At 34.3% G+C, this 130544-nt stretch overlaps 1 protein-coding gene across 1 annotated transcript; it reads right to left on the reverse strand.

Moving 5' to 3' along the window:
- Positions 1-5081: 5081 nt before the first annotated feature.
- Positions 5082-120184, reverse strand: LOC133324266 (rhomboid-related protein 3). The gene is made up of 8 exons (XM_061533113.1): positions 120035-120184; positions 119870-119959; positions 119178-119201; positions 118921-119097; positions 20265-20495; positions 9781-10048; positions 5507-5653; positions 5082-5422 (listed from the first exon to the last, which is right to left on the reverse strand). Exons 1-8 carry the CDS (start codon positions 120182-120184, stop codon positions 5127-5129), a joined length of 1383 nt encoding a protein of 460 aa, XP_061389097.1. The 3' UTR covers positions 5082-5126.
- Positions 120185-130544: the final 10360 nt, after the last annotated feature.

Here is a 130544-nt window from a genome sequence, read left to right on the forward strand (position 1 = left end):
ATAGCTGTACACTCACAGAGAAACGTGTAAAAATTCTGAATCGATTGGGTTATTAGTTTTTGAGTTATCGTGCCCGCCATTCGCAAAAGAGAAAAACGCGTTTAAAGTTTGTCATTTGATGCTGACACAATAAATCCGCTATATCTTCAAGAGTTCTTAAGATTTTCACTTGAAATTTTGTAGAGACATTCTTGAATTAGTGTAGAATCGAATTAAATCAAAAAAAATTTGATCCCGAGAATGGAGGGGTCCCCTTAATGTAAAAAAATGTGTAAAAACAGGTTGAGGCGAACCAGTTTTTTCTGTTCTCTATCGATTTGTGACTAAGCCACTCATTTCACGGTCTTCGTGTCAAAGTAAAACTACAAGCCAACAAAATGGGGAATACGCCCCTTATGTATCATTTTTCAAAAATTTAACTGCATCTGCCTTTAAATGATGCTGACATTTTGAAGCTCGATTTTGAGTGTTTTTTTAATTTTACTTCTAGCTTTAATACGCATACAGGAATTTCTAAAAATCGATTATAAGATTATTGTAGTCGCGAATCTGCGTAATTTGATATGTATTTTGTGTATGTAGTATGCACAGCTTCAGAGTAATACTCATCCGAAGGTGCGAATTTTGTGCGATCAAATTTCCAAAAAACCTATTTTTCCGACCAAATTTTTAGATCTGTCAACTTAATGATATGGGTACCCGCGATCAATAAGGTTTTTTACGTTTCGGATGATATAAAATCTTCTTCGTAAAAATCCGTCTACTAGAACGGCGGGAACTGGCCTTCCAAAAACACGAAATTTGGCAAAAAATGTTTTTGAAAATATCGCGGATTTATTTGCGTTTTCTGTGTATCATTTCCGCTTCAATAAATGATCTCATACGGATTTTGATCTTTTTCGAAAAGAGAACTTTAAAAACTTCAGCCGAAAGAGAGATGTACGCAATTTATCTCAAAAATAGATTGTGCCGGCACATCCATGGTTCTTAATGGACCACATTGAAATGATATAGATCGATGTATTTTTTTAGGGTGCACACCGAAATCGGATGCGCGTTAATGGCATATGGAGTTTTCGGAAATTATTCGCGTTTTATGATTTTTGGGTACTTCAATGTAACGTGTCAATGAAACGCAAAATATATATGTGGATAAACACAGTACTTTCGAAACCGCATGCGTCAAATGATTTTGAAATTTCGCAAAAAAATATACATGGATGAAATGGTATAAGTATTTTTTTAAACTTCAGTACTTCCTGCAAAATATATATGGATTGGAAGATAAAAACTGGAAACCGCATGCGCATCAAATGATTTTGATAATTACACGATTTAGACGCAATTTAAAGTGTTTATTTCATAATATTATTTTATTTTAAGATTTATTCCTATTTATAGAACCCCAAGATTTATCGGAAAGGTCTTGCTGCAATCCACTTATACACCAAATGTGATTATTTTTAAATATTTAAATTTTTCGGCAAAATTCGGGTAAAATAGCAGAATAACCCCAACATTTTTTTTCTGAAATTTCTTGTATAAAATTAAAAAAATAAATATGATGACATTTTTTTCGAACCAAAAACAAATATTTTTCCTTAATATCTTGATTTGTTGTCGCTCTGATTTACAAACCGCTACACGGACTTGTGTGATTTCATTCATCTCTTGATTTGATTCATCATGGTGTTTAGATTATGTAGATATTTTTATATAAATTTTTAGGTGTGTGTATGTCATTAATATAATGAATATATTGACGTAATCTCCTATATTTTTATAATTTTTCTCATATTTCGTGAAGATGTGCAACTTTATCGCGATTATTATAATATATTCATATTCTTACTTTACGGAGGAAGATATATATCAACGTTTTTGGTCAATATAATAAACGGCGTAATATTAAGATTTTTTTCTTATGCCCAAAATTAAAACCTCGATAACTTTTGCGCGCATCAACCAAAAATTTGATCGCGAACGGTTTCGAAGTCAGAACATTTTTCTCTATATGTGTACCAAAAATCATTGATGTGTCACAAAAACAAAAAAGCTGATTTTTTGAAAATGGAATATTAAAAAATTGGCAATATTGCCCATATACATATGTATATATTCTTGACAGAGTTTTAAATTTTTGCTCATACTCTTAGGATGTTTGGAATTCGTAATACGTGTTCTTGGAGGGTTGGAACACATTTTTTATGTCCTTGCCAAATCTTTAAATCTAAGAGTCTGTAATTTCTTATTTCATTTTCTCAGCGGAGATTTCTCCGATCCTTAAATGTTTTTTCTTAAATTAATGTTCTTATTTTCACATAGAGCCCACACAAAGCAAATGTATTTGCTTAACTTAATTTGTGTTAAGTGATTTTCAATCAATTTCTGCGCCGATTTATGCATGTCCGCCTTTCCATCTATATATGTAGCAAATTACTGGTGGATCCAAAAACAGGCCCTATTAAAATGCGCATATAGCACTCATACAACCATACCCCAGATTTTCAGAATTGTAAAGCTTTTGGGCACGTTTTTCAACAGAATTGGCTATAATTTAATATTGTGGTTTCTCGTGAAGTACTAGTCCCGTTTCTCTATCGACCGTGGAATACCGGACATATTAAATTATAAATTCCGTACTCAAAGTAGCAACTTTAGATTCTACTACTACTATCATCCGAAGGAAGCGAGATACAAATTTAGAAGGTCAGATTCGGAAATTTAAGGTTTTGGGATTTAGAAAAAAAAAACACAATAAAAGTTGATGAAATGAAGGATTTATTGCCCTATTTTGTGCAAAATTATCGATTAAAACCACAACGATTTGTCGTAAAAGCAACGTTTTATGTAGAATTTGATACAGCCTAACGCATATGTTATATCAATTTAAATACGCTTATCAGCCAGAGAAATGGGTATTGGCAGCCTTTTTTTCTTCAGAATTATATTAAAAAGCCCAAAAAATAATATAGACTATTGATGGGCCGAATGACCTCTGCAGCCACAAAACTGATTATATAAAAAACTTTAATCAATATAATTGAGATATATCATAAAAATCTGTGCATTATTAAGAACAACTAATAAAAATGCCTGCTTTTTAAACCTTTAACTACTATAACATAAAAACTAACATCTATACATACACATGCGTATATATGGCATAAAAACGATGGCTTTAATTTAGTAACTTTTTTACACCAAAAACCAACAGCGAAGCGTGAAAAAAGTGTTGGCGCTGGTGAAAAAGAAAAACGAACAACCCTTAAATATACATTTCACTGCATTAATCAATGTCATGAACTCTGCGCTTTTTTTTGCTGTCGACCCTTGAAACAATTTTTCTGTTTGGAGATTAAAGGACTTGGTATTATGTTATGTTTTCGCAAAGGTTTGATTGGTGTTTCTAGTCTAATGGCTTTATTTCGGCATGTTTTATGTTTGCCATTCGTACACTCATCGCCATGGCCGACTGTCATTCACCTTGAATGGGATTTTTGGTTGAAATATGTTTGAGAATCACGCAAACACCAACATTTGGCGATTTTTTATTTGTTTCTGTAACAAATCCAATTGACGTTTTTTTTTTCACTCTCTGTTTGCAAAGCAGAAATGTGAAGAAGCCAATTTAACAGTCATTCAAAATTTGTGTAAATATTGACAGTAAAGGTAGCAGCAGATACGCTTGTAATACTGCAAAGCCAAGTTTCGTGTATTCCCTGTTACGGTGATAGTTATGGATGGCTATGATACTTGCCTAAGTTTCCTCCATTGAAATGTCGTGGTAGTACATAGGTGTGAGTGAGTCAGTGAAAATTTATTATCCATTTTCGATTTTTTTTATTTTTCATAATATTGGTGTGTTATAATTATTGACCAGCTTTTTTGTCGTTTTAATAATTTGTGAAAATCGATATTTTAATATTGTATATCCCAGGGCATACACCTGAGACAATGTATTGGTAGGGGAAAATAAATCCATTACTTTTTCGGCAGATGGCTGTACAGATAGATTTCTCGTAAAGTATCGATCAAACAATTTCAGATTTATGCTCGTTGGAAGGGTGACATTTCGAAGTAAAAAAAATATTTTGCTGTTTTTGTTTGGTGCATTCAATTGTGAGTTACAGGGTGTTAAAAATGGAAGTGAACAAAGAGAAAATTCGGTACATTTTACAGTTTTTATTTTACAAAGGCGAAAATGTAATCCAAGCGGCTAAAATTGTGAATGGTGTTTATGGTTCCGATACTGTCGTGTTTCAACAGGACAACGCTAAGCCACACACATGTACAGGGACTCGCCGGAAACTTTCGGAGCTTGGTTGGGAAGGAACCTTGGGTCTATCTCGTTTCCTTTTGCCAGTGTGGTCATGGATATTATAATCAACTTACCTTTTACACTCCATTATTCCCTTGCCCACCAAAAAAGTCTTAATATTTATTGTTCTTAAATTATTTTTATTTATTTATGTTTTTTATAATTTGTATAATAAGTAAATATTTACATAAATTAAATTCAGTTTTAAATACTTAAATTTTAAGGATTAACATAGAGCTGATGATATACAAATCGATACAAACTAAATTTCAGAAATTCATCTACGGCAGTTAGGGGCTGTAATTCCAAAATAAAAATATTTCTATATTATTTTCTTTTCGTTAATAAAATATATATTTCATTTGGAAATGGTGTAGTTCGCTGTAAATGCAATATAATTTCATTTCGTTTTTGTTTATATACATACGCACATATATAACTAAATATATATGTCAAAACGTTTTCGTTAGAGTTTCCTGCTGGCATAAATAAATGAAAAAGAGCAACATTTCAAATCTCTGCGAGCGAGAGAAAGAAAAAAAAACAACAAATAAATTAAATTAAAGTTATTAATTGAATTCATTTCACTTTGCAAAAAAAAACTGAAAATAGAGTTAATAATATCAAACTAAAACAATAAACGTCAACAAAAAGATAAACAAACGACAAAACGACTGTAACTCTCTATAAATAAATAATAAATATGTATGTCTGTTATGTTTTGATAGTTAATAGCCCATTTGTGGAGCAGTAATTGTCGTAGTCCCAGTACCAGCACAACAACACTGACAGTCAAAAGTAAATATCAGACTTGAAAATGATTGTACACCGTCTCGGTGGCATAAAGGGGTTGTCCCCGCAATCGAAGAATCACCGTGCTGTTGAGTAGATTGAAGATGATGGCAAAAATGATGCAGGCCGCATAAATGCCCAACACAATCCACCACAGCAGTTGTTCGTGTAATTTCTGTTCGAAATTCTTAAGGACCAACAGACCAATGGTAAGGCCAGCCAGGGCACCCGTGAGATGGGCTATAAATGAAACGGACGGATAATCGTCCACGAAGCGGGCGTACACAGCAAAACCGACATCACAGGATGCTGGAAGAAAATACAATTTATTATTATTTTTTTGTTTGCCTTTAACTTCAATAAAACATAAAATGTTCGAAAACGAAATCTTACCAAAAAACAGGATCGATGCCAAACGCAAAATTCCATAATGCATTTGATGATAGTTTATCAAAACATTAGCCAAATGTGCGGCTAGCAGGGCATATACTCCACCACTGGCGCCAACTAAATACACATCGGGATCAATGATACTGGTGCCTGTAACAATATAGGTAAAAATGTCAAAGATATTTGGTATTATATGGTAAGTTTTAATTGGAGTTTTAGGAACAACAGAACACCCTTTATGCACCCTTATAAACATTTTAATTTATTTTTATACCCTACAGCTATGTTGTAAGTATACCGATCGTCATATCTCGACTAGCTGAGTCTATCTAGACATGTGTGTCCGTCCGTCCATTATAATTTGTAAACACGTTACAGGCCACAGTTATGGACCAATCTTCACGAAATTTTGCATGTAGGATGGGTTCTGGCCAATGAAGGCCCCTATTGTTTTTGGAAAAGATCGGTTAATATTTAGGGGATGAAATGGACCAAAAACTTTATTTTTGTCGGTTTTTCTGGTTGCTTCCGAGGCCGCAATTATGGCCCATTTTGCATGGAGAAGGGGATCGGGCCAATGAATAAGCATGCATTTTTTGATAAAGATCGGTCAATGTTTAGCAGGTCAAATGGACCCTAACTTTTGTGCGTATATATTTACACCTGAATGACTTAGCCCCAAGAAGGTGATAGTATTTCCAAGAGGAGTGGTTTACCTTTAAATTGATACCAATTATATTGTGGTAGGTACACGGATGCGGGAATTACACTTAAATATTTACAGGTGCTTACGTATTCATATATTATTTAGTAACCTATTGCCACACTGGAGGGTGGAAATATAGCGCTGATCGCTTTGAAATGTTCCATGAGGTTGCAGTTATGGTCAAGGACAACGCCTAAAATGTTAGGTGATGATCAGATAATAATTTTTCGGATGAAGTGGACCGATAACTTAATTATTTGTACTTTTCGAGTCGAAAGCCGAACATCACAACACAAACCACGGTGAAGGTAATCTGGACAAGTAATTAGAGGGACTGTACTGATTATTAGTAACATTTGATGACCTCTAGCTTTGATCTAGCTAGTCAAAAGGGTGCAAATATCGCGAAATATTGCCCAATCTCAGAATATAGAACCACAGAAAGTTAGATTTTCATGGAAGTTGTGTAGGGTATCGTATGGTCGGCCCCGTCCGACTATACTGCTCCGCTCACTGGTTAAAATTCCCATCTATGGATTTTCATCACTCATTGATTACTTATTAATATTAGTAAGTTGTTATTTTGTTTTGGGGCGATGTTTGGGACTTAGAAAAAATATCTATAAAATATACGCTTTTTTTTTGGGAAAAATTTCTATAAAAAGTAACTTTTTTTGGAACTTGGGAAAAATATTACAAAAATTATTACAAAAATCTACTCCTTTTTTGGAACTTGGAAAAAAATATTCGAATAATCCACGCCTTGTTTGGAACTTGGAAAAAATATTAGAATAATCCACGCCTTGTTTGGAACTTGGAAAAAAATCTTTTAAAAAATCCACGCCTACTGTGGGCCTTAAAAAATTAAAAAAAAAATACCCGTAGATTATTTTTAAAGTACTTAAAATAATTATTTAAAAAATCTACGCCTTTTGTAGGCATTCAAAAAATATTTAAAAATCTATGCCTATTGTAGGCCTTAAAAACGTATTTAAAAAATCTTCGCCTATTTTAAGACTTAAAAAACAGTATTTTAAAACTCCACTTCTATTGTAAGCCTTAAAAATATTTTAAAAATTCACCTTTTTGGGTCTTGAAAATCCACGCCTGATAATCTGTGATAATTAAGATTCCTGGCTATACTATAGCCAGTGTTGCCAATTTAGCACTTTTAGTGCTAGATTTAGCACTTTTTAAACTCGTTTAGCACCAAAAAAATCGATCTAGCACCTAGCACTTTTTTTAGCATTTTTAATTTGTTCCAAGTTTTTTTTACAAATTTTAGTATTGCTCCAAAAAATTTTCGTTTTTCGATTTCACATTAGCACATTGAAGTTTCTGTATGTTTCACATGGTGGGTTTGAATTTCCAATGTTTTTTCCAATGAACGGAGCAGTACAGTCGGACGGGGCTATCCATATGATACCCTACGAAACTACCACAAGACTTAAATTTTCTGCGAAACTAATTGCCGTGTCGGTGAAAAATTCTGCGTGGTATCAACCTCCTGGGTTATAATAATACTACAATACCATTACATAAAAAGTAAAAATGATTTTATGTTTGACCCGGCCGAACTTTTTTAACCTCCACCATGAGGATGTCAATCAAAATATCTAAAATTAATGGGTGCTCCTAGGTGAAAATTCATGTTATGATAGAACCCTGAACATACCGAAAAATAGGTGGTAAACAGATATTGAAAATGTCCAAACATCTAATGGTGGGGCTACCGTTTTAAGGGTTTATAATAAAACAGAGATCAATATTGATATTTCTGGTAGTGAGAAATAGTACGGAAATGTGCTATACAATGTGAACCCAAAATACAAAATTACAGTCAATTAAATTAAAAAACGGATCAAAAAATTCCATATTGGCAGGTACCATATAAAGCCGGACATGCGTAAATCGACATAGAATTTTATTCTGTTTAAGAATATATATGTAATACTTAGTGGTGTATCCCGTGAATATTTCGATGTGTTGCAAACGGAATGACAAATTTAATATAGACTCCACCTTATGGTGGAGGGTATAAAAACACTGTGAACAATTTGGGGTATATAAACGAATATAATTTAAATAAATGTAAAGTCAGCTTTACTTCTCTTGACAAGAAAAAATGTAATGGAATGTTTTTTTAATTGTACTGCTAAGGTCTTGGTTCATTTAATTAAAAAAATTTGACAGATCATTATTAAAGCAGCCATGCTTTTTCGTTGAGTAGATTTCCCGTATTTATTGCTTTATCGGTGTTCGCGTTACAAAGGTGGCATCTAAAAAAAAAACACAACTATAGATGTGGCACTTCACCATAACCGGAACTTTATGCAAAATTGCATACATATCATCTAGTGTAATAATGGTAATTCTAAACATTATTAGAGTACGTAGACTCCTGTAAATATTTACGTATAGCTCCCACACCTGGTCTTTGTCGTTCTACAATAAATGTATACGGCATAGAATACAAATTTTGTATTTTTCGGACAAAAGTCTTGGTCAATTTGAATCGCTCAATATACTTATTCATTAGCGTTTCCTTATGTACAATTTTGTGACCTCTAGAGATACCAGAAAAACATATAAACTAATTTTGGTTGACTTCAACAGCCAAATATTGACCGATTTTCCCAAACACAATAAGTGTCTTCACTAGCCAGAACAGGATATGCAAAATATCGTGACAAGTTTTTACTAAAATGTGAGTCCAGGACCAATATTTTGAGACGTTATAAGCTGTTGGAGCACTTATAACATCCCCACAAAATAGCTGCTAATTTTAATTTTAAGAAATAAAGATGTCATTATAAAATATAATCAAATTTCTTTATATTAAGTTTTAGCACTTTTTTCTGGCACTTTTCTAAAATTTTTAGCACTTTCTAGCATATTTTTCAACAAAATCTAGCACTTTTTCTCAATCAAGTTTTGGCAACACTGACTATAGCTGACAATATAGTATACAGCACAATATTCTTCTATTCGTTCTCTGTTACCTCCACGACGTTAAAAGAGACAGAGGTTCAATGATATTTTCTTCGTGAGTTCGAGATCGACTTAACCGTTGCCCACAACGATTGAGTAAAACATCAGTAAAAATAGTTAAGCATTGGCAGAACGATAGCTAATATCATCAGCAACTTTTCTGATAGCGATTCAAAGGAACAATGTTTTCATCGGCTCGGACGACCACGATTTACATCTTCTCGGTCTTCCTTAAATCGGTTGTACCACAATCGAACTTGAATTCTGCTCATATTAGACTCGACAAACGCCCCAATCAACGTTTCAAAGGCCTTTGGCAATTAATTTAAATTTTTAAAAAATATTTTAATATAGTTTCCATGATCTACAACCTCACAATACAAAATGTCTAATATTACCTGCATTCCTAATAGAAGAATTTTGATCAAATAAATGTCCCAACAATAGTCATAGCCATTCAAAACAACTTTATTGTGAATACTTAAATAGAATCTTATGCGTATTACTAATATCCAACCATGAAATATTATCGTAAAGATATCTATTAAATATGTATGTGTGCACTGACTGCTGTACTTACCCAATGAACCAGCCAAAACACCAGAAAAATATATACACGCAATACGACCGGAGCCATGTACCATCTCCAATGGTAGACCGAACACCAGTTGTATCAGCAAATTAAAACCCAGATGGAACCAGCCGGCATGCAGGAACATATACGACATGAAACGCCACAGCTCGTGACGTTTATCCGGACGGTAAATGAATAGGGAATCAATGGGTACAGGACCCACAGGATCTGTCGCATCGCCTGAATTCACGGTGTGATACGTAAATAGGGTTAACTGCAAAGAAACAAAACATAACTAAAAATGACAAATGTAGTTTAATTAAATATTTAGCATAAAAATATAGTCACACACATTCACATATAAATAGCATTTCCTAACGAAACTTGTAGTCGGTTGGCAGTGTCGTTGACTCCTTGGTCTCCACATTTTTTTCTAAAGTGCGGCTGTCACTTGGAAGGAAACTTTGTCGTCACATTAAAAAATAAAAAAAAAAACAGAAGAAAAATTTTGTTGCCAACTTTGTCTTTGCTTAGTTAAAATTGTTTCCTAGTTTCCGTCAACACCTTGTGGCGAGACATTGTGTCGCGTCATAGTTACACAACACAAACAACAACTAAAAGTTAGAGCAACATATACACAACCATATTTACGAGTCATAATTTGTTGGTATAAATATTTGTTAAGCGAAGACGGTCTAATATTAAGTTGGAGAAATTAAACATATACATAAGCCAATAAAACAGCTCGGTTTTTCTTTTATTTAAGAATTTAAAATTTTTTAAGTCCGCAAATTAGTGGCTTGGGGGTATGCAATAAAATTGAGAGGTTGTTCTCCCCATGGATTCAGTACTCGAATGATGCATAGTTAGCGAGAAAAAAGTACATAATATCTAAAAATATCATCTGACCAGTAAGAAAAATACAAAAGTCGGTCCCTACACCACTTTAGATATATACGAAAGGTAATATTATACAATATTATAGTAAGCAATTTCAATACAGTTAAAAACATCAGTCTATACTTAATTCTGAAGTAAGTGAAAAACTTTAAGTGAGTTATTTATACTCATTCGAGTCGAGCTTAATGATCTAAATTTTGCAATGAAAAGGAAAGTCAGGAGAACAACCTACGTACCCACCATAATGCGACGCGTTTCGCCGTTGGTTAGGCGGCTCATCAGGCATATTTGGCTATGTGGCTTTACAAAGGTCGTATGTTGATAATTTGTATTTGCGAATATGCGAATTAAATTCAAATTTCTCAATGTTCGATATTTGTCTTCATTCTAGAAACAGTACTTTTCAAAGCATATTTTTGTTGTAGCGATAGATAATTTATCCACACACGTACAAAAACAAAATTCAAATAAATGAAAAACTTCGTGGCATTTGAAAAGACGTAGAGTGTTTTGTACACCATTTACACTTGCCAGAATAAGTATTCGAGGATTCAGACAAGGTGACAGTTTGTCGTGTAACCTTTTTAACATCTTGCTGGAAAGGGACATACGAGAGGCTAAAGTGAACAGAAACGGCTCTCTGTACACCAAAAAAACACATGTTACTCGCCTACGCCGATGACATCGACATAATGGGTGGAACATTGCGAGCGGTAACAGCCACCTTTGGACAAATTGAGAAGGAATGTGCCAAAGTGGGTCTGGCAGTAAACGGCAAGAACACCAAGCTGATGGTATCAACGCGAAAGACGTCCAGTAGACTCGGACCAACTGTGAAACTTGAGAACTACAGCTTCGAGATAGTCAAAGATTTTATATATAATAAAACTAATGACATTAGTTTTGAAATTAGGAGAAGGATAGCGTTGGCAACAGATACTACTATGTTCTAAGTAAGCCACCTGCCGCCAGCAAAGCACTTACTATAATTTTTTTAGCACTTTTATTTGTCACTTTTTATAAATTTTGATCAGCAAAGTTTTGGCAACACTGCCTACAAGACAATGAATCAAAAAATGTTCAGCCTGATCCTTGTATGTACTATTCCTCGCATCCTGAACGTTTGAGTTGAAGTTTTGTTTGTTGGTTAGTGAATTCTTTTTGATTTTTCTATCTATGATGCAACCAATCTTTGACAGCAACCGATCTTTGACATGTTTTGGTAAATTTTTGAAGATTATTGTCAAGATGTAACACCCAAACATGCGGTATATTTCTTTCAGCGAAGCGTTTTCCAACACATTTGTATAAACAATCCGATATATTACTTCATAATTCTCGTAAATATATCGAACTTCATAAAAAGAAAAACAACCCAATACCATTATTGACCTTTCTCCATGATTCCCAGTACCCTTTCATTACTGTGGCATGAGTCTTTAATTTCTGGCTTTACTCTGAGTCGAATTCCAATTAAGGGAACCCCCCCCCCCCCCCCCCCATTCACGATTTTAATTTTTCAAGATTTTCAATGGGCTGGTAAATGAATACAAATGCTTGTTAAGGTTTGTAACTTTGCACATATATAATTGAAGATTTAAAAGAGAAGAAAAATAATTTAATAATTTACAAAAAAATGTTGTTATTGTTTTGTTGTTGTTTTTTGTAATTAAAGAAAAGTCCTTATTTTTGATGGCGGGCATGATAACTCTTCACTGGAACATCGGAAACCGAAAATTCCAACGGTGTTAGAAAGAGTACATGTATGGCTCTCGTATGAACTAGGATTATTGACTTCGCTCTAAAATTAACAAAATGGTGGACCTTTGAAAAAATATTTTTGGAAAATCGCCGATTTTTTACCAAAAACCAAGTTAAAAAATAAGGAAGATCTTCACCGATTGGCTTTATCCTAGTTCATACGAGAGCTATACACTCCCAGAGAAACGTTGCAAAATTTGGAACCGATTGGATTATTAGTTTTTGAGTTATCGTGCCCGCCATTCGCAAAAAAATGTTTAGAGAAAAACGCGTTTAAAGTTTGAGAAGCCCTTCAGCCGTCACTTGATGCTGACACAATAAATCGGCTATATCTTCAAGAGTTCTTGAGATTTTCACTTGAAATTTTGTAGAGACATTCTTTAATCAGTGTAGATTCGAATTATATCAACAAAAATTTTGACCCCGAGAATGGGGGGTCCCCTTAATATGAGCTTTTGCGAAAGGCTTCACGATTCTTTTCAGAAATTAAAGAACTTTCCGCCAAATTTTTTGTCTGCAGGGTCTTTGGTCCACCTTTTACATTAAATCGGACGAAAATATATATGGAAGTTATATCTACATCTGAACCGATTTTTACGAAACTTCGCACATCATTCTAGACCTAATTCCGTATGCTGTGCCAAATTTCGTGCCAATCGGAAAATATATCGGGACTTTGGTGCAGCATTTACATAAAATCGGACGAAAATATATATGGGAGCTATATCTAAATGTGAATCGATTTTTCCCAATTTCAATAGGGTTCGTCCTTGGGCCAAATAAAAGAGCTGTGTTAAATTTCATCCAATTCGGATAATACATACGACCTGCACTTTGTTTACAATTTACAGACCGACATGTATAAATCGACTCAAAAAGTGATTCTATGCATATTCTCAAAAGGAACCATGGGTTTATCGCGATTATTTTTGTCTGTTACAAACATATTGTACCACAGTGTGGTAAAGAGTATAATTATAAATATCAGTCCACTATTCTGGTAGCCCCCATATAACGTTACTCGTTACGGTATTTTGGGGGTTTTAAGCGCGTTTTTTAACCAAATTCGCTGAAATTTGGTACAGTGGGTACCAAATTCCTCCACTAAAAATTATAAATATAGGTCCATTTTTTGGGTAGCCCCTATATAAGGATACCCCAATTTTCGGTATTTCGGGGTTCTTGAGCACTTTTTTCAACCGAATTAGCTGTAAATTGGTATTTTGTAGTCACATATGGTAACAAATCTCCATACCAAAAATTATTAAAATTATACTAAAATTGTTACCTGATTTGTTCCGTGTGATGGGGTTGTTCCCGTATAGGCGTATTCTACCAGAGTATGGGGATTAGTCGATACTCGAAATTGTCAGTTTATACAAAGTATGAAATTCTAAGACGACTTAACCATCTTTTGTAATCATTTCGCCTTCTAAGGGTATCGTGATAAAAACTCTAACCTGACGTTAATGAAATATATCGGCCAACATTTAGGCATATCCGCCATATAATGATACCCCCTGAAGGAAGGAATTGAGATGCAAAACTAAAATATTGGGTTCAAAATTGACATATATCGGTCATTAATTAGGCATAGCCCTCTTATAATGATAACGCCAAACAGTCGCTTATTTTTACACCATTTTATCAATGTTGGCCCCCCTTTAGGTACAGCCTCATATAACTTTGCAATTTAAATTGCAGTAGTTTGAGGATTTCATACTCTACCATGCGATATCAGTATCAGGCCACGTTTTAAGGTTTTCAGATTTTAGAAAAAAAATTCCCATTAAAAATTACTGAAATTTGTAATTGGTGTACATAATGGCTTACATAAATCGGTTTGTAGAATTATCGGTATAAATCCACATTTTGGTATGTTCCCTATATTTTCATTGCAAGTATCTATTGTACTGTAGAGTTGCTTTAGTTTTGTTGAAACTAAATTTGAAACAATTCTCTTATCTAAAAATTATTATTTATTTCATAATGAATATTGCATTAATGCTTTTGTTTTCTTAGATGTGAATAAAGTATCCGATTTGAAACTGAAAAAACCAACACGATATTTTTGAAAAAGTTATACGGCATTTATTAACTCTGCAATTTTAATTGTTTTAGTTTTGGCCACCAGTGTGTATACATAAAAAACATGACCCCGAAAAGCCAAATTCATTTGGAAATGCGCTTGAGTATATTAAAATACCTAAACAGGAACTTGACCATTGTAGGAGGACCACATTGACCAATATTTAAAATTTTCGGCGTAGAAAATGAGGCAGTACCATATCAAATATGTATATAGCACTTTATGGCTTCTCCTAAACATTTACAGGTATTGCAAACGAAATGACAAAATTATTACACTTATGGAGGATATATGAATGTTAAAATTTGTTAGATTAAAATTTTTGGGAAAGAAATGAATCACGCACCCTTTAAACCCCCTAAAAAGTATTTTTTCTTGACAATTGGAAGTTAGTTACGCTATTTAGTAACTTAAGATCAACAATATACTATTCTTCAATTTTCCGATCATTTCTATTTTATTCGAGTAAAAATGTTAACCTGAAAGTTCCGATTGCCTGTTTTGTTGATTTTAAAAGGTTAACACCTAATTTTAAAATTTTGATTTAGGATTTAGGTAGATTTTGCACACTGCTTGCGGTAAACATCAACAACATCATTTACATATTTGTGTAAAAAAACTCTAATAATATTATACCTAATAATATTGAAAAACAAATTCCTTCTCAACCTAACGCATTTATTTAATTACACATTTTTACGATCTGTTTGTTCTACAAAAAATATGTATATTAAAAATAATTAAGAAATAGATTTATGTGTGAAATGTTAGAAAAAAAATAACAGAAACAAATGATATTTGTATAGGCGGTTTCAAACATATAGCCGAGTTGTGTTAGGCCGTCCAGCATATTGTCGTATCCCCTTTGAAATTAAAATTCAAATCTCATCGTTGACATGAAATAAAACACAACAATTATGAAATTATTATAAAACACAATGAATGAATGGGTTGTTGGATCGGCTAATTCCTTTGAACCATCATCGTAACTACAGGTGTGAGCATGAGCATACATGCACAATGTAGTTGCTCTTTTTTGTTTGTTTCATTTGTACCGCATAAACAAATTATTTAATAGCATATTTAATAAACTATTGATGAGCATTAATAAGCCATTTACGAGGCAGTTTTTTGTTTGCATGCGCGTGTGTACGTGTGAGTTTATGTTGTTGTCGTGTGTATTAGAGAGTTTTCCATTGACAAAAAAATGTTTTATTTTATTTGCTAATAAAACAACAGCAGTGGTGCACTGTTCATTAATGTGATTTATGATGATCATAAAAACAAACGACAATATTCAAATAAACAACCAGGGGCCAAAAAGAGTTTTTAACCTTTTTAACGCCTGTTGTTGCCTAGAAGTAGGCAACGCAAAATGATTTAAATAAGGTTTTTGAGACTCAATAATTTCATAAATTGAGTCTCAAAAAATAATTTTGAAATAAATGTATATTCACAGATCCCATCATCATCCCATTTTGTCATTTATACTAAAATATTCTATTTTGAGAGAAATTCTTGAGTTGATGTTGTTTCGTATAAAATAATAAAATATCCATTGTTATTTTAACCGAGATCGCGTATTTTGAGACGCTTCGTCCTCTTCCTGCCTCCAGTAGGCTTGCTTTTATATGCCTAATAAGCTGGGACATCCTCTTCCATTCTCACAACATGACCTAGCCGTCTAATTATGTCGATGTCTGAGAATAGATGGTACAACAGATCGACCTATAGATTTTTCGGAGAAATTTTCTCTCAAACACTCATCTGAGCATGGGTATATGCTTCTAATCCCTACACAAGCACGAGTAGTATCAGCGTCATGTAGAGAGTTAGTTTGGTCTGACCAGAGGTGGTTTTTTTCTAAACTGCATTCTTAGACTATAGTAGCATCTGTTGGCGAACACTATACTTCTCCAAATTTCAAAATTAATGTCATTAGTTTTATTTATGGCTCGAGTCTATCGGACGTCTTGCGCGTTTACGACCAGACCAACTTTGATAGACTCCTTCTCAATTTGTTCAAAGGTGGCTGTTACCGGTCGCAGGGTTCGACCGATTATGTCGTTGTCATCGGCGTAGGCGAGTAAAATGTGTTGTTTAGTGTACAGAGTGTCATTTCTGTTCACCTTTGCCTCTCGTATGACCTTTTCCAGCAGGATACTAAACAGGTCACACGAGAACTATTCATGACCGGTGGTCAGCATCTGACAACCGATCTTGAATAGTTCGGCTGGTATTCCATCGGCACCGGCTGATTTATTATTCTTCAGCCGATTTATTGCTATTTTGACCACATCTTGGCTAGGTGGTATACACTCTATACTGTCATCTCTAATTGGTTCTGATACCAAATTGGTTTTGATACAAATAGCTTTGCAAAATGCTCCTTCCAGATTTTCAACACACTAACTATATCTGTCATCAGGTTTCCATCTTCATCTCTACTGAAGGATGTGCCTGCACCAAAGCCTTCGGTTTGGCGTTTTTCTCGTTGGTAAAATGTCCGGACTTCGTTCCGACTCCTGTGCATCTCGATTTGCTCCCGCTCACGTTTTTCTTGTTCTATTTTCTGAAACTACGTTTCTCTACAGAAGGATGTGCCTGCATCTTCCTTCCATCCTTTTCTCCCGATAACTCTTTCTCTCTCTCTCGCATTACGTGTTGCTACTATCTTTACGACACTCCTGATCGTACCACGGGTTTCTTGGTGGTGATCTGTGGTACCCAAGTGTTGCTTTTGCTGCAGTTTGTAGGGAGTGGGAAATTCTTTGCCACTGTGCTTCTACATTATTATCGGGGCAAGGGAGCTTTCGCCAAGCAGTCGAGTAAGTTGAGCGGAGTAGGCTTCTGCGACCTGTTATGTTTGCAGATTTTCAACGTCGAGATTCCGCACCTTTGCTGCTACATTAAGACGAGTGCGAACCTTGGCTGCTACAAGGTACTGGTCCGAATCGATATTCGCTCCTCCGATCGATCGAACATCTAAAACACTGGATGAATGCCTTCCGTCTATCACAATATGATCGATTTGATTTCTCGTTGTTCGATCGGGAGAAATCCAAGTGGCCTTGTGTATATAGAGATGCTTGAATCTGGTGCTGCTAACCTCATGCCGTTGTCTGATGTTTCTTCATGGCTAAATTTTCCGACGGTGAGTCCAAAAATATATTCCATTCCGATTTTTACATTAAAATTTCCTATCCGAATATTAATGTCAAGGCCAGGGCAGCGGTCATATGCTGTTTCTAGGCGCTCGTAAAATATGTCTTTGGTCTGTTCGTCTTTGTCTTCCGTCGGAGCATGGGCACAAATAAGACTGCTGTAGAAGAACAACGAGGTCTTTTATTCTTCTGTTAACAATAAATCCGTAGCCAAATTTATATCTCGTTTCATGGCAGCTATAATACACTACGTAATCGTCTAATTTACTTACGGCTGTCACTTTGGTGCGACAGAAGCAGCTTTTTAGCGTGTAATAGGATTTTGGCAAAAGCGTTACACCTAATTCTTTTTTTACACGATAGAATGGTTCCCGAGAAATTCGTGTAATACAAGATACTGGCCAAGAACAAAAATAATAGATTGGTTCTAGACCTCAAAAAATAAGTTAAAATTAGACTAAATAATATAAAAAATATTGTTGTAGTTATTTTAAGAATTTATTTTCGTTTTAATTTATTTAATAAACTAAATTATAATAAAATAAATTAAAATTAAATTTCATAAAAAATATAATACCAGAAATTCATTGCCAAAAAACTTAAATAGCATAAAGTACAACCATAAGAAAAATTTAAACATTAAACAATTTTATTTATTGTCACTGTCTGATAATAAACGTAAACGTTTGCGAAAGACTACAATATCACTGCCATCACTGGAATGATTTTGTTGATCATTATCATTTCTAGTCGACTGTGTTGGGACATCAGTAGATTTTTGAACGAAATCAGTTATTTTAGATTGAGTTTTATTTCGCGTTAACCCATTATAAACTTCCCTGTAAGATGCCAATAATGATTTCAGTTCACGTTGAAATTTGGCAGCTCGTTCCTCGTCATGATCATGTTGTTCAAAATGACTACCTAATTTTGTAGCGAGATCAAGACCTTCTTTAATTAGAGATGCTTTCAAAATTGGACGATCTCTTTCGTAACTGTCACTATGTTCTTTATCATAACGAGTCTCAAGGGTGAGATCTATAATTTCATTTTCAAGCTCAAGCTTTCATCTACCAACAATTCTTCTACATCTGCTAACGATAGGTCATCGAATCCATCCCCACCGATTGCATTGGCCATTGTTATTGTATCAGCAAGTTCAGCGTTATTATCAATAACAGGATTTTTGCATTTTACGCATTCTGGCAAAATATTTTTCCAACACGAGTTCAAAGTTGATGGCTTTAATAAATCTAACGCGATCTTGACTTGATTAATGCAGTCCATTATAGAAAAAATTTTCCATTCATCTATGACTGATGATTCCTCATAATTATCAAGTTTTTTCTAAAGCATAATGAAATGAACTTCTTATGTAATACGTTTTAAACGTAGCAATTATCCCCACACACCAGAATTATATAAAATGTTGCCATATCAGAAATTCATGCCATGCAGGGTTGTTATTCTAATTAAGGCAGGGATGTTTGAGCAAAAGCATTCCAGAATTTTCTTCAATAAATAAATAGTTCATGTAAAAAAAGTAATTTTGTTTTTTTTTTTTTTTTTTTTTGTATTGGTGTTATTTCAAATTATGTTGTGTAAAAATAGAAATATTTTTTTCGTATTTACTCGTGTTATTTCAAATTCGTATAAAAACAGAATTAGGTGTATTTTACTCTAAGAGTGCACTAATATTAATAATGTTAGTAAATATTTATGTTATCACATAAGATAACAGTCAAGCTTGGTGTACAGTTATATAGGGGCTACACAAAAACACATAGGGACCCGATATAATAGCAACAAACAATGATAAAATTTTACCAATTTAGCCGAATATGCATCCCTGGACCAAACTTAAATTGCTTTTTGGATATCATATACCGCATTGACATATTTTAAAGGGTTAATGGAATATCAAAAGAACCTACATTAACAAAAGTATGTTATTAAAACAACATGAACATAATTTCAGGGGGAAATTAACACTATTGTGTATCATTTGTAAATAATGTAAAAAAAAAAAAATAAATAAACGCCATTCATTGCTTTTTCGCTAATAATTAATTAGCTTTATATTAGCGTTAAAAACAATAAGGACATATTTTTAAATTTCATAAACTTTTTTCGAAGTGTTTTAATGTATACAAATTAGTACTACATTAATAATAACAGTTGTCTCTTAGATTGATTAAACTCTCCTCAAAATCGGATGAACCTGTAGCAATTATGGACAAATCAGAAAAAAAACTAATGAAAGGACTAGACAACATCAGGCGGGGCGACTATATGATACGCTATATCATTTTGGAAATATGCATGATAATATATAGAGACGCATTATAGTAATGTGCGCAATTTTGTGTCCAAATTTTAAATTAAAAACTCTAGTATTTTTATTTGTCTGCCGAATTAGCTGTAATGCTGGTATAAAAATTTCATGGGCAAACATATTTTTGTATTTCGATTCACACCCGTCTGCTACCGATTTTGATAACATTTTAACTATCTGAACGTCTGAGTATTTTCACCATATATTTGTTTTAAGTAGATGTAAAGATTGATTTACTTACCTCAATAATTGTTATGCACACAATGAACCATGGCGGCGGACAGCAGGAATAACGATCGGCATAATATTTTCGATCGCGCTCTTCGGGCAGAACTTCCATGGCAATGACGTGAACCATTCTCTTGAAAAACGGCGGCTCTTCTAGTACCAACTGAAAATCATTCTCCGAACAGACTTCACGATCTCGATGATGTACGGCACACTTAAAACTACGTGTCCGTTTACCACTCATCTGCAAAAGGATGTAAAATAAATGGCATTAACAAATATTTAATTTCCAAAAAGAAAAGAACTCTACAATTGAACCGAAAATAAGTATTTAATATGGATGGTTGAAATTTTCAAAACATTTTTAAATATATAATGAATCCATTGTGAATAATTTGGTCACCAATTTTGTCACGCTATAACTCAAAAACAACCAGAATTTTTATCTGTGGTTTTCTGTCCCGGTTTTGCAAAAAGTATAACCCAGTAACCCATTCTGATAACACACTTGCGAAAATTTTGGTGGTATCACGACTGTGACAATGGGTATGATGCAAGCATAATTTATGATTGAATATTTTGATAATTTAATTGATATATCTTTATCTCTTATAATTACGATAATTTAAATATACTGAAAGTATACATTTTGGATTTTTATATGGTGTCAAATCTCACAACCAGAAATTATCAGTGTCTGTTCCCGTTTTGGTGTAGCCCAGTAACCCAATTACGTGCTTCGTGGTATCACGACTGTGATAATAGGTATGATGCAAGCATAATTTATGATTGAATATTGTGATAATTTAATTTAATTTGTGGAGAAGGTATCACAAGAGCGCGCCAATAATCCCCACCTGCGAATATTATATAAGTGCAATCGATTGCATTATCTATTTGAGGACATACTCATTTAGATTAAAAAGGCTTAATTTCAAGTTTTTACTCGTTGTAATAATTTTTGTAAAAATGTTTCGACGTGAACAGTTTGGTTCAATTTGGATTCTTAAGACCAATTATGGGAAATGCATCAAATTTATGATTTGAAACTTGTTTTTATTGAAAAAGTCAGAACGTTTCCTATTCTTGACATATACCTATCAATATTATATTACTCATGTAAAAAGTACAGTAACATTTCATTTTATTTACTTTTTTCTCAGTAGAAATGTGGGCTGCAGACACGGGCAGACTCTATAGCAGGACTCATTTTGGTTTGAAAATCGTGCGCAAAAACCTATAATCTGGCGAAAATGTGACGTCACCTATTCGTCTATGTCGAAAAATATTTAGAATTTTCTGATTATCAACCTTCAAAAATCCGGGATGCCAAATTACATTTGGGAAAAATCCGAAATGCCAAATTCCATTTTGGGAAAAATCCGAAATGTCAAATTCCATTTTGAAACTGCGCGTAAAACCTTAAAAACACCGACAATATAGTTGATATTAACCATCCTCCAAGACCCGGAAAGACAAACAGACACAGACTTTTCGGTCAGAAAATATTTTATTAGAGCTCTAATGACCACCACAATAGTTCTGCAGAGAGAAAGTTATTATTTTTTCATTACTTCCTAAATTTCCCAGGAAAATAGGTTGAACAACTTGCAAACATAAATATTCCCACATACATCATTGTGTCATAACACTCACCAGACTAAAACGGGCCAATTAGGAATGTTTAGGTTAAGCAAATCAACAACAACAAATAAAGAAAAAGTACGAAAAATGCCAACACGCAACAAATTCCAAGTCATGGTTTTCTAACCCTTCTAAAAATATAAATTATTTTTCATTGTCCCTAGGAATGTTCGCATGATGACTGGGGATGCAGAGGAAATGTTTGTATGTATATAACTGCCGACTTTCGTCCACAGAACAACAACAAATAACGCATCTCGAAATCATGCAATTGTTCTGGCCATAAGTGCATAAATACATAAACAATTTTCCGCATATGTAAACATGGGACGGTGGGTCATCAAATTTAAAATGAAAAATAAAATTGGTCATTTGAGGGGAATATGAAAAAGGCATTATATCCGGCGGAACACACATTTGTGTATGGTCATTCATGAGGAATGCAAAAAATAGATGTTTTATGCTTTACTCAAATCCATGTCAAATTTCAAAATTTCTTTCTCCAAAAAGTGTAGAATTTGTTACCAGTTCTAGTAAGGAATAGCCAGATATATGTAAAAATAATATATATTCTTGAAAATGTCTGATTATGGTTGTAATGTTCAAGTAAATTACGTTTACTATATTCATTACATTTTATACATATATATGACGTTTTCAACGTTTACACCTTTTTGACAGTCGAAAACCTAAAAATTCGTCACATAGGCCATCCCTGAGTAGAAAAATTTTGAAGCATTTGCAAGATTTTTTACCCACAGAAAGCACAAAATGTTTAATTACATAAAAATCGGTCATAAAAACAAAAAATGTATTATGCAGGGCTTATTCCCTGCTCTAACATATTTCATTGATATTTCAAAACTATTTGGCGGGGATTTTTTCTAATGGGAACAGTCGTCAGTGTGCGACCTTAAAAAAAGGTTTTAATAGACTGACTCAGTGCCGTTTTCTTAGCCACATTATTTGTTTCCTCAGCCGACCAACCTCTTCTTAATGGACAATGTTGTACGAATTAAAAATGGGATATATTGGTCCATATAATGGTACGCTCAAATGATCATTATACCCTCAGTCTTATGACTAATGGGTGTATTTGCACTTTGCTACTAGTTTGTTGCGGAACGGAATGTTCAATATATACAGACTTTGTACAACGTATTACTTTTTCTTTGTATTATTTCCGAAGTTCGGACCCATCGGTCCGCTTCTTATGGTACTTTCCCCACAAAGGGAACACATTTTTAAATCAGTGAGGGGAGCAGTATAGTCGGGCGGGGCCGACCATACGATAACCTACACAACTACCACGGAAATCGAACTTTCTGTGGATGTTTATTCCGAGGCAATATTTCGTATTATTTGCACCATCTTGCCCGATTAGAGGTAAACAGCACCTCTTCCTTACACTGACATATCTTCCGAATATAACGAGTATTCAGTACAGCTATTGTCCAGATTCCTTTCACCGTGTGTTGTGTTGTGATGTTCGGCTTTCATTTGTCTCGAAAATAACACATCGACTCGAAAATAACACAAAAAATTAAGTCTTCGGTCCACTTCATTCCAAAATTGTTATCTGATCATCACTGAAAATTATAGACGTTGTCCTTGACCATAACTAGAACCTCATGGAACATTTCAAAGCGACCAGCGCTATAATGGGTTACTAAATAATATACGAATACGGAGATAACTTTAAATATTTAATGGACAGGCGGACGGACGGACACACATGTCTAGATCGACTCAGCTAGTCGAGATATGACGATCGGTATACTTAAAGGTGGGTCTAGGACCAATATTTCGCGGCGTTACAAACTTTTGGGTCTGCACAAAGCTATAATACCCTGACAACATAGTTGTGTAGGGTATGAACACGTACATTTCATATGATGCCAACAGAATATCCAATCTCATTGAAACTTTTCTTTTCGGTCTACTCCTTCTGGTACCTCCCCCATAGTGTCAATTTGTATATCCAAAGCAATCGAAGTCAATCTGTGTCACGCTGTGTTGGCTGTAATTTCGTACCTTGAAGTACTATTGGGTAGCAAATATCTCTGCCAATAATATATAGCGGTCTATTTTTAAGATAACCCCCAAATTCAGTATTCGGGGTCATATAGACCCCGATTGATTTTAGTTATTAGTTAAGGTCCGTCCTAGTTTATAAAAAGCTCGTTATATTCTGAACTAGGTTGGTTCAAAAATCACAATCAAATCGGATTTTTCTCTCCCCTCATATCAAGTGTCATTATTCGAAATGTTGATCCTTTGCTGGGGAGGTACCAGCATGAGTGGAACCATGAGGACTCTATCTTCGATCTTGATATCACGATATCCAACGTTTCACAAATATTACGATGTGCAAACTTTGGACCTAATATTAAATTTTAAAAGTTACTGCATTCGTTACATGAGTCAGGAAATTTCCAAATTATCTGAAATGAATTTGGTCTAAAAACAATTGAACTCTCCAGTATTTTACCTCCCTCGCCATGAGGTGGGCATTCAAAATACAACAAACCGATCGGAACCATTATGTGGTATTTCGGTTAAAAAGTGCAGCCAAAATTTCAAAAACAAGTAAGTTACAACCAATTTGGTTGAATGGGGTGTCCAAAGTCCCCAAAATAACGAAATTTTGCAAAAAAAGTGGACCTATATTGATTATTTTTCGAAGGAAGATTTTGGGTTACCGTTATCTGGGGCTGTGCCCAATATATAAATAATATATCGCATTTTCAATACGAGTGCGTATACATTTTCTATGAGACACTCAAAGTGAATATACCCTCATTATTTTTTAAATTAAATCGAGTTAGAACTCCCTGTGAATGTCTTCTAAAATGAGTTTGTGAATCTTTTACATAAAAGTCCAATAAACATTTGGTCAAAAAGGGGAATTTCATGTTTATAACGACGCACCTGTCATACTGTCATAAACAATATTGTATGTATTTATACCCCGAAACAAGCGAACATGCCACATTTTTTAGCTCTGTTGCGGATTTGTATTTTTTTTTAACCGGCCAGTTGAAGAGGTTAACAATTAAATTGTGTAATTTATGTATGAATGTTTATGCCATGAATTGTTGGGTGTGCGTGTATGTATGTATGTTTGAGTGTGTTAACAATTTAACTTCACCACTTTTAATTGTTGCAATTTTCGCTAGGGTTCTTATTCTTCCCGAACACCACCTTCTTCAGTTGTCCCCAATTTGTATAGGTCCCAAGAAAGAAAATAAAGAGCGAAGAAATGAAGAGGAAAAGTTATGTTTTCGTTGTTTTATAGTTAATTTTTTTTCATCTCTTCTTTGGTACTTTTATTTAACTTTTGGGTTCTCAGTGATGTCATGTCGAAGTGACTGCGTTTTTTCTCGTCTTCTCCCTCTTTAGTTTTTTTTTTCATTTCTGAAACTCTGAAGGCCCTTCATGATTTTATGTTCATTATTAATGTTTATATGTTAACTATTTGTATAACTTAAAGCTGTGCAAATTGCATTTCATTCGGTAGTTATCTTCAACATGCATTTATTTCTAATGGAAAAGCGTTTGCTTTTTTCAGGTTTTCAAGAATGTATTCTTGAGAATTTCTTCTGAGGCCATTAACGTTAGCAAATGAAGAAATGAATGCGGATTTTTATTATTCTTAATAATGGCAATGACTGACAGCATATACAATTGATAATAATTTCCGTGGAAGCACTCAGAATCTATATCAGTAAGTGCAAGGCGAAAGCAGTACATAGAAATGTATTTTGTAGTGGACAAAAATTGGCGCATTAGTTTATATGAAAAATAAAAAAGATATCTATACACTATAACGCTCTTAATAAATAAATACATGTTGTACAATTCGAAGTCTGAATAACCATTTACGCTAACGCAAGATTTTGGGACGTTTTGAGCATCACTGGTCTTGACCTAATTCGGCACACTGTGCAACATTTCGTCTAAACCGAAGAAAATTTGAGTAATTGATGCACAATTTGAATGAAATGTAGCCCGTACTTTCTTTACAAAAATACAGGCACAGACAGACGACGTAGCCAGAGGGGGTGTCCGGGGAAATCGGTTTTATCGATTTTAATTTTGTACCATCGTACAGAAAAATAAGCGGTGCCGTTGAAGGAACGAATTTTTTTATACACCAGGAATCCGGAATACCAAATTACAGTCACTTCGGACAAAAGCCTTCAAGGTATCTAAAATGAGTACGTCACACCTTATATGAGGTCTGTGTACAAAGAGCCACTTCAAAAATGCCGAAATTATGGGATCTAAACCCATTAGAACCCCAAATATCACATTACAGCCAATTCGGTAGGAAAGCATGTCGAAAGTCCCCAAAATAACGAATAATGGGGATACAGCTCTATGAATGGGCTAATATTGATCATTATTGGCAGGGATTTCCTACCCAATGAGAATCCAAAAAATAAAATTAGAACCAAATCTGCTTAAAAAGTGGCTGCAACCACCAATACACAGAATACTGGGTGTGCCGCTCTATGGAGTCTACACCGGATGTTATAAAGTTTTGATAGGGATATTTTCTTCCCAATGATTATTGATTATTTAACATAGCAAATATTAGGGGTTACCATATCTGTGGCTCTGTGACTACCCTAAAAAGTGTACCGATATATATTTACGATTACAACCATCCTTGGAGTAGTAGCAATGTATATGCAAAATTTTAAAGCTGTATCTTCAGTATTGATTGTTGAAATAGTGATTTCAACATTATACGATCCTGGGGATTTTGGCGCGCTTTTTTAACCTAATCCGCTGTAATTGGTCGTTTTGTTTGATAGCATGAATCCTACAAAAATTGTCGATATGGGTCCACTCTTCTGTATTTTGGGCTGTTATTTTATATTTTAGATCATCAGTGAGTACAAAATGTCCTTACAAAGAATTATAAATATTGGTCCAAGTTTCCGGTTATCACCCATATGAAGGTATCCCCCATAATTTTTCATGTGGTGTGAAATCTTCCTACCAAAAATTAATAATATGTTATGTCATTGCAGGATATTGGGGGGTGAGACACATTTTTGCGAATTATTATCTATTTAGGTCGTAGTTTTGATGTAGCAATACATACAGGTCCCGCCCCATTTTCTGTATTATAAAAACATTGACCAAATTTTCTCAGAGAGTTGGCATAACGGATTCCTGTGAATAAAAAGCATTAGCTGTGTTCCCAAACCTGCAATATAGTACTATATTGTACTAGTTTTGCAATTTTTGCTACAAAAGCGTTTCCTTACGCCGAAAAGTAGGAAAAATTGAAGTTAAATTTATGAGAGTTAAAACCAAGATGGCGTTCTCTTCTATTTTCTGCAAGACCAATTTGGCCTAGCACGAAATAGTAAATGTAGTAAATTTGAATTTGACATTTGATTGCCAGAGATATACAGTCCGAAATAAAGCATATGAAAGTTAGCGCTTCAACAATAGGGACACACGCACAGACGCACACAAAAAAAAAAACAAATAAGAAATTTAAAAATGGACAAACAGATTTTTTATTCTTTATTGGAGGATAGCTAAGATGAATGGCTGGCAGAAGATTCAGATGAAGATACTATAGAATGAAGACTTGGGTTGGGTTGGTTAATCGTACTAACCAATATGTACATTGGCCCAAAATATCTTGGGCTTAAGTCAAGTTAAGGGGCTCCACTTGGATCGCTTTGACATTTTTTACAGTAAGTAGTCCTCGGTGAAATGATTACAGTTATATATGTTTTATGGGGAGAAATGCATACTTCCCGAGATATGGGCCTTGAAAGTTCGGAGAGTATGTTGTTTTAATCAGCCGTATCATTTTAAAGGTTATGGTTTGTGCTATGTAACAAGATGAAGAATATATCATCATAATGTATATAAAATAAAAAAAAAAGAATTTGGATTGCGTAGCCATGTATGCGTCTGTCCATATGTGAAAGTCGTATTCTTAAGTTCTCTTAAAAAGTACCAGATATAACCTTTTAATGATACCCATATTGCTTTGGTGGCAATAAGAAAAGGGTAGTTTAAAACAAAATATGTTCCGAAATTACAAGGCCAATATCTCGGGAAGTATGCATTTCCCCACATGAAATGTATTTCGCTGTACACAAGGAGGGCTACTTACGGTAATCTTTTCAAAATGATCCGAGTGTTCTTGTTCTAGTTCGCTAAAACATTCCAATCAAAATATCTACAAATTTTAATAGCATTAACATTATGGGAGCGTCCAGCCATGAAAGCATATCCGGGCTTGGAGTCGTCGGAAACTCCACTTCCAAATATTCGATAATGTTTTCCTCTAAATTATACAAATAAAAAAATAAACAATAAATATTAATATTATCAAAATCAGGCAATGGACGCCGTTTAACTTTTTGTTTTTGTGTGCATTAGGTTTCTGTAGTCTTTTTTTGTCCTTAAAAAATGAAATTTTTGATTTTGACGTTTCTTCATGTTTTAACTATTTTTCGTTCCTTTACTTTTTGCGCAAATCTTGTATGTGAGAGTAATTTTTGATAGTTCGCTCTTTTACTAGCTTTACTATCAAAAAGTACGGGAACGAACCTATTATCTCAGAAACTATACATTATAGCTAAAAATTTAAAAAAATACGCCATAATAATTTCCCGTTAAATTTTCAGTATGTTTGAAGTTCTTACTCCCGTTTCGGCAACCTGAGTGTTATCGGCAGTTGGCATGTTCCATGCGAATAGGTTACATCGGGCGGAGGTTTTGGTATAACCTTCAAATTAGATATTATGTCTTAGCTATTTTTTCTAATATTGTTTGTTTTTTGTTAGTTGTTCTCTTTCCAGCTGAGCTTAATGATAGATTTTAGCAGAGAAAATATATCGTATATTAGTTTTTTCTGTGATACACATTTTTGGCATAAGTTCCAAGATATTGAAAAACGATTAGGCATATAACTATCTGATTTGATATTTCCCGTGGAATATCAACATTGTAGGTACTTTAAGGAACAACATGTTCCTATTATTATTATTATCATTATTTTCAAACAAATTAATCTAGGGCATGGATCTTAGGATCCGAATACCCTGAATGGACACGATTCACAATGTCTTCTGATTTTCCATCCTTGCATTAGTCCGTGCATTCTATGGAAAACGTGTACATACAATGATCGGGTGTACATTCAATGATATACTTCTTAATTATTTTTTGTATTGTCCCAAAAAATGTTTCAATGCAATGTCAATTCAATTGAAAAAAATTAAATATTTTGAAAATTTTCAATAAGTGACAAATGTAGGCTTAAAGGAATGATACGCTACCAATGTTCGTCCTAAATATCTCAAAATAACAACTACAACGTGATGCTATATAAATAGCTCGATACTAAATTTAAAATTTAATATATGGAGGCTATATTAAATTTTGATTGATGATATGAAAAAAGATGACAAATTATTCCAATCCATGACAATTCGTAATTTTTTGACCGCCCAATATCTTCCTTTTATTCCCGCACATCTAGACCACGGGGTCTTTTGTTTAGCAGAGCATAGTGTGGTCTAGGTCCCCGTCCCGTTATACAATACCTCCTATAAATCAATTTACAATTTTCTGTCATCCAATAAACCGTTTAAATTAACCAATATCAGTTAGTACGAACAAATTAATCGACATGCTGATACGTTCCTACATACAAACACATTGACTAAACTATTGATGTCTTAATTACAATCAATTTTAAAATGACACCTCATAAAATCTCTTTTCTAATCTGTAAATCTTTCTGATCTATGCAACGCAACTAGCTGTGATCACGCATAGTCAGGCAGACAGACAGCGACTGATTCAGTCCGTTTATTTCCCACAGTTACAAATCAATTAATTGCCTCGCATAAAGCTCTTAATAATTTATGACTGTGGCCACAATCGTAGGCAATACGACATTCATGAAAGTAAATTACGAAATGTGATTGTCAGATTAAAAAAAAAAATCTCTAAAACCAGACTGAGTTCTAACAACCTACGCAGGCGATTTTTAGCAAATATGTACATGGCTACAAATTGCTGGAGCTGTTGACAAATGAATCGCAGCGAATTGTGACATGTAAGCTGGACAGGAAAATAAAAATTATTCTTAATTAAGGCATTTATGAATGAATTCGAAATTTGTGCGACACAAAGCAAACACTGAGGCTGCTAGACAGCCTACTTTGTATTTGGGATAATTACAAAAGAGTACCAGAAAGAGAGACAGCTAGTGCCCGTCCGCCCTAACCTCTATCCAAAGTTACATGTTTTTAAGAAGTGAACGACCAACCGTCCAACCAAGAACAATCTAATGTAAAAATTCAACCATTTGAAGATAAATTTTATTTACTTCCTGCCGACTGGATATTTTCTATGAATAATTAACGCTGATTGTCAACTTTTTCTTTTTCGCATGTCAACTACAGTTACTCTGCCCGATGTTGATGATGTCATGCTAGAGAATTTGATTTTGTTTTTATTTCGTTATACTAATTACACAAAATTAGCTCTTATTAATAAAATATTACATACTTATTTTTATTTAGAAAGCACAAATAAAATTTTTGTTTAGCTTTTTTTGGTTGGAACACAAGTACACTTTAATTGAATAATAAATCGAATGATACCTTGCGTCCTTAACCTTTGGGAAGAGGTTATGTATGCTTGTTTGCGAAACTTTTGATTTTGCTATCCATGGACCTGATTTTTGAATCCCGTAACCAATCTTTGACAGGTTTTGGTGTATGTTTGAAGGTTATTGTCAAACTGAAACACCCAAAAAGCGACACTGTAGTTTTCTTTTATAGTCCACAACTAAAGTTGCACAATTTTTGTGGACTATAAACGAAAGAGGACTGTATCACTGGACTATGACTGAATCCTGATATAATACGCGTTTTTGGACTATGCACAACATATGTACTTTTTTAATCAAATTAATGTTTATTAAAAACAATATATATATATATATATACATATTAGGGCGGCCCAATTTTTATTGAGCCGAAAAATTCGATTAAACCCAGTCCCTAGGATGTTTCTATGGGCAATTCTAAGCATCTTTATATATATATATATATATATATAAGGGCGGCCCAATTTTTATTGAGCCGAAAATTCGATTAAACCCAGTCCCTAGGATGTTTCTATGGACAATTCTAAGCATCTTTGGTGAAGTTCTATCTCGATTTTCGAGTCTCCCACTTTTCAAAAAATGATTTTTTCACTATAACATCATTTTGATTCTAAATTCGTTTTTTGTGTCAATTTTAAGTAAATTTGGTGAAGGAACCATTGGACTATCACGATTTTCGAGTCTCCCACTTTTGAAAAAATTATTTTTTTTCCTATAATATCATTTATAAATTTTACCGAAAAACCTATAATTTTTCTCAGAAAATAGACGAAAAATATTTAAAATATGTATGAAACGACCTCTGGTGTTGGTCATAGGTCACAAATGAATTTATCGACCCCAAAAATCGACAAAAAAACCAGTAAGGAAAGTTCAAAAGTCGGACGGGGCCGACTATATGATACCCTTCCTTGTTTCCATATTATGTTTGTAACAGGCAAAAGGAAACGAGATAGACCCATAGTTCTTTTAGAGAATATGCCTAGAATCAATACAAAAATGTGTATAGTCATCCATTTTTAACCGAAAAAATATACTCTTCGAAAGAAAAAAAGAATAATATAAATCCGTTAGAAATAAAAGAAGTTTTTCACGTTTCAAATTGAAATTCTATGAAACGTTTTTCTCTACATTTACCGTTATAAAACTAATTTTCGAAGTGACCCAGAAAACCCAAAGGTATTTTCGTGGTCCAGGGACTACAACTAGACAGAATTGGTACATTAGAACCCATGAATAATTTTCGTCTCGCACAGTGTAATTTGTTCGCGGGAAAAAGATCAAGATACCTAATTAAATTTATATTCATAGCATTTAAAATCTAAAAACGTTGCTAATCATATAAAATAATTTGTATGTTTATTGCATAGTGTATTTATTCAAATGTGAAGGGAATCAAACACTAAAAGAAATCTATATATATAAAATAGTTGCGTTATAAGTGACTGACTTGAAATTTGGCATGTAGGTCGGGTTTGGTGGGGAGGCGTGTGATAAGGCGGGGTTTTCGGAAATTCGCACTAAAAGGTACTAAAAACTGTATTATGCGGGAACGGTTAGATGTAGAACTCTAAAATTTGGTATGCAGCTTTGCCTACGATAAGCGAAATGGTATGTGTGAAAAAATTTTGGAATTTAGTACTAAGGGGTAGTAAAAAGTACTAAACATTATATTTAAATGAATTCAGTGGAGATACATATCTGAAACTTGGTATGTAGCTTATGCAATTACAAATAGGATGAGGTGCAATAATATTTTTGGAAATTAGTACTAAAATGGTTCTAAAAAGTACTAATACTTTATTACGCGGAAACGGTTAGATGTAGAACTCTGTAATTTGGCATGCAGCTTTGCCTAGGATAAGCGAAGTAATATGTGTGAAAAATATATTGGAATTTAGTACTAAAAGGTGCTAAAAAGTACTAAATATTATATTTGTATGGAATTGGTAAATATATATATATATATAATAGCGGGCCCGGCAAACGTTGTCTTGCCCATTTTAGATTTGTTTGTATACCCTACACTATAAGGTGGAGTGTACAGCTGTTTATTTAATACCTTGGTATTTAATAAAGAGACATTACAGTACTGAATATCTACAATTTGATGTTTATGAGCGAGTATTGTTGCTATTTTTTTGCATTCTAAAGTTTCGGTGGATATACATTTATTAATGTTTGAATTTGTGGAAAAAAAATTAATAAACTTATATGCACATATATTAGTTTGACTTTCGGAATTAATTACATTTTCCCAATATATTTATAAGACTTCCTCATATCGGAAGTCCAATGTTTAGTTAACTTTTTTTACCCTTTACTATTTAAAATAGAGCTTTGAAATTTGCACATGCATTACTACTACTCCAATTGTTCACTTTTTAGGGTATATCCCATATAACGGTACCCCCAATATTTTAAAGAATTGCTTCTAATTTAATATTAGGGATATGTATTGAGCAAAAAAAAACTCACTACATGGTGTGGGGGTTTTGGCCGCGTTTTTAATTTGTTTTATTTGATTTTTTTATTTGGTAGAATGAGTCCTACTAAACACTATCAATATTGGTCAATTATTTGTGGTAGCTTCAATATAATGTTACCCACAATATTCGTTATTTTGGGGAGTTTGGCCCAGTGACTGTAATTTTTTATTTTGGATGATCAAAACCTCTTTACAAACATTATCAATACTGTCCAAGATTCCAGTTAGCCCCCATATAATAGTATCGCCCATTGTTTGGAATTTTCTCATGTGGTGTCAAATCTTCCTACCAAAAAATAATATATATCCATTCCCATTGTAGTAGCTGTAATAAGTCATTCTGGAATATTGCGGAAATTTTGATATAGTTCATGCATAATACCATTTTCGGTATTATAATGACTTTGGCCGAATTTACCTTTAGAGTTTGACATAACGGATTCCTGTGAATGAAAAACTTATTTCCAGAAATTATGCGCTATAGCCACACATATTTCCCGTTTAATTTTCGGTATGTTAAAGTTGTTAACTCGTTTTACAATTTTGAACATTATTTTTCAAAGCACGGACAACTTACTACCACATGATGCTGTATATATTGGTAGTTGACATATTGAGGTATTTGTAATTTTACAGTCACATCTTCAATTTTTATAACACATATTTTTGGAGGTTTTTTTTAATTTTGCTGTTTTTTGATAGTTCTTCTCTTTCCATATGAGATTAGTGCAAAGAAAATATAATTTTAAATTAGTTTTCTCTGTGATACACATTTTTGGTATCGGATAGATTTAAGGTGTTGTGTTTATAAGTTCAAGAACATTGACCAACGATTAGGCATATAACCACCATATGGTACCACCTGATTTGATATTTCCCGTAGTATATATACATTTTAGGTACTTTAAGGAAAAACGTGACCCTATGGAACTATTATTATTATTATTTTCAAGAAAAATAATCTGGGTCTTGTATCTTAGAATCAGAACTCTATTCCTAGAGATGGTATTTACCGGGTAAATACCCAAGGGGTGGGTAAATACCCAGTTGCGGGTATTTATTTGGGCATTTACTATATTGAATCGGTAATACAACATCTTACACCCTATTTCCGGGTTTCTGTTATCAAATCGATTTAGAATGGATAGTTTTACGATACTTTAAAGACGTGGGTAAATACTTGGGTAAATACCCGAGCTTTTACCCAAAAATTGGGTATAAACTCATTAACTACCGAACCACTTGACATAGGCGGCCAAAATTTTGCTCACATGTTTTTAATGTCAAAGCAAATATAGAAATCCAAAAATGGGGTCACTGGGTGATATAGCCCCCCTATAACCGTATCTCCAGATTTAAGATATTTTTTGTCTATTAGACACATTTTCCAACCAAATTGACTGTAACTTGGCACAGAATGTTCTTTTTGGGTACCAAATGTCCATGCAAAAATTTATGTATGTAGGTCAACGTTTATTGGTAGCCCCCATACAAAGGTACCCCTATTTTGAGTATTTACCCAAAAATTGGGTATAAACTCATTAACTGCGGAACCACTTGACATAGGCGGCCAAAATTTTGCATACATGTTTTTAACTTCAAAGCAAACATAGAAATCTAAAAATGGAGTCCCTGGGTCCAAGTTTTGATATAGCCCCCATATAACCGTATCTCCCGATTAGCCCCCATATAACCGTATCTCCCGATTTGTTTGTCTATTAGACACATTTTCCAACCAAATTGGCTGTAACTTGGCACAGAATGTTCTTTTTGGGTACCAAATGTCCGTGCAAAAATGTATGTATGTAGGTCCACGTTTACTGGTAGCCCCCATACAAAGGTACCCCTATTTTGAGTATTTACCCAAAAATTGGGAATAAACCCATTAAATGCCAACCACATGACATATCCGGACAAAATTTTGCATACATGTTTTTAACTTCAAAGCAAACATAGAAATCTAAAAATGGAGTCCCTGGGTCCAAGTTTTGATATAGGCCCCATATAACCGTATCTCCCGATTAGCCCCCATATAACCGTATCTCCCGATTTGTTTGTCTATTAGACACATTTTCCAACCAAATTGGCTGTAACTTGGCACAGAATGTTCTTTTTGGGTACCAAATGTCCGTGCAAAAATGTATGTATGTAGGTCCACGTTTACTGGTAGCCCCCAAACAAAGGTACCCCTATTTTGAGTATTTACCCAAAAATTGGGAATAAACCCATTAAATGCCAACCACTTGACATATCCGGACAAAATTTGGCTCAGATGGTTTTCATGTTAATACAAATACTGGTATGAAAAATGGGGTCCCTGGGTCCAAGTTTTCATATAGCCCTCATATGACAGTATCTCCTGATTTAAGGTAGTTTTTGTATTTTAGACACATTTTGCGTTATAATTAGTTATAATTTGGTATAATGAGATATCTTTTTGCAGAACACATTCATGCGAAATGTCGTTTTTGACAGAATGGTTTAAATATCAACATCATTTCCTGTATGGTGTCTTCAAAACACACGTCAATTGGTTCGGCTTTTAAAGAGTTTATAAATTTATATAAATACCCAAAATCAGGACCGGCGTATAGGACAGATAACGTGGATCAGCGTAGACAATCTTTTGCATGGATAGTTGGTACTTATAGAGAACTCTCTGTGCCAAATTCCAGCCAGGAAATTACCCAAAATCGGGATAGTTGCGTTATAAGTGACTGACTTGAAATTTGGCATGTAGGTCGGGTTTGGTGGGGAGGCGTGTGATAAGGCGGGGTTTTCGGAAATTCGCACTAAAAGGTACTAAAAACTGTATTATGCGGGAACGGTTAGATGTAGAACTCTAAAATTTGGTATGCAGCTTTGCCTACGATAAGCGAAATGGTATGTGTGAAAAAATTTTGGAATTTAGTACTAAGGGGTAGTAAAAAGTACTAAACATTATATTTGAATGGAATCAGTGGAGATACATATCTGAAACTTGGTATGTAGCTTATGCAATTACAAATAGGATGAGGTGCAATAATATTTTTGGAAATTAGTACTAAAATGGTTCTAAAAAGTACTAATACTTTATTACGCGGAAACGGTTAGATGTAGAACTCTGTAATTTGGCATGCAGCTTTGCCTAGGATAAGCGAAGTAATATGTGTGAAAAATATATTGGAATTTAGTACTAAAAGGTGCTAAAAAGTACTAAATATTATATTTGTATGGAATTGGTAGATATATATATATATATATATATACTAGCGGGCCCGGCAAACGTTGTCTTGCCCATTTTAGATTTGTTTGTATACCCTACACTATAAGGTGGAGTGTACAGCTGTTTATTTAATACCTTGGTATTTAATAAAGAGACATTACAGTACTGAATATCTACAATTTGATGTTTATGAGCGAGTATTGTTGCTATTTTTTTGCATTCTAAAGTTTCGGTGGATATACATTTATTAATGTTTGAATTTGTGGAAAAAAAATTAATAAACTTATATGCACATATATTAGTTTGACTTTCGGAATTAATTACATTTTCCCAATATATTTATAAGACTTCCTCATATCGGAAGTCCAATGTTTAGTTAACTTTTTTTACCCTTTACTATTTAAAATAGAGCTTTGAAATTTGCACATGCATTACTACTACTCCAATTGTTCACTTTTTAGGGTATATCCCATATAACGGTACCCCCAATATTTTAAAGAATTGCTTCTAATTTAATATTAGGGATATGTATTGAGCAAAAAAAAACTCACTACATGGTGTGGGGGTTTTGGCCGCGTTTTTAATTTGTTTTATTTGATTTTTTTATTTGGTAGAATGAGTCCTACTAAACACTATCAATATTGGTCAATTATTTGTGGTAGCTTCAATATAATGTTACCCACAATATTCGTTATTTTGGGGAGTTTGGCCCAGTGACTGTAATTTTTTATTTTGGATGATCAAAACCTCTTTACAAACATTATCAATACTGTCCAAGATTCCAGTTAGCCCCCATATAATAGTATCGCCCATTGTTTGGAATTTTCTCATGTGGTGTCAAATCTTCCTACCAAAAAATAATATATATCCATTCCCATTGTAGTAGCTGTAATAAGTCATTCTGGAATATTGCGGAAATTTTGATATAGTTCATGCATAATACCATTTTCGGTATTATAATGACTTTGGCCGAATTTACCTTTAGAGTTTGACATAACGGATTCCTGTGAATGAAAAACTTATTTCCAGAAATTATGCGCTATAGCCACACATATTTCCCGTTTAATTTTCGGTATGTTAAAGTTGTTAACTCGTTTTACAATTTTGAACATTATTTTTCAAAGCACGGACAACTTACTACCACATGATGCTGTATATATTGGTAGTTGACATATTGAGGTATTTGTAATTTTACAGTCACATCTTCAATTTTTATAATACATATTTTTGGCGGTTTTTTGATAGTTCTTCTCTTTCCATATGAGATTAGTGCAAAGAAAATATAATTTTAAATTAGTTTTCTCTGTGATACACATTTTTGGTATCGGATAGATTTAAGGTGTTGTGTTTATAAGTTCAAGAACATTGACCAACGATTAGGCATATAACCACCATATGGTACCACCTGATTTGATATTTCCCGTAGTATATATACATTTTAGGTACTTTAAGGAAAAACGTGACCCTATGGAACTATTATTATTATTATTTTCAAGAAAAATAATCTGGGTCTTGTATCTTAGAATCAGAACTCTATTCCTAGAGATGGTATTTACCGGGTAAATACCCAAGGGGTGGGTAAATACCCAGTTGCGGGTATTTATTTGGGCATTTACTATATTGAATCGGTAATACAACATCTTACACCCTATTTCCGGGTTTCTGTTATCAAATCGATTTAGAATGGATAGTTTTACGATACTTTAAAGACGTGGGTAAATACTTGGGTAAATACCCGAGCTTTTACCCAAAAATTGGGTATAAACTCATTAACTACCGAACCACTTGACATAGGCGGCCAAAATTTTGCTCACATGTTTTTAATGTCAAAGCAAATATAGAAATCCAAAAATGGGGTCACTGGGTGATATAGCCCCCCTATAACCGTATCTCCAGATTTAAGATATTTTTTGTCTATTAGACACATTTTCCAACCAAATTGACTGTAACTTGGCACAGAATGTTCTTTTTGGGTACCAAATGTCCATGCAAAAATTTATGTATGTAGGTCAACGTTTATTGGTAGCCCCCATACAAAGGTACCCCTATTTTGAGTATTTACCCAAAAATTGGGTATAAACTCATTAACTGCGGAACCACTTGACATAGGCGGCCAAAATTTTGCATACATGTTTTTAACTTCAAAGCAAACATAGAAATCTAAAAATGGAGTCCCTGGGTCCAAGTTTTGATATAGCCCCCATATAACCGTATCTCCCGATTAGCCCCCATATAACCGTATCTCCCGATTTGTTTGTCTATTAGACACATTTTCCAACCAAATTGGCTGTAACTTGGCACAGAATGTTCTTTTTGGGTACCAAATGTCCGTGCAAAAATGTATGTATGTAGGTCCACGTTTACTGGTAGCCCCCATACAAAGGTACCCCTATTTTGAGTATTTACCCAAAAATTGGGAATAAACCCATTAAATGCCAACCACATGACATATCCGGACAAAATTTTGCATACATGTTTTTAACTTCAAAGCAAACATAGAAATCTAAAAATGGAGTCCCTGGGTCCAAGTTTTGATATAGGCCCCATATAACCGTATCTCCCGATTAGCCCCCATATAACCGTATCTCCCGATTTGTTTGTCTATTAGACACATTTTCCAACCAAATTGGCTGTAACTTGGCACAGAATGTTCTTTTTGGGTACCAAATGTCCGTGCAAAAATGTATGTATGTAGGTCCACGTTTACTGGTAGCCCCCATACAAAGGTACCCCTATTTTGAGTATTTACCCAAAAATTGGGAATAAACCCATTAAATGCCAACCACTTGACATATCCGGACAAAATTTGGCTCAGATGGTTTTCATGTTAATACAAATACTGGTATGAAAAATGGGGTCCCTGGGTCCAAGTTTTCATATAGCCCTCATATGACAGTATCTCCTGATTTAAGGTAGTTTTTGTATTTTAGACACATTTTGCGTTATAATTAGTTATAATTTGGTATAATGAGATATCTTTTTGCAGAACACATTCATGCGAAATGTCGTTTTTGACAGAATGGTTTAAATATCAACATCATTTCCTGTATGGTGTCTTCAAAACACACGTCAATTGGTTCGGCTTTTAAAGAGTTTATAAATTTATATAAATACCCAAAATCAGGACCGGCGTATAGGACAGATAACGTGGATCAGCGTAGACAATCTTTTGCATGGATAGTTGGTACTTATAGAGAACTCTCTGTGCCAAATTCCAGCCAGGAAATTACCCAAAATCGGGAGGTACGGTTATATGGGTGATATATCAAAACTTGGACCCCATTTTTGGATTTCTATATTTGCTTTGACCGCCTATGTCAAGTGGTTCGGCAGGTAAAGAGTTTATACCCAATTTTTGAGTAAATACTCAAAAAAAAGGGTACCTATGTATGGACCTAAATACATAAATTTTTGCATGGACATTTGGTACTCAAAAAGAACGCTCTATGCCAAATTACAGCCAATTTGGTTGGAAAATGTGTCTAATAGACAAAAAATACCTTAAGTATACATTAAAAATACCTCTGGGAGTGTATAGCTCTCGTATGAACTAGGATAAAGCCAATCGGTGAAGATCTTCCTTATTTTTTAACTTGGTTTTTGGTAAAAAATCGATGATTTTCCAAAAATATTTTTTCAAAGGTCCACCATTTTGTTAATTTTAGAGCGAAGTCAATAATCCTAGTTCATACGAGAGCCAGGCATGTACTCTTTCTAACACCGTTGGAATCGGATTCCGATATTCCAGTGAGGAGTTATCATGCCCGCCATCAAAAATAAGGACTTTTCTTTAATTACAAAAAACAACAACAAAACAATAACAAAATTTTTTTGTAAATTATTTTTCTTCTCTTTTAAATCTTCAATTATATATGTGCAAAGTTACAAACCTTAATAAGTATTTGTATTCATTTACCAGCCCATTGAAAATCTTGAAAAATTAAAATCGAGAATAGGGGGGTTCCCTTAAATCAGGAGATACGGTTATATGGGGGCTATATCAAAACTTGGACCCAGGGACCCCATTTTTGGATTCCTATGTTTGCTTTAACATTAAAAACATGTATGCAAAATTTTGGCCGCCTATGTCAAGTGGTTCGGCAGTTAAAGAGTTTATACCCAATTTTTGGGTAAATACTCAAAATAGGGGTACCTTTGTATGGGGGCTACCAGTAAACGTGGACCTACATTCATAAATTTTTGCATGGACATTTGGTCCCAAAAAGAACACTCTGTGCCAAATAACAACAAATTTGGTTGTAAAATGTGTCTAATAGACAAAAAATACCTTAAATCGGGAGATAGGAATATATGGGGGCTATATCAAAACTTGGACTCAGGGACGATTTCGGATTTCTATATTTGCTTTGACATTAAAAACATGTATGCAAAATTTTGGCCGCCTATGTCAAGTAGTTCGGCTGTTAATGAGTGTATACCCATTTTTTTGGGTAAAAACTCGGGCTTTTACCCAAGTATTTACCCACGTCTTTAAAGTATCGTAAAACTATCCATTCTAAATCGATTTGATAACAGAAATCCGGAAATAGGGTGTAAGATATTGTATTACCTATTCTATATAGTAAATACCCAAATAAATACCCACAAATGGGTATTTACCAAATTTACCGGGTAAATACACAATTTACCGGGTATTTACCCTTTGGGTATTTACCCACTGCCCATCTCTATCTATTCCGAATGTCTTCTGATTTTCATCCTTGCGTTTGTCCCAAAATTTGCGTGCAATTTATGGATAATGTGTACATACAATGATTGCGTGTATATTTAACATGATATACTTCTCAATTAATTTTTTATTCTCACATAAAGTAGTTTCAATACAATGCCAATTTAATTGAAAAATAAAATAGTTTGAAATTTTTCATTTTTATCCGCAAATATCTCAAAATAACATCTATGACGTGGTGCAATCAAAATAGCTCGATACCAAATTCGTGGAAATGCAAATAATTTTCATAATATTTTTTGCAAATTTATAGCGATTTTCAAATTTAACCTTCCCTGAAGCTCCACGAACATTTGAAAACTAAGAACAGAAAAATCCCTTCAGCCGTTTTCCAGTTTTAGCGAGACTAACGAACAGCAATTCATTGTTATATATATAGATATATATCTGACACTCGGTATGTAGCTTAAGCTAATACAAATATAATGATTACCAAAAATATTTTTGGAAAACAGCACTAAAAAGTACTAAAATTGTAAAACACCGTAAGGGTTGGAAGTAGAACTGTAAAATTTGGTACACAGCTTTGTCCATGATCAGCGATTCAGAATGTGCGAATAAATTTGGTAAATTAGTATTAAAGGTACTAAAAACTACCAAATATTATACAACGATGGAAAAGGTAGGGATAGATTTCTGAAATATGGTATGTAACTTAAGCTATTACAAATAGAATGATGGGCAAACATATTTTTGGTACTAAAAAGTTGTAAATATTATATTGCAATATAGCTGATAGAGATACAAATTTGAAACTTCGCATATAGATCTGACTATTACAAACAGAATGCTATTCATTCATTTTTTTAGAAATAAGTATTAAATAGGTGATAAAAAGTACGAAATAATAAAATACAATTACCTGCAACTATGACAATACATAAATATTTTCCAGAAATAAGTTCTAAAATGTACTAAAAAGTACAAAATATTGTATTAGGCGGTACGGGTGGATGTAGAATTTGCTATAAGGGTTTTTCTATGAAAAACAATGTTTTTCGCATTTTTGTTGGGCATTTGTGCTGTACTAAACATTGTATACGACAGAACGATTAGAGGTAGAGTCCACAATTTTTTTGTGTTTATTTTGTTATAAAATTTCAAAAAAGTTTTTTTCTTTTTCGAAAATTTGTATAAGAAAGTACAAAATAGGAATGGTTAGATACAGATATCCGAATTTTAGTACTAATCTTTGAACTTTGGTTTAAACTTCCGATATAGTGAAAAAGGACGAGACTTTATACACGAACAAGCCACAAGTACTAAATTGTTGGCATTTTTAAATTCAACTGTTTCTAAAATTCCTGCCATAACAGTACAAATAATTATTTTCAATTATGTTTTCAACCTTACTTCGAAGGGCGGGATCTTTATGTCGAGGATATATAGAAATACCGACAATTTTTTCCAATGTGGATTTTGTAACACGTAAATAAATTTCTGCAATTTTAATGGAAATCTTCCTGTATAATAAATGATGTGCTGTGCAAAATATTAAATTACAAATTTGTATTATAAGGGTACACAATTACTAAAACGTACTACATAATTTAAAAATTAAAAAAAAAACATACATGCATTGGTCCATCGGGAGAATCGAAAAATAATAGTACACTTTCAGAAAATATAATATAAGTTGTACTCGATTTAGTAGAATTGAAACATCAACGTATCTGTTCGAAAGAAATGCGGAGTAAAATCTGAGATTTTCTTAAAAAATAAGATATAGGACCTATCATTATTTGAAATACCTATCATTATTAAATATTAAAATATAAAAATTATATTGTGTAGCTTAAAGTTTATTTATTGTAACTATACAAAAATTCCGCTAACGACGTAGCGGGCCTATGCTAGTATTCATATATTTACCCAAATTTGAACTAATTCCCTCAAAAACACTGGCAACTCTGCAAGGAGAACAATACACAAAAAGAGAATCAATGAATGCACTTTGCCATTCTCTCATCACACATCATTGACACTTTGCTCAGCAACGAAAAAAACAACAACGACGACGAAATACGCGAAATAGTAAAACAACGACAACAAAAACAAACACTCATCTAACGGCCGTTGTAGTCGTCGCTCATTCAAGAAGCCGGTCGACTAGGCAACCGAACAAGCGCCAACAACAATATAAACAAAGAGCATGCAGTTGTTGTTGCTGTTATAATCAAACTTCACTTACACACACATCGACTAAAAGTTTTCGGTGAATTAAAATTTGTGTTTAGTTTAATTAAATGTCACTTTTACGTACACAAATTCCACGACATTTAAATGAAATTAAAGTCGAATTAACTAAATTCTGTCACCGCCAAAGAAAAACCGCCACAAAAAAATTAACTCCCGGTTTATTTTTTTGCTGAAGAGAACAGCGAACACAACCTGCCAGTGAGAAATAAAACGAACAACTACCAGGGACATGAATTTCGTGCCAGTGATGGAACAAAGCATACAGAACACACACAAGTGTACCAAACCGAACAGATATGAGAGCTTTGTTTTAGTGGACTATTGAGGATTTAACCCCTTTAATGGCGGCAATGTTATATGTGATTATTGTTATATATGTAAATTTACAATGCCAATACCGTTTTATGGTATTTTGATGAAAAAATAATCTTCTGTGCTATTGTAATACACAAACATTACTGCTACACAATAAGAAAATCTATCAGATAACAACAATTTGTGGAATATACAAAATTGATGTGAAACAATTAGAGGCCAACAGTTTTCCTGAAGTTAAAGATTACAGATCTTATATGATATTTATAGAATACGGCTTAGGATAAATGTCATAAAAAAGAGGAAGAAATGCCGTTAGAAATGAACATTATTATGAGCCAAAAGGCTATAGGACCATATTTTCCCTTTTTTCGCATAACCAAACCATTCTTATGCTCTTTTATCGAATTATATATTTGAGATCTTGAATCGGCCCCAAAGGACCTGAATCTTAAACATTGAACATTGTTTCGTTGCTTTCCTGTTGCAAGCAAACGTCCATCAATTCCATCCAACTCCGAACATTATAAATCATTTCTCGAATCAAATTCCCGTAACCGTTGAATCCAACGAACCATAAACCACACCAAACTGTATCAGGTTGAGGATGGAAAGCTTCCAAAAATACAATAAGTGTCTTTCCGAGCCCTATCTTTTTCATGATGATTTTTTTCGATGAAATCCCGGATAATTTTCATTGGTTTCAAGCACCCAATATGTAAAGATATGACTAAGTTGTGTTAACTGTTGACCTAAAGAAGTTTTTAACACGTGAAAAAGCATTAAGTCAGCCAGGCCGAATTTTGTATACCCTCCACTATAGGTATACTGACAGATACTTGAAATGAAAATATAGGGAGCAAACCTAAAAGTGAACCTATACCGACAATTCTACAAACCAGTTTATGTAAACCAATATGTACACTAAATACAAATTTCAGCAATTTTTAATGAAAACCCCAAATGAAAACACCGACATATGTCAATTTCGAACAATTTTTTTTTTTTTTTTTGTTTTGTGTCTCAATTCATTCCTTCAGGAGGTATAATTATATGGGGGAAATGCCAAAATGCTGGCCGATATATTTCATTATCGTCAGGTTCGAGTTTTTTATCCCGATTTTCTTAGAAAGCGGAATGATTACAACCGATGGCTAAATCGTCTTAGAATTCCATAATTTGTAGGGTAAAACTGACTATTTCGAGTAACGACTATCCCCTATACTATGGTAGAATATGCCTATATGGGGACAATCCCAACACACGGAACTAATCAGCTAGCTATTTAAATATAAGAATGGTGTTATATGGGAACTACCCCTAAAAGGTGGCGAATATTAATAACTTCTTGTAGGAAGATTTGTTACCATATGGGACAAAATACCAAATCACAGCGAATTCGGTTGAAAAACGCGCTCAAGAACCCCAACATACCGAAAATTGAGGGTATCTTATATGGGGGCTACTCGAAAAGAGGGGCCTATATTTACATTTTTTAGTGAAGAAATTTGTTACTCAATAAGAACCCATTGTACCAAATTTTAGCGATTTCGGTTAAAAAACGCACTTAAACCCTCCAAAATACAGTAAATTGGGGGTACCGTTATATGGGGGCCACCAGAAAAAGTGGACCGATATTTATAAATTTTAGTGGAGACATTTGGTACCCACAATGAACCCACTGTACCAAATTTAAGCGAATTCAGTTGAAAAGCGCGCTCAAGAACTCAAAAATATCGAAAATTGAGCGCTAAACTTATATGGGGACTATGCCTAAACGTGCACCGATATAGCCCATCTTCGAACTTTACCTGCCTACAGACAAAAGACGACTCTATGCAAAATGTTGGCGATCTATCTCAATTCCTTCAGAAGATAGCGTGATTACAACATATGGACGGAAATGGCTAGATCGTCTTAGAATTTTACCCTGATCAAGAATATGTATACTTTATAGGGTCGGAAATGAATATTTCGATGAGTTACAATCGGAATGACAAATTAACATACCCTCCATACTATGGTGGAGGGTATAAAAAAATCGTAATTTTTATTTCATGATTTTTGCGTTTGTTTGGAAAATTCGACACCCAATGAGAATCAAAAATATAATTTTACCCCCAACTTGGTTGAAAGACGTGTGTCCAAACTCACTATGGGTCAGACATCCGTTTTTATAACCTCAGCCTTATGGCTAATACACTTTTATGCGGTGAAAATGTGCCTCATCGAAATATTGGTTTTACACCCCATGTTTTTTCGGACCAAATTTGGGGTCGATTTAGACATGCCCGTCAGTCTGTCTGCCTGGCTGGTGCGCAAATTAATATTTCTCACAAACTTAGTTTAAGTTCGAAGATGGGGAATATCGGTGAACACCTTCTGGTGCCTCCCCCACAAAATGGTCAAAATTGTGCTTGAAATTAGTTTAATAATAACATGCAAACCCACAGAGGGTCGAAATTTTCAATATTTATAAATCCAATATCAAGGGAATGGAATGTCCAATTTTAACCCATTAGTCAACTCCTTCTGTTACCTGCCACACATATGCTCAAAAGTTATAAATCCATAGGGTGAGAGTATTTATCTGTCGGCAACGCCATCAACATCAAACTAGACACAACTTCTACATAAATAAACTTAGGAGGTCAATATCATGAAAAGTTTGCAATGACAGAGCAATAAATCCAAAACTATTCCGTTTTTCTCATATACTTTAATAATTACCGAGTTATAAAGGTATGAGCCTATATACATATCCTTCACATTATTGGCCTATATTCAGGAGTCGGAGTCTGACAAAAATAGCTTGAGTGTAGAATATCGGAACCACGTGCTATTTCAACGACTATTATCGGCAACAACTCCTATGTTTATGAACGGTTGCAATATTCTGGACAGAGAACATATCAAGGCGTCGATCGGAGCCAACGTGTAAAGCTCAGTCTCCAGATTTGAAATATATAATTATTTTAACGATATAACGATTTTAAAAAGGGTTCCTAGTCCATAGTGAAAGTGATTGTTTTGGTAAGAAAATTTGAGAAACCAAAATAATTACAGCGGTTAAAGTTATGGATAATACCAAAACGTGGGTCGATATATCGCCCTTTCAAAGCCATAATTCTGCCTGGAATAGTTACAATGTATGTGCAAATTTCAAAACCCTATCATAAATATTGCGAGCCTTATCTCAAGTACAATTAATTCCAAATCCCTTTGGTGAACAATGCCACCTCGAAATTATAACTGTGATTTGTACAGAGACCACCGTTATTTATAAATACCAAATGATCTATATAGAGGCCGATGGATCAATATATCCATTTTCAATACCAGCAGCAATGAATGTGGAACAAATTCAAAGCTCTAACATAAATTATGCAAGTTCGATATAGCATAGGTCTATATAGGTCTAGGGTGGATATTTCGAGGACTTAGAGTACCTAATTGGAATTGTGTCAAAGACATAGAAACCGTAAAGACTCGACAAAATGCATTTTGACAAAATAGTGTATGAAAAAATATCCAGGGGGAATCAGGCATAACAGAGGCATGTTAACAATAAAAACGCAAATACGCGATAATGGGTCTATAAAATTTAAATAAAATTAGAGATCTGTATTAAAAAAATATGTTTTTATTTTATAAGCTTGCGATATAGCGTTTAAAACGTTTAATATTGTTTGCTCTGTTGTTATGATATCGTAACAACAGAGGAAAAGCCATCTATTGGAAATTCTTTACGTATCGATTGTCGTATCTTTATACTTTTATGTCTTTGATTGTGTTGACTATGTAATGTCCTATTTTTATGATTTTATTTCTTTGTTCAAAAAAATTTTAAATAAAAAATTTAAATATTTCCACACCATCCCTATTGAAAATTTGGCCCATCCTAATAATTATGGATTGTTAAACTCCTTGTACATTAAAACTTTTTACCGGGTTAACCTACTTTATGAGGATTTATTTGACATATATGCAAAGGAAATGACAAATGTAAACGTACTGTTAAACCTAATATTTATGCTCGACATTTTGCAGGAAACAAATATCATCATAATATTTTGGTTTAATTGTCATTTTGACATTTACTTCCTCGCAATTCTCAAGAATTAAATTGTTATTAAACAATAATAGAAACTAACTGATCTGCATTGTCAACAATTTTAGAGAAAATAAGAACCCGAGAGGCATAGAAGGAGAAAAACGTGTTCTTTCACCTTTTCTTTGGATGATTTTTGGTTAAATTCATCAATGAAAATTGGTTTCGGCAATTTTCAAAAAAAAAGAAGAAAAAATCCAAACAGAGAGAGAAATGAAGAAAATAAAATAATGCGGACAATTAGTGTGAGGATCAAACAGCATAGCCGCTTTTCCAATTAACTACCACAATTAGCAGAGGCAGGCATGGGTCTGTGCCAATGTCAGAATCAAATTTACCGCACACACAGACATTCATTCATCCAATCACTCGCTCGCTGGCCCAGTCAGTCATTCATTCATTTATTTAACCACTTTTGGCCTTAATCACTCTGATAAAGACCTGGTCGGTGGATGGTTTGTTTTCACATATCCTATTGCAAAAAGAATTCCTTTGTCCCAGGTTTGGCTTTGGTGGCGGTGTTGCCGATGTTAGTTATTGAAATCGGAACAAATCAAATGTTTGTGATATTGTTTTCACGTGTTTCTGTTTTTTTCTGCTTCTTTCTGAAAATCATAGTTTATCCATTCTGTTTGTGTGTTTGTTTATCATTTGTTTGTGTCACGCACAATTTCTCCCCAAAGCTGAAAATGTCATTCACTTTGCCCGACAAAGTCACCTTTTTCCGTCTTGACGCGTTTATTGTCCACTAAATGCTAATATTTTGCTAGGCGACCGACTAGCCTTCCAGTTACAAACATTCCACAAAAGGTGTTTTTTTTTCTGTTGGTCATAATGTTGTTGGCTCTTTGACATTTTTGCTATTTCGAACGGGAGTGTGGTATCAATGGCTCAGCGGGATGTCCTGTGTCACGCTAAAACAACATGACGTCATTTTGGGTGTTAACTAACCATTAAGTTTGTGTGTGTCTTTTATGAAATGGAAAAATGTTTTGAAAATATTCTAATGAACTTCTCTAACTGGAACGAAGAAGAAATATCATTGATTTTTACATAATAATAATATGAAGGGACCTTTTCCAATCCCACTTATATATTGTTTGTCCTGTTGGAAAATTCCACTAGGATCTTCAACATACGGACCGATTATATTGTAGGTACGTCAAACCTAAATAATACACATAATATATTTGTTTCACCCTAGATTGCCGAGCGCGGTCATTTTGACCGTTTTTCAATTTCAAGGACAAAAACAACTGTGCATATAATGACCCTTTTTTTAGATTTGGTGACTTTTTGTACAAAATAGAATTACGTTTATTATAAAAAGTCACCAAATTTAAAAAAAAACGGTGTCATTAAATACACAGTTGTTTTTGTACTTGAAATTGAAAAACGATCAAAATGACCACCTTCGGCAATCTAGTGTTAAGAAAATTCTATATACATATGTATTTATATATAGCATTTCCAGATTAAATGAAACCTTTTACAAATTAAATGAAACCTTTTCTAAATTAAATGAAACCTTTTCCAAATTAAATGAAACCTTTTCCAATTGAAATGAAACCTTTTACAAATAGAATGAAAACTTTTCCAATTGAAATGAAACCTTTTACAAATAGAATGAAACTTTTTCCAAATTAAATGAAACCTTTGTTCTTATCCAAGGAAATATAATATTTGCAGTAATTTTAAACCAATATTTGAAAATTAAATCAAAGAATATTAACAAATATAGTTGTATGACTATGTAATTAACATAAATATTCTTTAATTCGGTGCGATTTCATTTAATACCTTTACTACATAAAACTAAATAAATAGTAATACAAACTGGGGTATTTCTTGACATTTTAATAAATAAATATTTAAGAACAAGAATTGAATACCCGGTCCTAAATGCGAAATACGTATTTGACTTAATAAATTGTTGATGATAAGGTAACTGCTTATCTTAGAATGAACCTTTTCCAAATTTGCAGCTTGTGGGATTTTCAAAACCATGTCCATAACGTATAGAACAATCTTGCCGAGTAAGCTTTTGAATACTTCGCTCGATTACATCAACAATGTTATGTTCCATTGAAACGTCACACAGCTCATCTCTTGCACATATTTTTATTTTTGAAAATGCATTTTCGATTGGATTTAGCATTGGAGACTAAGGCGGGAAGAATTTAAGGTTGCATCTTTTGGATTCGATCAAATTTTTTATGTCATGTCGCTTGTGTATTTGAGCGTTATCCATTATCAAGAACGAATTGTCCAACTCTAAATTGATTTTCTCCAAAAGACTTTCTATAAATAATTTAAATCTGTCTGCATTGACACTGGAATTAGAAACTATTGTGTGATGTACAACTCCCGCGTTGTTTATTGCTGCAATTAGAGTGACATTACGACCTCTGACCGTAGGCAACAGAATGTGTGCTCCTGTTCCTTGTCTTGAACGGGCTTGGGTTCTTCGTATGTGAAGATTAAATCCACACTCATCAATGAATATTAATTTTTCTCCTTGTTGGGGTATCCATTTTGCAAAGTCTTGAGCATATTTTTGTCTCAAGCCTAATGTTCTGGAGCCATTCATTCGTTCTATTTCAATAGAGGCCATCTTCAACGTAATTTTTAATTTCCGTAATCCATTTTCTATGCAGCTTGTGGAAATATTTATATCATTTTCTCTCAACAGTTTAGTTTTTATGGCTTTGAGGGTAATTCCAGGTTGACTTTCTATATAGAACTCGATCAAACATAAAACTTGTGGTGTCAAGAACTTAGTTCTATTTCCTCCACGCTTATTTTCCTTCAATGTTCCATTCTTACCGCTTTATTCTCCAATGCTAAATCCAATTGGAAATTCATTTTCAAAAATAAACTTATGTGCAAGAGATGAGCTGTGTGACGTTTCAATGGAACATAACATTGTTGATGTAATCGAGCGAAGTATTCAAAAGCTTACTCGGCAAGATTGTTCTAACTACGTTATGGACATGGTTTTGAAAATCCCACAAGCTGCAAGTCGGGAACCTCTTCATTAAGATAAGCAGTTACCTTATCATCAACAATTTATTAAGTCAAGTATGTATTTCGCATTTAGGACCGGGTATTCAATTCTTGTTCTTAAATATTTATTAAAATGTCAAGAAATACCCCAATTTGTATTACTATTTATTTAGTTTTATGTAGTAAAGATATTAAATGAAATCGCACCGAATTAAAGAATATTTATGTTAATTACATAGCCATACAACTATATTTGTTAATATTCTTTGATTTAATTTTCAAATATTGGTTTAAAATTACTGCAAATATTATATTTCCTTGGATAAGAATAAAGGTTTCATTTAATTTGGAAAAAGTTTCATTCTATTTGTAAAAGGTTTCATTCCAATTGGAAAAGGTTTCATTATATTTGTAAAAGGTTTCATTCCAATTGGAAAAGGTTTCATTTAATTTGGAAAAGGTTTCATTTAATTTGAAAAAGTTTTCATTTAATTTGGAAAAGGTTTCATTTAATTTGTAAGAGGTTTCATTTAATCTGGAAATGCTATATCTCCCATATATCTTTTCGTCCGATTTTACATAAATGGTGCTTCAACTCTTAATAAGACTTGCATCCATAGCTTCCATACGGCACACCGAATAGCGTGTATCAATTTTGCTATAAATCGTTTTTCATAAATATGTCCTATGGTATGCAGACGACTCTAAATCTGCCCGAATGAAAATAAGTTATCATAGGTTGCAGAAAGACATGAGTATTTATCCCTTCGAGGGAACTATGACATGCAATTGTAAGGATACATATGTAGATATAAAAACTTCACTGGTTTACTGCTATTATTGTCCTCTGATACTTACCTTCGTAATTAACTGCCACTACTGATCCAGTTGTATAAAATCAAATTATAACTCGAGAAATCACTGATTTTTCATGTTAATTTTTTTCACAATCACTGGTTTACCTGTTTTATCGGAGTACTGTATTTGTTTCTAGCCATTTTTATATTTTTGGCAGTAATACGGCATTTACATTAGAACGTTTTGCAGGGTTAACCTACTTTATGAGGATTTATTTGACAAATAGGCAATGAAATTGACAATTGAAACCCACTGGGTTAACTAAATCCGGTATAATGTAAACGTACTATAAGTCAAAATTGAAAACTAGACACATGTTATTGTAATAAAATCCATTTAAAATATATCTTTAAAAAAATTATCGGTAGAAAAAATAAACATTTTAGTAGGGGAGACTGGGCACCTTCGGCACTTTTTGTTTAGAGCTGTATATCTCAATACTTATTCCACAGATATAAAAACTTCATGGCTGATTATTGTCCACTGATACTTAATTATAAAAACTAGTAACAAAAACATATAACAAATTAGTGTTAGTTAAACATTTTTACTGGTTTGTAAAAAAAGTCAAGTTCCAATTTGAAATGCCGAATCTACCCCGAAGGTACGTTTTATATATATTTTTTTTCAAAATTACAAAAACATCTGTAAAAATACAAAAAACGTGTATCTACATAGGTATATTAGCTTGAGATTTCAAACTTTGTGACAGTTATTTATTTTGATATTCAATACCTATGTATCGAAGCTAGTGATGTACGGTAAGAGCTTCATATCGAAAACGCGAATGCCGAATGTGCCCCGATGCCGAAGGTGCCCCAGTCTCCCCTACTAATCTTTTTGCACTGTATTTATTTCATAATGAATTTTGCATCAATGTTTTTGTTTTTTTTTTTTTTAAGTGAATAAAGTACCCGATTTAACAAACCACACGATATCTTTACTTTTTGAAAAAGATATGCGGCATTTATTAATGTTGCAATTTTAGTTGCTTTAGTTTTGGCCACCAGTGTAGGTGTAAAAACCATATAAAAAGTTAACATTTTAGAGTTCGTCTGTTTGTACAAGCAAAAATTACAACAATTTCATTTATTTCTAAATGAATTTTGTATTATGACGGATGGATCAACAGATCCATTCTGCTTTTGTCTTTAGCATTGGCATTTACATTCTGTATTTATATTTATTTAACATACATTTGTGACACATAATTTTGGATATAAATTTATATTTATTTAGAAATATTATTTCCCGGGAAATAAGATCGGGAAATCCCGGGAATATCGGTGTCACAAAAATCGGGAATACTTGGGACGGGAATTCCCAACCCCAAACCCTAGTCACATAACATTTTATGTCAATTGCCCTGAAATAAGTTATAGGAATTTTAAAAAATCGTCTATTAATTGTCTAAAGCCTAAATTATCGATTCATCCGATTTCATTAAAAAACCGGTATTTTCCTATTTTTTAGTCTCTTTAATAGCGCCCAGAAGTATGCAATGGCTAATGTATTTACTATTTACTTATTTTTTAGAATATTATCGGGTGTATTTTTGCTACCTTTCTAAATCAGTGAACAAAATTTGTCGTATTAGAGTAATTGCAACAAATTTGAAAATATTTATTAAAGGTAGGCGCCCATTAAAGTACAAATCTAATAGAGACTCATGTAGCACTTCCCACTTTATACAAGTAATGTCGGTTGGTGAAATATTTTTACAAGCACTCACAAAATCCAAATCCACTCGTGAAAAACTAAAATCCCCACCTAACTCGCAACAAAATACAAATAATCGAGGAACTACTACTTGTTGGCATTTAAAAAGTAATTTGTCATTTCGATTGATGGCGACGACGTAGTTCCTCTCTCCGAATAACAAAATTCCTCTGGAGTTTGGGTAAATTAATCATTCTTGGGAGTTATCATTAAACAACGGGATAATTACAATCCGATAATCTATCAAGGAAGGATATGAGGGAAAATCACCTTTCGGATAAACCATCAGTCAGTCAAGCCGTTAGTCGTCTGTCAGTCACAAAAAAGGGTGGGAATTCTCATTATCTGAGTAATTGTGTAATTATTCATGATGATCAAAGATGGCTACACCACAAAAGCCGCTGCACCACAAACTTTGGAAACGGCAAAGTGTCCCGCTGTCCTTGATGAAAAATGTGTTGATTTAAGTAATTAGTGGAAGTATCAAACCCAAAAAAACCAACACCAAGAGCAACAACCAACTCTACATTAGTGCCATCGAAAAAAAAACAAAAACAACAGAAAACAAATAAATAAAAAAATAAAACAGTAGCTAAAATGGGAGAAACTTTTGTTTGGAAATGGCGTTTCGTAAATCGTTACAGCCGGCGAAGATAAAAGCAATTTAAAATTCATTACCCATCGAATTCCTAACAGAGTCATTAGGGAAGAGGTGATGGGCAAACAAACAATATATGACCATGGGAGCAACAATAAGGAAATTCTTTGTTTTACCTTGAACTCGTAATCAACCCCTTAACTTTTCCTGTGTAAATCGAAAGAAAGGCCATTTGGGGAGATTTTTTTATGAAATTCATACAATACCAACAAGCGAACTTTAATTCGGTTGAAAATGTGTCCAAAATACCGAATTGAAAATGGGATGTATCGATCCTTCCTCTGACAGAACCAGAACAGGCTGTGCGACAGTTCGTCAAGCTGTTCGAGGACATAGAGTGGTCGCCAGTCATATGTGGAATTAAAAAAACAAGAAGTCTAAAATTCGTAGAGTGAAATAGGGAGTTCCCCAAGGTGGGGTCATATCTCCGGAACGGTTTAACCTACATCGCTCTGAAATTCAACAACAACAATTTATTTTTATTTATTTATATAAATCTAGCACATTGAGAATGATAACATTCTTATAAAGTAGTGCTAGTGGTACATTGAATATTTCAAGATTATATAATGGTTAAAAATATATTAAAGATAATAATTAATAATTAAATATGCATATTAATCATTTTATGTAAACATTTTTTGTAATTCATTTTTGAAACGCAGGTTGTTGCTTATAATCTGTATGTTCGGTGGAAGATAATTCTAAAGACGTATAGTTGGAATGAAAAATTGTTTTTCCGATTTGGAAGTTTTAAATTTTAATTGTATTATTTTCTTGCCTATATTTGACCTGGCAAATTGTATCCTTTTTATTAAGTAATAGGGTTCCTTGTTATTTATAACTTTATGAAGGAATACGAGAGCTTTATATTTAAGGTAGTTTTCAAATGGCACGTCGAAGATCTTATATGCAAGCTCAGAAATTCTATCTCTACGTTTATTACTAAATAAATATCTTGCAATATTATTAAACGTAACTTTAAGCTTGCGTTGGTCAGCATTATCACAATTGTAAAAAAACTTCGGAGCCGTATAAAAGTGTCGGAACAAGGTGTGACTTTGCAAGTAACATGCGTATTTCCATGGGGGTAGAGGTTTGAACTACCCAGACGTTGCGTAGCATTCCATGCACTTTTCCAGCTGTCGTGTTAATATAATTCGGCCATGATAGTTTTTCATTAATACCACGCCTAGATTAAAAGCGAAGCTAACGTATTCAATTGTAGAATAATTAATTTTTAAGGAATCTCTTTGAGGTTGTTGTTTATTTTTACCAATGTGAATGCATTTTAACTTAAGAGGATTTAGTGTTAGTCTATTGTTTTCAGCCGAAATCATCATTAATTATGTTTATAGTAAATTGTAAATTGCTTGGGTGCGATCATAGATATAATTGAACATCATCAGAATATATAGCATTTCCACATTAAATGAAACCTTTTACAAATTAAATGAACCCTTTTCCAAATTAAATGAAACCTTTTCCAAATTAAATGAAACCTTTTCCAAATAGAATGAAACCTTTTCCAATTGAAATGAAACCTTTTCCAAATAGAATGAAACCTTTTCCAATTGAAATGAAACCTTTTACAAATAGAATGAAACCTTTTCCAATTGAAATGAAACCTTTTACAAATAGAATGAAACTTTTTCCAAATTAAATGAAACCTTTATTTTTATCTAAGGAAATACAATATTTGAGTCATTGATTCGTTCTATGTCAATAGAGGCCATCTTAAACGTAATTTTTAATTTCCGTAATCCATATTCAATGCAGCTTGTGGAAATATTTATTTCATTTTCTCTCAACAGTTTAGTTTTTATGGCTTTGAGGGTAATTCCAGGTTGACTTTCTATATAGAACTCGATCAGACTTGTGGTGTCAACAACTTAGTTCTATTTCCTCCACGCTTATTTTCCTTCACTTCACATTGTCGAGAGTTTACTGTTTTGGATGTTCACATTATCGAGAGTTCACTGTATTTAAAAATAGCAACGTTTAAAATAAATGCGAAATATATTTTAGCTCGGGAAGCTCTGATAATTGGGAACCTGAGGAAGAATCAATATCCTCGCCAAGTATTGCAAGTGGAAATGCTCCAGAACCTACCGAAGCTACATCTACAAGACCCCGAAGCAAATTGGGTCAGTATAACAAAATAACAAAAGACATGAAATTGTTATTATTTAAATTCTATGAAGAGGGGAGAATCATTTCCGAGGCTGCAAATTTAACCTGCATAAAAATAAATTCCGAAAAAACATTTATAAGAAGATACAAACAAAATTTTGGAACATTGAAGGAAAATATGCGTGGAGGAAATAGAACTAAGTTGTTGACACCACAAGTTTTAAGTCTGATCGAGTTCTATGTAGAAAGTCAACCTGGAATTACCCTCAAAGCCATAAAAACTAAACTGTTGAGAGAAAATTATATAAATATTTCCACAAGCTGCATAGAATATGGATTACGGAAATTAAAAATTACGTTTAAGATGGCCTCTATTGAAATAGAACGAAAGAATGACTCCAGAACATTAGGCTTGAGACAAAAATATGCTCAAGACTTTACAAAATGGATACCCCAACAAGAAGAAAAATTAATATTCATTGAAGAGTGTGGATTTAATCTTCACATACGAAGAACCCAAGCCCGTTCAAGACAAGGGACAAGAGCACACATTGTGTTGCTTAAGGTCAGAGGTCGTAATGTCACTATAATTGCAGCAATAAACAACGCGGGAGTTGTACATCACACAATCGTTTCTAATTCCAGTGTCAATGCAGACAGATTTAAATTATTTATAGAAATTTTTTTTTGGGAAAATCAATCCAGAGTTGGCAAATAACGCTCAAATACACAAGCGACATGACATAAAAAATTTGATCGAATCCAAAAGATGCAACCTTAAATTCTTACCGCCTTATTCTCCAATGCTAAATCCAATCGAAAATGCATTTTCAAAAATAAAATTATGTGCAAGAGCTGAGCTGTGTGACGTTTCAATGGAACATAACATTGTTGATGTAATCGAGCAAAGTATTCAAAAGCTTACTCGGCAAGATTGTTCTAACTACGTTATGGACATGGTTTTGAAAATCCCACAAGCTGCAAGTCGGGAACCCCTTCATTAAGATAAGCAGTTACCTTATCATCAACAATTTATTAAGTCAAATACGTATTTCGCATTTAGGACCGGGTATTCAATTCTTGGTCTTAAATATTTATTTATTAAAATATCAAGAAATACCCCAGTTTGTATTACTATTTATTTAGTTTTATGTAGTAAAGATATTAAATGAAATCACACCGAATTAAAGAATATTTATGTTAATTACATAGCCATACAACTATATTTGTTAATATTCTGTGATTTAATTTTCAAATGTTGGTTTAAAATTACTGCAAATATTATATTTCCTTAGATAAGAATAAAGGTTTCATTTAATTTGGAAAAAGGTTTCATTTCAATTGGAAAAGGTTTCATTCTATTTGTAAAAGGTTTCATTTCAATTGGAAAAGGTTTCATTTAATTTGGAAAAGGTTTCATTTAATTTGGAAAAGGTTTCATTTAATGTGGAAATGCTATATATGCAATTTGCAATGTGTCAGTGACTACGGTAGATCGTTGATGTATATGCAAAATAATAGAGGGCCCAAAACTGATCCTTGGGGAACGCCGTTTTTACAGGCAACTGCGAAGAGAACATATTGTTGTGAAAAACTGCTTGTGATCGGTTGCTCAAGTATGAGTAAATAAGACGGCAGGGTGAGGCAAAGAAGTTAAACAATGTACTCAAGTCACTCTTGGGGTGCTGATAAAGTGACCATTTTTACCTCCTTCGAAGCAATATGTTGGTCGGTGGTAAGCTATACGCCAGTGTGGTTCGAGAATGTAAGCGGCACGTAGTGGAAGAACATTAAGACGTGTCAGAATGCCGCCCTGAGAGCTACGACAGGGAGCCACCAGCGGACCATTTACACGAGGAGCCAATGGTCTAACCCGTACATCATAACAACAGAATGTTGTGACGAATGCCATCACCTTATGGATAGGATTCGCCACCTAGGCATTTAAGTGAGATCTACTTGATCTAGAGAGAGGTCCAACGGTTTAAGATCAGCAGGTTTATCGAGCAAGAATTGCCAGCTTTCATACGGAAGCAGTGACACAGGCAATAGACCAATACCACGCGGGGTCCAGCCACCACCTATAGCAGCAGTAAAACGACAGCTGCCTAGACAAACGAGAGTGGTTTTAGCTCAATTAAGAACAGTAGGTCCATTCTGTAACTTTTTAACAACATTCGATATTTATTTTACAACAATTTCATTTGTTTGTTTTATTGTTTTTACAATATCAAAATAAATTCAAACAATGCCGAATGTTGTTAAAAGTAGTAGTATAGAGCAGCCGCCTATATCCTGTTTGGGCCCGAATAGACAGCACGATACCAAACACATGCCCTGCGTGTGGACTTGAACCTCATGATACATTGTATATCTTCAACTGCCCTGCTGAACCCACTCATATGTCTAGCGAATGGTTTTGAACGCAGCCGATCCAAATTGCAAGATTCTTGAACCTGGAAGTAATTGAGTTAGAACCACAATAATACAAAAAACAACAATGTAGTTCCTACAGCAATATTCGTTTCGACTGAATTGGCTCTAATATGACATTTTTGATTCGCATTGGGTAGAAAATCTCCAAAGTTTCAGGATAGACTCCATACAATGGTATTTTTCATCCGTATTCTTCGATATTGGTCCGTTCTTTGGTATATACCCGATGTAATATATCGTGAAAATACATCATACCGATTTAAGCTCAATTTTCTTCGATTTGCCATACAACAAAAATAATGAGTTCTCCTTAAAGTATGGTACAAAATACGCTACAACTCAAATGCCTAACAGCTGATGAAAAATTGAGACCTTTTGTATGCAGTTTTGTCCTAATGGGGAGCAATTGCTATCAAAATTATAAACATATTCATTGCAAAATGTTGCACAACTTTAGAAGTACAGTTGTTAGGTTTAGATGAGGATGATTTAATGACAGATAATCCTCGAGAAAGAATATTTTGAACTGCGGTTAATATGAAATTAACAGAAGAAATTTGTTGGAAACGGTGTTGAATTACGTATGCATAACTTCGAAAATATTTAATTTGTATTCTTACTTAACTCAAATCTATATATATAAAAATGGAGCCAAAAAATGTATACTAACGCATCAATTGAGAACGGCTGGACCGATTTGACTCAAAATTGTTTTCAGTTGTCGGCAATTACTGTGGGAAGGTTTTTATGAAAGAAAATTTTGAGAAAAATCCGCGAAAATCTTGCAAAAATTATTTTAAAGAAACGGCTGGACCGATTTGACTTAAAGTTTCTGTTAGTAGTCTGTAATTGAAGTGGAAAGGTTCTAATGAAAGAACATTTTAAGAAAAATCCGCGAAAATGTTGCAAAATATATTTTGAAAGATATTAGCATTTCCACACATTTTATACCGGACATTTATTGTTTCATCTCTTCGTAGCTCTTTTTGAACATATTTTGGTCGAAAATGACAGCGTATATCTTTATGTAATTGTCAGTTATGGAAAATTCTCAAAATATGTCAATGTTCTACAATCAATTGGATTGTCTTTGACTTGAAAAAAGTTGCTGTTCGTTAGTCTCGCTAAAACTCGAGAACGGCTGAACGGATTTTTCTTATCTTAGTCTTCAAATGTTCGTGGAGGTTCAGGGAAGGTTTAAAAGGTGAGAAAAACCACAAAAAATTTGCGAAAAAATATTATGAAGCATATTTGCATTTCCACGAATTTAGTATCGAGCTATTATGATTGCACCACGTCGTAGTTGTTATTTTGTGATATTTGGGCAAAAATTGATAGCGTATCAATCCTTTCAGCCTTCATTTGTCAATTATTGATTATTTTGATTTTTTCCAATTTGTTTAACATTGTATTGAAACGTTTTTTGTGAAAATTCAAAAAATAATTGAGAATATATCATTTAATGTACACGCGATCATTGTATGTGCACGTTGTCCATAGAATGCACGTACATTTTGGGACAAATGCAAGGATGAAAATCAGAAGATATTCGCAATAGTTTTGATTCTAAGATCCATTCCCTAGATCATTTTTTCTTAAAATATGAATAGTAATAGTTCTATAAGGACACGTTGTTCTTTAAAGTACTTACAATGTTGCTGTGGCACGGGAAATATCAAATGGGCATATAACCACCATTATATGGTGGTTATATGCCCAATCGTTGGTCAATGCCTTTGAACTCATAAACACAACACCTCGCATATATCCGATACCACAAATGTGTATCACAGAGAAAACTAATATACGATGCCATTTTCTGTGAAAAATTCATATCTCCTAATATGTAGATTCCTTAAATCGGTCGGGACATTTATATGGGAACAATGTTACAAAACTATGTGATAGTAGGTTGCCCATGCTCTTTAAAAATAATGTACCGACACTCAGGTTAGAAAAAGGGTTAAGAACTTCAAATATGTATGGCGCCTTTTTAATACTTTAGACCAACTCTATGAGAAAATTTGGACCAAATAAAACATTACTACCACTTTGGTTGACACACTGCAACCAACTCTCCAAAATACCGAATATTTTGGGTACCGTTATATGGGAGCTACCTCAAAGAGTGGACCAATATAGATACTTTTAGTACGATTCATTCTACCAAATAAAACAACCAAATACCAAATTACTGCCGATTAGATTTAAAAATTATATGAGGGATATTTGGAAGCTTGGGCGAATAAAAAATTTCAGCCAAATACCGAATATTAAGGGATATATATGGGAGCTATCCGAATACTTGGGTCAATATTGATATTATTAATTAGGGAGATTTTCTGCTCAATAAGTATAGCTAATATAAAATTAGAAGGAATTATGTTGAATATTGAGGGTACCGTTATATGGAGGCTACCCTTAAAAGGGAACCAAATGTTAAATTTTCAATATCAACTATCATATAAGTAGAACGCCGAAAATTATACATCAACAATATTGCTAGGCAAGACAACGTTTGCCGGGCCCGCTAGTAGAATATAAAAACATTTTTTATTTTCAATTACACTTACAATTTCAATTTAGTTCAATATTTTTACGCCTTTGATCATCCTTCGCCCTTTTTGTCAATCTCCCCCTCCGAAAAAAACCTTTTGTTAAAAAAAAAACACCAACTTCATTGTCTTGTGTATTGTCAAATAAAACGCACCTTTATTTTTTTTCTTTAATTTCGCCAAGAATGCCAATCTTGAAAACAAAACAAATGTACGAAATATTCGAAATGTTTGCCAACAACAAACAACACGTCAATCAGAATGCATCTGTATTTAAATGTTGGATGTCAAAGCGTGCCACGACAAAAAGCAACAACAACAACGAACAAATACAAACACTACCGATGAAGCAGGAAGAATTGCTCCCTCCACAAAATCAGACGAATTCCGCACTGTATGTCACTTTAAGGAGCTGGCATGCAAATATGTTTTCTTGATTTCAGCGGAAGTTCGTTTGCACCTTTAACAGACTTCCGTTTAATTTGCATTTGACAGGACAATAATACGGAGAGGCTATGCTAAAATGCAAAGGAGAGTAACAAGGATTTGAAATTGAAAAAAAACACAAGATACATAATGATGCAAAATGGGTTATTGGTAACAGTAGGAACAAATCATTGAAGTACGTTTAGTACTAAATCGGTGCTAGGTACTGCAATACTGGTAGTATTTTGGAATTCCCTAGTGGGGGAAAAGCACGTCTCTGAAAAAACAACAAACTGGTTTACTGAAATGTTGTTAAAAAAACAATGGAATTTTGAAAATCCTTCTAATGAGATACAACAACTGATTATTTTATGGTACAAATCAAGATTTTGAGTGGATTTAATTTTGTGTGGTAAATGAAGGATTTAGCAATTACATCGATATAGTCCGCGACTATTTGTGCTTAACAATGAAAAAGTGTACAGAATGCCTTGAAAACTCTCATTAAATAAAATTACAATTTACAAGATAACACGAAATGTATTCCTTTATGTCAAAATCCAATATAGGGAATTAAAGATAAAATTGAAAAATTGGGCCATAGTTCATTAATGAAACTAGTGGCGAAACTTTGTTATGGATCAACCAGTGAAGCTCGAGATAGTCTCTATATTTCCATTGATCCATAAAAGTTTCAATTTAGCTTTGAATGCATTGAAAGAATCATATGATAATGTGCATATTTTATTAAACAATCAACTTAAAGTTCTTTTCGATCTTCCAGTTCTTGAAAATGATTCAAGTTCAGGTTTAAACAATTTGCAGCGTGGAATTAATAGTTGTGTTTCTGCTATGGCTATTTATGACGGTCCCACCGACGGTAGGCATCCCACGTTGGCTTTTCTGTGTCTGCAAAAACTTCCCAAACAAACCGTTACACTATGGAAACAAAGCGTCCAAAATAAATCATCGTTGTCATCTTGGAATGATCTGGACAACTTTCTTATGATCTGGACAACTTTCAGACCTTAACTTGTCTGAGAGATATCAAAGGTATATTTGATTCCAAGAAACGTCATAATTGTTGCATTAATTGTCTCTCCAGATGTCATGATGTAAATAATTGTAGCAGCACACATAGTTGAACCTGCTCCTCGTCTACCAGAAACTGCTAATTTTTACCCGAATCTTCCTTCTACGTCTTCTGGCCAACAATCTAGTTCTGTGAATAGACAGATGTTTCATACGTCGCAGCCATGGTGAATATTATTCATCAGGGTAGTACCTATCCGGCTATCCAGGCTATGAAATTGTGTTCGTTTGGTATTACATCATCTTTAGATTCTTCACCGTTCATGGAAATTACAGCATTGGTAGTTCCTACCGTTTCTGGAAATCTTCCATCTTTTATGGTTAGTCGTGAATTATCTTCTAGATTGCCAAATATAAGCTCGGCTGACACTTAATTATTTGACTGTAGGCCAGTTGATATGTTATTAGGTGCTGGGTTCTTTGGTATCAAAACGTGGACGCAGAGACCGCATTTACCATAGCAGTAGTTGTTTTGATATGAAAGATATGTGAACTAAAATTCGGCAGCCTACGCCAAGTTGTTCGGCAGTAATATAGTTTTTGCCCTATATTTGGATAAGTTCTCGCGTATTTACCCACGTGTTTAAAATGTTATAAAACTTTCCATTTCGAAACGATTTGATATCAGAATTAACATTAAAAATCCCATCCTAATCAATGTGATTGGATATAGAAAACCGGATTGGTTTTCATCCTGATGGAGGCCTAATATTCAACATACCATTCCTTAAATAAAGATCTAACAGATTTTTTTTTTTTTTTTCAAAAACGTTCACAAATAAAAGTTATTAATAAAATTGTCAACTCGTTTTTTCCCGTAAATGATTTAATCCATATGGACGAACTTTTTCAATTTTCGTGATAGTTATAATTACTTTTGATGCCATTTGTAACCCACTTCACATTTCTTTTTTCTCTTTCCTATTATTACGATTGAGTAAACAATTCTGCTCGAAGTCAAGTTTTAATTATTGCAAAAGCAATAATAATTAGAGGCAGATTGGCCATATACCACAAACTGCTGTTTTGCGAGCCAACCAAACAACCAACCTATCAACGTGAACGCCCAGGTGCAGATGTTTTTTTTTTACGTTTCCAATCGTTCTTTTCAACTACATCGTTTCGAGGGTCCTTGTCATCGGTAATAATGTTGATTTTTATGAAATGTGAAATGAAAAAAGTAAATAGAAAATGAAAAAAAAAACGAATGAATCCTTAACCGGAAATCGAATGACACGAGAATATTTCCGCACAAAAAACATCAACCAACAGTCAGTCAGGATACAATGACGACGACAACAACAACAAAAACAGGAATAGCAAACACAACGCACAACAAAACCCCAGATGTAAACAACAACATAAGGATCCGTATTTTTGAAATAAGGAAGGAAGGTAGGAACGCGACAAGGTTATGGCGAATGTCTTCATTAAGTGGGAAGGTACTCTACGCACCGAATAGGTTCTTCGAGCAAAAAATGCGTAGATTTGGCAAAAGTCTATTGTTTTTTCGTGATGCTTTAACAAAAAAAAATATTTTTCAATTGTTATAAAGAAATCCTTAAATATGTTGAGTAGTTGATAAGTTCACAAAATACAAAACACACAACAGATGTAATGAAATTTGATATTTTTCCTCGACCAATTTAATTAAAGTCATTATTGTTGATATCGCATACGCATATTTATGAGTATAAAATAGTCATGTTAAAAAAATCCGACATACAAACAATGCATCAAGTTTTAAATGCTAAAACCAATAATAATAGTCAGGCGGGCCTGTTGCCCTACATCATATTGTGTATTTGGGAGATGTGTTTCTCAACTGAAAGCGAGAGCTAGGCGAGAGCAGAATCAATGCAGGCTGAATTCCTAAATATAAAATTTTACAGTATAGAAGTGGCCCAGTAAGTTATGATGAGGCATTGCCAGGTCGAAATGTTTTTATTTTTGAGTGGTCCAAAGTGTTATGAATCTAATTCCGTTACTATGTTATTCAAATATACACCTGGCTTTTACTTTTCTTTTCTCCTGCCGCTGACGGATATCACCTGGTAATGTTCCGATCATAGGTTTAGCATAGAGATAAATTTTTTCAGCAGGTTCAATATATGTCATCATAAGCGTCGTTTGCTTGGTGTAGGTTATTCAAAAATTCGATCCCCACACGGGAGATATTTAGTTGTATGGAAGATTTTGATTCTGCATTCGGCTAGCGAATGTAAGATCTTTTTATACCCTGAAACTTGAGAACCTGAGACCAGGAGTAACTTTTTATACCCTGGAGAAAGTGGGCGGAAGCATTGAATACCAAATATCCTAGAAGTATGTACGGGAGACTGGGACATCTTCGGCATGGTGTACATTCAGCACTAAAAAAGTGCCCTACGGAAAAAAACTTTGCGAAATTAACACCGTTCCTTGTCAACGGACGTTGTCAGATTTGAGAATATGATAACGAACGTTGTCAACCTGTATTCATATGTGTCGAAATCAATTGTTATCGTGTTTCTGAAAGTGTATAGACGCATTGTGCAAAATAAGAATTAAACCAGTGAGCGGAGCAGTATAGTCGGACGGGGCCGACCATATGATACCCTACACAACTTCCATGAAAATCTAACTTTCTGCGGTTCTATATTCTGAGATTGGGCAATATTTCGCGATATTTGCACACTTTTGACTGGCTAGAGATCAGAAAATGTTACTAATAATCAGTACAGCCCCTCTAATTACTTGTCCAGATTCCCTTCACCGAAGGTTGTGTTGTAATGTTCGGCTTTCGGCTCGAAAAGTACAAATAATTAAGTTTTCGGTCCACTTCATCTGAAAAATTAATATCTGATCATCACCTAACATTTTAGGCGTTGCCTTGACCATAACTGGAACCTCATGGAACATTTCAAAGCGATCAGGCTATATATATCCGCCCTAAAGTATGGTGATAGGTTGCTAAATAATATATGCATACGTAAGCACCTGTAAATATTTAAGTGTAACACGCGCATCCGAGTACCTACGACAATGTGATTGGTATCAATTTAAAGGTCAACCACTCCTCTTGGATATACTATCAACTTCTCGGGTCTATGTCCTTCAGAAGTAAATATATACGCCATAGAATACAAATTTTGTAATTTTTCACACAAAAATCAGGGTCCATTTGACCCGCTAAATATTGACCGATCTTTAAAAAACTGGCATGCTTATTTTTTGGCCCAATCCCCTTCTCCATGTGAAAAATCGCCAAGTTCGGGCCATAATTACGGCCTCTGGAGCGATCAGAAAATTGGACAAAAATAAAGTCGATATATCTCATTTCATCAATATAACCGATCTTTATCAAAAAAAAATGGGGTGAAAAATGCCAGAACCCATCCTACATGCAAAATTTCGTGAAGATTGGTCCATAACTGTGGCCTGTGTCGTGTTTACAAATTATAATGGACAGACGGACGAACGGACGGACACACATGGGAGGGAAAGTGCAGAGATAATACCCGAGCTGTCAATCAGCATCCGTGATCGACTGGGCTCGGGAAGTTGTAGGCCAACGTATCAAACTTATACAGAGGCTATATAAAAACGTGAACCGATATATCTCATTTTCAATACCAAACATCCTAGGGGTAATAAAAATGTTAGTGGAAAATGTCAAAGACCTATCTTAAATATTGCGAAAGTGATTTCAACATGCATACGGCCATAAATCGACTTAGAATTTTATTCTGACTTTTTGTTTTCGCAAAATAGTCAGGCTGAATCCCAGTTTGTTGTTTTTATAAAAAAAACAACTATTTATTAGTGGGGAATGTATGGCATTGTCCGGCTACCAATAATATATATACTTTATGGGGTCTCCTATGAATATTTCGAGGTGTTGCAAACGGAATGACAGTGATGTAGTTTATAAGATGAGATCGGATGCTATTGGATGTGGCCACTAAAAGCCCGATAGCCTTCACTCACCATTTTGAATGTAATTTAACTCATTTGCTTTTAATACGATATTCGTATACAAATGTGCCTGCAGGTTAGGATGTATTGGGAGAATACCAGTCTTTGTGCTGTCTTTATATCCTCTCCAGTCCCTATATAAATCCAAAGGATGTACGTCATTGTTTGCATCGAGATCATATCGACATAAATGAAAACAGTGTAGCTAATGTAGATCGCAGTCAAATGATACTACTGCCAAACCAACTATTAGTCACTACTTTGGTAAGATCCGCAGGATTTACTGTCAGAAAGCGAGAGATAGATGGAATGAGAAACAAATGCAGAACCTCAAAATCTATTTAACGGGTAGCGCACATCACAGAAAATGATTTCGAATTTAGTTAAAGGTCATTGAAGATGAGTACTGTCGTCTATGTGAGAATGAGATACGAGATAGGCACTCTAAACTCTTTTTCTGATATAGACCCTCAATTATGTACAGCTTTGTCATGGCTGAGTTACCAAATTCACTCTGGCACAGATGGTTCCGACTAACTGGAAGGGCGGTGTTGGGATTTTTATTGGGGAATATGGGACTCTACTCGAAGACCTATTGTCCATTGCGATCAACCTAAAAAACCTTCTAAATAGATGAAGATAAAAAGAAAATAACAATGCGAATAAAGACCCAGCCCGATCTATTTATCATCTACCTCTTCCTTCGCATTTTCATTTTATCAATATTTTCAAGGTTTTTTCATATTTCACAATGAGATCTTCGAGTGGAGCTACTGATATTTTTCAGACCCTAGAGTGAATTTGCGGTAGTTTTCCGCCATCCTTAAGGTCTTTGTCCGACGTTAGAGTTTCAAAATTGCTGATTGAAGTTACGAGGCTATATTATGTCCGATATTAATTCACTTGTTCTTTACATGACATATATACAGTGTGATCTACAAAACCGTAGTTGGTGTTTTCCGCATTATCCATGTGGTAGAAGTGTGACGGTTGTCTTCATATTCCTCGAATCTCTTCATCTTGAGAAACTCTCTGTTTACTCTACGGGTCTCTGATATCAACCTGCCCATTTTTATAGCCTCATGTACACACGGTGGAAATGAGCCTCATGGAAATATTGGTTTAAGACCCAATGTTTCTTTGGACTAAATCCGTTTCAGAAAATATGGAGTCGATTTACACATGTCCGTACCTTGACCGCCTGTCTGGCTGGTGCGCACGTTATTTCTCGAAGGTAATAATCGATTTCGCCCAAACTTTGCACCTCTTAATATTAATATCGGTCCACTCCTTATGGTACCTCCGCCACAAACTGGTCAAAATTGTGCTAAAAAATAATGTTACAATAAAATGCAAACGGAATATCCGTTTTTAATGAAACTTTGTACAACCTAGTATCTTTACCAACCCTAGGTCAAGTAGGAAGATGGAACCCATTGCTCCACCCCTTCTGGTACCTCCCCCACAAAAGGTCAAAATTTTCAATATTTATAAATCCAAATTCAGTTCCTTCTGGCCCTCCCCCACAAATGAAATTTCCCATATTTATAAATCCTTTTGGTACCTCCCACACAAATGGTTTACATTTTTTTTCATATTTATAAATCCAATATTAGGCGAATGTAATGCCGATTTTAACCAAATTTCATCAATATTAAGTCTGAAAAATCTTTAATAAAAACATATACCTTATATAAAACGAAACCTGCGTGTTACTCCGAAGACCTTATCTGTAAACCATAGGGTGAGTGTATATATCTGTCGGCAACGCCGACTGATACTTTTTTAATTGTTCATTTGGACATCAATTGGTGGTATATACAATATAGTCTCCGAAACCCTAGTTGGTGTTGTCCGTATTGTCCATGTGGTAAGAAGTGTGACGACTGTCTTCGAGGCTGATATTTTCATATTCCTCACATGGAAATACATTGCTAGGCCATTTTCAACAGCATCGCTGATATCTCTACACCTTGAGAGTCTATCTGCCCATTTTTTTTTATTGAAGACCTGTGTAATGTGTAAGGTTCAACATTTCCTCTTCTTCCAGTTACTTCAACATCGCCATAGAGATTATGTTAGGACCAATCACCTTGGATGACTTTGCTTCTCATGACACTTGCAACGTGCTCCAACATGAATTGTGGAGGACATAAATTGTCGCTTCAATAAGGACATGGGCATACTTTGTCCGTTAAAAGATCTCTACATGTGGTTTAGTCAAATATATTCTCGGGTTTCAGAGTTACATTTAAAATGTCACGGTATAATTAGAAATGGCTAATAATAAGGTGCTTTTTTATCTACAAACTTAAAAATTAATGGAACATAGCATTCGGGGTTTTTTGATAACAAAATTAATGAGAGGGGCCCTGCAACACGTGGTCTCTCAAACAATATCAATACACAATCAACAACCGCAACAATGCGGATAGCGGAAATGGAAATAGATTTTGTCAACTGGAATTATTGTCGTCGAAATTGACACATGTAGATTTGTTTGTCTGTCTGCCTCTCATTTCAACCACCAAATAAATATCAAACATCAAGTGTTTGTTTCAATTGAGGCGTAATATAACCAGACATTCGGATACGTATATGTACATACACATACACACATATAGGTGGCAAGGAATTTCCTCTTTTAAAGTTTAATTGTTTTTGTGGGGTTTTGACTTAATTACGACAACAACAACAACATGCCAGCGTGTAATTTAGACCATGCAACAGCCCATGCCACAATAATTTGCCATGAGTCAATCATAGTTTGATGAAATGCAGTCTTGCTTTACATACGACCATCATAATCATCATCAACATCACCATCATTGTCATTAACAGCACCAACATAATCGACATAAAACACCCCTACGCCCCCTTCCTTCCATCCATACCTGTCATGCATGCATGCCACCTATCTATCTATACATCCATCCATTCATTTAAGCAACCAAGCATATGATAATTTCCATGATATGATATCGGCCTATAAAATTGTAAACACAATAAGGTAGGACATACGGACAAACATAATTATTCTTGCAGTTAGTGTGTTGTTGTGTTGTGTGTGCGATGGCAGGTGGATGGATAAAAGTTGAATGTGTAATCTTCCGCCATGTAACCATCACCACCGCCATTGTTATCATCATTATTGACACGTGTTAGTGAGGTGGAAATTTGAATGGGCCTTGTTCCAATTATCCGAACTCTTTGAACCGAACCTAAACATAATAGTAGTTTTTAATACAATAATATGCGTATGTGTGAGTACGCGAGAATTCTTGGAACATATTTGAATAGCCGGCAGTATTTATAATCGGATTTAAAGCTCTTAAGAGCTTATCAAATTTGAGTACCACCGGCTAATTGTTCCAAAGCATTCTATTAAATTGAAATGTATTCCGCATAAATCCGCAAGAAGTGCGAATCTATAGAAATGGGTGATCTATTGAACTCAATAGTTATAATTAGTGAGTTATTTTGAGTATTGACCCATTTTGAAGCATACTTTAAGGAGAAACGGGTTGTATATAAAATTATATCGATTTAGTATAGTATTTCGAGGAAATCGGGATAAAGGAGCGTTCAGACCATGCCTTCTAAATCGACTCAATTTGTAATTCAAGATATCAAATCCTAACTGTTTAAACTAGTATTAAAATGAAATGAATGGGATTTGTCAGCTGTAATGTGTTGTGGCAATTTTTCAATCACTGTTTTCATAAGCAGGTGCTCTCTATTAAGTAAGAAATTCATAAAAACACTAATTTTAAAATATAATAATAGTTATTATAAATTTAAACCAGTAAGGAACGCTCAAAAGTCGGAAGGGGCCGACTATATGATACCTTTCACCACTTTGGGTACATACAAGAGATGTTAATATATACAATATCCCTTAGATAGAACAGACATAGGTTCTTTGGAGGACCATTGAGATGGAATCGGGCGAAATTAAATGTGCTATCTAGATAGATATTTGTACCAATTGAAAAACCCCCATACACATACTTTTCTAAAATCAATGAAAAAATCATGTCAAACGGGCAGTCTTGGGATTCACAAAAAATCGGACGAACTATATATAGGAGCTATATCTAAATCTGAACTGATCTTCACAAAACTTCGCAGACATCAGTCTGGGCCTAATTCAGTACTCTGTGTAAAATGTTGTTCCAATCGGACAAATATTGGGAGTTTGGTGCATCATTCACATAAAATCGGACGAAACTATATATAGGAGCTATATCTAAATCTGAACCGATTTTCACAAAACTTCGCAGACATAGTCTGGGCCTAATTCAGTACTCTGTGCAAAATTTTGTCCCAATCGGACAAATATTGGGAGTTTGGTGCATCATTCACATAAAATCGGACGAAAATATATATGCGGGAGCTATATCTAAATCTGAACCGATCTTCACAAAACTTCGCAGGCATAAGTCTGGTTTTAATTCAGAACTCTGTGAAAAATGTTGTCCCAATCGGACAAATATTGGGAGTTTGGTGCATCATTCACAAAAAATCGGACGAACTATACATGGGAGCTATATCTAAATCTGAACCGATCTTCACAAAACTTCGCAGACATCAGTCTGGGCCTAATTCAGTACTCTGTGTAAAATGTTGTCCCAATCGGACAAATATTGGGAGTTTGGTGCATCATTCACATTAAATCGGACGAAAATATAGGATATATAGGATATAGGCCAAATAAGTGAACTGTACCAAATTTCATCCAAATGGGATCATAAATGCGACCTGTACTTTTTTCACAAAAATACATGGAGGACAGACGAACGGACATGCGTAAATCGAAGGAAGTGATTCGATGCATATATATCTCTATCTCGTTTCCTTTTGCCTGTTACAAACATATGCACAAAGACATAATACCCTGAACCACAATGTGGTCTGATATATTTTTGTAAGGTAGTTATTTTACATATTATACAATTCTAAAGCATACATTAAGGAGAAACAATTATGTTTTCCTGCAAAAGCAAGGTTGTATCTGAAATTATCTTGAAATCGAGATATTGAGTGGACTCAATTTTTTTTTTTTGGTAAATCCAAATAAATTCTGCTCGATTTAGCAATTAAATTGAGATAATGCATTCTATCACGATAATAGCTGAAGTCTGAACGTGCCGTAATAAGTGAAGGTAAATTCAGCTCGATTTAGAAATTAAATCGAGATAATTCATTTTATCTTGATAAAATCTGCAGTCTAAACGCGTCTTTAGTTTATAGCTTTATACTGCATTTACCAATTTCAATATGACAATGGTGTCGAAAATCAAGTGTTTGTTGTAATTTTTTGTACCCTACACAACTATATTGTCAGGGTATTATAGCTTTGTGCAGCCCCAAGAGTTTGTAACGTCGCGACCACCTTTAAATCATATCTCGACTAGCTGAGTCGATCTAGACATGTGTGTTCGTCCGTCCGTCTGTCCATTATATTTTGTAAACACGATACAGGCCAGAGTTATGGACCAATCTTCACGAAATTTTGCATGTAGGATGGGTTCTGCCCAAAGAAGACCCCTATTGTTTTTGGTAAATATCGGCTAATATCTAGGGGATGAAATGGACCAAATACTTAATTTTTATCGTTTTTTCTGGTCGCTCTAGAGGCCGCAATTATGACCCAACGAATTTTTACATAGAGAAGGGGATCGGGCCAAAGAATAAGCATGCTTGTTTTGATAAAGATCGGTCAATATTTAGCGGGCCAAATGGACCCTGACTTTTGTGTGAAAAATTACAAAATTTGTATTCTATAGCGTATGGATTCACACCTGAAGGACATAGACCCGAAAAGTTGTTGGTATATCCAAGGGCAGTGGTTGGCCTTTAAATTGATACCAATTATATGGTCGTATGTACTCAGATGTGGGAGTTACACTTAAAAATTTACAGGTGCTTATGTATTCAGATATTATTTAGTAACCCTTTACCACACTAGAGGGCGGAAATATAGCGCTGATCGCTTTAAAATGTTCCATGAAGTTACAGTTATGGTCAAAGATAACGCCTATAATTTTCGGTGACGATCAGATAATTATGTTGTGATGAAGTGGACCGAAAACTTATTTTTTGGTGTTTTTTGGAGCCGATGTATAGGCTCCAATGGGAATAAGAAGATCACAACACAAGGGATGGGATGGACAAGTATTAAAGAGCTGTACTGAACATTAGTAATAATTGTCGGCGATGCTATAGTAAGCATATGAAGTACCCGACCATTTTTTGAGAAAATTTTAATACACTCCACATGGTGCAGGGTAAAAACAGTTCTTTCCGTCCGAACATTAGTACTTATTTACTAATGTACTGGCACAGGCGTCAATGAGAAATCGAAATAATACTCAAAATTTTAACTAATTCCAGAAAAAATAAAAATGCAAAAAAAGGTGCTAGGTGCTAAATCAATTTTTTGGTGCTAAACGAGTTTCAAAAGCACTAAAAGTGCTAAATTGGCAACACTGAATGACTGCCTTATCGGAATGAAACTATGACCTTCACATTTATAAAACAAGTGAAAAAGCGGTAAGTTCGGCCGGGCCGAACTTGGGAAACCCTCCACCATAGGTATACTGTCAGGTCTTGAAATGAAAATAAAGGGAACATACCAAAAAGTGACCTATCTAAAAACTGATTATGTAAACCTTTTTGGCTAATGAGGGTGTATACACTTTGATACAATGAAAATGTGCCTCGTCGAAATATCGGTTCTAGACCCCACGTTTTTTTTTTTTTTTTTTTTTTTTGACCAAATTCATTTCAGAAAATTTTGATTTCATTCAAAGTACCCGCTACTTCGTATGCGGAAAGGGAATGAAAAAAATATTTCATATGGAAATCGTGAATACCGTATAATTAGTTGTACTATAGTTCTGAATTCCACCTCTATTCCTACATTTAATATATAGTTTATTACCATTAAGTACTCTTCATACACATAAGTACTATTTTCCGAAATCCACTCTTTTGAAAAAATGTGCAGGTTCCACATGTAATTCCATTTAGAACTTTTCGAACACATAATTATATATTTTCAAGACTACCTCTATACCGTCACCTCCACTAAATTTAGTACCAAAAACCCTTTGGTCCTTCTTTCAAACTCTCTGACAATGACCAACATTCTTAATTTTAGGTTTCCAGCTCTCTCCGTTATCCGTTATCCGTCCGTCCGTCCACGGACGGACGGACACACATGTCTAGATCGACTCAGCTAGAATGGTCCAGATGGTTCAAATATCGCGAAATGTTGCCCAAGCTCAGAATATAAATCAACAGAAAGTTAGTTTTTCGTGGAAGTTGTGTAGGGTATCATATGGTCGGCCCGGTCCGACTATACTGCTCCGCTCACTGGTTTATTATTGTGAAATTAAAAAAAAATATATATAACAAAGGCAAATTTCAGATGCCTTTCACTATTTTAGCCGTTTTCCACATAGAATATAAGTTATTCTTGTTTTTTATCATATATCGAATTCATCCAAATGCAATTCCAAAAAATATTGGAAAAAATCAAATATTCTTTGCCAAATTGTCGGTCTAATTTTAAGTTAATTAAAATTAATCGATTTAATTGCTAAATCGAGCTTAATTTACCTCGATTTATTGTACAAAATTAAATTCACTCAATCCTATGCTAAATCGAGATAATTTCAAATACAACCCTGCTTTTACACCAAAAAATAATGACGTCTCCTTAAAGTATGCTTCAAAGGCAAAGTCTAAACGCGCGTTAAAGCAACTTTGCACACGCTATCGGGTTAAAAAACTGGCCATATTACATATATTAACATGAATCGACTCCAAAAAGAAGTTGAGGTATGAAACTTACAAGTTTAAAAATGTACCACTTAATGCCTTCATTTTGTCAAGGGAGGATGAATTGATAATCCTATACTTTATTAAAGCACCTTACTATATTAATTGGCCGAAGAACTTGAACTAGTTTACTATAATGTTATTATTACAAACGAACAAATCTAGTTTCCCCAAATCCAATACTTACAACTTGTGAATATTTTTATGGAAAAACATACCTGAAATGACAAAAGTAAAATACAAAAATGATTAATTATGTCTGGTGCAATATATCTCGATTTAAACAAAATTTGATACACGCCATTCTATACTAATTTCGGAATTACAAATTTCGTGTTATTTGAGAAAACGTAGGCATAATCGCGTATAATGTTGAACTGACGTTGCAAATTTTTCATGATATTGACTTCCAAAAATTATTTTCATGGAAACTGTGTCATGACAATCAAAAAATCTAAAATTAATAGGAGCTCATAGGAAAAAATTAAAATGCCAAAAAATACGTGAGAAAAAGATGATTACAGACAATTCGGTTGAAAACATGTCCAAAATTCTCAAAATACCGACTTGGGTCAAAGTACCAAATTACAGCCAATCCGGTTGGTAAACTTGTCCAAATTGCAACAGGCGGACTTGCGTAAATCGGCATAGAATTTTATTGTGGGCTCTCTGGGTATTTCGAGGGGTTGCAAACTGAATGACATATTTAATGTACACTCCACCTGATGGTGGAGGTTATAAAAATGGGTAAACCAAACAAGGTGAGGCAACCCAGGTTTTTATGTTTTTTCTTGATCTGTAACTAACCCATTCATTTCATTTAGAAGCCTACAAAATTAGGAGTAGGCGAGGGGCACATTCGGCAATGTCGTTTTCAATATGAAGCTCTCATAGTACATCACTAGCTTTGGTCCATAGGTATCGAATATCAAAATAAATAACTGTGATAGAAAAAGGCTATTCCTGATGGTGCGTGTGAGATGCCAACGTCCGCCGCTAGAAAATATGACCTTAAAAGTCATTGACATTGATTAGCATATTAAAATAAAATAGAACCTTTAGAGGTTCTGAATTTCAACCAGACTCTATGACTATGGTGCCGAATGTGCCCTATCAAATGCCGAAGCTACCCCGGGTAGGGGCACATTCGGCGAATTAGACTTAACAAAACTGTATTTTTTTTAATGACGAGGGCAGTTCGTAAACTTCTTAGCCCAGCACAAAAAGCACGGTATAAACAGAAAAAGTTATGTGTTTAGGAAACTTCAATCTCTGTCATAAATTTGGTTACATTTTTGTTAAATTTTGTTTCGATCTGGCAACTCCTTCATATGGAAACAGGGGTTCAAAAAAGACGCATCCGCAATTTTTTTTACAATGAATGTGTTACAATGAATGTGTTACAGAAAGTGTAGTGATATGGTATTAAATGATCGACGAACAAAAGTGCGTGAAATTGCTAATATCATGGGCATCTCACATGATCGAGTTCATATTATTCTGCATGAAGAACTACAGATGAAAAAGCTTTCTGCAAAATGGGTGCCGCATTTGTTACCAGTCGATCAAAAACCCATACAAATGGACATTTCTCAAGCTTGTTTGGATCGTTTTAAGCGAAAAACAATCCCAAAAATGGACTGAAGCTGGAGGAAGTGCCCCAAAGAAGGCAAAAGCAATTCAATCGGCTGGTATGGCTATGGCAACGTTTTTTGGGACTTCAAAAGGGTAAAACAATAAATTCAGAGTACTATTGCAACCTTTTGGATCAATTAAATGCAAAAATTCGAGAAAAATGTCCTGGCTTACAACAACAACAAAAAATAATTTTTCATCAAGACAACGCACCAGCGCACAAGAGTATTTTAACAATGGCTAAAATCAACGAATTAATGTACGAGTTGTTTGAGCACCCACCTTATTCTCCTGATTTAGGTCCCAGCGACTTGTACTTGTTCTTTGGTGACAAGCGTATTATCTCAAATGAAGATGCAATTACAGTTGTAAGTCACTATTTTGAAGACCTTTAGGAAAACTATTTTAATGAAAGGATAGAATTGTTAGACAAGTGATAGACTAAGTGTATTGAAGTTTCAGGAGATTATATTGAAAAATAAAAATATTTTTGAAAAACTAACTATTCTCTTTCATTGATAGGCTAAGAAGTTTCCGAACCGCCCTCGTAATACTTATTTATTATATGTTTTTGGTACTACTTTTTATAATTAAGTATCAGAGGAAAATAATCAGCCATAAAGTTGTTGTGTCTGTTGAATAAATACTGAGATATAGAGCTCTAAAAAATATACCGAAACGTCCCTTATGTACCATTTTTCGAAAATGTATCGGCATCTACCTTTAAAGGATGCTGACATTTTGAAGCTCGATTTTAAGTGTTTTATGAATTTTCTTCTAGTTTCAATGGGCAAACAGGAATTTGTAAGCATACATTATAGGATTGTTGTATTCACGAATCTGAGTGGTGTGCACGGCTCAAAATTCTAAAAAAACCTATTTTTAACGTCTTTGTGAAAGACGTATGGACTTTTTGGAAATTATTCGCGATTTACGAATTTTTGGGCACTTTAATACAAAGTGTACTATATCTTAGCCGTTAAATGAAATTTCGCAAAATATATATGAATTGGAGATATCCCACAATACTTCCTGGAGACTTCCATGTACATCAAATGAATTTGAGGATTACGCGATTTAAATGCAATATAAAATGTAGTAGTATGTAGGTAGGACAAATGAAAAAATACGATTTTTTTTGAAAATGGAATATTAAAACCAGTGAGCGGAGCTGTATAGTCGTACGGGGCCGACCATACGATACCCTACACAACTACCACGGAACTCTTTTTTTCTACGGATATTTATTCCGAGACTGGGCAATATTTCGTGATATTTTTACCCACTTGACCGATTAGAGGTAAACCGCACCTCTACTCACACTAACATATTTTCCGAATATTACGAGTATTCAGTACAGCTACTGTCCTGATTTCCTCCAGAAAATTAGGTGTAACTCCCACATCCAGGCACATACACCAATATAATTGGTATTAATTTAAAGGTCAACCACACCTCTTGGATATAATATCAAAATTTGTAATTTGTAAGTCAGGGCCCATTTGACCCGCTAAACTTTGACCGATCTTTATCAAGGCATGCTTATTCTTTGGCCCGATCCCCTTCTCCATGCCAAATTTCACGATGTTCGGGCCATTATTGCGACCTCTGGAGCGACCAGAAAAACCGACAAAAATTTAGTATTTGGTCCATTTCATCCCCTAAATATTAACCGATCTTTCCCAAAAAACAATAGGGGGCTTCATTGGCCAGAACCCATCCTACATGCAAAATTACATGAAGATAAGTCCATAACTCTGGCCTGTATCGTTTACAAATTATAATGGACAGACGGACGGACACACATGTCTAGATCGATTCAGCTAGTCGAAATATGATGCTCGGTATACTTAAAGATGGGTCTAGGACCAATATTTCGCGTGTGTGTGTGTGTGTGTGTGTGTGTGTGTGTGTGTGTGTGTGTGTGTGTGTGTGTGTGTGTGTGTGTGTGTGTGTGTGTGTGTGTGTGTGTGTGTGTGTGTGTGTGTGTGTGTGTGTGTGTGTGTGTGTGTGTGTGTGTGTGTGTGTGTGTGTGTGTGTGTGTGTGTGTGTGTGTGTGTGTGTGTGTGTGTGTGTGTGTGTGTGTGTGTGTGTGTGTGTGTGTGTGTGTGTGTGTGTGTGTGTGTGTGTGTGTGTGTGTGTGTGTGTGTGTGTGTGTGTGTGTGTGTGTGTGTGTGTGTGTGTGTGTGTGTGTGTGTGTGTGTGTGTGTGTGTGTGTGTGTGTGTGTGTGTGTGTGTGTGTGTGTGTGTGTGTGTGTGTGTGTGTGTGTTGTGTGTGTGTGTGTGTGTGTGTGTGTGTGTGTGTGTGTGTGTGTGTGTGTGTGTGTGTGTGTGTGTGTGTGTGTGTGTGTGTGTGTGTGTGTGTGTGTGTGTGTGTTGTGTGTGTGTGTGTGTGTGTGTGTGTGTGTGTGTGTGTGTGTGTGTGTGTGTGTGTGTGTGTGTGTGTGTGTGTGTGTGTGTGTGTGTGTGTGTGTGTGTGTGTGTGTGTGTGTGTGTGTGTGTGTGTGTGTGTGTGTGTGTGTGTGTGTGTGTGTGTGTGTGTGTGTGTGTGTGTGTGTGTGTGTGTGTGTGTGTGTGTGTGTGTGTGTGTGTGTGTGTGTGTGTGTGTGTGTGGTGTGTGTGTGTGTGTGTGTGTGTGTGTGTGTGTGTGTGTGTGTGTGTGTGTGTGTGTGTGTGTGTGTGTGTGTGTGTGTGTGTGTGTGTGTGTGTGTGTGTGTGTGTGTGTGTGTGTGTGTGTGTGTGTGTGTGTGTGTGTGTGTGTGTGTGTGTGTGTGTGTGTGTGTGTGTGTGTGTGTGTGTGTGTGTGTGTGTGTGTGTGTGTGTGTGTGTGTGTGTGTGTGTGTGTGTGTGTGTGTGTGTGTGTGTGTGTGTGTGTGTGTGTGTGTGTGTGTGTGTGTGTGTGTGTGTGTGTGTGTGTGTGTGTGTGTGTGTGTGTGTGTGTGTGTGTGTGTGTGTGTGTGTGTGTGTGTGTGTGTGTGTGTGTGTGTGTGTGTGTGTGTGTGTGTGTGTATGTGTGTGCGTGTGTGTGTGTGTGTGTGTGTGTGTGTGTGTGTGTGTGTGTGTGTGTGTGTGTGTGTGTGTGTGTGTGTGTGTGTGTGTGTGTGTGTGAAATGAAAAATAATACCCTGAAAACATAGTTGTGTAGGGTATAAAAATTCACAATATTGCCCATATCTACAAGCTATGTCAAAACCTGAATCGATATACACTAAACTCAGTCGAATCTGGGATATGTGTGTTCATTTCAATTTGACAGATAACTTGCGCCAGGTACATTAAATTGAACAAAATTATATGTGAAACGAATCGGACGAAAAAATATATGGGAGCTATATCTAAGTCCGAACTGATTTCAACAAAACTTAATTAATAGCATTCTTAGCTCAATTTGGTACGCTGTACAAACGGTGGGACTTTAGTGAACCATCGTGGAATGTATACAGGGTGCGATGGAAAAACTGAGAGATTTGTTCTGGAAAACCACAACTGGCTATCGTTAGAGCACTCCAGCATTTGAATGTGAATAAATCTTTTGTGTCTCGTACCATCGCTCGTTACCGTGATACTGGTAGCGTAGCCCGACGTCATGGAAATGGACATCAACATCAGCAGAAATGGTTCGAAAAATAAAGAAGCTAGTTGATCGAAAACCGCGTCGCAGGTCGAAAAATCTCTCGTGAGCTGAACATATCGCAATATTCCATTAGGCAAATATTAAAAAATGAGCTCGGAGTAAAGCCATTGAAATTCCAAAAAGTACAAGAACATACACCAAAACAGAAAGAAAATACACTCAAAAGGGCTTAAGTGTTGCTTCGCTTGGCCGAAAGTGGTGAACTGCCGAAGTTGGTTTTCTCCGCTGATCGATCGATCGAATTTTTCCAGTTTATAAAAACTGAATATATTGAGGAGAATAATTGTCCTTTCCTGACACAAAAAATTAAATCTGTTTAATTCCGAAGTGCATCGCACATAAACTCCAAATCGGAAACAGTTGTAATGCAATCCGTTTATGAAGCTTTCGACTCCATTTTTCTAGCAGATATCATTCTAAATGATTTTGAAGTCGAATAAGTTTCCATAGAATTATATGGACCGAAAAAATAAAAATATTCGACAATTGTATTTCTTCATTCAAACAACACCCTCACCACCATTGGTGCCAACGATATTCCAAACACAAACACTTTTCTATATCAAAAAATAAAAAATATGAAAACTAATCGCTCCAATGAAAACATTAACATAAATTGTAAACACGAGTATTTGGTAATTATGTTATGCAGCAGTTCTTTGCCTAGCAATATTTTATTTGTTAGCTGATGTTTCGTTTAAATCTGCATAATATTAAGCACTCCCCTCCTCCTTGGGCACCCATCAGCTCACATCAATTAAATGCATTTTTTTTTTGTTGGAATCTGCTGTTGTTATGGGTGCTGTTGCCTGGCTGGCTTTTCTATGATTAAAAGCAAATTGCTTCAGGTAACCGCAAATATTGTAATTATGCGAATCGGTCATGCCATGCACAAACAAATCAAATCAGCAAATTACCACATGAAATACCAATACCGAGTTCATGTTTGCATTTGCCAAAAACAAAAAATATGAAAAAACAACAAACACGAAGTATTAATTAAAATTTACATATGATTTTCACTGATGTTGTATACGTGTATAAATGACCGAAAGGATATTACAAATGCATACAAGCAGCATTCACATATCCTCGTACATACTCGATAGTGTAAAAGAGAAACGCTTTATTTTGAATTTATAAATATTTGAAATTTTTGTTTTCTATTGCATTCAATTAATTATTTTGAATTAAATGCAATTTCACAAATTAGTCAAACCAAACTCACAACAAAAAAAATTAAAATTATATTTAAAATTTATGATAATATTTATGTTGCGAGATTTTTCCATTTTGCGAAAATCTAGAATTACACCCAGCCGGCGGCCATCCACCTCTTATAGAACTGGACAATGCAATGAATTTGTTTGGGAATAACAAAGGGGAGGTGACTTGTAATTCCTATACGGGTTCCAGTGCTTCGAAAAAAGCCACGACGAGGATCAACGGATGCAACGGAGATCTATTATAGTTTGGTCTGTCTACCTGCCGTGAGGCACCGATTGGTCGGTGCCTCATACGGCAGTAGTTTGTAGTAGGTGCCTTGTATAGTAGACAAAAAACTATATTTGATACTTCTCTCAAATTTCATTTCATGTGAGGAAAACGGGAATCGTATAAGGGAGTCGTATAAGGCACCGACCCATCAGAAGTAGTAGTTTTAAATATATCGCCACAATTTCCACATTAATAACCAAACAATATATTATCTAAAAATATATATTTAAGATTCTTAAAAAAAATTTGGATAAAGAGCAAACAAAGTACTGCACAAAACAAATATGAAAAAAATAAAATATTCAACTTTTTTTTTTTTAATTTGTTTGCAAACATTATTGTCCATTATTAAATAAATACATTAATGCATTTCTTTTCTATGGCAATTATATGAATGTTGACGTACATGCATTTGTATGTATACACAAACATACATGTATGTTCATTGTGCTATATATACTATAAATATGAATAAATGTATTATTAAGTACACATACAGTTTGTTTAATTAATAATAAGAACATAATTGGAATCGATGATATTCTACACATTACAATTCTCTTTTTGATGCAACAAGTCTTTTATAACGAACACTCATTTTAAAATTCAGGGGCAGCATCAAATGAACACGTAAACCAGAACAGATATTTAATAATATTCGAGGGCCTCTTTGTAGAAAAGAGACAAACATAACGAAGTTTCAGGGAATAAAAGAACTAACTGGAGACATTTTCTAATATACTTCCACCCCTTGGAATGCTAATTTTATTAAAATAGCACTTCATTTTAGTTATTATTGAGAACCGAGGCACATTTTCAATTGAAGTGGTTGTAATTTGGGGTTCACAAGGTTTCCTACAATAGGCTCACATAATAAGTCTCATACAACTTTCCCGCCCCATTTTAAATATGGTGAAAAAATTGAGCACATTTTCAGAAGGTAAAAACTAGAGGTTGGGTCAATCCGAAACGAACTAGTTAAAATTAACTATTGTGCAAAAGGTTCTTTCCTTCATCTAGTTCCTCTTATTCCATTGGTCTTACAAAAATTTCATTGGTCTTACAAAATTCGCATATGTATTTTCCAAATTATTTCGATATAAATGTTAAATAAAATATATCAAACAAGTGTTAATACGAACACTAAGCCCAACCGAATGTTTGACATTGTATATGGTCGTTCTACTGACGCAGGATATGAGGTGTTGCCGACAGTCTTCGGAATTACACACAGGTTTTATTGTTCGCTTTTTTAAAGGTATATGCTTATTCAATTCGTTTCAAATTAAATTTAAAGTTTATCAAAATAGTGACCCTTGTGAAGGGAATCTGGGCTTGGTAAAGATAATGGCTTGTACAAAGTTTGGTTCAAAACGGACATTCCATTCGTCTGATATTGGATTTATAAATATTGAAAATGTTGTCCAGTTGTGGAGAAGGTACCAGAATAAAAAATAAAAAAACGAGATAAGACATAACAAGGAAGAACCTCAGAAGTAGAGGTTTTAAAATCAAAGGAAAAAATTTAAAACAAAGAATTTCTGTGGCATAGAAACCCACCACCAAACACACACTCCAAAGTTGTTTTTTTAACATTCTCTCTCTCTCTCTCTCTTACAAGAAACTAGCATTTAAAGTTTTATGAATTGCATGCATAAAATGCAGAAACCACTTTCTGAAAACTATTCATATAATATACGAATTGTTTTTATCTGTGTTCCTTTTGATCCAATCGTTAATGGAAATCGTTCCGTTCATTGTCTTAATCTATGTCACTATTTAAGTCTATCCTTTGCCGATTCTGGTTGTGTTGTTTACAGTGACATGAAAATTTGATTTGCCAAAAAAAAAATTAGTAAGGAAAGTGGTAAAGTCGGACTGGGCCGACTATATGATACCCTTCACCACTTTGAGGATATTCTACATATTTATCCTAACAGATGTCGTATTTTCGAAGGAACATTGACATGAAATTGAACTTAAATATGCGATATTTATCTATAAGTACACGGACTAAACACAATTCCAACACATGTCATTTTGCAACCTATTCCATACTGTTTAGGTCCAAATAATATATGGAAGCTATGCTATATCTAAATCTCAACCGATTTCAACGAAACTTGGCAGAGATGCACCATTTACATTAAATCGGACGAAAATATATATGGGAGCTATATCTAAATCTGAACCGATTTTCACGAAACTCACCACTCATCATTCTGGACCTAATTCAGTACCCTATGCCAAATTTCGTGCAAATCGAAAAATTATAGAGGGACTTTGGTGCACCATTTACCTTAAATCGAACGAAACTATATATGGGAGCAATATATAAATCTGAACCGAATTGCATGAAACTTAGTACACATCATTCGGGACCTAATACAGTACCGTGTGCCAAATTTCGTGCAAATCGAAAGATTTATAGGGACTTTGTGCATCATTTACCTTAAATCGGACGAAACTATATATGGGAGATATCTAAATCTGAACCGTTTTTCATGAAACTTTGCACACATCATTCTAGACTCAATGCAGCACACTATGTCGAATTTCGGGCAAATCGAAAGATATATGGGGACTTTGGTGCACCATTTACTTTAAATCGAATGAAAATATATATGGGAGCTATATCTAAATCTGAACCGATTTATGTAAATGGTGCATGGTGCACCATTTACATAAAATCGGACGAAAATATATATGGGAGCTATATGTAAATCTGAATCGATTTTCACGAAATATAGTACACATCATTCTGGACCAAATTCAGTATCCTGTGCCAAATTTCGTACAAATCGAAAGATATATAGGGACTTTGGTGCACCATTTACCTTAAATCGGACGAAACTATATATGGAAGCTATATATAAATCTGAACCGATATTCACGAAACTTAGTACACACCATTCTGGACCTAATTCAGTACCCTATGCCAAATTTCGTGCAAATCGAAAAATTATATAGGGACTTTGTGCATCATTTACCTTATATCGGACGAAACTATATATGGGAGCTATATCTAAATCTGAACCGATTTTCTTCAATTTCAATAGGGTTCGTTCTTGAGCCAAATAAGTGACTTGTGCCAAATTTCATCCAAATAAATGCGACCTGTACTTTGTTTATAATTTAACATATACAGACGGACGGACATGCATAAATCGACTCAGAAAGTGAAAGTGAAAGGAACTATGTGTCTATCTCGTTTCCTTTTGCCTGTTACAAACATATGCACAAAGACGTAATACCCTGTACCACAGTGTGGTGAAGGGTATGAAAAACTAGCATTAAATCGTGAACGTTTCGTGAGATAATTTTTCAGACTTTCTACTTAAATATTCACGTCGATGGCCGACGTTTGCTCAAAGGCGAAGAAATGTTAGAAAATACGATCGGGGTTCTTCAGGACATACAGAATACACAAATAAAACAAGTAAAAGCGTGCCAACTTTTTTTACCCTCCACCAAGGGGCGCAGACTCAAAATACCTAAAATCTATCAGGGCTTCCAGGAAAATACTATTCCAGGAAAGGCCAAACTACAGACTAGTGGGGTTATCGTTATCGCTATTCTAAAACGGAAACAGATATAATTTTGATAGGAAGATTTTACACCTAAATAAAACTGGTTAAAAAACAAAATACCGATATTTGGGACATAATGTTATATGAAGGCCAAACCCTAAAAGGTGTACAAATAAAAGATAATTTTTGTACGAAGATTTTGAACACTTTGAGATTTCTAAAATTGTGAGTGAAATACTGCATAATAGAAGTACCGTAATGCGGCATAATAAAAATCGGAATAAAATTTATTCTGATCGAGCTCAATTTACCTCGGTTTACCAAAAAATTCAATTCATATCTTAATTTTTATTCGAGAATATTTTAAATACAATCCTGCTTTTGCATCAAAAAGACAAAATCTAAAAATCTTTAAAAAAACCAGTTCAGCTTCAATTGTGACTTGATAGGTTATCCGTATTCGAAGAATTTCGACTAACTTGATAAACACGTGTTAGTTAAGCGAAGGCTTAACGAATCGCCATTTTGTAAAATGTTATTTTTTATGCTTTTTAATTGCGTCCTTCTTGTGAGCCGTCCGAAGACGAACTGATATCTTGATTTTGTCGAAATCATACCCTAATCGAGAATATTTCAAATACAACCCTGCTTTTGCATCAAAAAAATTATGTAATCAGCTACAAAATAGTATATATAAAAGTGAAAAACAAATAAGAAAAAATATCTAATGAAGAGCAAAATATACCTATCAAAATTATGAAAATATTTATTAAAATTGCCACAGAAATTATGTAATCAGTGAAAAGTATATATAAAAGTAACAGGTAGAATTTGGTACTTCGATTAACAATTGGAGTCGATTTAGAAGGAATAATCTAAACGCATCTTTATCCTTCAGGCTTGTAGGGTATTATATATTTATAAGAGCTACTCGTGGTTTTCTAAGGCCCTACTATTTTCACTTTACGCTTAGCCCATAACTAACCCATACAGACGTACACCTGGCGTTATGTTGTGTCAGACTAGAACATCGATTGTTGCATTATGGCATTGCCGCATTAACAATTATTCAATAATCTTCATCGAATGTAATTTTCATTGTTAAATTATTCAATGTGTGCCATGCAATTCATTGTTGGAGCTGAGAGGACGGACCACAAACGACAGCAAAAAATAAAACGGACGCACTTCACAACATTGATGCACGATGCATTCAAACATTCGCACAAACCCCAGTTACATTATTACATTTGTCGGACATAACGATTACGAGTCGTATGCGTGTCTGACTGTATGTTTGCCTGTATGTATGTTTGTACAACCACTGACCATTTAAGGAATTGCCTCGTTTATAAACGTATATTTCTTTACCATTTATGGTCATGCCATTCATAGAGATGAAGTACACACAGACACACAGTGACCAGACGCACTTTAGAATGGTGAATGTTGTCCACTGATAGTCCACATGGTTGGGAGGCATAACTCTAGAGTGGTCGGTCATTCGATTGTTATACAGTAGTCTAATATTCATCAACGATACAAATCGCCCATGGCCATGAAGGTATTTCCAGAGAAATTCTGATAACAATGGGTGGAAAAATTGAAATATGAAAATAGTCGGATATAAAGAATAGGTTATAAAATGCAATTTGTATGTCTGTCTGTTGAAATCACAATGAACTCGAAATATATAAGGTAGGCCTTGTATAGCGTCTATATAACGGCACCACTTTATTCGGTATTTTCAAACGAATTGACAGTAATTCCGTATTTTGGTTCTCATTGGGTAGCAAATCTTTACTTTTTAGGGTAGCCGCCTTTATATTACGGTAACACACAAGCTTCAGCATTTGGTGAATGTTTTCCAATGTCTGTCATTTTGGATTCTCATTGGATATTTTGGGTTCTTATTGGATGTCAAAGTTTGACATCGAAAATAATCAATATCGGTACTCGTTTTCATATAGCCCATCGATATCCGAAATTATTGGTATTTTGAGGATTACGAAATGGCTGTAACTTGGCATACTGGTGTAAACAAATACCCACAGAAGATATTTAATATACATAAGTCCAAATTTTTACATTGACCACATACAAAAAACAAGTGATATTTTAAGAATGTTCAAGGAACCAGCCCAATTTTCCATCCTGAGTGTCTGTAGTTTTGTTTTTGTTTTTCCTTTTCTCCTGGCTGCAAATAGCCACTTCATGCTGGAGGGTATAAAAAGATCCACCCGGATATCGAAGTTTTTACTTGTTTCCTTTTCGATATCAATGAAAACATTTGTCTATACCAAAATTCCCCCCACTGTACAGCACATGCCAAAAACACGAACGTACGCACACAAACACACACCTTTACCCCGCGAGACTTTTTTTCAGATTCCATGTGTTGTTTTGCAGGAAACTATCACTGACTTACGTCCCTAGAGTTGGAAGCGCGATTTATTTTGCACCTTTGTGATGGCGCTGTTGCAATTGGACATGGATCAAAGTATGACACACACACATGCCACACTACGCACCGCTAAATATCAAGCGATAAGTGGATGGATAGTTGGATGGATGGATGAACACAAAAAGTGTTCGCCGCTTTGCCAGTTGGTGACTGATCTGATTCTGTTTATCATCGCAGTTTGAAAAGATGCGATTTGGAATGTACAGTGTTGCGAAAGGGTACTATAATAACTTAAATTGGACTTGAACTCTAGAAGGACATGCCCGATAATGTGCTCGAGTTATATTATCAGTAGAAGCTGATCCATAGCTCATAGGACCATGTTCCTGATGGTATCTCTATGGTGATGTTAATGTAACCAAAAGATCTAGGGGTAGGGTAATTAACAAAGGTCCTCAGTTTCCGATACATGAAATGTAGACTGAACCCAGGCAAGAATGCCAGTAAAGGTGAGTCTTACAGGCCGATTTCAATTTCATCGACAATAACTAAGACTTTTGAGTCAAGGATTCGTGAATGCTACCCAGTTGCTGATTTTCAACACTGAATCCGGAAGCAGTACAGTACGACAATAGCTTGACACTCCATTTCCCAGCTTATTACGAAAATCAACAAGTAAAGGCTGTGTGACAGAACCGTTATGGTTGCGCTTGATTTTCAAAAGCATTTGATTCTGTCAAGCACGACTAGCTGTTAGAGGATGTCGAAGGAACTACCCTTCAGCCATGTTTGAAAAATTGGATAATTACGCCGACACCAGTCGTACGTGAATTCGGAAACAAGAAAACAATTGATGACATTTGACATATCCTGAATATCAATCTCGTGGTCTTCTACATATCTGGCTAAGGTATGAAACAAGGAATATTGCCATCGATAAATAAAACTATTTTTGAAATCGAGAATATGAGGATCCCCATAAATCCGATTGAATACTTAGATGGAGAAACGAAGTGCCTATCCGTAAACAAAACAAAATATTGTCGAGACAAGATCCGCTCGGCAGTTTTTAGCAAAAATAACTGGGGAGAATATCCCAACAAAAAACTAAGGGAACTGATGAGGATCAGTGGCGTGATCCGAAACTATAGGACATGTCTAGTCTTCCATGCCTTACCCCTCGGCAAACAATGCCATACGTTCCCCACTAATAAATAGTTGTTTTTTTATAAAAACAACAAACTGGGATTCAGCCTGACTATTTTGCAAAAAAAAAAAAAACAAATGGTATCCCAAATAAACCGCCAACACTACCAAAAATAACAACCACCAAGTAAGAGAAGAGAAGCTTAGCAACATTTTTCTAGACTTAATTCAGTACCCTATACCAAAATTCGTGCAAATCGAAATATATATATATGTTCTTTGGTGCACCAATTACCTTAAATCTGATGAAAATACATATGGGAGCTATATCTAAATCTGAACCGATTTTCACGAAACTTGGCAGACATCATTCTCGATCTTATTTATAACTCTGTGCCAAATTTCGTGCACATCAAAAGATTTTCAGGGACTTTAGTGGACTATTTACCTAAAATCGGGCGAAGCTATATATGGGAACAATATCTAAATCTGAACCGATTTTCACGAAACTCTGCACATATCATTCTTTACTTAATTTAGTACGCTGTGCCAAATTTCGTGCAAATCGAAAGATATATAGGGACTTTGGTACACAATTAACCTTAAATCGGACGAAGATATATATGGGAGCTATATATAAATATGAACCGATTTGCACGAAACTTGACAAACATCATTTTAGACCTTATTCATAACTCTGTGCCAAATTTCGTGCAATTCAAAAGATTTCCAAGGACTTTAGTGGACTATTTACATAAAATCGGGCGAAGCTATATATGGGAGCTATATCTAAATCTGAACCGATTTTTTTCAAAACTTTTCACACATCCTTCTAGACTTTATTCAGTACACTATGCCAAAATTTGTGCAAATCAAAAGATTTCCAGGGACTTTAGTGGACTATTTACCTAGCTATATCTAAATCTGAACCGATTTTCACGAAACTTTGCATATATCATTCTAGACTTAATTTAGTACGTTGTGCCAAATTTCGTGCAAATCGAAAGATACATAGGGACCTTGGTGCATCATTTACCTTAAATCGGACGAAGATATATATGGGAGCTATATCTAAATCGGAACCGATTTTTCCCAATTTCAATAGGGTTCGTCCTTGGGCCAAACAAATGAACTGTGCCAAATTTCATCCAATTCGGATAATAAATGCGACCTGTACTTTGTTTACAATTTAACATGGACAGACAGACGGACGGACGGACATGCATAAATCGACTTAGAAAGTGATTCTATGCATATTCTCAAAAGGAACCATGGGTCTATCTCGATAATACCCTGTACCACAGTGTGGTGAAGGGTATAAAAAGAGAATGAGGAAGAGAAAAAATGAGCGCAAATAGTGATAAAATAGAGCGAAGTAAGATAATAGTTGTGACATGATTATAAGAAATTTTACTTTTATTCTAAGCGAAGTAATTGTACAATATGGAAAAAGTTAACTATGAATGAAACTATGAAAATATCCATCACAATTATTTTCTGTGTATTTATTCTACATCTTTTTCACATGTTATTCAGAACATATCAAATGTAATTCGCGAATTCCATTTGTAGTTCACAATATACAATTTGCAATACGAGAATTCCATTTGCAATTCAAAACAATTTGCATTTTAAATTCATAAAATTCCATTTGAAAATCAAATAATTCCATTTGAAATTCTTAACATTTGATTTGAAATGCATAACATTTCAATTGTAATTCATAACATAACGCGCAAAGAATATGTATGAATTTGAAATGAATTGTTATGAATTACAACTGAAATATTATGAATTTTCGGATTTCTTTGAATTTCAAATAAAACTCTACAAATTTCAAATGGAAATATACCAATTACAAATGACATTTTTTAAGTTTCAAATGGAATTTTTTGAATTACATATGAAAATTACAAGTGAAATGCTATGAATTGCAAATTGATTTTTCGAATTACAAATTAAATTCTCGAATTGCAATTGAAATGTTTTGAATAACATTTGAAAAAGATGTACACCTCTTTCACATGTTATTCAAAACGTATTAAATGTAATTTTAGAATTCCATTTGCAATTCATAACATATCAGCTGTAATTCGAGAATTTAATTTGTAATTCATAGAATACATTCCATTGAAAATTGTTAAAAATCCATTTAAAATCCAAGGAATCCCAAATGAAATTCATACACTTATTATAGGTTTTTAAAAATTTTTTATTTTATAAAATAATGTCTATGTATTTGTTTGTTTTTATTAATATTTTTCACTAAATAATAAAAACTCTACCCAATTATTGTTCAATTTATTTATTTTATTTGAATTTTAAATAAAAAAAATTACAAAATTTCGAATGAATTGTTACGAATTGCAACTGAAATTTTATGATTGTTATGAATTTCAAATTGAATTCTTGAAATTTTAAATGGATTACTTTGAATTTCTAATGAAACATTTAAAATTACAAATGAAATGTTGTGAATTACAAATTAAATGTTATCAATTGCAAATTGAGTTTTCGAATTAAATATACAATTATGATTTTGTTAGTTACACCTTTTTGCATTTTAGCTAACGATATGTATATATTCTATATATATAAAAGATTTGCGTTATAAGTTACTGACTGATCATCAACGTCCAGACGAAACAGCTAAAGCCAGAGCTCCGATTTGCTCGATTTTACTCGCGAGTGAAAAATACTCCCGAGTGGGAGTAAGTAAAGAGTACGAGTTTTTTAGGGAGTATACTCTCCACTCTTTTTCTTTTGTTTGGGAGTGCTCTCGAGTACTCCTTGATGAAGAAAAAGAGTGTGAGTCAAAATGTTCGAAATAGAGTATGAGTTCACTCTAAGAGTGAAATCGAGTGGACAAATAAATTTGGTTGTTTGGTTATTTGTGTGTGTAGTAGCAAACATTTTTTGATGTTGATCTTTTGTGTGCTGTGGGGAGATCGATTATTTTGTTTACTGAAAATGTGAAATACAAATAAAAATCTTATACCATATAAGATTTTTATGTTTTTTATTTCAATTTATAAAATGAATTCAACCGTGTGATTTAATTAATTCAATATTTTTTTAAAAGCATAAACACCTCCATACAAATTTTCAAAATGGTATTCATTAAAAATATGGAAAAGTATTCTCCAAAAATATTAAAAGCGCTGGTTTGAAAGAAAACCCATGAATGCATAAGTGGTTCATTATTTAATTTTAGTATCAAAATATTGCCGAGGGTTTCAATTTGGAGGCTGGTTCGTCTTGCTGTCACTATTTCAGACTTACATAAAGTGAACGCAGAGAACGAGCTTGTTAATGCACGCTTTCCCAGCAGTACAGCAAACCAAACATCACAAAACAAACAAACAATGCACATAAACAACATCAAGTAAAACAACGGTATCACAACAAAAAAATAAATAAAAATAAAAGAGTACTCGGCAAGAGTGTAATCTGCTCGATTTCGAGCGTATTTCACTCCCACTCGAAAACGAGCGAAGCACTTGCGCTCTTATTTGAGTGGCAGAGAAAAATAGAGTATACTCTATTTACTTTTTCTACTCGCAAGAGTACTCCCGCTCGAATTCGAGCGAGTTTCACTCTTTACTCGAATTCGAGCGAGCATTTCGGAGCTCTGGCTAAAGCTACAAACTTGAAATTTGGCATGTAGGTCGCGTTTGGTGCGTAGGCGTGTGATAGGGCGGGGTTTTTGGAAATTCGTACTAAAAGGTACCAAAACTGTATTAAACGGGAAAGGTTAGATGTAGAACTCTGAAATTTGGTATGCAGTTCTGCCTACGAAGTGGTTTGTTTGAAAAAAATTTGGAATTGAGTACTAAGAGGTACTAAAAAGTACTAAATATTATATTTAAATGGAATCGGTGAAGATACATATCTGAAACTTTGTATGTAGTTTAAGCTATTAAATCAAGAACGACGTGCAAAAATATTTGTTGGAAATTAGTACTAAAATAGTACTAAAACTACTAAAACTCTATTACGCCGGAACAGTTGGAAGTAGAACTCTGAAATTTGGTATACAGCTTTGTGAATAATAATCCAAAGGGCATGTGTGAAGAAAATTGGAATTTAGTACTAAGATGTACTAAAAAGTACTATATATTATAATTGAATAGAACCAGTGGAGATACTTATCTGAAAATTGATATGTAGCTTAAGCTATTACAAATAGAATTTTTTTAATTTAATTCGTATCTACACTAATACAAGATTTCAAGTGAAAAATCTCAAGAACTCTTGAAGATATAGCCAATTTATTGTGTCAGCATCAAGTGACGGCTAAAGGGCTTCCCAAACTTTAAACGCGTTTTTCTTGTTTTCGAATGGCGGGCACGATAACTCAAAAACTAATAACCCAATCGATTCCAGTTTTTTACACGTTTCTCTGTGAGTGTATAGCTTTCGTATGAACTAGGATAAAGTCAATCGGTGAAGATCTTCCTTTTTTTAACTTGGTTTTTGCTCAAAAATCGGCGATTTTCCAAAAATATTTTTCAAAGGTCCGCCATTTTGTTAATTTTAGAGCTAAGCCAATAATCCTAGTTCATACGAGAGGCAGACATGTACTCTTTCTAACACCGTTGGAATTTTCGGATTCCGATGTTGCAATGAGGAGTTATCATGCCCGCTATCAAAAATAAGGACTTTTCTTTAATTACCTATTATTACAAATAGAACGATGGGCAAAAATATTTTTTTTTTTTTGGAAATTAGTACTAAAATGTAATAAAAAGTTATGGATATTATATTACAATAGAACCGATAGATATAGAAATCAGGAACTTAGTATATAGCTTTTACTACAAATTTGTACTAAAGTGGTGATAAAAAGTACTAAATAAAAATAACAATGGAACCGCTAGAAATAGAAATCTGAAACGTGGTACGTTGATTTAATTATTACAAATACTTCGCTATGCATAATTTTTTAAACTGGTACTAAATATTGAAATCTAAAATATAGTATGTTGTTTAATTTTTAGAAATAATTAAGTACCATAGTGAATGTAAGAAATAGAAATATACTCAATATTTGTACTAAGAGTGGCAAAAGTTTGTACTCAAAGAAAATAGTGTAGTGATAAAGTTTCTTATTAAATGGGTTCTAAAAGGCCTGGAAACTACTAAAATTGTTACATGGGTATTGAACGATCAGAAGTGGTAGAGTTTGTAATTCGTGTATGTGGCTTCTAAAATAAAAGTATAATTACTCCGAGCGCCATCAACAAGTTAATAGGATAGAAATTGGCAGTGCCTAATATAAAAGTGTCTAAATATTTTTGCGTTATAAGTGACTGACTGATCATCAATGCCCAAACGAATCTTAATATTTTTCATGTAGGTTAGTGTTAGTGCATAGGCGCGTGGTAAGGCTGGGTTTATTGGGAATTCGTACTAAATGGTACAACAAATACCACTGTGTGGGAACGGCATGTAGCTTTGTCTATTATAAACAAAATAGAATACGCCAAAATGTTGGTAAATTGTATTTAAAGGTACCAAAAAGTACTAAATATTGGGTACGGTAGAGCGGATAAAGATAGGAACCTGTTATTATATACTTAACTGGAACTATGACGATAAACAATTATACATAAATATTTTCAAGAAATGGATCATTGTTAGTACATACAAAGAAATGTATAAATATATATTAAGTTATATTGTTTAGCTAAATCAATGTTTATGTATTTTAACTATAAAATATAATTTATTGGAAAGACTCGCTAACGATGTAGCGGGCATATGCTAGTATATTCTAAATTAGAGTTAGTCATGGTACAGTTCGTAATATTTAAAGAAGGAGATGTTATGTTTGGTACAAGTAGAATACTGTATACAGTTCTCCCTCAATAAATCTTCAGAAGATTCGTTACCAAACACTGTAGCACTGCAGCCATTATATCTGTCGGTTGGTCATTTAACAAATCATTGCTATCACAGCTAACTGAGTTAGCTGTTTGTGGTAATGATGTGTTGATGATGTCTATCTGGAGATGCACCCGTTGCCGCCGTTTTCTAGGAGCGCGGTAATAAAAAAATATGATATGCCACAAGACATACATGAATAATAATCCAGAATGCATTGAGAATGGACAAACCAGACAACAAGAAAAAAACAACAACAACATCGAGAACATTTTACAGCGCGTGCTATACGCATAATCATCTTTGGCCGGCGATGCTGTAAATACCTGACTGCCTGGCTGGCTACTTGCCACATGATGTCCGATCAGTTGGCAAACATTTGCAATTATATGCGCATGCGCCTCAAGTTGTCGGCTTTACAGCATCTTGACGAGGTGCAGATGTGTACAGCACGCTTAAGTTTTGGAAGGCCATATTCTATTGGGGAGGCTGGGGGTATTTGTTGTTGCCGTTTTTTCTTTCCGATTTTTTTTCTTGCCTTCGACATTGCAATGGTTTGTGGTTGCTGCGTGTCGCACTTAAAGTATTTTGTAATGTTTATTCAATAAACCTGCCGCATCTTTGTAGCTCCAGCTGCTCAACATTCTCCAGTCTGGACGGACAGACGGTCGAACAGACTGAATGGTCGTTGCATTTTTTGCTTCCGCCATCCCTGGCTATGAACTTGTACATCTAGCCGTTTCAGATGGCCTCTGTGTGTTGCATTTGTATTAATGTCTGATATTCTTCTCCGGTCCACGGCATCATCTCCGTCCATCGACCATCGGCAGGAGTTGAATTCTTTGGCATTTCTTGAATTTTTTCATTGAAGAACAAGACTGTGGAATGTTTGTTGGTGCGTGTTTGGCACATGTTACTTACCAAATGAATGCACTGCGCATGGAATGAAGTACACAATACAGGCCGACACTGGATGTCTGCTGTTCGGATCTGACTGACTGACCACGATGATGTATTGCAGTCAGGGATTATGTGCGGAGCTACTGGCAACCCTCGGGTTGCTAGGCATCAACTGCTGCTGCCGCATCAACTACATCATTCGTAATGCATTCCAATTTTTTCTCCATGGTTTGGGGTTCTGGTCAATTTCTTGTTCCTTTACCACTTGGCCACAGCAGTCCATAATGATGTCGATCGATGAAGTACATTTCGAGTGGCACAAGTTCGTAAATTCACGCATTTCATTGTAATTTTATTATGCCGATGCTGACGTTGGCCAACAGAAGAAGAAATTCACTAAAGGTGTTTGGCTGCAGAGTATCTCGAGTCGTGAACGTAATAAACGGTAGGTGGGACAAATGTATAGCATTTTAATGGGGGCTCCATTATTACAAGTTGCAAATTGAATGAAAAAAAAAAATAGTGTAGCGCTTGTTGGCATTAAATCTAATAATTGGGCATTAAATTCTCATTTTTCATCCAGGGAATCTAATTGAAGTTTCGTTTAAAAGTGCACATTTGTTAGACATTTGAAAAAAGTTTTTTTTTCGTTGGAGCTGAAAATATGGATTAAAGGTTTTCCCAGCTTCAGACTTTAGAGTGCTACAAGGGCAAAACGTTTTAATACTAAGTCCTTGACAAATTACGGACCGATGAGGGATTCAATTCCTTTCTTATTAATAAGCAAATACAAATTACTTCATATTTGGTCTTAAAATATGAATATGCGGTTTTTATAATAATCGCGAAAAGGTTGCACATTTTCGCGAATTATGAGAAGAATAATGATGATATAAGGGATTATGTCATTGTATTCATGATATACAAACACCTATCAATTAAATAAAAAATATATAATATATAAAAAAATATGGATTTTTTAGAAATTTGATCGCAACTGAAGCTGTGCTTACTACATACACAAAATATTTATCAAATTACTCAGATTCGCGACTATAATAATCTTATAAAAGATTTTTATAAATTCGTGATTAAACATTGAAACTAGAAGTAAAATTCAAAAGACACTCAAAATCGAGCTTCAAAATGTCAGCATCATTTAAAGGTAGATGCGGATAAAATTTTGAAAAATGATACATAAGAGACGTAGTCCTCATTTTGTAGGCTCCTAGTTTTACTTTGACACAAAGACCGTGAAATGAGTGGCTTAGTCACAAATCGATAGAGAACATTTTTATACCCTTCACCACACTGTGGCACAGACTATTATGTCTTTGTGCATATGTTTGTAACAGGAGATAGACCCATGGTTCCTTTTGAGAATATGCATAGAATCACTTTCTAAGTCGATTTATGCATGTCCGTCCGTCCGTCTGTCTGTCTGTCTGTCCATGTTAAATTGTTAACAAAATGCAGGTTATTATTCGAATTGGATGAAATTTGGCACAGCTCATTCATTTGGCCCGAGGACGAACCCTATTGAAATTGGGAAAAATCGGTTCAAATTTAGATATAGCTCCAATATATATTTTCATCCGATTTAAGGTAAATGGTGCACCAACGTCCCTAAATATCTTTCGATTTGCATAAAATTTGGCACAAGGTACTGAATTGAGCCTAGAATGATGTCTGCTATGTTTCGTGAAAATCGGTTCAAATTTATATATAGCTCCCATATATATATTTTCGTCCGATTTACTGTAAACGGTGCACCATAGACCCTATATATTCTTCGAGTCTATAATGATGTGTGCTATGTTTCGTGAAAATCTGTTCAGATTTATATATAACTCCTATATATAGTTTCGTCCGATTTAAGACAAATGGTGCACCAAAGTACCTACTTATCTTTCGGTTTGCATGAAATTTGGCACAGGGTACTGAATTGAGTCTAGAATGATGTGTGCTATGTTTCGTGAAAATCGGTTCAGATTTAGATATAGCTTTTCGTCCGATTTACTGTAAACGGTGCATCATAGACCCTATATATTCTTCGATTTGCACGAAATTTGCCATAGCGTACTGAATTGAGTCTATGTTTCGTGAAAATCGGTTCAGATTTAGATATAACTCCTATTTAAGACTAATGGTGCACCAAAGTCCCTACTTATCTTTCGATTTGCACGAAATTTTGCACAGAGTACTAAATAAAGCCTAGAAGTTTCGTAAAAATCGGTTCAGATTTAGATATAGCTCCCATATATATTTTGTCAGATTTTTTGTAAATGGTGTATCAAAATCCTTATATATCTTCCGATTTGCACGAAATTTGGCACAGCGTACTGAATTGAGTCTAGAATGATGTGTGCTTAGCCGGTTGAAACACAATTTTGCACAACGTACTTAAGATAGTGTAGCCAAACGTTTCTCAAGTTTTGTTGGAATCCGTCCAGATTTAGATATTTAACGGGAGGCCGATTGATATTTGCTTCGAAACGATTTACATTATTTTGTCCCATTGTAACAAACGAGTGACATGTTTATGGATTGATCTAAGGCGATTCACATTTAGATAAAGGTCACAGGATGCATCTTTTTAATATACCCATAGCGGTGAAGGGTATCCGACTTTCTACTTTCCTTACTGGTTTCACATTAAAGTAGACACAGTCATAAATTTAACTATTTGAACCACTTAAGAATAAAAATTTTGGTTCATCTTTTGATTCGGAAGATGAAAACACAATTAGTATCATTAGAAAAAATGCGTAAAATTGCCGGAAATTATGTAAATATGTGTGTGTGTCGAGCTTCTAATTGTGTTGTAATTGCATGCAATAATATCTAAGATTTAAACAAAGATTCAGACTTACGACGAAAGCGTTTAATGATGTATTATCCCAATTTGAATTCTTCTAGCGAAGGTGAATTTTCCGAATTACAAGATGTACTTAAATGTGCCATCAAATTCTTCCATTCTGACAAAAAAATGCGTCCTCATGCATGTCTCTAATATTTTGCCGACTCTGTATATATGTATATGTATTTATATATGAACCGATCAGGACCAAATTTTCAATATTGACATTTTGAAAAATCACAAAATCATTCTTTGTGACTTAAAAATAGATTTCATACTCTCGTCTGACTGAATATGAATAATATTACCAGTGTTTTCTACAACTTCAATATAAATTCTATCTGAACACATCCTCCTTTAATCAACGATCGAGGATATGTTTTGAGAACGAAAAAACCAATTTTATTGTTGGTTTTTTTTTGTTTTTGTTTTTTTTTTTTTTTGCCAACCAACATTCTTTTTAAATTAACAGCAAAATATCGCAGGTTTATTAATAATTGTAAATTTGTAATTTTAGTAAATTTTTGAGAAGCTATTTTGTTTCATTCTCTGTCAGATATTCATTCAGCTTGCGACAAATGTGCTAAAGCCATAATTAAAGATCTTTTACAGGGCATAACTCTCGACTGCACAACAAACCAACCAATAAACGAGGGTCCTCACAACAGAAAAAGAAAACCAGTGAGCGGAGCAGTATAGTCGAACGGGCCGATGATGTTCGGCTTACAATTGTGGCCTATAAATTGACTCAAAAAAAAAACAATCAATTTAAAGTCAACCACTTCTCTTGGATATACTGTCAAAATATCGGGTCTATGTCCTTCAGGGTAAATATATATACGCTATAGAATACAAATTTTGTCATTTGTCAAATTTGGATATTTGGGCCATAAATGCAACCTCTGATGACAATCAGACAAAAATAAAGTTTTTGGTCCATTTCATCGCCTAAATATTAACCGATCTTTACCAAAAATATGTCTAGGACCAATATTTCGCGGCGTTACAAACTCTCGGGGCTGCACAAAGCTATAATAAAAACTTATACGAAAGATTATCTCAAAAGGATCATAACTGATGACGAATTATGGCTACAACATTGGAACTAAAGTCCAATCATGCCTATGAAAACGTCCTGCGTTTGAGGAGATAAAGTAGGACGCGGCCGACTATATGATACCCTTTACCACTTTGGCTATATATTTTTGAAGGCTCATTGACATGAAATTGGACTAAATTAAATATATTATCTGTGTCTATATGTGAACCGGAGGAGGAAAAAGGTACAAATGCACCCGGTTATTGAACGTAAGGTTAGTTCAATAACCGGGTACATTTGTACCTTTTTCCTCCTCCACCATATGGAGGATATATTAAGATTGTTTTTCTGTTTATAACACATCGAAATAATCATTTGTGCACCATTTTCTTAAAATTGGGTGAACATATATACGGGAATTATATCTAAATTTACACCGATTTCAATAAAACTTGACACATGTTAGGCTATACTAACTTCAGTGCTTTGGTGCATTATTTGCTAAAAAAATCGGACGAAAATATATGTGAGAGCAATATCTAAATCTGAACCGAATGCTATAAAACTTGGCATACGTTAGACTATCCTAACTTCAGTACGTTGTGGAAAAGATTTGTGCCAATCGACCTAAATTTGACTATTTGGTGCACCATTTTCTAAAAATCGATCGATCGATTTTTCCCTGATAGGAGCTATATCTAAATCTGAAACAATTTCAATAAAACTTTGTTAGGCTATCCTATATGGTAGCTATAAAGGACCGATATACTCAATTTGGAATACCAAACATCCTAGGAGTAATAGCCATGTCAGTGAAAAATTAAAACCACTCTCTTAAATACTGTGATCTCTATCGTCATTTCAACACACAGACCGTTATATGAGGTCAACCCTAAAATGTAGGCGATATTGCGGCTGGTACGCACGATAACTCTCGAAGTTCGAAGATGGGAAATATCGGCCCACTCCTTCTTGCACCTTCTCCCAAATGTCAAAATTGTGCTACAAATTAATTTTATAATACCATTCGAACGGACTATCCGATTGGAAACATAGCACAACCTATTTACAAAACCAAGATCAAGTAGAAAGTTAGGTCCACTCCTTCTGGTACCTCCCCCACAAAAGGTCAAAATTTTCAATATTTATAAATCCAACTTCAGGCGAATGGAATGTTCGATTTGAACCATACCTTGCATAACCTATTATCTTTACCAAGCCTAGATTGAGTCCGAAGATGGATCCATTAGCCCACTCCTTCTGGTACAAACCCTACAAAGGGTCAACATTTTTAAATATTTATAAAGCCCATATCAGAAGAATGGAATGTTCGATTTGAACCAAACATTTCACAAGCTATTATCTTAACTAAGCCTGTACCGAGTATGAAGATGGGACCCATTGGTCCAATCCTTCTGGTATCTCTCCCAAAAGAGTCAACATTTTCAATATTTTTAAAGTCAATATTAGGCTATATATTGTCCAATTTGAAACAAACATTGCACAACCTATTATATTCACCAAGCCTAGATCATGTCCGAAGATGGGGCCCATTGGTCCACTCCTTCTGGGACCTTCCGAAGACCTTTGTAAACTATAGGCTGTGAGTATATATCTGTAGGCAACACCGACTGACACTTTTTTACTTGTTGTTGATAAATATAAAAATGTTAGTATATAGCCACCTCCGTTGGAGGTCAAACTCACAAGAATTTCTCGAACTTTAACCCACCTCGTTCATGAAAATCACAACTTCTTTACATTCATTGAACACAGTTTTGATTTTGTAGACAATCATTAACAGGCAGCAATCTAGCATAGCCAGACAACCAATTCCGTCCACATGGTCTTATCATTCGCGAGACGTTCTCTACGTTTGTCGCATCAATATGGTTACTTGCAGGCGCCTTACAGCAACAAAAACACAACGACATTTGTACGAGTAGCCCCAACCTCATAAACATTGACGGGCGTCGAACATTCAATGATCGTACGTACGTACCAACAGACAAACAACAATTCCATAATAGGTCATAATATTTGATGCAACGACAACAACAGTAACAAAAAAATTACCGCATAGCATTGAAAACTTATGCGACTGACATTGTCGATACCCTTGAATGCAACGGCATTTAACGCCTTCTGCTCTCCTCTGAGATAAAAATGAGAATTGCCAGCCAGTCATCCAGCCAGCATCATTCGATCAAACGATACCAGTCAACGCGTAACGTCCCCATCCAGTCATCCATCTATTGGTCGGTCATCCCGACCTCAGATTCAATGCCGCCAATTGTATGATTACTGAATTTAAAGTAACAGCACGCACGTGACAAATCCTTATTTGGCAGTGGAATTGCAATTCGAATTCATGGTGTTTTCATTTCGTTGTGACTTTTTGCTAAGTTTCCTTGCAACTGCTTTTAATGAACCCGTGTTTGGGTCGCAATAAAACACCGACTGGTGCATAAAGTTTTTTTAATTTTATTTCTGTAATGAACACATGGGTTTTTTGTGCCACAGATGGACAAAGGTTGAGTTTGATCAATCACATTATGGACCAGCTGTTCATAGTCACTGAAACACGCAAAAATATCAGGTGTCAGCTATATGTTCTATATTTGAGAATTTAACTTGAAATAAACAGTCTTATCGAGGACCTAATTGTACCATTAATTTTTGCCGAAAATAAATTTGGTCTTTGAAATGTAAAATAACAAATTGGATGATTTTCAGCCAAACTTGTATTTGTGTAAACGGCAGATCCGAACTTTTTATACCCTCGACCATGATGTGAGCAATGAAAGTCATTCGACCCCCTAAATGATGACTACATCAAAACATGGGCCCACATTGCAAATTATCAACCACAAAGAACCTTCAAGCCTAATTACAGACACTTAGGTTGGATACTGCATTTGGGACAATCAAAATACATAAAAAAGAGCTTTCACACTTCAAGAAGAGGAATGGAAAAATTGCAGAATTGCAGAGAAAATACTACCAAATTCTTTAAAATATCGAACAAGGGGCCTATTTTGGGGGCTATGTTATTGCATTATCTATACTAATAGAGTTGTAAAATGATTGACTTACTGACTGACTGATTCACTGGCTGACTGACTGACTGACTTAACGATTCATCAACACCCAGACGAAACGGCTAAACGGTCGAAACTCTTGGTAATTCATACTAGAACGGTACGAAAAGAACTAAATATGGTACTATTTGCATTTGGCGAAACGGTGGAGCTATAACTGTGAAATTTGGCTTCAGGGACATTTATAGGATAGATGTAACAAAGGGTTTTTTTGAAAATTCGATGTATATTTACCCGAAAATGTAAAATGTAAAAAATTTGATACAATTTCTAGCATGTGAACGGATTGAGCTAAAAACTTGAAATTTAGAATACGATTAAAGGTTGAGAAGTAGAATAGACATTAGGAGGTTGTTTTGAACGTCTTTAGTCATGTATACGACAAGTACTAAACGGCACTAAATTTGGAGGAACAGAATATTGGTACTTATGAGTACGAAAAATACTAAATCATACCGACGCGCTTGGAAATCTTTTTTATGCTCGGCTTATGGAACAACCTTTCTGTAACAAGCCAGCTAAGTAAGTACTATATTTGGTGCAGTTTAGAGGAACTGATAGAGCTGGTATATCGAAATTTGAAAAAAGATGGTGGAGTGTATAATTTAGGTATTTTGGTAGTTTGCAAAATTCGTACATATGTGTACTTAATTTAGTACACTTTGAGTTTTAGGTGGACCAATAGAGATGCGTAGAAAGTTTTGGAAATTTATACTAATGATACTAAATTTGGTTCAATTTGGATTTAGTTGAACCAATAGAACTGGAACACTGAAACTTGGTATGTAGTTTTGGAAATTTTTACATTTTTCCTCTTGGGGTGTAGGATTGGGATATGTAGGTAGTTTTGTAAATTTCTACTTATGTGTACAAAAAATACTAATTCTGATGCAATTTGGATTCATGGGAACCGATAGAGCTGGAATACTAAATATTTTGAATTAGTGTGGAATTTTGTTGGAGTGTGGAATAGAGGTATGTAAATAATTTTGGAAATTTTGTACTTATGTGTACTAAATGGTACTAAATTTGGTATAATTTGAATTTTTGATGAGCTGATAGAGCTAGAATCCTAAAAGTTGAAGTTAGTATTACTGTTGGGGTGTTGGATAGGGATATTTAGGAAGTTTTGGAAATGTCTACTAATGTGTACTAAATGGCATCAAATTTGGTACAATTTGGATTTAGCTGAACCGATAGAGCTGGTTTTGCAAATTCGTACTTATGATTGTTGAGGTAGGTAGTTATGAAGAGTTATATTAATGTGTACTATTTTTGGTCTGGATGAACCTATATTTGAAACTTGGAAATAAGTATTACAAGAGTACAAAGGGTAATAAATGATACCAAATTTAGGATAGAGCTAGATTTTTGTTGCGTTCAGAATTGGTGTGTAGTGGTGAGATATGGAGTAGTTTTGGATATACATACTATAAGAGAACATAGGTACTACAATTTTAATTATGGTCGGTATTGGTTTTTAAGTAATTCCCATAATCCCTAACGAAGTAGCGGGCATATGCTAGCGAAATAAATTATTTCACCTCTGAATAAATAATGTTCAAAATTTCAGACACTCAAGTTAGAAAACTGGGGGTATGAACTTCAACATAAATAAAAGAAACCAGTGAGCGGAGCAGTATAGTCGGACGGGGCCGAACATACGACACCATACACAACTTCAATACAAATTTAACATTCTGTGGTACTATGTTCTAAGATTAGGCAATATTTTGCGATATTTGCACACTTTTGACTGGTTGACCCCTCTAATTACTTATCCAGATTCCCTTCACCGTGGGTTGGGTTGTGATGTTTGGCTTTCGACTCGAAAAGTACAAATAATTAAGTTTTCGGTCCACTTCATCCGAAAAATTATTATCTGATCATCACCTAACATTTTAGGCGTTGTCCTTGACCATAACTGGAACCTCATGGAACATTTCTAAGCGATCAGGCTATATATCCACCTTAAAGTGTGGTAATAGGTTACTAAATAATATATGAATACGTAGGCACCTGTAACTCCCGCATCCGAGTACCTACGACAATATGATTGGTATCAATTTAAAGGTCAACCACTCCTCTTGGATATACTATCAACTCCTCGGGTCTTTGTCCTTTAGGATTAAATATATACGCCATAGAATCCAAATTTTGTCATTTTTCACACAAAAGTCAGGGTCCATTTGACCCGCTAAATATTGACCGATCTTTATCAATACAGGCATGCTTATTTTTTAGCCCGATCCCCTTCTCCATGTAAAATTTCACGATGTTCGGGACGTAATTGCGGCCTCTAGAGCGACCAGAAAAACCCACAAAAATTTAGTATTTGGTCCTTTTCATCCCCTAAATATTAACCGATCTTTATCAAAAACAATAGGGGTCTTCATTGGCCAGAACCCATCCTACATGCAAAATTTCGTGAAGATTGGTCCATAACTGTGGCCTGTATCGTGTTTACAAATTATAATGGACAGACGGACGGACGGACACACATGTCTAGATCGACTCAGCTAGTCGAGATATGACGATCGGTATACTTAAAGGTGGGTCCAGGACCAATATTTCGCGGCGTTACAAACTTTTGGGGCTGCACAAAGCTATTATACCCTGACAACATAGTTGTGTAGGGTATAATTAATAATTTCTAAAAATTAAATAATTTCTGGAAAGAAGTTTTTTTATTCGCTAGGCATCCAATATGCCAAATTATAGATATATTGATGAAAAAATGTAAAAACATGTCAGCCTTGAAGAGAGCACTCTTATACCAAATTAAAGCCCCATCGGTGGGAAAATGCTACTAAAGCCTTCGACCTATAACAAACCGATATTGATTTTTGGAACTAAAATAGGTAGTGAATTTGTTCACTCGAAGAAATTCCAAAATATAAAATTACACCAAGATTGGTTGAAACACGTGTCCAAGTGTCCAAACCAAACAATACCTAAATTTGGGATGTAGCGTTATATGGGGGCTACCCCAAAATCCAATATTAATACTTTTTAGTATCAAAAGAAATACATACCCCGAAACTTGGACCGTTATCAATCTCTTTTGGTAGGGGTTTTACTTAGACGTAGAATTTTATTCTGTTCAATAATATACAGGTGAAAATTTCGAGGTGCTGAAAGCGGAATGACAAATTTAATATACACTCCACCTTGTGGCAGAGGGTATAATACCCGTTAAATTCTGATCAAAAAAATCTGAATCGTTTACTTTTTAATCAACAACTATATTGTCCTCTTCAAAACAACTGCCTGAGATATTATGAACCTACGTCAGGGAGTACTTTCATAATGCACTTTTTGGTATTGTCAATAACTTCTGTTTTGAGTTTTCTCTTTTTATGTCCTCAATCGTGGCAATTCACCTTCTTTAATCGCGGACTTCAATTTTGGAAAGAGAACAAAATCAGTGGAGTCCAAGTTAGGTGAATATTGTGGCTGAGAATGATAATTTTGTTTTTGCCCAAAAACTCGCGCACAAGAATATATGTTTGAGCTGGTGCGTTATCATGGTGATTATTGGTCTATCCACATGCTCCATGTGTTTTTATCGGTCTTGTAATGTTTGCATACAAATCTATGCAAACATTATATTTCGTAAGCCACAATCTAACTTCTGAAGCATGGGGTTTCGACTGCTGCCAGAAGCAAATATGCTTATAGCGGAAATCGCAATTTTCTCGAAATCGCATTGGGTGTCAAATCATCCTACCAAAAATAATCAATACCGGTCCATTCTTTGGCATAGCGCCCATATAACATTATCAGATTTTAAATAATTTCCCATACAAAAATTATAACTTATTGGACCCTCTATATCGAGCAGCGGCGTGCACGATATAAACGCTATGTCTCAACCAAATATATTCCATATATAAACATTTTGACACGTGTCTCGAAAACAATTCCACTTAAATGAATTTGCCCAATTGTTTCGCATCGAAAGGTGTCATCAAAATTAATTTCCGAATAAACATAAAATGTACAACTACTACAGGTATCAATGATTACCTTTACAAATTTGGGGTACTTTGAGGTGGAAGTGGTAGTAGAACATCCTTTTACAAGCTTATTCAATTGTTTATGTTTATCAGTCGCCTGTCAGATAACGGTAAGTATCTTGCCATCAATTCCATATCGTATCTTTATTTGAATTGGCATTAACGGCACTAGAAAATAGACCCCTGCCTCGCATCAACAATCGGTCTCTGTCCTATTGACAATAGAATTGCTTTTTGATGGTGTCTACGCTTGAGTGCATTTCTTTCGATATTTACCGGCTGCCAAGTAGTGTAAACACGCTTCTATTCAATCTTACCCATACAAATGTGGAGAACATATACAAACATATATATTTGTCATTGATGTTATATTCCTGAGCCTTAGAATAGCAAAAGAATCGTAATATATAAAAGAGGTTATTGATAAGTGAGGGAGTGACTGACAGATCATCGCCCAGAGGAAACGACTGAAGCTAGATGCTTGAAATTTTGAGTGTGGGTTGCTGTTAGTGGGGGGTAGGGTGGCGTAGGGGATGATAGATACTAAGCAACCGCTCTGGTTGGCTTTAACATGGTGAAGACCAGGCTTATCTTGGTCCCTCTTTCATCTCAATTGAGCACCCTGACCTCCCCGCAGTGTCACCTGCGGTAGCTACTTTCATCACCTGTTGAAATAGTGAACTGATATGTGCCGCGAGTTCACCCATAAGAACTATTACAAATGGGTTGACAAGACTATTAAAAAGCAACGAAAAAGGTAAAGGTAAGGAAGGAAAAAGGTTCGCGGCAGCAAAAAACATGATAGTTAGCAGCACCAGAATCAAGCATCTCGATATACACAAGGCCACCTGGATTTCTCCCGATCGACCAACGAGAAATCAAATCGATCATGTTGCGATAGACGGAAGGAATTCATCTAGTGTTTTAGACGTTCGATCGATCAGAGGAGCGTATATCGATTCGGACGACTACCTTGTAGCAGCCAAGGCTCGCACTGGTCTTAATGTAGCAGCAAAGGTGCGATCTTACACAACACGGACACTCAACGTCGAAAAGCTGCAAACACATCTTACCCACTTGCTTGACGAAAGCACTCTTTCTCCCTATAATAATAAGGGCAAAGAATTGCCCACTCCCTACAACTGGTACGATCAGGAGTGTCGAAATGCTACTGACGTGAAAAACGCAGCGTATAGGGCAATCCAGCAGACAGTAGCAACGTGTAATATGAGGCAGAATTATAGGGAGAAAAGAAGAGAGCAGAAACGTATTTTCAGAAAAAAGAACAAGAAAAACGTAAGCTCCCGCTCAAATCGCATATAAAGTACTATCCAGGGTACTGTGTGAACGACTGACACCAATGGTCAATGACATTATTGGACCAATGAGGCTTCAGACCTGGCAAATCCACCATTGACCAGATTTTCACTCTGCGTCAAATCCTGGAAAAGACCCACGAAAAACACATCGACACATTCCGTTCAGAGGTGTTTAACCCTTTCAGTGTTTTTGTCGAATATATTCGACATTTAAAAATTCTCTCTTTCTTTGCGATTTTTCGGTTATCCTATGTACCGTTAACATTGATGTTTTTGTTTTTGCTGAAAAACAGACGAAACTGTCCGAGGGTTAAAATGAAAATTGCATTTTTTCTAAACTCTATGCCTTTATATGATTTTAAGTACAAAATTTTAGATTTTTATTCCGACAATTTTTTTTTTGACACTGAAAGGGTTAACGCCATGTCTGCGTTCAGCATTCCTGCAAAATTAATAGGCTATTCAGGATAACTCTGACTGGCACAAGGTCTGACTGGTATCAACGCGTAAGATGTCCAGTACACTCGGACCAACTGTGGAACATAAGAACTGCAGATTCGAGGTAGTCAAAAATTTTAAATACCTCGATATAAATAAAACTAATGACATCTATTTTGAAATTCGGAGAAGGATAGTGTTGGCCAACAGATGCTAGGTAGTAAGCAATTTAAAGCAAGGACACCTCTCGCCAGACCAAACTCAAACTGTACAAGACGCTGATACTACCAATGCTGTTGTATGTATCTGAAGCATGGGTACTTCCGCAAGCAGATGAGACAGCTCTTGTAGTGTTTGAGAGAGAATTTCTCCGGAATATCTATGGGCCGATCTGAGTTGACGGTGAATATCGCAGTCGAATGAACCATGAGTTGTACCATCTATTCTCGGACATCGGCATTGTCATACGTATCGAGCTGCAGCGACAACGTTGGCTAGGTCATGTTGTGAGTATGGATGAATATGCCCAGCGCAAACGGCATATAAAAGCGAGCCAGCTGATGGTTCACGCAGAAGGGAAAGGCCACGAATTAGATGAAAAGAATTGAGATATGGAGGTAGTTTCGAAAATGTGTACTTATGTGTTCGAAAAGTGCTGCATGGAACTAAATGTAGGACCTGTAATTGTATGCTCAAATATATAATTGGAATTCTGATCACTTTTGAATCTGTATTATGGATGTATGAAAGAGATTAGTGGTTATGTGTGCGAAAAGTACAAAACTTGATGTATGAAGAAGGGCGGAATTCGGAATTATATTATACAGTATTCACGACTTCCATATAAAATATTATTTTTTTATATTCCCTTTACGCATGCGAAGTAGCGGGCACTTCGCTAGTACTCAATGTTGAGTCATAAAGGATTTAGCAAGTTGTGTAAAGTGCCCTTGAATAATAAAAACCCCGGATATTGGAGATGAGGAATATTTGTCCACTGTTTCTGGGACCTCTCCCACAAAATGTTAAAACCTCAGTACCATACACACAAAGGGTCAATGTTTTGAAAACCTATACATCTCATATAAAGCGAACGGCATTTATAATTTACCCAAAGGGTCAACGTTTTGATCGCAATTTATTATTGGGGCAGATCCTTTCACATCTCACACCCATACCAAAATATCGTCCGATTATAGACCTTTTTTCAAGTATTATCTATTCCATATTTTCTATTGCTATTTTGTTGCACCATAACTGTGACGACGTCTTAGCTTAAGTAAACCAAAGATATTCGTAGATAGGCAATCGACGTTTGTCGACGGCAAACATTTCCTTTTGTGCCAGACATGCCATTCATTTTATTTTGGCAATCCTTTGAGAGTTTATATCCAGACCATACCCCAAATATATTTGAACAAATACCTTGATATGTACTTATGTATGTGTGAATAGGTGTAGTTGCAGCACAATGACAATCAGTCAGTCAACTACAACAAATAGCAAACAACGAATAATGCCGTTCTACTCCATCAATTGTCATTCCATTAAAGTGTCCTGATTGTATTTAACTCCTTTCGTTTGCTGTCGATATTTGCTTAATTTTCGTGATGTTGTTACTGTTTAAAGTGCACTTTTTGTTGCTGTTCTTCTGTTATCCTTCATTGCTAGCAAGGATTTTCGGTTTAGTTAGCAAGTAGCATTAACTGGATTTGTTCTACTTGTGAAGGTATGTTGTTTGAACTTGGTTATTTGTTTGCTTGTATCTGCCCCCATCCATCCCATTGTTCCTTCCCTCCTCTATCGATCTTAGTCCTTAGTAATCACAAATCACGCCACTCTGTTTACATTTGGTGTCCTACTCCATACAGGTGGAAGGTAAATAAGTGCAGTTATTAGGTGTACGAGAATAATGTGTAGCATTCTTGACGTTTAAAAAATTTAACATATTCGTATTCAATTAACAGAAACTAATGAAGAATTTCAAAAAGATCATATTCATTATGCCCATGAAAATCATTGTTAATGGCATTACAAAAATACCACCACGGAATGCTAAATCACAACCATTCCGGTTAGACTTTTTTAAGTTTTTGAAAATCATTTAATCCGCTGTATTTTGTTTTTTTTTTTCACTATATACAACAAGTTTGAACGGAGTTAATTCGGTCCTGTGGAACTTTTTATAAGGATGAAGTTCAAAATATGTAAAGGAGCAATCTCATGTTATGACAGGACTTTGAATATACCGAAAAAGACGTGAGAAAAATATGCTTACCTAATAGGAGCGCTGACGTTTTATGGGGATATACCAAAAGAGGGAGCAATATTAATTAATTTTAGGTATTGAAATTTGACAGCCAATAATAATACAAATTACAGCCACTTTGGTTGAAAAACGTGTCCAAAATTCCCAAAATATAGTTTTTAGTACAAAGATGGGGGTACCGTTATATGGGGGCTACCCTGAATCTTGGGTCAATACTAATAATATTTAGTACGGACATGTGCTATACATGAGAACTCAAAATACAAAATTATATCCAATTCAATTGAAAAACGTGTCCAAGATCTCCAAAATACCGAATATTAGAGGGTACCTGAATCTTGGCTACCCTGAAACTTGGGTCAATATTATTAATTTTTGGTAAGAACATGTGCTACACAATGAGAAACCAAAGTACCAAATTACAACCAATTCGGTTGAAAACCGTGTCCAAAATCTCATAAATACCCAAAATTGGTGGGCAACACCAAGGCGTGGATCGATATATCACATTTGCACTAAATGTTGCGATCCAATCGTGATTTCAACAGACAGACATGCATAAATCGACATAGAATTTTATTCTGATGAAGAATATATTGCATATACATTGTGGGGTCTCCAATGACTTTTTCGAGTTATTGCAAACAGAATGACAAATATAATATACACTTCACCTTATGGTGGTTATGGAAAGAACTATATTGATCCAATTTTGTGACGAGTCCCCGTATAACGCTAAATCCCAAATTTCCATACTTTGAGAAGTTCGGGCACATCTTATAACCAAATTGTCTTTAATTTTATATTTTGAATTCTCATTAAGAATAAAATTTCCTTATCAAAAATTGTCAATATTGGCCCAAACCCTTATATAATGTACCTATAGCCAATAATTTTTTCCAAGGTATGTAAACATTTCATAATTATCAAAACTATTTTCATACTTCAATCTACTCTACCACTATTTGCACTCATTATTTCCTCTCTCTCTCTCTCTTGACAAAAAAAATGTATTCCTCCCTAGAAAAACAGCCATCACCATGCATTGTTCGGCTGTGTCTTCAATCTCTCTCCTCACTTTGTGGTTGTTACTTTTGCAAACTGTTTCTCTTGTTCACAATTACGGTCTCTCCACTCACTCGATGCGAATTTTTTAACACCAATGCACAAGGTGGAGAGTATATTAATTTTGTCATTCTGTTTGCATAAAGAAACAATGGAATGCAACACTTTCCATTGTTTCTTTATGTCAGACACTGTTACCGACCTCTGCATTGATGTTATAAAATTCGCATATGTATTTTCCAAATTATTTCGATAAAAATGCCAAATGCAATATTAGAAATAATTGTTGATACGATTAACAATCACAACCGAAAGTTTAATAGTGTATATTATATGGTTGTTCTCATAACGCAGAATATGGTCGAGAAAAGACAAAACAAATATCAAACCATAAAATCAATATAGGAGAATCAAAACTACAAATAGTTTCTGTGTCATGGAAATTTTTCTACAAAGGCCCAAGATCCTATCGGGTTTTCGAATTTGTTTAAGCTTTAGCAGAAATTTTCCACCGAACTTTTGAAAAAGGCTTCTCCTCTGTTGCTGTAGTTTAATAATCCAGGTTCTTGAACGGAAAATATATGTTTAGACAATTTTCGGCATCAGTCTATGTTTTGACATAACCGATAGAAACGTACTGCTGCATTGTTGGTATTATTAAGGTTCTAACAGAATTTTCTCATAGAAGTTGATATAATTTGATATATCAATTTCCTTGTGAATAAAAAAACTTATTTATTTCCATAAATTATTCATTATTGGTTATTTTTTTTTAAATATCCCATATGCAAATGTCACGTTTAATTATCGGTATGTTGAAGTTCCTACTCCAGTTTTCCAATCTGAGTGTCTGTAATTTGGAACAATATGAAAAAACATAGCATAAACAACATACTACCACCTACTGCAATAAAATAGTCTCCATATATGGGCAATATTGCCAATTTTTTAACATAACTGAAGCGGAGGTTCACCCCTTTATAACTCGGGAACTACTTAAGTATATGAAAAAAAGTGAACAGGTTTGGGTTAATTGATCTGTCGTTGCAAACTGTTCATGATATTGACCTCCAAACTTTATTTTGGTGGAAGCTGTGTGTACTTTAATGTAAAAAAATGTGTAAAAACAGGTTGAGGCGAACCAGTTTTTTTATGTTCTCTATCGATTTGTGACTAAGCCACTCATTGCACAGCCTTCGTGTCAAAATAAAACTAGAAGCCAACAAAATGGGGACTACGCCCCTTATGTATCATTTTTCAAAATTTTAACTGCATCTACCTTTAAATGATGCTGACTTTTTGAAGCTCGATTTTGAGTGTTTTTTTAATTTTACTTCTAGCTTTAATACGCAAACAGGAATTTATGAAAATCGACTATAAGATTAATGTAGTCGCGAATCTGCGTAATTTGATATGTATTTTGTGTATGTAGTATGCACAGTTTCAGAGTAATACTCATCCAAAGGTGCGAATTTTGTGCGATCAAATTTCTAAAAAACCTATTTTTCGGGCAAAATCTTTTGATCTGTCAACTGAATGATATGGGTACCCGCGATCAATAGAGTTTTTTACGTTTCGGATGATTTAAAATCTTCTTCGTGAAATTCCATCTACTAGAACGGCGGGAACTGGCCTTCCAAAAACACGAAATTTGGCAAAAAATGTTTTTGAAAATATCGCGGATTTATTTGCGTTTTCTGTGTATCATTTCCGCTTCAATAAATGACCTCATACGGATTTTGATCTTTTTCGAAAAGAGAACGTTAAAAACTTCAGCCGAAAGAGAGATGTACGCAATTTATCTCAAAAATAGATTGTGCTGGCACATCCATGGTTCTTAATGGACCACATTGAAATGGTATAGATCGATGTATTTTTTTAGGGTGCACACCGAAATCGGATGCGCGTTAATAGCATATGGAGTTTTCGGAAATTATTCGCGTTTTACGATTTTTTGGGTACTTCAATGTAACGTGCGACACATCTTAGCCGTCAAATGAAATTTCGCAAAATATACATGGATTGGAAGATAAACTTCAGTACTTCCTGGAAACCGCATGCGCATTAAATGATTTTGAGAATTACGCGATTTAGACGCAATTTATCTCAAAAATAGTGTGAGCTGTACATCCATGGTTCTTAATGGACCACATTGAAATCGGTATAGATCGATGTATTTTTTTAGGGCGCACACAGAAATCGGATGCGCGTTAATGGCATAAGGAGTTTTCGGAAGCGTTTTACGATTTTTTGGGTACTTCAATGTAACGTGTGGCACATCTTACCCGTCAAATGAAATTTCGCAAAATATATATGGATTGGAAGATAAACTTCAGTACTTCCTGGAAACCGCATGCGCAAATTGTTACATTGGACACGTTTGGTCTTTTTATAGTTACAATTGCGGTTAACCACATACTATAAGCGATTTGACCACGATTTCATTACATCACGGCATTTTTTCGTGGGTATTTTCCCACATTTACATTCAATACATTCTCCATCAGTATTTCATTTAATATTTGGTATTTTCTCGTCCTAATCTTAAGATGAGAGTATTAAACATAGTCATTGGGGCTTCAAAACATCCCAAATATGTTTAGAATAATAAAGAAGAGGTTTTGCAAAATATATCGCGAGGACAGGACCTTAAAAACTATTAAAACCAAAATCCGACAAACAAATTATTTAAAAAAATATCGCGAAACCCCATTTTTCTAACTTTGAAAACTTTATGGTTCATTTTTATTGATCTAGGAACCAAAATATACGATGAAAATAGCGATAAGGAGGTCAGATTCAAATATATGGACGGTTTTCTGGCAATAAGACAAGAGAAATACATCTTATTTCGAAAAAAATACATCGACCCGTTTATTCCCTACTGCATTTTATTCGCAACTGATGGTGTTAATCGGAGATAAAATATAGAATGCGTATTCGCCACCAGCAACCACAGTTCTTCAAAAGACAATAGGATTTGACGAATAATGATGTTTTATCCCAACTTCATGTATTGGTTTTTATTACTATTGCTTTAGAACTGTTCATATATTTGAATCTGACCCACTTATTGGTATTTACATTGCATATATTGGTTCCTAGATCAATATTACTGGACCATACAAATTTCGAAGTCAAAAAATTTGAGTTTCGCGAATTTTTTTTAAATAATTTGTTTGTCGGATTTTGGTTTTTATAGTTTTTAAGGTTCTGTCCTCGCGTTATATTTTGCAAAACCTCTTCTTTATTATTCTAAACATATTTGGGATGTTTTGAAGCCCCAATGACTATGTTTAATACTCTCATCTTAAGATTAGGACGAGAAAATACCAAATATTAAATGAAATACTGATGGAGAATGTATTGAATGTAAATGTGAGAAAATACCCACGAAAAAATGCCGTGATGTAATGAAATCGTGGTCAAATCGCTTATAGTATGTGGTTAACCGCAATTGTAACTATAAAAAGACCAAACGTGTCCAATGTAACAATTTTTTCTAAAATAATAATAAAAAGCAAAATACTTTTTTGTGATAAACATTTTTGGATTATTATATATTTCGGCCGATATAGACCAATAGGTCTTTCGCTGTGATTCTTGCAGAAATACGATCTAAATATGTCCACAAATGTACTCCATCATACATAAGTCATTTTACATCGTTTGTTTGCTGGCTTCAGGCGTATAAATTGGAATTTTTTCAAATTTTTATTGAGGCAAAATACTTTTTACACTCACTGTATGTATATGATGACATTATTTTTTCGAACTAAAAACAAATATTTTTCCTCAATATCTTGCTTTGTTGTCGCTGTGATTTAGAAACCGCTACACGGACATTTTGATATCATTTTATTCATCATGGTGTTTAGATTATGTAGATATTTTTAAACTAATTTTTAGGTTTGTGTATGTCATTAATATAATGAAAATATTTACGTAATCTCCTACATTGTCTTTATTTTTCTCATATTTCGCGAAGATGTGCAACTTTTTCGCGATTATTATAATATATTCATATTCTTATTTTACGGAGGAAGATATATATCAACGTTTCTGGTCAATATAATAAACGGCGTAATTTTAAGATTTTTTTCTTATGCCCAAAATTAAAACCTCGATAACTTTTGCGCGCATCAACCAAAAATTTGATCGCGAACGGTTTCGGAGTCAGAACATTTTTCTCTATATGTGTACCAAAAATCATTGATGTGCCACAAAAACAAAAAAGCTGATTTTTTGAAAATGGAATATTAAAAAATTGGCAATATTGCCCATATATGGCCCGAACGGCAAAACTTTACGACATTTTTAATTGTTATTTATACCCTCAATATTATGACAACAGGTTATATGTAAACCAGTAAGAAATTTAGTAAAGTCGGACGGTTCGACCTTCACCACTTTGGGTTTATTCAACAGATCCTAGATTTTAAGTAAATGGTGCACAGTTTGGCCGATTGGCACACAATTTTGCAAAACTTACTGATGTTTCTATAGGCTAAGTTTTGTTGAAATCGTTTCAAATTTACATATAGATACAAATCACATATTTGAGGGCATCCTATTTCATGTCAATGTTCCTTCAAAACGGCAATAGGACGAACTGAAATACGTGATTTGTATCTATATGTGAAAGGAATAATTTATATACGGATGAATTTATATGTGAAAGCTATATCTAAATTTGAATCGATTTCAACGAAACTTTGGCTATAGAAACATCCGTAAGTTTTGAAAAATTGCGTGCCATTCTGCCAAACTGTGCACCATTTATATAAAATCGGACGAAAATATATATGAAAGTTTTATCTAAATCTAAATCGAGTTAAGAGCTATCAATACATTTTGGATCATAATCTAACATTTCCAGAAAAATTATTAAACTCATCGTGCTATTTAAATAAATTATTTTTTCTTGCTCATTAGATCCGTATTCATCAAAGTAATAAAAAAACATTTCAATAAATAATATTTGTTTTGGTTGCCTCGTTTTTGTTTTTTCTTTTATAAAAATAACACCAATTGAAAACACAAAAAAAAAACCTATGCAAATCAAATAATCCTTCAAATGAATTGATTCACTTATTGCAACACAACTAACCCATCATTTGACACTTTCCTCCCCCATCCCCCATACAACGGGATAACGCAGTGTCATTTTTTTACCAGTTTTGTTTAAATCGAACAACACACTCTTTTCAAAGTTTTATCAACATTTCACATTCATTCGGAATTCATATGGCCCCAACAAACTGTTTGACAGGGAGTCGAAGGACAAACTGACGAACGAGCTAAATATTTACACTTCCAACATATGTATGTGTGCCTGTATGTATGTGTGTGTGTGTTACTGTGTTGTTTATCCTACCCATAGAGGGCAATCAGTTATTGTCCATTCGTTAAGGACAACTAAGACAAGAGGACACTTGATGTAGTTACAAATGCCAAACTGCAGAAAAAAGGTAAGCACACGAACAAACCCATTCTCTCCCTCTTACACACACACACATACATATACACCTGTATTTGCATTTGTCCTTTTTTCCACTTCAGCTGCAATCAAATATAACAGCAAATGCTTTGCAGCTCTGAACTGACCCAAAGGCTGTATCAACGATGAGCCAAGTGCATTTTTTTATCTTCATTGAATGTCCTTCTCGGTAGTGGTGGTGGTTTATATTTTGTTAAGTTGAAGTGCCAAATATTTAAAACAAAAACTCAAACATTTATTTGAAATGGACAAATTCAGTCGATGTTTATATAACTAATAGAACTAGAACAAATTAGGCAAGCTATGTATAATTTCATGTAAATCGGACAGTTTTATCTTATTTCATATGATAAAATTAAATTTAAGTAAACATGACTAAATGTATATGGTAGCTATATCTAAAACTGAACCGATTTTCATTAGTTTGAATAGGAATCGGCCGTGGCCCGACCGTTTGTTTACAACGGACATGCATAAATCGATTTACAAATTGATGTAAGAATATTTCCAAAAGTAACTATCGGTCTAACTCATTGGATAGCCTTTAATATTATGAATATATGATATTGTAGATGTAAGCACAAAAATGTCGGGATCTTTTTTTATTTCTGGAAATATGTTTACCATCATTGAGGAAGCCAGAATGATAAATTAGGGCACTTCGTTTGGAAAAGGGAGTTAAAACATCAAAAAATATCGAATATGTTGAGAGCTTTTATATGGAGGCCATTTCAAAACAAAGATGGAAAATTACTGTTCGTTCGGCTGGAAAATGAGTCTGGGATTAATAAAATACAAAAAAATGGTCTGGACCTTTCAATAGGTCCTATGTTAAAGCAACGGCCGATAGTAAAAGCTTCAAAGGCGACAGCTAACGAAATTAAAAAAAAATAACCTCTTAGTTGCCTCTAAAGACCCTGAATTGGCCCTATGGGACCTCAACAAAATCGTCGATTGTCAAATGACTTTTGAACCTCAATTACTCTTTTGATCATAAAATACGACTGATGGTCATTCTCTGAAGATCTTCTACAGATCTTCTACTATATCCAACCTTTGGTAATATTCTATTGCCTTCATTTTGTATAGATTTTGTAGGTTTTATACAAAACTTTGAAGAGCAGAGATTTTCTGACACAATTTAATTCTCTTGAACATGATTTCTTGAACGCGTTATATAACCAAAAAGGGGTAGCTTCTTCTACGAATTATTGCACTTTCAAAATTTGGCCTGTCCTTTATTTATTGCGAAGGGTCGCTTACGCGACGTAACCTTCAAGTATTTAAGTAAAATTAAAGAAACAAATTCTTCGACTTCCGACTTCGATGCTCATATGTAAAATTACAGAATACTGAAATTTGGTAGGTACCGACATATTGGCCATACGTTAAAAAGTGGACCCATATTTATAATCTTAAACCAGTAAGAAAAGTCGGACTGGACCGACTATATGATACCCTTCACCACTTTGGGTATATTCTACATATGTATCCGTCGCCTTCTCGAAGGGATATTGACATGAAATTGAACGAACATAAATCTAAATCTAACCCATGCAGAACAACAACAACATCAAGTGTAAATACCAATACAGAAGAAACCACAAAATTTCTGTAAATACACTTGTCATAAGCGAAAAAAATATAAAAGAGGTTATTAGAAATACTTCGACACACAATACATTCAAAAAAATTGTGTGCCGGTCGGCCAAACTTTGAGTCTCTAGTGCACAATTTACATTAAATCGAAAATATATTTTCAAAAAACATTTTTTGTCAAATTTCGTGTTCTTGTAGATGAATTTTCACGAAGAAGATTTTATTTTATCCGAAACGTAAAAAAACATTACTGATCGCGGGTACCCTTATCAGTCAATTAAGAGATCTAAAAATTTGGGCCGAAAAATAGTTTTTTTTTTTAGAAAATTGATCGAACAAACTGTTCACCTTTGGATGAGTATTACTCTGAAACTGTGCATACAACATACACAATATATATATATATATATATATCAAATTACTCATAATCGCGACAACAATAATCTTATAATCGATATTTAGAAGTTCCTGTTTGTGCCTTAAAACTAGAAGTAAAATTCAAAAGACACTCAAAATCGAGCTTCAAAATGTCAGCATCATTTAAAGGTAGATGCAGATAAAAATTTTAAAAATTTTACATAAGGGACTTTGATACGAAGACCGTGAAATGCGTGGCTTAGTCGGGAAACATATATGGGGTGCCCATTTTTGTTTCATATTACAACTTACAAAAAAATCCGCATAATAATCAGGGACATTACTTATAATTTCTAACAAATAATATTAAATTTAATTGTCTTATATTTCGTAATAGTGTACTTACCACATTTACAAAATCTTGAAATGTTACATAACCTGGTCCAATGGGTGATTTAGCCTTTTTTGCTCTCTCCGTTAATAGCTCTCGTTTATTCATAGGCACTTGTGATATAAATTCTGGCGATTTTAAAGCATTTAAAAACTCCTCGACAGTTATTTCGCCAAATCCTTCGGGATCAAACTGTTGTGGTAAGAAATAAAATTAAATAAAAACTTTTAAGGCATAACTATATATGAATATAAAAAAATGTAGAAACTTACCATGTCAAATAACAGCTTCCATTTCTGAAAAAAAAATATTGAAAATGAACATTAATAAATATGTTATATTCAACAGATTTTTTTATCAAGAATCGCAAAATTAAAACACCGAACAAATTGGAAGGCTTGGGTAGAAAAATCAAAATACGTAATATTAATGTATGGGACTATCTTCAAATTTCCTCCAAAAATGTGGTTTAGACTCCAATATCAGGGAATGCAAAACTACAATGGGAAAATGCGGCTAAAAACTTAAAATACTAACATTGGGATGCTACCCTTGTATGGGAGCTTTGTCAAAACATAGGCCTATGCTGATCTCTGTATATACATATATGTATTTGTGCCTTCGAGAACTGTTTATACCAAATAACAACCACATCGGTGGTATAATTCAGATAAATTTTCAAAATAACTGGTAATGGTAAAAAACTGGTAATGGTAAATTTGGTAGAAGGATTTGACACGCCATGAGAACCTGAAAAATGAAATTTGAGTCAATTTGGTATAAACCTCCTGTTAATAACGAAATATATTAGTTCACATTTTGGAATATGACCTATATAAAGAATTGTTCATTTTGTAATAACATATTCTGTTTATTCGATTTATGTCCTGACAACAGGCACTGCTAGTAATTTATTAATTTCTAAAGTTAATTAAATCATAATTCTATTTTCTCTTCAACTTACATCTCGCAGCAACTCTCTGCGTAGTTCGGCCTCATCAAAATCCGAATTCAGTGATGTGTGTTCAGTATCATAACCAGCATCGTTGGTACCCTGCAACAAAAATTGTAATGAAAAAGTTTATTTTTATTGTTTAATATTACAAAGAAATCATTCTCAAATACGTACATATCGTGGCTGTGTCTGTGATATCGAACCAATGGAGACCAAAGAACCGGCTATTGTCGATATAGCCGGTTCTATATCGGCCATGGTTTCCTGTTGACTACCAAGACCATCAATGGTGGTAGATTCTATTGCAGCACGAGTGGTCCACATTATAAAACAATTTACACCGTAAATGCTATCTCCTTCCAATTGGTACTTGGATGAAGCAGTTTCTGTTACCAGCTGACAATTCCATTCATGGGCTGTTTATTGTGTAAAATTGTTACTGCATTCGATGATTTTGGTTTTTCTTTGTACGCCTGAAAATATGCAAGATTTTTGTAAAATTTTTGTATGTGACATGAGGAAAGACAATGGAGTACAAACAAGTGAAAAAAGCGTTGGATACCCTCCACCATAGCTATACTGACAGATACTTGAAATGAAAATATAGGGAAAATACCACAAAGAACCTATACCGATAATTCTACAAACGGATTTATGTAAACCATTATGTACACGAAATAAAAATTTCAGCAATTTTTAATGGGGATTTTTCTAAAATCTGAAACCCCAAAGCGTGGGGTGCATGGTAGAATAAAAAATCCTCAAACCACTGCAATTTAAATTGCAAAGTTATATGAGGCTTTGTTATGTATCTCAATTCTTCCCTTCCGGAATTATCATTATATGGATGAGATGCCTGAATGCCTGCCGATATACATGAAATAAAACTTTCAGAAATAATTATGGATATTTTTCCTAAAAACCCCAAAAAGTGGATCGATACTGATGACGCATTGTAGATACTGACGATGCATTCAAAATACTGCTATTTAGAGGTTTCAGTCATATAAGACCATCAACACAGGTTTTATATAGTTCATTCTCGAACCTCACATTCTTATTTTTTTATTTCGATATCCTCCGCAGATAGAATGATTACAACAAAGTCTAAGAACCCAACCCAAAACGCGGAACAAATGGGACTACCCCTAAAAGGGGGCGAATATTAATAATTTTTGAGAAGGAGGTTTGTTACCATATACGACAACAAAAAACCAAATTACAAAGAATTTGGTTGAAAAACGCGTTCAAGAACGCCAAAATACCGAACATTGGGGGGTATCCTTATATGGGGGCTACCCGAAAAAATTTACCTATATTTATAATTTATATTGGAGAGATTTGCTACCCAATAAGAACTCGAAGTACTAAATGACAGTCAATTCGGTCGAAAAATACGATCAGAACCCCCAAAGTACCGAAAAAAATTTGGGTACCGTTGGTAATTTGGTACCTAATAAGAACCCAATGTAAAAAATATCAGCGAATACAGTTATAAAACGCGCCCAAGAACCCCAAAATACCGCAAAATTGGGAGTACCCTTATATGGGGGCTATCCGAAAATATGGAACCATATTTATAATTTTTAGTGGAATTCTGGGAATTCAGTTGAAAAACGCGCTCAATAACGTTTATATGGGAGCCACGCCTAAACGTAGACCGATGTAGCCCATCATCGAACTTGGCCTACCTGCAAATAAAAGACGACTCTATGCAAAATTTTGGCGAGCTATCTCAATACGTTTAGACGCTAGAGTGATTATAACAGATACAATATATATAGAATATATTGACCTCCAAACTTTAGCTGTGTCTATTTTAATGTAAAAAAATGTGTATAAACAGGTTGAGGCGAACCAGTTTTTTATGTTCCCTATCGATTTGTGATTAAGCCACTCATTTCACGGTCTTCGTGTCAAAATAAAACTATAAGCCAACAAAGTGGGGACTACGCCCCTTATGTATCATTTTTCAAAATTTTAACTGCATCTACCGTTGAATGATGCTGACATTTTGAAGCTCGATTTTGAGTGTTTTTTTTAAGGGTGCATACCGAAATCCAATGCGCGTTAATGGCATATGGAGTTTTCGGAAATTATTCGCGTTTTACGATTTTTTGGGTACTTCAATGTAACGTGTGGCACATCTTAGCCGTCAAACGAAATTTCGCAAAATATACATTGATTGGAAGATAAACTTCAGTACATCCTTGAAACCGCATGCGCATCAACTGATTTTGATAATTACGCGATTTAGACGCAAATTAAAATGTATATATATATATATATATACAGAACCCCAATCTTGGTACAATCCGCAAGGTGTATACTTATACACAAGAAGTGATTATTTTTATGTCAATTTTTCGGCGAAATTCGGGTAAAATAGTAGAATAACCCCAAAAAGCTGATTTTTTGAAAATGGAATATAAAAAATTGGCAATATTGCCCATTTATATTTTATAAGGTCGGAAATGATTATTACCCTCCCTATCTAAAATCGTATGGGCGACATTTTTGTAAGGACGAAAAAGATGCACAAGGATTTCATAAAGAAGGAGGATATATTTTACAAAAATATTCCCAATACGATTTGATTGCAGAAATTTCATCTCAAATATAACCCTTGTGCTTCTTGAACTTTAGAGTAAAAACCAAAAAATTACCTATGATAAATTTGTCCCTCTGTGTTCCAAATATACTCGCCAAGAGCGTTAAAAACTGACTCCAGTATTAAAATATGGGTCGAGAAATGAAATAATCTTAAATTAATATAAAAAACGAATTAATGTATACTGGCAATGTTCTGCAGTTTTCCACTTACTGGGATTTGTAAGTGTCATGTCATTCTTTTGAGATAATTTTCGTCAAATCATAACTTGAACCAGTAAGGAAAGGTCAAAAGTCGGACGGGGCCGACTATATGATACCCTTCACCACTTTGGGTACATACAAAAAATGTTAATATCTACAATATCCTGTAGATAGAACAGACATAGAATCTTTGGAGGACCATTGAATTATACTTGAATTCGATGTGCAATGTTGCCAACCATGTGAAATATTATAAGGAAAATTTTGTCAAATGATCGAGAACAAACAAAAAAGGTTGTTGTTGTGAGACATCACCTTATTATTGCATCAGGATTGAGATGGAATCGGGCGAAATTAAATGTGCTATCTAGATAGATATTTGAACCAATTGAAAAAAACTCATACACTCTAAAATCAATGAAAAATTGCATGTCAAACGGGCCGACTTGGATTCATTGGTGTACCATTTGTATGAAATCGAGTAAAATTATTTATAGGAGCTATATATAAACGCATGGACCTAATTTAGCAACCGTTTGTTTTTTATTATCACTCTACATTCAATTTAATACCATCGGCCAAATTTCGTGTAAATCGAACAAACATAGGCCCGTCGGTGCACCAATTACATAAAATCGAACGAAAATATATAAGACCTATGTCAAAATCTGAACCGATTTCAACAAACCTTATCACACATCATTTTTCCTCAATTGCGCTCGGAAAAATCGGAAGAAACTATATATGAGAGCTATATCTAAATCTGAACCGATTTTAGCAAAACTTCTCAGACATCAGTCTGAACCTAATTCAGTATTGGGAGTTTGGTGCATCATTCACAACAAATCGGACGAAACTATATATGGGAGCTATATCTAAATCTGAACCGATTCTAACAATACTTCGCAGACATCAATCTGGACCTAATTCAGTACTCTGTGCAAAATTTTATCTCAATCGGACAAATATTGGGAGTTTGGTGCATCATTCACAACAAATCGGACGAAACTATATATGGGAGCTATATCTAAATATGAACCGATTTTAACAAAACTTCGTATACATAATTATGGACCTGATTCTGTGCGCTGTATTTACATAACCGAATTGATGGTTACAGTCGTTCTATCATCGTTTTCGAAAAATAAGGCCCAATCACATCTTCGGACCAAATAGCGTATCAAACAGTGACTTTTTCTGGGTGTATGGAATCTCTTGAGGATTTTCCATATCGAAAACAACTTAACATTTTTATAGGGCTCCATTTCAAATATTGTGATCTGTATCGTGATTTCAACAGACGGACGGCTACTCATAAATCGACATAGAATTTTATTCTGATCAAGGATATATCGCCACTATAAATGCAAGCGGACGTAACTACACTTTTACTAATTTTACAGGAGAAGCAAAAACGTTATAATATCTATAAATATGGAGTATGGCAGGATTTTTTTTTTTCAAAGTTTGACAGCACTATAGGGCCGTATTTATTTTTTTATTTATTTCAGTTATTTTCTGAAACAAGCGGACGTAACTACAACAAAATTATAGTACAACAAAATGACTAATAATTATCCGATTGAGACTAAAATTTGTACAGCGTACTGGATTGAGTCTAGAGGGATGCGTGTTAAGTTTTGTTAAAATCGGTTCAGATTTAAACTAGCATCCCCATACATATATTTTCATCCGATTTTATGTAAATGATGCATAAAAGCCACTATATTTCTTTCGATTTTCACGAAATTTTGTATAGCGTACTGAACAAAGTCTAGAATGATGCGTGCTAAGTTTCGTGAAAATCGGATCTGATTTCGATATAGCTACCATATACATTTTCGACCGATTTTATGTAAATGTTGCACTAAAGACATAAAATATTTCTCCGATAGCGATAGAACTTTGCACAGGCCACTTTTCCACCCAGTGGTAACTAATTATGTCTCATAAGTTAAAAAAATAAAGAAAAGCTTTAAAATATCGAATTTCGGGTTACCGCTATATGGAGGCTACCGTAGAAAATTGAACGATATATCTCATTTTCAATACCAATCATCCCAGAAGTAACATTAATATACGTTCAGAATTTCTATCTTCAATATTGCGAGTTCAGAATTTCTATCCTCAATATTGCGAGCTTTAGTTTTTTACAGGAGTGTAGTTACGTCTGTTTGCATTAATAAAAACTTACTATTGTAGTTACGTTCGTTTGAATTTCTTTAATTAGATCGCAGTTTTTGACGTTAGATGTCGAAATTTTTGTGTAAACATGAAGTTTGTCCAAAAAGTCCATTTCGAATTATTCTGTAGTTACGTCCTTTGGCATTTATGATGACGAAATTCGCTGTTGCTGTGAAAAAAGTCATTTAGGAGGGGACCCTGAGACCCCCCCCCCCCCTCTGGCTAGGAGGGTGGTTCTGAGGGCCTATAATGGCAATTTACTACCAAATTAGAGTCTTTTCGGTTGTAAAATGTGACTAACACCTTCAATATATAACAATTAGGTGGTGTCATTGAATGGGAGCTATACCAAAACCAGGACCGATATACCCCATTTGCAATACCAAACATTTTAGAAGAAATTGCAATGTTAATGCAAAATTTAAAATCAAAATTTTGCGAACTAAAATAGAGGTTTGCATACATTGTTACACATCTATGATGTTTGAAAACTGGGATATGTCGACACACATTACGTTATGTCTCCAATATAACGACATCCAAAAAAAATCGGAATTTTTGTGGATTTTTGGCACGTTCTATATTTTGGATTCCCATTGAGTAGAAAATCTCTCCACCAAAAATATCAATATTGACCGAAGTTTCATATGCCATTTACATTCGCTTCATATGCCATTTACATTTACCAGAAGGAGTTAACCGATTGGCCCCATGTTCGGACTTGATCAGGATTTGATAAATATATTTCGATGTGCGAAGTTTGGATCAAAGCGGACATTCCATTCGCTTGACGTTAGATTCATAAATATTGACACATTGTGGGGGAGGTAGCAGAAGTAGTGGAAATATTACAATGTGCATAGTTTGGATGAAATTTGAAAAAATCGTTATTTATGTTTTTTTTTTTCTTTTGCATATTTTTATTTACTAATATTTCGACTGTCTTCGGCAGTCTTCTTCAGGGAAAAAGGTTTTTAGAAAAGTAACCGATTTCTATCAACGTCTATGCTAAACTGATATTATTAAAAATAAGTAAAAACTATATTCCTCATCTTCCAATTTAATTTATGTTCGGTAGAAATATTACTAGGAGCAAAGTTTTCATTGAATTGGTTCATCCCTTCGAGAGTTATTGTCCGTGCAAGCCAGACAGACTCCAAATTTTCTGAAACTGATTTTACCAAAATAAACTTGAGATCCAAAACTAATTTTTTGATAACGAATATTTTTGTCGTAGCAAATTAGAACGTAATTTGTTATACCTTTATAAGAGTATACAGTATGGTATAAAAACAAGTAAAAAAGTGTCAGTCGGTGTTGTCGACACACAGTGTCACGGCCGCGGCCAAAAATGGTCAAAACCAAGTACCTCGGAGGACAAAATTGTTGATGAGTTTGTTAGAAAACACTCCAATTAGAATAAATATGAAATTTTATATCGATATGTCGAGTAGTTTTGTCTCTACAAAGGTTCAAATCTGATAATTATTTATAAACTGATTTTTACCATATTTTCGAAAAATGGGTGTGTTTTTCTGATGCTTAAATAATTGAATATTCAAATTAACTAGGATTCGCTGCATTTTGTATGTATATAGATATCATATAGTGTATACAGTCGTCCACACTTGTAGTACTTAGCTCATCAAATTTGCAAAACAAATTTTGAAATTAATGGAGCAGAAAAAAAAGTTTAAAAAAGGTTAGCTCTAATTTTTTTATTTGAGTGGTAAAAAGTATGTTATTTAAGGAATAAAAAATAGCTGCGGAGACCTGCGCTCCTAAGAGTTATTTAACTTTTTTGGTGACCACCTTATACAAAAATATGACATATTCATGCAATATTATGTATACAATTAAATAAGTTAATGAGGGCCAAATAGGAAGGAGAAGATGGATTCTGAACATAGTAATCGTACAATATTTTACATAAACTTTGCAATTAAGTGGTAAAAACGTTATTCGAAGCGGAGATATGGGAGAATTGGTTTTAAAATATAGCTTTCAAATAAATTATTAGTCAGTTTTAAGATTATACAGTATTTTTCGGTTAATTGACCCTACGGTTAATTGGTTTCCCCGCTTAATTGAACCACATGATGGGGCAAAAAAATTGCATACGAAAACATATGTAAATTTCCTCGGATAATTAAACCCTGTTAATTGATTTTCCCGTTTAATTGGTTCAAAATGCATGTCATCAAAAATAAATTTTCCTTTATTTTTCACCGGTTAATTGCATTATTATATTCCGATTTAGATGAAATTTGGTAGACAAATTTTATTTGGCCCAAGGACGAACCTTATTGAAATTGAGAAAAAATGGTTCAAATCTAGATATATCTCCCATATATATTTTCGTCGGATTTTTCGATTTGCACGGAATTAGGCATAGCGTACTGAATTGATTCTAGAATGACGTGTGCTAAGTTTCGGTTCAGTACTAAATATAGCTCTCATATACATACATTTTCTTCCGTTTCTATATAAGTTTTGTGCGAAAGGCCCAAAGTTTGTCCAATTGGCACACAATTTTGTATCATGTACTTAAGTTAATATAAATCAATTACACACAGGTTTTATTATTCGCTTTATATAAGTTATGTTTTTATCAAAGAGGTTTCAGATTTAATATTGATCGATAATATTAATATAATCAATAATAAAATTAACAAGTTGATAAAATATTGACCCTTTCTGGGGGAGGACTTGATCTAGGCTTTGTAAAGATAATAGATTCTGCAAATTTTTGTTCAAATCGGACATTCCTTTTGGCTAATATAGAATTTATAAATGTTGACAATTTTTTGACCATATGCGGGGGATCATCGGAATATCTACACTCAGGGAAAAGTTGCAACTTAAAAATATGATTGAGCAATCTTAAATCAATAATGTTCAATGTAACAGAGAAATTACATTGAAATACATTAAATTAATAATGTTCAATTTAAAAATAACATTGTTTCCAATTATTTTCAGAATTATAATGTAACAACAATGATTTAAAGCTGAAAAATTTTATTTTAAGTTGAAATTTAAGTTGAACAACATTAAATTAAGATTGTTTCTATTTATTTCGTGGATTGCTTTGAATTAACATGGAATCCACTTTAATACTAGAAAGACTGGAATTGTATATACCTATATTGCCTAAAATCGGTCAAAATGACCTCATTCTGAAAGAATTTTTATTGTGTAAAGACATTTATTAAACTTATTTTTTCCCGATTTGTGTGTTCGTTGTGTTTCTAAAATAGCAAACGGTTTTCGATGTTGCTGTACTGATCTGGTCATATAAGATCTGGTCATATAAGAAATTTACTTTATACAATAATAAAAGTAGGTTGATAGTTTAATTGATTTCACAAGAGGTCAAAATGACCGATTTTAGGCAATATAGGTATAGCACATGTGAATATGGGGAATGAAAGAGAGGGGGAAGCATATACTATGATTAATAAACGTACTTCTATGTGGTACAAAAAGTCACCAAAATTCTGCAAAAATTTTGGAAGATAAAGACAACAACAAATTGGTCGAGTGGCTGGAAGACACAAGATTGTCAGAAGTTTGCCCTTATTTAAAAGGGTAATTTCGATTTATGTCATCGTACATACTCAAGTTTTAATATTCCTGGGTAGCTGCCAAGGTTACCTTTGATAGCTTGCAGTACTTAAATAGGGATGATATAAAGGAGGCTATTCCAGCAATAGTTCCGCAGCAAGGTATTCGCATGGAGGAAATAAGTTGTAGGTTTTATTTTTCAATATACTTAAGAAAATTTTCACAATGTTGACTAATTTTTATTATTTACGAATTTTCAGTTCGGAAAAGATGACGACAAAGACTCGGTGAAGTCTGAAATCCGAAAATGGGTTCAAAACAGCAGCAGCACATCTTTCAGTGGCATCCCCTGTATCTGAAGTACCACGTTGAAATGGCTGTATCCAAAAAGTAAGTAAAATAAAAACAATTTTAATGTATTATCTATATTACTGATATGTTTTGGGGTTATTTAGGACTTGGCGACTTTATTGAAAGAAACATCGAAGGGAAGATCGTTAATAGAAGTTCATGCTACAAAACAAAGTTTCCGCAATTCTAATCGGTATGAACTGATCAACATAATTGTTCAAGAAACTATCATCAAAAATATACATGTTAGACCTCATGATTTTGTTTCTATTGTAATGGAGATGTGTAAAATATTTCCTAAAGAAGAGCTTACTCAGGTAAGAAAACAAAATATATATTACCGCGAAAGGGGAAAAAGAACCCCTCCGGCAAGCTTTACTAAAAATATGTCAATACCAGAGTAAAGAAAAACAGAAGGCAATCCTTTTATTACTCCTGTAGATTTTACTAAAGAGTCATCACCAGATATACAAGAAGAATTCTGTGAAATAGATGATTCAGTTGCTTCAGTACTTAAAGAATCGTTAAGCCGAGATACGACGAAATGGCAAAAAACATTCAGTTTACGGCGCAAAGAGTTGAAGACACTATTGACTTTTTAAAAGCTTGGCCTATATATACTGATGCCAGAAGCCCAGACTTAGTAAGTTAGCTTTTATTATTTAATGCCCAGCGGGTAACGTGTATCTTATTTATAAGATTAAGCAAGATTTTGACAAACTATATCCAAAAAAAGAACATATGCTGTATTCTAAATGGCACAATTTTAAGGAAAATATACAAAAATTTTACGAAACTGAACCGCGCAACGACTATTGCAAGGAACTTTTTTGCAAAATCCACGCAAAATAAATGTAATTATTATTAACAGCAAATGTAACACATTTGTTTCAGAATTCGATATTTAAAAATACATTGATCCTTTCAGATGCTCAAGATTTTATCATTGCTAAACGGAATATTGACCTGTCCAACACGATTCAAAAATAGTTCGGCAAATGTTGCAGAAAACCTACTATTGCAGATACTCAGGAAAGTTTCGCAGTACATTTATTATGCATAAACGATTACGAGAACACAATTGAAGAGCTTATAGCAAAATACTACTCCGATGGATTATATGTGCAACCATTCCTGCTATTAGAAGGACATTCTGATGGAGAGTAAAACGGGTTTTGTATATACTTTGACAAAACGTTGTATAAATTTCCAATATTACTTGAAAGCTTAGATACTTGCTTTAAATTATTTCATGCTCATGATCTGAAGTATCCTGTAGCATCATCCAGCAATATTTCTATAATATCCATACTGATTTTGACCTGAACTCGCCATGTTTAGCATCTTTAACTAATTTAAAATGTATAAATAAATATATTAATACTGGATTAAAATTACATTTATTGTGTTAATTTATTAGATTTATCTAAAATATTGTAAGTAACTTTTTGAACCTAGTGTGAATATATAATTTCATAATGGTTCAATATAAAATCAATGTAGATTCATTCTTAATTTAACATTGTTTCAATGTTAATTATATAATTATTATGATTATAATTATAATTAACTAGCTGACCCGGCAAACGTCGTTTTGCCTTATCAATAAAAATTGGCATAGAAATTTAGTGATTTCCGATCATTTATAAGTATATTTCATTTTTAAACAATTTGTTAATTAGTTTTCATTTTTCCGTTATAGGTTTGTATATGTTTGCTACTTATTCTATATATAGTATTTGACAGTTAAGGGGGAAAAATTTGACCA

The sequence above is a fragment of the Musca vetustissima genome, unplaced genomic scaffold, assembly GCF_032173495.1.
Source record: "Musca vetustissima isolate MV318-11 ecotype Yass unplaced genomic scaffold, APGP_CSIRO_Mvet_v1 utg5924, whole genome shotgun sequence".
In the NCBI taxonomy this organism is placed as follows: Eukaryota; Metazoa; Arthropoda; class Insecta; order Diptera; family Muscidae; genus Musca; species Musca vetustissima.

Bases quoted from the DNA above. Each gene is read 5' to 3' on its own strand.
- LOC133324266 (XM_061533113.1), bottom strand. From the start codon at position 120,184: ATGTGGACCACTCGTGCTGCAATAGAATCTACCACCATTGATGGTCTT. The intron at 119,960-120,034 runs GTACGTATTTGA...TTTTTGTTGCAG, and splicing joins CACAGACACAGCCACGATAT to GGTACCAACGATGCTGGTTA. The intron at 20,496-118,920 runs GTAAGTACACTA...ATCCTTTTGCAG, and splicing joins TTCAAGATTTTGTAAATGTG to ATGAGTGGTAAACGGACACG.